The 121,378-nt window shown below is 56.5% G+C and overlaps 8 protein-coding genes across 15 annotated transcripts; 3 read left to right on the top strand and 5 right to left on the bottom strand.

Annotated features, from left to right (window-relative positions):
• Positions 1–27,090: 27,090 nt before the first annotated feature.
• Positions 27,091–36,582, top strand: RELA (RELA proto-oncogene, NF-kB subunit). Its single transcript, XM_003274199.4, has 11 exons — positions 27,091–27,388; positions 28,007–28,033; positions 28,124–28,275; positions 28,377–28,525; positions 29,992–30,083; positions 30,410–30,541; positions 31,385–31,489; positions 31,708–31,920; positions 34,259–34,339; positions 34,432–34,506; positions 35,184–36,582. The coding sequence occupies exons 1-11, from the start codon at positions 27,382–27,384 to the stop codon at positions 35,804–35,806; spliced, it is 1,656 nt and encodes a 551-aa protein (XP_003274247.2). The 5' UTR covers positions 27,091–27,381; the 3' UTR covers positions 35,807–36,582.
• Positions 36,583–39,270: 2,688 nt separating this feature from the next.
• SIPA1 (signal-induced proliferation-associated 1) lies at positions 39,271–52,082 on the bottom strand. 2 transcript variants are annotated; one of them, XM_030811212.1, is made up of 16 exons: positions 51,997–52,082; positions 48,572–49,341; positions 47,796–47,923; positions 47,534–47,710; positions 45,061–45,235; positions 44,240–44,343; positions 43,821–43,978; positions 43,134–43,743; positions 42,541–42,815; positions 40,713–40,931; positions 40,521–40,632; positions 40,328–40,436; positions 40,142–40,243; positions 40,001–40,055; positions 39,712–39,790; positions 39,271–39,622 (listed from the first exon to the last, which is right to left on the bottom strand). In XM_030811212.1, exons 2-16 carry the CDS (start codon positions 49,248–49,250, stop codon positions 39,476–39,478), a joined length of 3,129 nt encoding a protein of 1,042 aa, XP_030667072.1. In that variant the 5' UTR covers positions 49,251–49,341; positions 51,997–52,082; the 3' UTR covers positions 39,271–39,475. The 2 variants fall into 2 exon arrangements, with proteins under 2 accessions (XP_030667072.1, XP_030667073.1); XM_030811213.1 differs by lacking the exon at positions 51,997–52,082 and having other exon boundaries at positions 48,572–50,786.
• A 663-nt stretch (positions 52,083–52,745) lies between these two features.
• On the bottom strand, positions 52,746–74,751 carry PCNX3 (pecanex 3). Of its 3 annotated transcripts, none has more exons than XM_030811208.1 (35): positions 74,065–74,751; positions 73,518–73,705; positions 73,180–73,279; positions 73,018–73,057; positions 72,821–72,916; positions 71,460–72,587; positions 70,868–70,991; positions 70,596–70,774; positions 70,100–70,190; positions 69,576–69,711; positions 67,879–68,039; positions 66,604–66,757; positions 66,287–66,319; positions 65,882–66,053; positions 65,667–65,777; positions 65,232–65,323; positions 64,967–65,076; positions 64,704–64,809; positions 64,420–64,512; positions 64,110–64,260; positions 63,118–63,262; positions 62,584–62,761; positions 61,478–61,586; positions 61,233–61,362; positions 60,779–60,837; positions 60,459–60,674; positions 59,591–59,844; positions 55,844–56,074; positions 55,559–55,662; positions 55,081–55,228; positions 54,751–54,981; positions 54,395–54,669; positions 53,890–54,023; positions 53,508–53,806; positions 52,746–53,431 (listed from the first exon to the last, which is right to left on the bottom strand). In XM_030811208.1, the coding sequence occupies exons 1-35, from the start codon at positions 74,215–74,217 to the stop codon at positions 53,225–53,227; spliced, it is 6,138 nt and encodes a 2,045-aa protein (XP_030667068.1). In that variant the 5' UTR covers positions 74,218–74,751; the 3' UTR covers positions 52,746–53,224. The 3 variants fall into 3 exon arrangements, with proteins under 3 accessions (XP_030667068.1, XP_030667071.1, XP_030667070.1); XM_030811211.1 differs by having other exon boundaries at positions 67,879–68,000; XM_030811210.1 differs by having other exon boundaries at positions 70,596–70,771.
• Positions 74,752–75,794: 1,043 nt separating this feature from the next.
• On the top strand, positions 75,795–92,841 carry MAP3K11 (mitogen-activated protein kinase kinase kinase 11). Its single transcript, XM_003274198.4, has 10 exons — positions 75,795–77,515; positions 82,105–82,285; positions 82,485–82,633; positions 82,739–82,914; positions 83,042–83,285; positions 83,763–83,876; positions 84,487–84,622; positions 84,716–84,807; positions 90,832–91,206; positions 91,970–92,841. The coding sequence occupies exons 1-10, from the start codon at positions 76,777–76,779 to the stop codon at positions 92,305–92,307; spliced, it is 2,544 nt and encodes an 847-aa protein (XP_003274246.1). The 5' UTR covers positions 75,795–76,776; the 3' UTR covers positions 92,308–92,841.
• Positions 92,842–93,553: 712 nt separating this feature from the next.
• KCNK7 (potassium two pore domain channel subfamily K member 7) lies at positions 93,554–97,645 on the top strand. The gene is made up of 3 exons (XM_030811207.1): positions 93,554–95,046; positions 96,627–97,025; positions 97,290–97,645. The coding sequence occupies exons 1-3, from the start codon at positions 94,728–94,730 to the stop codon at positions 97,490–97,492; spliced, it is 921 nt and encodes a 306-aa protein (XP_030667067.1). The 5' UTR covers positions 93,554–94,727; the 3' UTR covers positions 97,493–97,645.
• A 194-nt stretch (positions 97,646–97,839) lies between these two features.
• Positions 97,840–114,562, bottom strand: EHBP1L1 (EH domain binding protein 1 like 1). 4 transcript variants are annotated; one of them, XM_030811203.1, is made up of 20 exons: positions 114,193–114,561; positions 111,464–111,521; positions 111,163–111,258; positions 110,607–110,660; positions 110,337–110,515; positions 110,117–110,259; positions 109,633–109,668; positions 109,470–109,538; positions 109,223–109,385; positions 106,829–109,055; positions 106,196–106,353; positions 106,060–106,108; positions 105,002–105,634; positions 100,764–100,833; positions 100,593–100,648; positions 100,374–100,497; positions 99,991–100,090; positions 98,617–98,690; positions 98,400–98,514; positions 97,840–98,287 (listed from the first exon to the last, which is right to left on the bottom strand). In XM_030811203.1, the coding sequence occupies exons 1-20, from the start codon at positions 114,294–114,296 to the stop codon at positions 98,188–98,190; spliced, it is 4,608 nt and encodes a 1,535-aa protein (XP_030667063.1). In that variant the 5' UTR covers positions 114,297–114,561; the 3' UTR covers positions 97,840–98,187. The 4 variants fall into 4 exon arrangements, with proteins under 4 accessions (XP_030667063.1, XP_030667064.1, XP_030667065.1 ...); XM_030811204.1 differs by lacking the exon at positions 109,633–109,668 and having other exon boundaries at positions 114,193–114,562; XM_030811205.1 differs by lacking the exon at positions 106,829–109,055 and having other exon boundaries at positions 109,345–109,385.
• Positions 114,563–116,408: 1,846 nt separating this feature from the next.
• On the bottom strand, positions 116,409–118,309 carry FAM89B (family with sequence similarity 89 member B). Of its 2 annotated transcripts, none has more exons than XM_030811202.1 (2): positions 117,639–118,309; positions 116,409–117,244 (listed from the first exon to the last, which is right to left on the bottom strand). In XM_030811202.1, exons 1-2 carry the CDS (start codon positions 117,918–117,920, stop codon positions 117,071–117,073), a joined length of 456 nt encoding a protein of 151 aa, XP_030667062.1. In that variant the 5' UTR covers positions 117,921–118,309; the 3' UTR covers positions 116,409–117,070. The 2 variants fall into 2 exon arrangements, with proteins under 2 accessions (XP_030667062.1, XP_003274055.3); XM_003274007.4 differs by having other exon boundaries at positions 116,409–117,234.
• Positions 118,310–118,862: 553 nt separating this feature from the next.
• On the bottom strand, positions 118,863–120,935 carry ZNRD2 (zinc ribbon domain containing 2). The gene is made up of 4 exons (XM_003274196.3): positions 120,119–120,935; positions 119,874–120,025; positions 119,661–119,745; positions 118,863–119,240 (listed from the first exon to the last, which is right to left on the bottom strand). Exons 1-4 carry the CDS (start codon positions 120,213–120,215, stop codon positions 118,897–118,899), a joined length of 678 nt encoding a protein of 225 aa, XP_003274244.2. The 5' UTR covers positions 120,216–120,935; the 3' UTR covers positions 118,863–118,896.
• Between the last annotated feature and the right edge of the window lie 443 nt (positions 120,936–121,378).

Raw genomic sequence — 121,378 nt, 5'->3', positions numbered from 1 at the left:
GTGGATCACGAGGTCAGGAGATTGAGACCATCCTGGCTAACACAGTGAAACTCCGTCTCTACTAAAATACAAAAAGCCAGGTGTGGTGGTGGGCACCTGTAGTCCCAGCTACTTGGGAGGCTGAGGCAGGAGAATGGCATGAACCTGGGAGGCGGAGCTTGCAGTGAGCCGAGGTCATGCCACTGCACTCCAGCCTGGGCAACAGAGCGAGACTCCGTCTCAAAAAAAAAAAAGAAAAAAAAAACACAAAAACGCTTGCCATCTCTTTGAAAATACCTCGTGCACCTGTGGTTAAGTCATACACTTAGTTAAGGCTTATTGATTTCACATAGGAGGTTACATTTAGTTAAAAAAAAAAGTTCAAAAGTCAGAAATATCAGTCATTTGTGCTGGCTACAATCTGGTAATAAAAGATTTAAAAAGGGTTTTTCTTTTGAGAGCTCTATAGTTAGAAACTGACTTAATTAAAGCTGATATTTGGGCTATATGTGTACAGATAGTGCTTTGAAGCCCCTGCTGTCCCTCTAAAAACTCCTCAGTCAATAGAATCCTGTCTGATTCTCCATTTACTCCTGTCTGTTCCTCCTTCCTCTTTTTATTTATTTATTTGTTTGTTTATTTTGAGATGGCATCTCAGTCTGTCACCCAGGCTGGAATGCAATGGCGTGATCTTGACTCATTGCAACCTCTGCCTCCTGGGTTCAAGCAATTCTCCTGCCAAAACCTCCCGAGTAGCTGGAATTACAGGCGCCCACCACCATGCCCAGCTATTTTTTGTATTTTTAGTAGAGATGGGGTTGTGCCATGTTGGCCAGGCTGGTCTTGAACTCCTGACCTCAAGTGATCCACCCGCCTCAGCCTCCCAAAGTACTGGGAATACAGGCATGAGCCACCATGCCCAGCCCAAAATTTTATTTTATTAAAACTAATTAATATTAGATAGATTTGTTTATAAGGTTTTATTAAGAATTGGGTTTAACAGGACAGGCGCGGTGTCTCACGCCTGTAATCCCAGCACTTTGGGAGGCCAAGGTGGGCAGATCACCTGAGGTCAGGAGATCGAGACCAGCCTGACCAACATAGTGAAACCCCATCTCTACTAAAAATACAAAAATTAGCCAGGCATGGTGGCGCCTGCCTGTGATCCCAGCTACTTGGGAGGCTGAGGTGGGAGAATCACTTGAACCCGGGAGGTGGAGATTGCAGTGAGCCGAGATCACACCACTGCACTCCAGCCTGGGCAACAAGAGTGAAACTCCATTTCAAAAAAAAAAAAAAAGAATTGGGTTTAACATTAATAGTACACTAAAGCAAAGGTGAAATTTGACTTTCTCTTTTGAACAAATTTTTGTGTAATATTTAAAGGTAATAAAACATTTTGCTAGCCCGGGCAACATGGTGAAAACCTGTCTCTACCAAAAATACAAAAATTAGCTGGTTGTGGTGGCAGACACCTATAGTTCCAGCCACTCATATGGGAGGACTGCTTCAGCCTGGAAGGTTGAGGCTACAGAAAGCCAAAATCACACCACTGCACTCTAGCCTGGGTGACAGAGTGAGACCCTGTCACAACAACAACAAAAAAACCCAAAACATTGTTTGTTATTTGAATAAACAACAGAAAAAAAGGGGAGGGAAAAGAGACAGATTTGGTTGGCCTCATGCTGTCTTTACTGAGTCTCGTTTGGAAAGTCGAGGCTACCATCAGTCAAGAAGTAAAGATTTTTGCCTTTAAAATTTTTTTGAGGCCGGGCGCGGTGGCTCATGCTTGTAATCCCAGCACTTTGGGAGGCCGAGGCAGGCGGATCATGAGATCAGGAGATCGAGACCACGGTGAAACCCCATCTCTACTAAAAAATACAAAAAATTAGCTGGGCGTGGTGGCGGGCGCCTGTAGTCCCAGCTACTCGGAGAGGCTGAGGCAGGAGAATGGCGTGAACCGGGGAGGCGGAGCTTGCAGTGAGCCAAGATTGCGCCACTGCACTCCAGCCTGGGTGACAGAGCGAGACTCCGTCTCAAAAAAAAAAAAAAATTTTTTTTTGAGTTATCATTTTGGCTACATAAATGACTTCTAATGACCTGGGATTCTATTTTGTAATATCAAGTGTTTAAACCTTTGATATATGACAAACTTTCTGAAGTCAAATTCTAAATTAAGTCTTGTTTTTATCTGATTAACGCTTTTTTATATTAGGCACCCTAAAGACCTAAAGACACATATTCGGCCTAGTTGGTATATTAAACTGTTGGAGGGCAAGCGAGCTTCAAAACTGGGGCTTAGCCTGGGAAGGTTCTGGGCTTTGCTCAGGAAAGAATTCAAGAGAAGCCAGTGGTAGAAGAAAACAGCTTTATTGAGGTGGCAGTGTTACCGCTCCATAACTGCTCTGCAGAGCAGGGCCACCCCATAGGCAGTGTGTCGAGAGTAGCAGCTCAGAGGCAGTTCTGCAGACATATACATGTCCACTTTTAATTATATGCAAATAAAGGGGCAAGTTGTTTGGAATTTTCTAGAAAAGGGGTGGTATTTCTGGAAAGGGGTGGTAACTTCCAGGTGCAGTCATGGCAATGGTAAAGTGACATGGCACTGGTGAGTGTGTCTTATGGAGAGGTGCTTTTGCCTCCTCCCTGTTTCAGCTGGTCTTCAGCCTGGTCCAGAGTTCAAGCCCCACCTCGGGAGTCAAGTCCTGACTCCTACCTCATTCCCCCCTCAGAGATTAGATACTCCTCTTTACTCTTAAGGGGGCTACAGAAGTGTAGAGGTCCATCTTCTGTAACTATTAATACTTCCTGCTGAGTTGATGGGCATAGGCCCTGCCTAGTACTGGAAGGGTAAAAATCTCCAGATACCTGATCTAAGGGGCCAAAAGGCAGAATGTTTTTATTCTCCAGGTCAGAAGTTGGATGGGTTGGAAGCCTTTTGCCAGCATTGTCTTTACCTGGAACTTCTGTAATCTAGAAGACACAAACATTACTAAGAGGTTAAACAAGCAAGGGCCAAAGATTAGTAATAACAAGACAGCTGTCAGAGGTCCTAGGAGAGGTAAGAACCAGGTGAGCTTGGGACGGCATTTTTGATAGTCAACCAGATATAATTGGGGTCAGTGCCCTGTTTATGTAGCCAGGTAGCTTGCTCATAGATCTTTTGAATGTTAATCTCAACCTGTCCAGAGTTGGTAATATATGTGCAGCAGGTTTTATTCATAGTTGCACAGACTCCACCTTGTTCAGCTAGTAAATAATCCAATGCTAGTCTGTTTTCAAGAACTACATTTGCCAAAGAGCCTAGGGACTCTTGAATTCCCTTTAATGCCTCACCTGTGTTGGTAACTCGGGATTCTAGAGTTTGAGTCAAGTTCTTTTTTTTTGTGACAGGGTCTTGCTGTGTCGCCCAGGCTGGAGAGCGGTGGTGCAATCTCGGCTCACTGCAAGCTCCACCTCCCAGGTTCAAGCAGTTCTCCTGCCTCAGCCTCCCAAGTAGCTGGGATTACAGGCACACACTAGCACGCCTGGCTAATTTTTTGTATTTTTGTAGAGATGGGGTTTCACCATGTTGGCCAGGATGGTCTCAAACTCCTGACCTCGTGATCTGCCCACCTCAGCCTCCCAAAGTGCTGGGATTACAGGCGTGAGCCACCGCGCCCGGCCAGTACTCCCCCCTTCCTAGACTAGGCAGTTGCTTTTCCCCTGTGTGGTCTCATCTGGGAGAAAGCACCATATATGGTTTCCTCACTTACAAGTGGAATCCCATTTATCTCGCTGAAGCCTTGGGAACTTGGCAACTACAGTTAGATCAGAGCATTGCAGGGAAACTTCTGCTTTTATGTCATTAATACAACAGTGAGTGCAAAAGACAGAATCATTAGTGCACTGGAGATATACATACCCAACTTCCCAGGTCCAGGCAACAGTGGTAGTGGGATTCAGGTGGAATCTGTCAGTGGAGGAGAGTTCCACCTAACAAGTTGGGGTTCTGGGTACCTTGGGATTGCTATGGTTAGGAAGGCTGGGGAGATTATAGATTTTCTGGATGGGACAGAAGGTACAACTCTCTCTCCTGGGGATGTTGATGACAAATCCATCAACTGTGAAGATGATTCCCTGATGCTATAATTTTTGAAATATTTACTATGGAATTTTGTTCCCAGCCACAGTCAATCAGGGTAACTAGGAGAGCAAAGCCTTAGAGTGACATCTATACCCAATGAAGACAAAATAGGTGTTTCCTAGGAGGAGGCGGTTGGCAAAAGCAGTAGAAAAGAAGTATTACAGTCAGGAAGAAGGGAAAAATGAATGCTCCTATTCCCACCCACAGCATCACATTACCATTTCTGGCTGAGTGTTGATTCTTTTTCTTTTTTCTTTTTTTTTTTTGGATGGAGTCTTGCTCTATCACCCAGGCTGGAGTGCAGTGGCATGATCTCGGCTTTTGTGCCTGCAACTCATAAGGAACAGGTTTAGGCCGGGCACGGTGGCTCACGCCTGTAATCCCAGCACTTGGGGGAGGCCAAGACAGGTGGATCATTCAAGGTCAGGAGTTCGAGACCAATCTGGCCAAGATGGTGAAACCCTGTCTCTACTAAAAATACAAAAATTAGCCGGTCGTGGTGATGCACGCCTGTAATCCCAGCTATTTGGGAGGCTGAAGCAGGAGAATTGCTTGAACCTAGGAGGCGGAGGTTGCAGTGAGCCGAGATCGTACCACTTCACTCCAGCCTGAGAGACAAAGCAAGACTCCTTCTCAAAAAAAAAAAAAAAAAAACCAGGTTTAATCCTAGATAGGTGTACCCAGCAAGTTATTTCTTGAAGTTTAGCAGCAGTGGGGATACTCAGCAACACCTGTTAGGGGCCCTTCCATTTTGGTTGTAATTGATCCTTAGGGGTTCCTTCTTTCCACATTTTTAGTAAGACTAAGCCTCCTGGCTGAAGGGGTGGGGGTAATTATTTCTCTTGTGGAAGGAGGCAATATTTTATTTCCATACCTTGAAGGACTTTTGAACCTGGCCTAAGTTGATAATATGAGTGAGCATTCTATGTGTCTCTCCATCAAACAAGAGGTCTGAAGTTAAAATACTTCATAAAATAAGATTAAAACTTATTTTGCAAATAAATTTGTCCTACTATGATTTGTCTTTAGCAAAATTGGGATTAGAGAGATAAAAATTATGTTTTGGAAAAAAACTATAGGCCGGGAGCAGTGGCTCACACTTGTAATCCCAGCACTTTGGAAGACCAAGGCAGGCAGATCACTTGAGGCCAAGAGTTCGAGACCAGACTGGCCAACATGGCAAAACCTCATCTCTACTAAAAATACAAAAAATTTGCTGGGTGTGGTGGCACATGCTTGTAATCCCAGCTACTCGGGAGGCTGAGGCATGAGAATCACTTGAACCTGAGAAGCAGAGCCTGCAGTGAGCCGAGATTGTGCCACTGCTCTCCAGCCTGGGCAACAGAGCGACACTCTGTCTCAAAAATATATATATATATAGTAAACCTGTTGTTAGATTCTAGTCTTGTCTGTTGTTTTTGAGTTTTTATAATTTTCTACAACCTGGATTAAATCTTGAATTCTTTCCAGGCTACAGGTTATTAAATTAATGCTTTCAAATTATTCTTCCATTGTTCTGATTTGAACTCAGTGAAAGTACTACTACATTATTCCTTGTAAAACAGGTGAGGAAAACACATCAGATGGCCACCCACTTCCTTCTCTGTGATTAAAGATGCTTTGAATCTTCCTTCCTTCCTCCCTTCCTCCCTTCCTCCCTTCGTCCTTGCTTTCTTCTTTTCTTCCCTCTGTGGCCCAGGCTGGACTACACTCGGCTCGCTGCAGGCTCCCGTGATTCTCCTGCCCTGGCCTGCGGGCTGCCTGCGATTGCCGGCACGCGCCACCACCCCTCCCTGGTTTTTCTCCTTTGGCTGGAGGCGCGGTTTCGCCATGTCGGCCAGGCTGGTCTCCAGCTCCTGACCTCGAATGGTCTGCCCGCCTCGGCCTCCCGAGGTGCTGGGACTGCAGACGGAGGCTCGCTCACTCGGTGCTCGGTGTTGCCCGGGCTGGAGTGCGGTGGCATGATCTTGGCTCGCTGCAGCCTGCGCCTCCCAGCCGCCTGCCTTGCCCTCCCAGGGTGCTGGGATTGCAGCCTCTGCCCGGCCGCCGCCCCGTCTGGGAGGTGGGGAGCGTCTCTGCCTGGCCGCCCATCGTCTGGGTTATGAGGAGCTCCTCTGCTTGGCCGCCCCGTCTGGGAGGTGAGGAGCGCCTCTGCCCAGCCGCCACCCTGTCTAGGAAGTGAGGAACGTCTCTGCCTGGCGCCCATCGTGTGGGATGTGAGGAGCGACTTTGCCCGGCCGCCCCGGTCTGGGAAGTGAGGAGCGCCTCTGCGCGGCCGCCCCGTCTGGGAAGTGAGGAGCGCCTCTGCCCGGCCGCCCCGTCTGGGATGTGGGGAGCACCTCTGCCCGGCCGCCCCGTCTGGGATGTGGGGAGCACCTCTGCCCGGCCGCCTCGCCTGGGAGGTCTACCACAGAGGCCAGAAGCAATGTGGGGGCTGGACGTGGTGGCTCACGCCTGTAGTCCCAGTACTCTGGGAGGCCGAGGCGGGTTGATCACTTGAGGCTAGGAGTTCGAGACCAGCCTGGCCAACATGGCAAAACATATGAAAAATACAACTGGCAAACCAACCAACCAACCAACCAAGCGACAACAAAACAGGTCTACCCTGGAGTCATACTCTAATTTTTTCTATTTTCCTCCCTTTCTGATCCTTTATCCCACTTTCTTTTTCTTCCTCTTCCTTCTCCTTCTTCTTTGTCAAATAGAGGATTGAGTTATTATCATTGATCCATACAAAGTCCCTCTCTCATTTATTTTCTTTAATTCCCACCCCCCATTTCTATTCCCCGTCTTCCCATGGGCAACCTTCCTGTTTGATATGCATCTTTTTGTTTGTATGTACTTTTAGAAAATGTTTATTGTTTTGTGCGCAAAAAAATTTAAAAATAAATAAATAAATAAATTACCTACTGACTTCAAAAAAACAAAAGGTGCTTTGAATCTAACATCTGGATATATTGTGCCTAACATTAACCTTTGTTTTTCTTCTGTTTCCATAGAGGCTAACATCTGGATAAATTGTGCCCAAAATTAACCTTTGTTTTTCTTCTGTTTTCATAGAAATGCCTTTTTTTATTTTGAGACGGAATCTCACTCTGTCGCCTAGGCTGGAGTGCAGTGGCTTGATCTCAGCTCACTGCAACTTCTGCCTCCCAGGTTGAAGTGATTCTCCTGCCTCAGCCTCCTGAGTAGCTGAAACTACAGGTGCCCACCACCATGCCCGGCTAATTTTTATATTTTTAGTAAAGACAGGGTTTCACCATATTGGCCAGGCTGGTCTCGAACCCCTGACCTTGTGATCCACATGCCTTGGCCTCCCAAAGTGCTGGGATTATAGGTGTGAGCCATCGCACCTGGCCAGAAATGCCTCTTATTAAAAATCTGTTTGCTTTCATCACATGTAAATGCCTAGCCCATCTGCAATGCCACCTCCTGGATGGGATGCAACTATTTAACCAAACTGATCCATTCTCAAGAACTAGACAGGACTTATGATCACCTTCATGAGTGTTTATGATCACCTTCATGAGTGTTTATGATCACCTTCATGATCACCTTCCTGTAACCTGTTAAATTCATATTTAGCCAACCTGTCATCATATCTGGTTACTAGGAACAATGGGGAACCTGCCTTATGATTAAGACTAACTGCTGTGCATACATCCCAGATAATTTGGAAACGTCTCAGATAGCCCTGCAAGATATGCACCAGCAAATCAAAGCTATGTCTGCCCCAACATGGTCACTAGATCCATGGATGGCATCCTGGTTCAGGACAGGACCGTCCTGGGGATGGAAGCTACTTACTACTCTAGCCCTAGTTGCAAAAACAGGTACATTTCTCCAGTGTGGATTTTACTGCTGCTGCATCCTCTGTATGAGACTGCATGACAGGCTTTCCCAGAGAATTTCCACACCTCGCACCATAATGTTCCAAAAAATATCATCTGTAAGACCAGGCTACTTGTGAAGATTTCAAAATTCAAATAGATCAGTTCCTCTTTGACACCCAATGACCTACAACCCCTTTCAGCAGGAAGTAGCCAGAATGAATATGGTGTCCAAATCCCAAAGAAATGGAACGGAACTTGACGGTGGGGAATTGTAACCAAGTACCCCCAGTTTTCAAAGAAAAAGACAATGAATTACTACATTTTTTAAATTATTTTATCTTATTTTCTGTTTTCTCCATTTCCCCCATTCCCCGCTTCCTATGTAGCCCTTTAGAAATGCAATTATAAACATTTACCTCCAATTCACCACACACTCCCTACAGGGCAAGTTCATCTAACTAGGTGCTTAGAAGCTCCAGGGCAGAACTCTGTCTGACCAGGGGACTGCCTCAACAGATAACAGTCAATTTACAAACCAAAGTGTACCCGCTATGAAATCTCTCCCACCAGGAGGTTGCCTCAAGAACCTACATTATAACAGTAGTCCATCTACAACCCAAAGTATGCCCACTACAAAAATCTCTCCCATTTGGAGAGTTTTGGGCCACTTTTACAACCTAATCCTGCCCACAAAGGCAACAGCAGCCACCCGCTTGACCACCTGGTAGATAAGGCACTGAAGCGAGTACATGAACCCCCACTTGTTTGCATGCCAGCATGCCAGCACCCCCATATTTAAAAGCATCAGCTTTCTGCCCTGAAGGCAAAGTGGTACCCTTAAGGCAGGAAACTTGTACTTCTTCCCCTAGCTGGCTTTGGAATAAAAAGTCAGTTTATTTATACCAGACCTCACTCTTATTAATTGGACTCTGCAAGCAGTGAGCAATTGAACCTGTGTTTCAGTTACAGGATTACAGGTGTGAGCCACTGTGCCTGGCTCACCAGTTTTTTACTTGCTTACTTATTTTTTGTTTGTTTGCTTTTGTTTTTTGGTTTTTTTTGAGATGGAGTCTCACTCTGTCGCCAAGGCTGGAGTGCAGTGGCACGATCTCTGCTCACTACAAGCTCCGCCTCCCGGGTTCAAGCAATTCTTCTGCCTCAGCCTCCGGAGTAGCTGGGACTACAGGCGCCCGCCACCACGCCCGGCTAATTTTTTGTATTTTTAGTAGAGACAGGGTTTCACCGTGTTAGCCAGGATGGTCTCAGTCTCCCGACCTCGTGATCCACCCACCTCGGCCTCCCAAAGTGCTGGGATTACAGGCCTGCGCTACTGCGCCTGGCCAACAGTTTTTTAAAATGTAGCAAAAGGCCGGTTGCGGTGGCTCACACCTGTAATTCCAGCACTTTGAGAGGCCGACGCGGGCGGATCACGAGGTCAGGAAATCGAGACCATCTTGGCTAACACGGTGAAACACCGTCTCTACTAAAAATACAAAAAATTAGCTGGGCGCGGTGGCGGGCGCCTGTAGTCCCAGCTACTCGGGAGGCTGAGGCAGGAGAATGGGGTGAACCCGGGAGGCGGAGGTTGCAGTGAGCCAAGATCTCGCCACTGCACTCAGCCTGGGTGACAAGAGGGAGACTCCGTCTCAAAAAAAGAAAAAAAAAAAAGTAGCAAATGGGGCCGGGCGTGGTAGCTCATGCCTGTAATCCCAGCACTTTGGGAGGCCAAGGAGGGTGGATCGCAAGGTCAGAAGACCGAGACCATCCTGGCTAACATGATGAAACTCCGTCTCTACTAAAAAATACAAAAAATTAGCCGGGCGTGGTGGCGGGCACCTGCAGTCCCAGCTGCTCAGGAGGCTGAGGCAAGAGAATGGCGTGAACCCGGGAGGCAGAGCTTGCAGTGAGCCGAGATCGCGCCACTGCACTCCAGCCTGGGCGACAGAGCGAGACTCCGTCTCAAAAAAAAAAAAAAAAAAAAAAAAAAAAAGTAGCAAATGGGCTGGGCACAGTGGCTCACGCCTGTAATCCTAGCACTTTGGGAGGCTGAGGTGGGCAGATCACCTGAGCTCACGAGTTCCAGACTAGCTTGGCCAACATGGTGAAACCCTGTCTCTACTAAAAACATAAAAATTAGCCGTGTTGGACCGGCTTGGTGGCTCACGCCTGTAATCCCAGCATTTTGGGAGGCCGGGGGTGGGGGGCCGTGTATCACAAGGTCAGGAGTTCAAGACCAGCCTGGCCAACATGGTGAAACCCTGTCTCTACTAATAATACAAAAAAATTAGCTGGGCATGGTGGCGCGTGCCCGGAAGGCTGAGGCAAGAGAATTCCTTGAACCGGGAACAGGGAGGCAGACGTAGCAGTGAGTGAGATCGCGCCATTGCACTCCAGCCTGGGCTACAGAGTGAGATACTGTCTCAAAACCAACAACAAAACCAAACAACAACAACAACAACAAAATTAGCCAGGCATGATGGCCCATACCTGTAATCCCAGCTACTCAGGAGGCTGAGGCAGGGGAATCACTTGAACCCAGGAGGTGGAGGTTGCAGTGAATGGAAATCATGCCGCTGCACTCCAGCCTGGGTGACAGAGTAAGACTCTGTCTCAAAAATAAAAAATAAAAAAAAAAAGAGCAAATGTAGTTAACCTTAGGCCAATGTTTGTAAATTCCCAGAACAAGAACAATGATGAAATGCTGACTTTGAGACTCTAACTTAGAGCTAAACTCACAAGAGAGGCCAAATTAGTTCCAAAATGGATCCAGTGCTCCCATACCTCTTCACCCTACCAGTCCTAATGGCAGAAGATGGAGCAGAAGCAGAAACAAGCCCTCTGTGGAAGGAAGCGTTCCCAAGGTGAACCCACAGAACTGTTATTTGACCTCACAACCACCCACCAAGCCCATGAAGGTAAACGACCATGAGTGCATATCAGCAGAAACAAGAAACAACTTCCTGTATATGGCATAAGGGAAAGACCAAGTTTCACTATTTTTCCCTATTGTTCCAGCACCATTTCTCAAAAAGATTAAACTTTCCCCCATTAAGTTTCCTTGGAAAACTTATTAAAAATCAATTAAGAGAGGCCGGGCATGGTGGCTCACGCCTGTAATCCCAGCACTTTGGGAGGCCGAGGTGGGTGAATCACGAGGTCAGGAGATTGAGACCAGCCTGGCCAACACGGTGAAACCCTGTCTCTACTAAAAATACAAAAAAATTAGCCAGGCATGGTGGCAGGCGCCTGTAGTCCCAGCTACTTGGGAGGCTGAGGCAGGAGAATGGTGTGAACCCGGGAGGCGGAGCTTGCAGTGAGTTGAGATCGCGCCACTGCACTCCAGTCTGGGTGATAGAGCGAGACTCCGTCTCAAAAAAAAAAAAAAAAATCAATTAAGAGAAATAGGGAAGGAGAGGTGAATGGAGGGAAGAATTTGTTCTCACTCCAGGACTGGCTAGGAAACATTGCCAGCAATGTAAACAGAGGGAATTTCTGCAATAAACAGTGCCTTCATCACTTTTTTTTTTTTGAGACAGGGTCTCACATTGTTACCCAGGGTCAAGCAATCCTCCCACCTCCACCTCCCAACTAGCTGGGACTACAGATGTGTGACACCACACGCAGCTAAGTTTAGTATTTTTTGTAGGCCACCAGACTCAGCTAATGTTTCAAATTTTTTGTGGAGACGAGGTCTCAGTATATTGTCCAGGTTAATCCTCCTGCCTCGGCCTTCCAAAGTGCTGGGATTATAGGCATGTGTCACCACACCCAGCCAGTGTTATTTTCTTAGTTTTGTTTGTTTTGTTTTGTTACTGTCAGTAAGACCTTCTTTAATCAAGCCCAATATTTGGCTGGGCATGGTGGCTCACATCTGTAATCCCAACACTTTGGGAGGCCGAGGCGGGTGGGTCACTTGAGGTCAGGAGTTGGAGACCAGTCTGGCCACCATGGTGAAACTTCATCTCTACTAAAAAATACAAAAATTAGCTGGGTGTGGTGGCATATGCCTACAGTCCTAGCTACTTGAAAGGGTGAGGCAGGAGAATCGCTTGAACCTGGGAGGCGGAGGTTGCAGTGAGCCGAGACTGCACCACTGCACTCCAGCCTGGGTGACAGAGCGAGACTCCGTCTCAAAAAAAAAAAAAAAAAGAAACCCCATCTCTACTAAAAATACAAAAAATTAGCCAGGTGTGGTGGCGCATGCCTGTAATCCCAGCTACTCGGGAGGCTGAGGCAGGAGAATCGCTTGAACTCAGAGGCAGATGTTGCAGTGAGCAAAGATCGTGCCATTGCACTCCAGCCTGGGGAACAAGAGCAAAACTCCATCTCAAAAAAAAAAAGAAAAAAAAATGGCCGGGCGCGGTGGCTCACGCCTGTAATCCCAACACTTTGGGAGGCTGAGGCAGGAGGATCACGAGGTCAGGAGATCGAGACCATCCTGGCTAACACAGTGAAACCCCGTCTCTACTAAAAATACAAAAAATTAGCCGGGCGAGGTGGCGGGCACCTGTAGTCCCAGCTACTCGGGAGGCTGAGGCAGGAGAATGGCGTGAACCCCAGGGGGCAGAGCCTGCAGTGAGCCAAGATAGCACCACTACACTCCAGCCTGGGTGACAGTGAGACTCTGTCTCAAAAAAAAAAAAAAAAAAAATACAAAAAATTAGCCGGGTGTGGTGGCACGTGCCTGTACTCCCAGCTACTCGGGAGGCTGAGGCAGGCAGAAGAATCGCTTGAACCTGGAGGCGGAGGTTACAGTGAGCTGAGATTGCACCACTGCACTCCAACCCGGGCAATAGAGAGAGACTGTCTTAAAAAAAAAATTTTAAAAAAAGGTGTGAGCCACTGCACCTGGCCAATGTCTAATTTATTTAATTGAAACAAAAGTGGGCTGGGTGCGGTGGCTCACGCCTGTAATCCCAGCACTTTGGAAGGTCGAGGTGGGCAGATCACGAGGTCAGGAGATCGAGACCATCCTGGCTAACATGGTGAAACCCCATCTCTACTAAGAATACAAAAAATTAGCCGGGCGTGGTGGTGGGCACCTGTAGTCCCAGCCACTCAGGAGGCTGAGGCAGGAGAATGGCGTGAACCCGGGAGGCAGAGATTGCAGTGAGCCGAGATTGTGCCACTGCACTCCAGCCTGGGCGACAGAGTGAGACTCCGTCTCCAAAAAAAAAAAAGTGAATCTGCAAAATTCAGCTACAAGTCTATGTAGATCATGAGTGGTAAGATAAAAACTGTCAACCTGAGGCCAGGCTCGGTGGCTTACACCTGTAATTCCAGCACTTTGGAAGGCCAAGGCGCACGGATCACTTGAGGTCAGGAGTTACAGATCAGCCTGGCCAACATGGCGAAACCCCATCTCTACTAAAAACACGAAGATCAGCCAGGCATGGTGGCAGGCGCCTGTAATCACAGCTACTCAGGAGGCTGAGGCATAAGAATCACTTGAACCCAGAAAGTGGAGGTTGCAGTGAGCTGAGATCGAGCCACTGCACTCCAGCCTGGGCAACAGAGTGAGACTCCATCTCAAAAAAAAAAAAAATTTTTCTAGAGATGGAGGTCACTATGTCTCCCAGGCTGGTCTTGAACTCCTGGCTTCAAGCAATCTCTCACCTCAGCCTCCCAAAGCACTGGCATTGCACGTGTGAGGCACCATGCCCAGCCATGGGCCTGATTATTTGAAAGGACTAACATGTTTCAGATAACATTTCTATTCTCAAAGCCAAACTGTTTTTTAAAGTCCCTTTTGCTGTAGGGACGTGAGTAGAGCAGTTAAGATAGTGTTTTACATTAAGACTTTATTGAGTCAAATATGTATGTTCAATATTATCGTAATATAGTAAGACCATATTGAACATATTAAGGTATTTGGGGCCAGGCGCAGTGGCTCATGCCTGTAATCCCAGCACTTTGGGAGGCCGAGGCGGGCGGATCACCTGAGGTTGGGAGTTCGAGACCAGCCTAACCAACATGGAGAAACCCCTTCTCTACTAAAAATACAAAATTAGCCGGGTGTGGTGGCGCATGCCTGTAATCCCAACTACTTGGGAGGCTGAGGCAGGAGAATCACTTGAACCCAGGAGGCAGAGGTTGCGGTGAGCCAAGATTGCGCCATTGCACTCCATCCTGGACAAGAGTGAAACTCCATGTCAAAAATACATAAATAAATAATAAAATAAACAAGGCATTTGGCAAAATCCAGTAATCACAATCAAAACTCTCAGCAAACTAGAGATAGAAAGGAATTCCTCAGCCTATTAAAGGCATATATGAAACACCTGCAATTAACATCTTAATGAGGAACAAGAACGCTTTTCTTATAAGATCTGGAAAAGACAAGAATGTCCACTGTTACCACTTCTTTTCCAACTTGTACTAGAAGTTCTAACCAATGGAGTAGTTTTGTTTTGGTTTTTTTGTTTGTTTGTTTGTTTTTGTTTGTTTGTTTTCGAGACGGAGTTTTGCTTTTTTGCCCAGGCTGGAGTGCAGTGGTGTGATCTCAGCTCACTGCAACCTCCGACTCACAGGTTCAAACGATTCTCGTGCCTCAGACTCCAGAGTACCTGGGATTAGAGGTGCGCACCACCTCGCCCGGCTAATTTTTGTATTTTTAGTGGAGACAGGGTTTTGTGGTATTGGCCAGGCTGGTCTTGAACTCCTGATCTCAGGTGATCTGCCTGCCTCATCTTCCCAAAGTGCTGGGATTACAGTGTGAGCCACCACGTCCAGCCAGATGGGGTGTGTGTGTGTGTTGGTTTGTTGTTGTTGTTGTTGTTGTTGTTGTTTTTAAGACAGGGTCTCACTGTTACCTAGGCTGGAGTGGCACAATCATAACTCACTGCAGCCTTGACCTCCTTGGCCCAAGCGATCTTCCCACTTCAGCCTCCTGAGTAGCTGGGACCACAGGTATGCACAACCATACCCAGCTAATTATTATTATTATTATTATTATTATTATTATTATTTGAGATGGAGTCTCACTCTGTCGCCCAGGCTGGAGTGCAATGGCATGATCTTGGCTCATCACAACCTCCGCCTCCCGGCTTCAAGTGATTCTCCTGCCTCAGCCTCCTGAGTAGCTGGGATTATAAGTATGCGCCACCACGGCCGGGTAATTTTGTATTTTTAGTAGAGATGGGGTTTCTCCATGTTGGTCAGGCTGGTCTCGAACTCCTGGCCTTAAGCGATCCTCCCACCTCAGCCTCTCAAAGTCCTGGGATTACAGGTGTGAGCCACCATGTCCAGCTGAAGATACTAAAAACATATGAGAACTGTCCTTAACACAAATAAATTTGAAAACCCAGTGCCCTGCTGAAACCTAAACCCCAAGGTGATTAGAAGTGGGAGGTGATGAGGTCATGAGAGTGCGATTAGTGCCCTTATATTAATAGAAGAGACTTTTGCCCCTTCTGCCGCTTGAGGACACAGTAAGAAGTTACCATATTGGCCGGGCACAGTGGCTCACGCCTGTAATCCTAACACTTTGGGAGGCCGAGGCAGGCGGATTACCTAAATTCGGGAGTTCAAGACCAGCCTGACCAACATGGAGAAACCCTGTCTCTACTAAAAGCACAAAATTAGCCGGAGGTGGTGGCGCATGCCTGAATCCCAGCTACTCGGGAAGCTTTGGCAGGAGAATTGCTTGAATCCGGGAGGCAGAGGTTGAAGTGAGCCGAGATCACGCCATCGCACTCCAGCCTGGCCAATAAGAGCGAAACTCTGTCTCAAAACAAACAACAAAAAAAGAAAACAAAAATAGCCGGCTGTGGTGGTGGGCGCCTGTAATCCCAGTTACTCGGGAGCCTGAGACAGGGAGAATTGCTTGAACCCGGGAGGCGGAAGTTGCAGTAAGCTGAGATCGAGCCACTGCACTCCAGCCTGAGTGACACAGCAAGACTCTGTCTTGGGGAGGAAAAAAAGAAGGCACCATATTTGAAGCAGAGAACAAGCCCTCACCAGACACTGAACCTGCTGGCACCTTGACTTGGACTTCCCAGCCTCTGGAAAGCAAGCAATAAATTTATTGTTTGTTAATTACCTAGTCTAAGGTATTTTGTTACAGCAGCCGGAATGGAAATATTCCACTGACTCAAGAAAAATGGAATAATCCTATAAATACTAAATCTTCATGTATATTAAAGAAATTGGCCAGGTGTGGTGGCTCACACCTGTAATCCCAGCACTTTGGGAGGCCAAGGTAGGAGGATCGCTTAAGCCTAGGAGATCCAATCAAGATCAGTCTTTCGGATCTTGATGAGAGAAACTCTTACAGAAGAATTCTCACTGCAACCTCTGCCTCCCAGGTTCAAGCATTCATTTAAAAATTTTTGCAGATGGCAGATTGTGGAGCTTCTCAGCCTCCATAAACTTGTCAACCAATTTCCATAGTAAATCGCCTCTTATATACCTATACGTTTGGTTCTTTCTGGAGACCCTGGACTAATGCAAATGGATTAATAAACTGTGGGCCAGGTGCAGCCCACAAAAACTCATTTAAAATTGAATAACTTTACCATATTAAAACTCAGGATTTCTGTTCATCAAAAGACATCCTCATACTACAATTTATCTAAGAAACTCTGGATATAAAATATATTTTTTAAAAAGAAAGAAGAGGCCGAGTGTGGTGACTCACACCTGTAATCCCAGCACTTTGGGAGGCCGAGGGGGGTGGATCACCTGAGGTCAGGAGTTCAAGACCAGCGTGGTCAATATGGTGAAACCCCGCCTCTACTAAAAATACAAAAATTAGCTGGGCAGGCCGGGCGCAGTGGCTCACGCCTGTAATCCCAGCACCTTGGGAGGCCAAGACGGGCAGATCACAAGGTCAGGAGACCGAGACCACCCTGGCTAACACGATGAAACCCCGTCTCTACTAAAAATACAAAAAAAATTAGCCCGGCGTGGTGGCGGGCACCTGTAGTCCCAGCTACTCAGGAGGCTGAGGCAGGAGAATGGCGTGAACCTGGGAGGCGGAGGTTGCAGTGAGCCGAGATCACGCCACTGCACTCCAGCCTGGGCGACAGAGCAAGACTCCATCTCAAAAAAGCTAAATAAATAAATAAATAAAAATATATAAAAATAAAAATAAAAAATTAGTGGGGTGTTATAGAGAGTGTCTGTAGTCTCAGGCCTCAGTCTCCTCAGTCTCCTCTGAAGACTGAAGGGTGAGGATCCCTTGAGCCCAGAAGTTTGGGGCTACAGTGAGCTATGATTGCACTATTGCCCCAGCCTGGGCAACAGAGCAAGATCCCGTCTCAAAAAAAAAAAATAGTTACCTATAGGAGGAGGGAGACAGCAGGTTGAAGAGGACAGGGATAGAAACAAGACTTCTTTTAATATATCTTATTATATAGATTTGATTTTGGAACGATGTAATATTTCACATCATTATGAAGAAAAATAAAACTTTAAAAAGCAATTCCTGGCCGGGCGCGGTGGCTAACGCCTGTAATCCCAGCACTTTGGGAGGCCGAGGTGGGTGGATCACGAGGTCAGGAGATCGAGACCACGGTGAAACCCCCTCTCTACTAAAAATACAAAAAATTAGCTGGGCGTGGTGGCGGACGCCTGTAGTCCCAGCTACTCGGGAGGCTGAGGCAGGAGAATGGCGTGAACCCGGGAGGCGGAGCTTGCAGTGAGCCAAGATCGCGCCACTGCACTCCAGCCTGGGCGACAGCGAGACTCCGTCTCAAAAAAAAAAAGCAATTCCTAAAAAAGGAAAATAAAACTATGTATCAATTTGCTGGTATAACTTTATGGAGATTAACTATTCAAAGAGATTCAAAACAAAGTTATCTGACTATCATCCCTAGTGGGCTATAACCTAAGGGCCAGAACTACAAAAATATATTTTCAGAAATCATATTATTTTGAGTCATAAGTTTTGTGAAAAATAAAAAAAGAAAAAAGAAATCATTATGGAGGTAGAGTTGGTATCATTATTCTGAAACTGTTTTGTATACAGTGTGAGATAAAGCAAATGAGTAATGGGTTGGTGTCACTGAGAACTGAGGCTGGGTGCAGTAGCTCATATCTGTAATCCCAGCACTTTGGGAGGCTGAGGTGGGAGGACTGCTTGAGCCCAGAGCCCAGGAGTTCAAGACCAGCCTGGGCAACAGAGCAACACCCCATTTCTAAAATAAAATTAAATTAAAAAACAGAGAAAGAATTGAGATTTTTAAAACTGTGGTTAAATATGTACAACATAAAATCTACCATGTTACCCATTTATAAGTGTGCCACTGAATGGCACTTAGTACATTCACACTGTGTGTGCAACCATCAATCACCACTATCCTGCTCCAGAATCTTTTCATCATCCCCAACATAAACTCTGCATCTGTTAAGCATTAACTCACCATTTCCCCTTCTCTCCAGCTTCTTGTAATGGGTATTCTACTTCCTGTCTCTATGAATTTGACTACTGTAGGTATCTCACATAAGTAGAATCACATAACATTTGTCCTTTTGTGTCTGGTTTCTTTGACTTAGCATGTGGCCTTCAAGGCTCCTCAATATAGCATGTATCAGAATTCCCTTCCTTCAGGCTGAATACTATTCCCTTGCATGTATATACCACATTTTGGGTTTTTTTCTTTTGTTTTGTTTTTGAGATGGAGTCTCACTCTGTCACCCAAGCTGGAGTGCAGTGGTGTGATCTCAGCTCACTGCAACCTCCGTCTCCTGGGTTCACGCAATCCTCCTGCCTCAGCCCTCCAAGTAGCTGGGATTACAGGGGTGCGCCACCACACCCAGCTAATTTTGTATTTTTTTTTAGTAGAGACAGGGTTTCGTGGGGTTTCACCATGTTGCCCAGGCTGGTCTTGAACTCCTGGTCTCAAGTGATCCACCCGCCTCGGCCTCCCAAAGTGCTGAGATTACAGGCGTGAGCCACTGCACCCGGCCCGCATTTTGTTAATCCATTTGCATTAATCCGGGATCTCCAGAACAGAACCAAACAGATACAGATATATAAGAGGCGATTTATTATGGGAATTGGATGACAAAGTTACGGAGGCTGAGAAGTCCCACAATCTGCCATCTGCAAGCTGGAAGACCCGGAAAGCCAGTGGTGTAATTCATTCCAAGTCCAAAGACCTGAGGACCAGGTGAGCCAATGGTGTAATGTCTCGGAGTCTGAAGGCCTCCAGGAGCTCTGATGTCTGAGAAGATGGATGTCCCAGCTCAAGAAAGGAGAGAATTCACCTTTTCTCCACCTTTTTGTTCTATTTGCACCCTCAGTGGATTCGATGATGGCCACCTACGTTGGATAGGGTGGATCCTTTTACTCAGTCTGATTCAAATACTAACCTCTTCCAGAAACACTCTCACAGACATACTCAGAAATAATATTCTATCAGCTATCCGGGTATTCCTTGGACTGGTCAAGTTGACACACGAAATTAACTATCACGCTGGTCATGCATCAATGGACATTTGGGTTGTTTCTGCCTTTTGGCTATTGTGAATAATGCCGCTATGAACACTGATGTACAGATATCAATTTGAGTTCCTGCTTTCAGTAGTTTTGAGTACTACGAAATTTCTGGATCATGTGTTAATTATGGTTTAATTTTTTTGAGGAACCGCCATACTGCTTTCCAGAGCGACTGCACCATTTTACATTCCCACCAGCAATTCACAAGTGTTCGAATTTCTCCATGTTCTCCACATCTCCACATTGCTCAGCCAACAGCTGTTACCTTATTTTTCTGATAACAGCCATCCTAATGGGTGTGAAGTGGTATCTCTTCGTCTTTTTTTTTTGAGATGGAGTCTCGCTCTGTCACCCAGGCTGGAGTGCAGTGGCGCGATCTCGGCTCACTGCAAGCTCCGCCTCCCGGGTTCATGCCATTCTCCTGCCTCAGCCTCCTGACTAGTTGGGACTACAGGCGCCCGCCACCGCGCCCGGCTAATTTTTTTTTTTTTTGTATTTTTAGTAGAGACGGGGTTTCACCGTGTTAACCTGGATGGTCTCGGTCTCCTGACCTCATGATCCGCCCGCCTCGGCCTCCCAAAGTGCTGGGATTACAGGCGTGAGCCACCGCGCCCGGCCCCAGTTCTTTATTTTTTTGAGACAGGGTCACACTCTGTCGCTTAGGCTGGAGTGCAGTGGCACGGCTCACTGCCGGGAACTCGAACTCCTGGGCTCAAGCGATCCGTCTCAACCTCCTGAGTAGCTGGGACTACAGGCATGCACCACCATGCCCGGCTAATTTTTTTCTTTTGTAGAGATAGGATCTCGCTATGTTGACCAGGCTGGTTTCAAACTCCTGGGCTCAAGTGATCCTCCCGCCTTGGCTTCCCAAAGTGCGGGAATTACTGATGTGAGTCACCAGTTCCAGCCATTTGATCCATTTTGAGTTAATTTTTGTATATAGTGTTAGGTAAGGGTCAACTTCATTCTTTTGCATGTGGATACCCAATTTTCCCAAAACCATTTGTTGAAAAGATTGTCCTTTCCCCCAGTGAATGGTCTTGGCGCCCTTGTCGAAAATCATTCAGCCGTATATGGAAAGGTTTTATTTTTATGGGCTCCCTATTCTGTACTATGGGTCATATGTCTGTCTTTTTTTTTTTCTTGGAGACAGAGTTTCACTCTTGCTGCCCAGGCTGCAGTGTAATGGCTCAATCTCGGCTCACTGTAATCTCCACCTCCCGGGTTCAAGCAATTCTCCTGCCTCAGCCTCCCAAGTAGCCGGAATTTCAGGCATGGGCCACCATGCCCGGCTAATTTTGTATTTTTAGTAGAGACGGGGTTTCTCCATGTTAGTTAGGCTGGTCTTGAACTCCTGACCTCAGGTGATCCGCCTGCCTCCACCTCCCAAAGTGCTGGGATTACAGACGTGAGCCACCACACCTGGCCTATATGTCTGTCTTTATGCTAGTATCACACTGTTTTGATTACTGTAGCTTTGTAGTAAGTTTTGAAATCAGGAAGTATGAGTCCTCTACCTTTGTTTCTCTTTTTTAAGATTGTTTTGTTTATTTGGGTCCCTTGAGACTCCATATGGACTTAATTTAAGAGTGGACTTTTCTATTTCCTCAAAAGAAAATCAAGATTTTTGACATGGGAGAAATATGTAAAGTGACTAAGGTTAAGTTAAAACCCTGTAATTCTAGCTGGGTGCGGTGGCTCACACCTGTAATCCCTGCACTTTGGGAGGCCAAGGCAGGTGGATCACGAGGTCAGGAGTGTAAAACCAGCCTGGCCAAGATGGTGAAACCCCGTCTCTACTGAAAATATAAAAATTAGCCAGGCATTGTGGCAGGTGCCTGTAGTCCCAACTACTCAGGAGGCTGAGGCAGAGAATTGCTTGAACCCAGAAGGCAGAGGTTATAGTGAGCCTGGGCAACAAAGCGAGGCTCCATCTCAAAAATAATAATAATAATAATAAATAAATAAAAATTTAAAAACCCTGTAATTCTAAATTTGAATATGAAACATTAGTATGAACTCCTGATGCATTTTGTATTTTAAAAAAATTACAGCCAGGCGCAGTGGCTCACGCCTGTAATCCCAGCACTTTGGGAGGCCAAGGCAGGTAGATGACAAGGTCAGGAGATCGAGACCATCCTGGCCAACATGGTGAAACCCCGTCTCTACTAAAATACAAAAAAATTAGCAGGGCGTGGTGGCGCGTGCCCATAGTCCCAGCTACTCAGCAGGCTGAGGCAGGGGAATTGGTTGAACCTGGGAGGCAGAGGTTGCAGTGAGTCGAGATAGCGCCACTGCACTCCAGCCTGGAGAATGAGCAAGACTCCATCTCAAAAAAAAAAAAAAAAAAAAAATTACTAACTAGGCTGGGCACAGTGGCTTATGCCTGTAATTCCAACACTTTGGGAGGCTAAGGCAAGAGGAGTGCTAGAGCCCAGGAGTCCAAGATGAGCCTGGGCAACATAGTGAGACCTCATCTCTACTAAAAAATAAAAAATTAGCTGAGCATGGTGGTGTGTGCCTGTAGTCCCAGCTACTGGGGGACCTGAGGAGGGAAAATCACTTGAGCCTAGGAGTTTGAGCCTGCAATGGGCTATGAGCACACCACCACTGCAATCCAGCCTGGATGACAGAGCAAGACTCCCATTTTTAAAAAAAGTACTGGCTGGGCATGGTGGCTCACGCCCGTAATTCCAACACTTTGGGAGGCCGAGGTGGGCGGGTCACTTGAGGTCAGGAGTTGGAGACCAGCCTGACCAACATGGAGAAACCCTGTCTCTACTAACAATACAAAATTAGCCGGGCATGGTGGCGCATGCCTGTAATCCCAGCAACTCGGGAGGCTGAGGCAGGAGAATCACTTGAACCCGGGAGGCAGAGGTTGCAGTGAGCCGAGATCATGCCATTGCACTCCAGCCTGGGCAACAAGAGTGAAACTCTGTCTCAAAAAAAAAAAAAAATTACTAACTATTCACTGAAAACATCTACAATGACTGACTTAGTAGCAATAAGTATCCGAAGTACTCAAGCTGTAGTCTTTAAATATCATTTCTTACTAAGAGAAATCAGGACTCCTTGGAAAGCTGTCTGATTCCAGATCTGGGGCAGAACATTTACTAGATGAGTCTAGAAATATCTTTTCAGGCCAGGTGCTGTGGCTCATGCCTGTAATCCCAGCACTGTGGGAGGCCGAGGCAGGTGGATCACCTGAGATCAGGAGTTCGAGACCAACCTGACCAACATGGAAACCCCATCTCTACTAAAAATACAAAACTTAGCTGGGCATGGTGGCACACCCCCGTAATCCCAGCTACTTGGGAGGCTGAGGCAGGAGAATTGCTTGAACCCGGGAGGCAGAGGTTGCAGTGAGCCGAGATTGTACCATAGCACTCCAGCCTGGGCAGTGAGAGTGAAACTCCATCTCAAAAAAAAAAAAAAAGAAAAAAGAAAAGAAATATCTTTTTATACCAGACAGCAAGGAAGCTATCACAGCCTACTGTAATTGCTTTTTATTATTTTTTTTTAATAGACATACGGATCTTGCCATGTTGACCAGGCTGGTCTTAAACTCCTGGCCTCAATCGGTCTGCCCCATTCAGCCTTCCAAAGTGCTGGGATTACAGGTATGAGCCACCAAGACTCACATATTGGAATTGTGTCAAAAGGACTGAAGAACAAGTTGGTTAACTTGAAGAAGTTCTCCCTAACCAAAGATGAATAATTTAAATTTCAATAACTATAATTGATTAAAACACAGCTAACGTATTTAAATCCATGCATTCATTAAGATTTTAAAAAACTCAGCTGGGTTTGGTAGTTCATGCCTGTAATCCTAACACTTTGGGAGGCTGAGACAGGAGGACTGCCTGAGCTCAGAGGTTCGAGACCAGCCTTGGCAACATAGCAAGATCTTGTGTCTACTAAAAATTTTAAAAAAAGAAATTAGGCTGGGCGCGGTGGCTCACGCCTGTAATCCCAGCACTTTGGGAGGCCGAGGCGGGCGGATCAGGAGGTCAGGAGATTGAGACCATCCTGGCTAACACGGTGAAAACCCCGTCTCTACTAAAAATACAAAAAATTAGCCGGGCGTGGTGGCAGGCGCCTGTAGTCCTAGCTACTCAGGAGGCTGAGGCGGGAGAATGGCATGAACTCAGGAGGTGGAGCTTGCAGTGAGCCGGGATCGCATCACTGCACTCCAGTCTGGGCAACAGAGCGAGACTCCGTCTCAAACAACAACAACAAAAAGAAATTAGCTGAGTGTGGTGGTGCACGCTGTTAGTCCTAGCTACTTGGGAGGCTAAGGTGGGAGGACTGCTTGAGCCCAGGAGTTTGAGGCTGCAGTGGGCAATGAGTCATGCCACAGCATTCCAGCATGGCAACAGAGTGAGACCCTGCCTCAAAAAATGGTTTTCTTTTAATTAGCTGGGTGTGGTGGTGAGTGCTTCCAGCTACCTGGGAGGCCGAGGTAAGAGGATCCCAATTGATAGGGGCGTTGGTGGGAGAAAAAGTAGGTTTACTGATTTATTCTGAAAGCCAGCAAGACTGAGAGGATGGTGTACCAGCGTTCTGAAGTACCATTTTAAGTCAGTACAATCTTAGGCTCTTTCTATGTTAAGGGCAGGGAAGAGGAGGAGGGTGTGACCAAGAAGTACCCCATGGCAGACATCTGGGCAGCAGCGAGGGTCCGAGGAGGTTGGGAACTTCCTTGTCCTTGGTCCAGTCACAATGCTCCTATAAATCTTTAAGAAAACATAGTTGTTTACATACTTCTTTAACCCCAGACTAAGTTTTAAAAACTACATGATTGCTGTTTTTGCACATTAGCTCAGTGCTCTAAAGCTTATGGTAGCAAAAGATTAGAAGTCCAAATGCCCATGGCCGGGTGCGGTGGCTCACGCCTGTAATAGCACTTTGGGAGGCCGAGACAGGCAGATCAGCTGAGGTCAGGAGTTAGAAACCACCCTGGCCAACATGGTGAAACCCTGTCTCTACTAAAAATAAAAAATTAGTTGGATGCAGTGGCTCACGCCTGTAATCCCCACATTTTCAGAGGCTGAGGTGGGTGGATCACCTAAGGTCAGGAGTTTGAGACCAGCCTGGCAAACATGGTGAAACCCCATCTCTACTAAAAATACAAAAAGCCAGGCGTGGTGGCAGGCACCTATAATCCCAGCTACTCAGGAGGCTGAGGCAGGAGAATCACTTGAACCCGGGAGGCAGAGGTTGCAGTGAGCCAAGATTGTGCCATTGCACACCTGCCTGGGCAACAAGAGCGAAACTCCGTCTCAAAAGAAAAAAAAAAAATTAGCTGGGCATGGTGACGCATACCTGTAATCCCGGCTACTCAGGAGGCTGAGGCAGGAGAATCACTTGAACCTGGGAGGCGGAGGTTGCAGTGAGCCAAGATGGCGCTATTGCACTCCAGCCTGGGCCACGAGAGAGAAACTCCATCTCAAAAAAAAATAAAAATAAAAATGCCCATCTTCAGGATGAATAAACAAACTGTGGTATATTTACACAACAAAATAGTATACAGCAGTGAAAAGTGAATTAACTATGAAACATGAATTGTAGTAATAGGTTGAGTGCAAAAAGCAAGTAACAAAGGACAACAAATCCTATGATGCCCTCTTCATAAAAGTTCAAAACTGGCTGGGTGCGGTGGCTCATGCCTGTAATCCCAGCACTTTGGGAGGCAGAGGCTGGCAAATCACCTGAGGTCAGGAGTTCAAGACCAGCCTGGCCAACATGGTGAAACCCCATCTCTACTAAGAAAATTAGCTGGGCGTGGTGGTTGGACCCAATCTCAGCTACTCAGGAGGCTGAGGCAGGAGAATCACTTGAACCTGGGAGGCAGAGGTTGCAGTGAGCAGAATGCCACTGCACTCCAGCCTGGGTGACAGAGTGAGACTTTGTCTCAAAAAAAAAAAAAAAAAAAGTTCAAAACTAAGGAAAACCAAAAGATATATTGTGTAGGCATGCAGATATGAGTAACTTTTTTTTTCTTTAAAATACAGAATTCTGGGCCAGGCGTGGTGGCTCATGCCTGTAATCCCACTTTGGGAGGCTGAGGTGGGAGGATCGCTTGAGCCCAGGAGTTTATGACCAGTCTGGGCAACACAGCGAGACCCATCTCTATTTATAAAAAACTAATTAATTAATTAATTTTTAAAATACAGAATTCTGGCCCAGTGTGGTGGCTCACGCCTGTAACCCCAGCACTTTGTGAGGCCAAGGTGGGAGGAAAGTTGAGCTCAGGAGTTCAAGACTAGCCTGGACAACAAGGTTAAACCGCTTCTTTACAAAAAATACAAAAACTTAGCCGGGCATGGTGGTGTGCTCCTGTAGTCCCAGCGATGCAGGAGGCTGAAGTGGGAGGATTGCTTGAGCCTAAGAGGTAGAGGCTGCAGTGAGCCGAGATTGTGCCACTGCACTCCAGCCTGGGCAACAGAGAGAGACCCTGTCTCAAAAAATAAATAAATAAATACAATACAATACAATACAGAATTCTGGATGGTGGTGGCCCCTTGAGTTTTGCAATGGGTACATGAGTGTTTATCGTATTAATTTAAAAGTTATAAATATACATGAATTTTAAGAAGAGGATCCATGCAAGGTTCAATGATAATTGTATATCATTAACCAAAGATTTTAATTAATCCATTCTGTCACCTGAAGTCGGCCTCCCCCGCCCCCTGCCAAAAGTAAACACTTTTCTAATCAGGGCCAGCCACTGGAGAAACTGAAATGAGTGGGCGGGGTGCTAACTATTTTCACTTTTCTCTTCCTGTTTCTTCAGAGCCTGGGAAACAAGTCAGAATTTCCAATCTTTTCCAATTCCCACATGATTTCCTAATTTAAGATGAATTCAGAGAAAATAAAAAAGTCTTTCTCCATCTGGAGAAGACTCCGCCCCCTGCAGTGGAGCATCCTCCTTCGGGGATGAGGCCTGGGGTGGGGGTGCGCCAGCCCCAGCCCCCACACGGACGCGCCTTGGGCTTGGTCTTGGGGGAGCTACCTGCACTGTGGGGTCACATGACAGAATTAGTGGTCAGCCCTAGCTGGAGGTCCAGGGCAAACACAGGCGGGGGCAAGGGGCTGGGGGGTCGTGACCCTGCTGATTCAAGTGTCCCTTGCGGGTCCCGGACCTTCTGAGACACAAGCGCCAGGCTTGAGAGACGAGGCTCTGGGGTTTACCCCTGGGGGCCTCCTGCTCCCATAGCCGCTGAGAGCCGGCAGTTTGGCTGCATCGTAAGCTGGCGCTTTAGCTGGAAAGGGACGAGCCCTCGGCCAGCTCGCCAGCGGGAGGGACTCAGTCGTCCCATCCGGGATGCAGGCTCCGCAAAGCTCTTGATGCACTGTCAGGCTGGGAGATCCGGCCGCTCCCCTTCCCCCACACCCCGCATCTAGATTGGGGTGGGTAGGACATTTTAACGTGCTTCTGAGACAGCCACACTGAAAGGCACCTTTAGCGATTAGGAAACCCGCGCGGAGTTCAACCACCCGGCCTCTGCCGCGCAGAAGGCCCGGCCGGGCCTTTTCCTGCGCGGGGCGGGCGGCCGCAGCCCAGTAGCCCTGGCTTTGCTCCAGACCCGGCCCAGAGTGACATCACCAAACTCCGCCGATCGGCGGGAGGGGGCCCTGAAATCCCCTAAAAACAAAGTGAGTAATCGGCGGACCCACCCTCCAGGCGGGGCCGGGACCCGGGAGCTAGCCGAGCCACCGGGCACGCCAGCCTCTTCTTCCTCGGCGAGGCGCGCACTTGGCCCCGACCCCCGGCAGCGGCTGTGCGTGCGGCCTCTTCGTCCTCCGCGGGGCGCGCACTTGCTCCCGGCCCCTGCGCCGGGCGGCGGCGGGGCAGCGCGCAGGCGCGGTCGGATTCCGGGCAGTGACGCGACGGCGGGCGCGCGCGGCGCATTTCCGCCTCTGGCGAATGGCTCGGCTGTAGTGCACGCCGCGGGCCCAGCTGCGACCCCGGCCCCGCCCCCGGGACCCCGGCCATGGACGGTGAGGTCGCCCTCTGACCCCGCGGGGTGGCCGCGCCGGGGCCGCCGCGGCTGTGGCGGGAGCCCCCGCGCCGCTTTCCGTCCCTTCCTGCGCCGACGGGCGCTACGCAGGGAGCGGTCGGCCTGCCGGATGGTGGCGCGGGGCGGGGCAGGCGGGGAGGGGTCTGACTCAGTTTCCCCTCTGGGTGGAGGGGGGCCCTTGACTCAGCATCCTCCCTGGGTGGGGGAGCAGAGGGAACCTTGACTCAGTTTCCCTCCACACCGTCTATGGGGGCAGCTCTGCCTTCGTTTCCCTATTATGGGAGAACGCATCTGATCCAGTTTCCTCTCTGGATGGAGGTGGGGCGTGCCCTCCCTCAGTTTTCCTTATGAAAGTACAACAGGCCCTGATTCAGCTTCCCTCGGGAGAAGAAGGATTCCTTACCCCGTTTTCCCTCAAGAAGCAGGTGTTTCTGGTTCCTTTTCTCCACCCCTTAGTTTCACCTCAGGTTCTAGGGAGCAGGTCCTGACTCAGTTCCCCTGGGAGGGAGCCTGGCTTCTCCTCTCCGTGGAGAGCAGATTCCCTCTTTTGAGGATGGGCACTGGGTATGTGCTGACCCTGATCTCCCTCCCCTTTCAGAACTGTTCCCCCTCATCTTCCCGGCAGGTAAGTGGCCCCCGCGGCGGTCGGGGAGGTGCTCCCTGGGGTAGGGCAGCGGGGGCAGCCGCCTAATGGGGCTGCGGTGTCCCCTGGCAGAGCCAGCCCAGGCCTCTGGCCCCTATGTGGAGATCATTGAGCAGCCCAAGCAGCGGGGCATGCGCTTCCGCTACAAGTGCGAGGGGCGCTCTGCGGGCAGCATCCCAGGCGAGAGGAGCACAGATACCACCAAGACCCACCCCACCATCAAGGTGAGCACTGCGCCAGGGTGTGCGGGGAAGGGACTGTGGAACCCCAGCCCTCTGTGTTTGGGAGTCAGGTTTGGATGTCTGGGCCTCTGTACTTTGGACAGATCAATGGCTACACAGGACCAGGGACAGTACGCATCTCCCTGGTCACCAAGGACCCTCCTCACCGGCCTCACCCCCACGAGCTTGTAGGAAAGGACTGCCGGGATGGCTTCTATGAGGCTGAGCTCTGCCCGGACCGCTGCATCCACAGGTGAGCTCCCTGCAGGCTAGGAGGCCCAGCATGAGGGGACAGGAGGCGGGCTATGAAGTAGCCGTTACAGTGTTACTCCTTTCTGGACACAGGGCAGAATTCCTCACTCCTTGCCCTGACTCAGCTCTGCAAGTAAACTCCATTTGTCTTGAAATTATCTATTTGTACGTCTACTCTAGCAGATAAGAGCTCCAGGGGATACGGATGGGTCCCTAATCACTTCTGAATCCCTGACCCCTGTAGCTGGAAGGACAAGTCCCTCAGAGTCACATCTCTTGTTTGAGAAAGAAAACCATCGAACCAGCACTCTTCCCTGGAGTTGATATCGCAGTTAAGAGACAGGCCGTAAAAAAATATACAGGCTGGGCATAGTGGCTCATACTTGTAATCCTAGCACTTTGGGAGGCCAAGGCAGGAAGACCTCTTGAACCGAAGAATTCAAGACTAGCCAAAGCAACATAGTAAGACCCCATCTCTACAAAAAATAAATTAGCTGGGTATGGTGGCAATGCGCCTATAGTCCCAGCTACTTGGGAGGCTGAGGTAGGAGGATCGCCTGAGCCCAGGAGGTCACTGCTGCGGCAAGCTATGATCGAACCACTGCACTTGGGTGGCAGGGCGACACCTCGTCTTTTTTTTTTTTAAGACGGAGTATTGCTCTGTCTCCAGATTGGAGTGCAGTGGTGTGATCTCAGCTCACTGCAACCTCCACCTTCCGGGTTCACGCCATTCTCCTGCCTCAGCTTCCCGAGTAGTTGGGACTACAGTCGTCTGTCATCACACCTGGCTAATTTTTTGTATTTTTTAGTAGAGACAGGGTTTCACCATGTTAGCCAGGATGGTCTCCATCTCCTGACCTTGTGACCTGCCTGTCTTGGCCTCCCAAAGTGCTGGGATTACAGGCTTGAGCCACTGTGCCCAGCCCGACACCGTGTCTCTTAAAAATAAATAAATACACAGATAAATAAACAAGGTGCTGTCAAGAGTAACAGTTTCAGTCCTGAAAATAAAACAAGGTCATAGGATAGAAGGATAACCTGGGGTGGGGGAGTTAGGGGAGCTGGTGTGTGATGACTTTAGATTGGGAGGTCAGGGAAGGCCTCCCTCAGCTAAGACTTGAATGGTGAGAAGGAGGAGAGAAGTAGGAAAAGAACATTCCAAGCTGACCAACCAAGTGCAGAGGCCTTGAGGTGGGAATGAGTGTCCTGCGTTTAGAGGATGGAAAAGGAGCCCCGGTGGTTGTAAGCAGGGAGCCCACAGGGAGGCTGGCAGAGGCGGGGGCACAGAGGTGCTTGTCAGCTGAGTGAAGGGACAGAGTTCGTTGCAGCACAGTAGGAAGCCACTGGAGAGGGTTAGGCATGCAGCCACGATCTGGGGGTGGGCGGGGTAGGAAGGAGCAGGCCGGGCAAGGCAGGAAGGTCCGGGCTCTGTGAGAGACAATGGGACAGACGACTGGGGGCGCTCAGTTTCCAGAACCTGGGAATCCAGTGTGTGAAGAAGCGGGACCTGGAGCAGGCTATCAATCAGCGCATCCAGACCAACAACAACCCCTTCCAAGGTGAGGGCAAACCTGCCTGCCACACCCACACCCTGTGTCACCCTCCCCAGCCTGCCTTTCCTGCATCTCCCTCACTGGCCAAGACACAGTAAAGATGGAATCTTGGTGCCCATTCAGAACTCTCCCACTTTACCATTGGGAAACTCAGGCCCAGGAGGGAACATGACATTCAGGTCACAGTGGAGTCACTGCTGGGTTCTACCTCCTCTAGGACTTGTGTTTCACACACGCACCAACGGCCCTGCCAGCGCAGAGCTCCCTGCCCCCACTGATAGCACTTATATCCCCACTTCCCCTGCTCTCCTGATCGCCTGTTTTCTTGGCAGTTCCTATAGAAGAGCAGCGTGGGGACTACGACCTGAATGCTGTGCGGCTCTGCTTCCAGGTGACAGTGCGGGATCCATCAGGCAGGCCCCTCCGCCTGCCGCCTGTCCTTTCTCATCCCATCTTTGACAATCGTGAGTAGCGAGGGAGACGCAGAAAGGGGAGAGGGTGGGCCTGAATAGGAGGAAGGGGGTTGGGGTGAGTGTGGCCTACAAGAGATGCTCTGGCTTCATTCACTCATCTTGCGTATTTGTCTCTTCTTCTCTGCCCAGCTCTTTGTTGACTGGGGAGAGAGGGCAAAGAAGACCCAGAGCTGTCCTTGAGGTGTAGCTCTGGCCTGGCAGGAAGTCTAGCAGGGAGTCTGATGGGAAATGGGCATTTTCAGTATTGTGTGATGAGAAGGTGGTGTGCCCACAACTGCGATAATGACTCTAGGAAATGAACTCCCAGGAACAAGATAGTGTTTGAGAATGATGATTCAGTGATGGAAGCCCACAGACGAATTGGGCTGACTGATCAGCTGCAGTCTTTAATTAAGTAACCAGCAGGATGAATGGAAATAAAACGAATCTGGAGTCCCAAGGATGGGAAACCAGGATAAACTGGGGGTCAGGAGGGAAGGGCTCATTGCCAAGGTGGGTATGGACTGGCCTTAAAGATTGCTTTGGTCAGGTGGAGAAAGAGTGTGATCAGATTGGCACCCACTGGACTATAAGCTCCGTGAGAGCAGAGAGGTTTAGGTTTTGTATGTGGTTGTATTCTCCTTGCTTAGATCAGTGTTGAGCGCACAGTAGGCAAATACTTGTTGAATCGGTTGGGGTGAGGAGCTGATAAGATCTGACTTTGGCTGCAAAGGTGTAGGTGGCAAGCTCTGGGCAACCTTGACTCAGGGCTGGGCAGGGAAGTTGCATCTCCTGCAGGCCACCCTGGGGACCTCTGGTGGCTCAGGTCATCCTTGCTTGTTTTCACTGCCTCAGGTGCCCCCAACACTGCCGAGCTCAAGATCTGCCGAGTGAACCGAAACTCTGGCAGCTGCCTTGGTGGGGATGAGATCTTCCTACTGTGTGACAAGGTGCAGAAAGGTACACATCAGGAGGCAGGGGTGGGCTCTTGGGAGCAAGGGGTGAAGCTGAGCAGAGAAGGGGAGTGTCAGGTAACTGGCTTTGGATACTTCCTCCTGTGCCTCGGGGGCCTCAGGTGGGCCACAGGGTGATGTATCAGAAGACAAGCATCAGAAGTTGAGGGGGAGACCATGGAGGGTTAGACACACTGACCCACACTGCCCCTGCATTTCCTGCAGAGGACATTGAGGTGTATTTCACGGGACCAGGCTGGGAGGCCCGAGGCTCCTTTTCGCAAGCTGATGTGCACCGACAAGTGGCCATAGTGTTCCGGACCCCTCCCTACGCAGACCCCAGCCTGCAGGCTCCTGTGCGTGTCTCCATGCAGCTGCGGCGGCCTTCCGACCGGGAGCTCAGTGAGCCCATGGAATTCCAGTACCTGCCAGATACAGGTACACAGCTAGGGTGGCAGCATCAGGGCAGCTGGGCTCTGTGCCGTGAGAGAGAGGCCAAGACTGCATGTCTGGGGCTGTAGTTGAGGGCCAGAAGCTGGAGTCAGATCTTGGGATCCAAGAAATTGGAATCCATTTCTTGCCTCATTTAATAATAATGATACCTCAGACACTGAGCTAGTACTACACATCTACCCCTATTCCAGGCACTCCACTGGATTACCTGATTTTAATCTCATGACCCTTTTGAAGTAGGAGGTAGTGGCCAACTCGCCTGGGTTCACGTGGCTAGTAAGTAGCAGAGTCAGCGCTGGAACCCAGGCCATCTGGCTTCAGGGTCCTTTTGCCACACTGGTTGTCTTGTCACTACCATACAGCCCAGCCACATTTTGGTCGAGGTTTGAGTGTCCACTTGGTTTTAGGGCCTGTGCCAGGTATTGTGAATACAAAAAATGAGTAAGACATGCTCCCTGCCCTTCAGAATCTCAGTCACTTGAGGAAGACAAATGTGCAAAACAGATCCTTAAGTCACAGAATGACATGTGAAACAGAGGTGTGCACAGAGAAGCATGGGGGCATGGTGGCCTCCAGGGATCTGGAGACAGCTGCATGGAGAAGGTGGCATTGAAGCTGGAGAAAGACATGGAGGTGTGTTCTCCAGGCAGGTGGCCCAGCACCTGGAAGGGAAGGGGTGTTGGCAACTGCACGGCCTGTTCAGGGCCATCTTTGTGGTTTGAGCTGATGTTGGGCAGTGAACAGGCTCAGAGATAGGAGGGCCTGGTTAAGCTGAAGGCCTCTAAGCAGAGAGGTGGCAGGGGCAGATTTGGAAGTTGACTCAGGAGGCCACGTGTAGAAGATCAGAGACAGACTCAAAGCAGGGAGGCCATATTGGAAAATGTTGCTGTAGTCCAGGAAGAGAAGATGCGGCACAAACCTTACAGAAGGAATAGCAAAGCAAGTTCACATCTCCACCACTGTCCTCAGTTACCCTTCAGCCCTGCAGCCATTTTGCATCTTACAGACCAAGCTCAGTCTCACCTCAGGACGTGTGTCTAGCTGTTGCCTCTGCTTGGAATGCCTGGCCCAAGGTTTTAATGCAAGTGGCTCATGCCAGTCCTTCCCTGACCTCTAAATTAGTCCTTCCCTCTACATTTAGACTGCCCCGACCTCACTTCCGGTATCGGTACATCACTATATCTTTCCTGGACCACTGTCACTTGAGATTTTCTGGTTTTATTTATTTATTTTTATTTTTTATTTTTTTTGAGACAGAGTCTCACTCTTGTCACCCAGGCTGGAGTGCAGTGGCACAATCTCAGCTCACTGCAACCTCTGCCTCCCGGGTTCAAGTGATTCTCCCTGCCTCAGCCTCCTGAGTAGCTGGGACTACAGGTGCCCACCACCACGTCCGGCTAATTTTTTGTATTTTTAGTAGAGACAGGGTTTCACCATGTTGGCCAGGATGGTCTCGATCTCTTGACCTCGTGATCCACCTGCCTCGGCCTCCCAAAGTGCTGGGATTACAGACATGAGCCACCACGCCTGGCCGAGATTTTCTGGTTTGTGTATATGGTTGTGTCCCTCTCACTTTTTCACTAGGATGCCAACTTTTTGGGAGCAGACACCTTGTGTGCTTACGGCCACATCCCCAGTGTCTAGAAGGGAGGCACTTGATAAATATGTGTCAAGTTAGTGGTGGGGAGTGAGAGAAAAGAAGATAATCATTCCAAGGTTTCCAGCTTTGGTGACAGGGCAGATGGCAGATGGTTGGTCAGGGAATACAGGAGAAAGAACCTAGTTTTTGAGGGATGATGAGGTTGTCTTTGAATTGATGGAATTGAGGTGCTTTGGAGCTACTGAAGTACCATTGTAATTAGAAAGCCAGTTCTGAAAGCTCTGACTAAAATATGAAACCATTAGAGATAAAAATAAGAGTCTCTGCTGAAGTCTTAAGGCAGTTGTGCCTCAGCTGCCCCAGAGTGCCAAGGAATTCTCGCCAGGCCTGGGTGGAGGCTGACAGTGAGCCAGGATATGAGCAGTGCAGGAAGGCGTGAGCTGCAGGCCGGGGCTCCCCAGCGCTCTTCTTTCCCCAGAGCATGGCCCCTGTACTCGGCCTCACCATGTGGTCTTAGAGGGGCAGATTCAGCCAAGAGAGGCCTCCAAAAGCTGTGCAATTCTCAGAACTGCTGAGCGTCACACATCCCTTCTCATTGGCAGAGAAGGTTGGGAGAACGGGTCTTGGGAAAGCCTGGCTCCTCACTTTCCTCCTGAGGGGCCTTTGAGAGTGTTGGGGGCCCACCTGAGGAGAGCAAGTCCCACTTCTCCCCTACTTTTCCAGACGATCGTCACCGGATTGAGGAGAAACGCAAAAGGACATATGAGACCTTCAAGAGCATCATGAAGAAGAGTCCTTTCAGCGGTGAGATGGGGACTGGCAAAGCCAGAGAGGAAGGCAGTGGGCAGGGAGGGGACACCCTGGGGCTGAGAACTGACCCAGCCCTTGCCCTACAGGACCCACCGACCCCCGGCCTCCACCTCGGCGCATTGCTGTGCCTTCCCGCAGCTCAGCTTCTGTCCCCAAGCCAGGTAAGGATTTCCTTTTGTCCCACTGGAACGACAGGTTCAGCTCTGTTCAGCTGAGGAGCAGTGGAGATGCTGACTCTTGGGCCTACTGAATCAGAGGCTTTGAAAGGATGGCACAGGAACCAGCGACTTCCTGGGATGCCAATGCACACTGAAGCCTGGGAACCACTGTGCCAGTTAAATCCTATATTGGGTATCTTGGGATTCAGAAGTTAAAAATGCAGAATCTCTGCTCTCATCTCTCACTTGAATTAGGGAGAACAAAAATCACCTCTAAATTAGCAAGATGTATGTGCCGGTGCGAGGCTCAAAAACTGACAAGCTGTCCACTTCAGGCCGCTGCTCACTTGGTGCTCCATGGGCTCATTGCCTCTCAGGACTTAGTTTTTTAAGCTGTAAACTGAGGAATCCAGCTTATCTCTCAAAGTGTCCCTTCCTCTAAAAGTCTGGGAGAGTTTTGTGGGCTTGAGTAGTCAGGGAGGACTCCAAGGTGGAGGTGTGGCTAGAACTGGATGCTATAGCATGGGTCAGATGGGGTAAGAGGAAGGAGATAGGGTGTTGGCAGTGACTCCCTAGAGAGGGATTGAGCCTAAGCACCATGAAGAGGGGCTGGGGCACAGAGGATGGGGTGGATATCTAGGGCTTTCTCTGACCCCTGCCTCTCTGTCTCTCTCCTCCAGCACCCCAGCCCTATCCCTTTACGTCATCCCTGAGCACCATCAACTATGATGAGTTTCCCACGATGGTGTTTCCTTCTGGGCAGATAAGCCAGGCCTCAGCCTTGGCCCCGGCCCCTCCCCAAGTCCTGCCCCAGGCTCCAGCCCCTGCCCCTGCTCCAGCCATGGTATCATCTCTGGCCCAGGCCCCAGCCCCTGTCCCAGTCCTAGCCCCAGGCCCTCCTCAGGCTGTGGCCCCACCTGCCCCCAAGCCCACCCAGGCTGGGGAAGGAACGCTGTCAGAGGCCCTGCTGCAGCTGCAGTTTGATGATGAAGACCTGGGGGCCTTGCTTGGCAACAGCACAGACCCAGCCGTGTTCACAGACCTGGCATCCGTCGACAACTCCGAGTTTCAGCAGCTGCTGAACCAGGGCATACCCGTGGCCCCCCACACAACTGAGCCCATGCTGATGGAGTACCCTGAGGCTATAACTCGCCTAGTGACAGGGGCCCAGAGGCCCCCCGACCCAGCTCCTGCTCCACTGGGGGCCCCGGGGCTCCCCAACGGCCTCCTTTCAGGAGATGAAGACTTCTCCTCCATTGCGGACATGGACTTCTCAGCCCTGCTGAGTCAGATCAGCTCCTAAGGGGGTGACGCCTGCCCTCCCCAGAGCACTGGGTTGCAGGGGGTTGAAGCCCTCCAAAAGCACTTACGGATTCTGGTGGGGTGTGTTCCAACTGCCCCCAACTTTGTGGATGTCTTCCTTGGAGGGGGGAGGCATATTTTATTCTTTTATTGGCAATATCTGTATCTCTCTCTCTTTTTGGAGGTGCTTAAGCAGAAGCATTAACTTCTCTGGAAAGGGGGGAGCTGGGGAAACTCAAACTTTTCCCGTCCTGATGGTCAGCTCCCTTCTCTGTAGGGAACTCTGGGGTCCCCCATCCCCATCCTCCAGCTTCTGGTACTCTCCTAGAGAGAGGAGCAGGCTGGAGGTAAGGCCTTTGAGCCCACAAAGCCTTATCAAGTGTCTTCCATCATGGATTCATTACAGCTTAATCAAAATAACGCCCCAGATACCAGCCCCTCTGTGGCACTGGCATTGTCCCTGTGCCTAACACCAGCGTTTGAGGGGCTGGCCTTCCTGCCCTACAGAGGTCTCTGCTGGCTCTTTCCTTGCTCAACTGTGGCTGAAGGAAACCAGTGCAACAGCGCTGGCTCTCTCCAGGATCCAGAGGGGGTTTGGTCTGGGACTTCCTTGCTCTCCCTCTTCTCAAGTGCCTTAATAGTAGGGCAAGTTGTTAAGAGAGTGGGGGAGAGCAGGCTGGCAGCTCTCCAGTCAGGAGGCATAGTTTTTACCGAACAATCAAAGCACATGGACTCTTGCTCTTTCTACTCTGAACTAATAAATCTGTTGCCAAGCTGGCTAGAGATTCGGTTTTTTTCAGCAAACACTGAGCACACATTTTGCTAGTCACATCAGGCCAGACATTGGTGGTAGAGAGCTGGGTGAATGCGTGCACTGTCCTCTGAGAGCTTGCAGTCTGAGAATGCCCTCGGAAACCCCGAGTTACCGTCCAGTGGATGAAAACGGACAGCTAAGGCAAGAGTCCTAGCACACTGAGCCTAGTAGAGCCCGCTGGCTGTGGAGATGGAGGAGTTTCAGGAGTCTTCCAAGAGGCCCCATTAGCTCCAGGTCTTAGATCAGCTGAGAGTGGATCTCGAAGAGGGACTCAGCGTCAGAGGTAAAGAGAAACGATGTTCGAAAGATATGATGGGGCCAGGAAATGTGGGCTTAATTCCTTGGGCGGCCCAGGGAGTGTGTGCTTCTCTTAGGGAATGTGTAGTGCCAGGTAAAGATCTACCCTGCCCACCGATGCTTTGATACTCTGTTCTGGGAGGAATGGTGAAATCTTCAATCCACAGCCTCAGGAAGCCAAAACAAAGGCCGAGCCGCAGTCCACAGGGCTACAGCTGGACGTACTTCCGCTTTGCCCCAGCGCAAGCGCAGCAGCAAAAAGCGCTGGCCGGCGTAGGCCCCCTTCTCGAGTGCTCAGGCGCACAAGGAGCACTCAGCAACCGGAGGCCGGGTCCCGCGTCTGGGGGAAATCCCAGCCCAGGCCGATGGCGTCTTTGGGTTTCGCACGGTCGCGGGAGGACAATAGCAGGAGAAAAGGAGTTATCGTCAGCGGGAGGCGTCCCCAAATTCAGCGAGTCTCCTAGGAACACAAAAGGCCCTGGGTGCAGGCTGCGATGGGCGGCGCCTGCGAGACAGCAGGCCGACTCCGTCGAGGAAGTGGAGCTTTCCTCGGGGCTCTGGCTCCGGGGGACGGCCAGGGGCGGGGCTTGGAGCGAGGGCGGGCCTCGGCGGAACTCCCACGCGAGGGGCGGAGCCCGGGCTCGCGGTGGCCCGGTCAGGACCCAGGCGAAGCTGCCGGGGAGCGCCTGGGAGGCGGGGCCGGGGAGGAAGCGGGCGGGGTGAGAAGGCTCCTAACGCTGAGGAAGCCGACGGCTGCGCTGCGCAGGGACCCCGACCGGAGGTCCGCGACCGGAGGCCCAGAGGGAAACCAGGGAGCCAAGGCCCTGCAGCCCAGGCTGCGCCTCCCTCGTCTTGGCTTTCTCGCTCCCGCGACCTCCCGTGACCCACGGAAGACCTCTCCTGGTTCTTCTCTCATTCGTGAATGACCCCATCATGCTCATGGCTCAGCAGCTCCAAGTCCTCGTATCCAACCCAGACCTCTCTCCCCTGCGCGCCAGCCCCTGGACATCTCCACTCTGATGTCCTCGAGCCTCTCAAACTCACCCTGTTCCAAATGACCTCAGCCATCCCCAGCCTGCCTCTCCTTTTCCCTGTCAGCCCTGGCCCTGCCACCTTTCAAGGGCTCCAGCCAGAAACCTGGCCACTACCGCAGATGCCGCCTCTTCCCTTAGTAACTTGCGTCCAGTCTTTCCACAAGGTCCTGGAAAATCTGCCCACTTCTCCCCACTGTCACCGCTATCACTGAGTTTAAGTCACCACTAGACCTCCCACTGGACTGCGGCTACAGCCGCCTCCCTGCAGCCAAAGAGCTCTGACATCTAGATCTCACCCCCATCAATCTCCCTTCAAACATCAACCACATGACAGGATCCAAGTTTTCTGCAGACACACCCTCACTGACCAGAGCCTTCCACACTAGTCCACAACCAGGAAAAACTGGCAGTCTTGGGAACTGCCAACTCAGGATCCCTAGTGCACCTTCACAACCCTTTCTGATCCGGCTTCTTTGACGCTGGGTTCCTATGTGTGCCTTGGCTCTAGTCCAGCGGGCCTCAGCCAGACTGGTCCTACCAGGATACCTCTGACGTCTCTGCCTGGTGAACTCCTACCCAACCTTCAAAACTCAGCCCTCATATTACCTCCTCTGTGAAGCCTTCCTGATCCTCAGATGCTCTGTTTCTCCGAGCCTAGCTCATCTTGCCAGCACCTAAGTTAACAGACCCAGGGCCTAGGTCTCACCATGGAGCTTCAGCCAGCCTAGGGAAGGGACTGGAATAGGCATGAGATGCTGGGCAAGTCTGTCCTGTCTGGGCCTCAGGTCCAGAAAACAAAGGATTTAGACAAAGTCCCAAGTTTGGACTTGATGATGCCACTTCGGGGAAAGGCCTGGCCTCATGAGGAACAGAGAGGACCATAGACTGGTGAGGAGAGAAGTGGGTAAAGGGCTCATTTCCTCCAGGACATAGAAACAGCCCCAGTCAACTGAGGCGGAGATGCCACCGCCTCTGGAATTGGGCCCTGCAAGAAGTGGCCAGGTGGGTAGAGAGAGGATAAGGCCTGGGGGCTCAGTGGCTTCAGAGAGAAGAGTGAGGCCTGCACTGAGGCACAGGGCCTTGTGATGCATGGCCAGGGTAGGTGTGGGGTGTGGCCACCTGCTTCCCTGCAGAACCGAATAAACGTTATGGGAGAGAAGCCAAGCAGTGGCCTGGCCTCAGGGACCCCCTCAGTGAGTGCCAGCCCATCTCTGAGCCAGTGTTCCCAGGGCCTGACCTGACTGGTCCGAGGAATTTGGCTGGGGCCTCTGGAGGCAAAACCCCTTGCCCTGCCCTGTCTTGGACACATGTTCAGACACAGACGGCAGTGGCTTTTTTACTCCCTGAAGTCCGCTTTTCTCCACAGAATATTTACAAACAGGGAAGGGGTGGAGGCCACTTCCGCCACCAAATAAGGGGCTAGGGAGGGGGGCAGTGCTAAGACGCGCCTCTGCGCAGGGAGAGTTCCTGAGGAGGGCCCAGTGTGACCACGGTGCCCTCAGGGGCCCAGGTGGTTCCAGACGGCTCAGGCCAGGTCGGCGGTGGGTGAGCCCAGCTGCTTGGAGGCCAGGAGCAGGCGTGTAGCTGCACTCTCAGACTCCGCCTGCAGCCGCCGGTTGTTGTGTCTCAGGCTTCGCACCTCCTCCTCCAGGGCCGCCCTGTCTGCCTTCTCCTGGGGTGCCAGGGAGACAGGAGTCAGAGCCGCCAGCCCCTTTCCTGGGGCAGCGCTGTGACTCCCCCCAAGCCCAGCCCACCCCTCACCTTCTGCAGGTCCTCCTGCAGCTTCCTGAGCATGGACTCCAAGTGAGAGACCTTCTCTGAGAGGTTCCCAGGCTCTGGCCTGAAGACATAGGGGTCAAGACTCAGCAGGACCAAGGCAGGGGGCAGTGCACCAGCTGACTCCCAGCCCCACCTAATGAGAGGGGCCCCGCTGGTCTTCTAGGCATATGTGGCAGCAGAGCCCAGGACAGAGCTCCACCCCAGCGGACAGGCACGAAGGGGGCGGGTCATGTGGGCAGGTAAAGGGGCTGTGGGGAGTTGGGGAGCTTACTCAGCATCAGACTTTGGAGTTCCCTTAGGGTCTCCGCTCTCTGGGATGGGCTGTCCTGTGGGGACAAAGGGATCAGGTGGGCAGGTCAGAAAGGGGGCAAGAGCACTGCTCAGGCTTACCGCAGCACCCTGGTGGCCTCACCCTCTCGGGACAGCGACTCCAGAATGGTGTTGCAAGTGGAGGCAATCTCCGAGATGGCCTGCCACTCGTCCTCCAGGGTCCCACTGCCCGCCTCTGACATGACTGTAGGCACAAGGAGCAGGCTGAGCTGGGGAAGCCCAGGAGCACCCCCCGACCCCTCCCCTGCTCTCCTGGGTCCAGACTCACTCCTGCTGATGGAGTTCCGCAGAGACAAGGTACGTGGCAGAAAGGAGGCCCTCAGCTCCGGGGCCGGGTTGCCCTTGTCCTCAGAGCCACTGGGACTGCCTGGCCTGTCCTGTGCCACAGAAGTGGATACAGATTCAGTGATGCCCACTGTCACCACTGTGCCATTGGGCTCCAGAGCCTGGTTTCTGCTCACCTGGGTCAGGGGTGTCTCACTGTCAGCACTGGGTACTGATGGCTTGGCTGTGGTGGCCAGGAGGAGGTCCGGGGTGGTGTTGGGCAGGACTGGGGCCTCATCCGACAGGGAGCTGGAGAGAGCAGGGGTGGCTCAGAAAGGGAAGCGGCTTTCCCAGAGGCCTGGAGGAGAGGGAAGGCCAAGAGTGTGCACCTGCATGGTGATAGCGAGTTCTGGCTGTGCAGGAACTCAGTCCTCTCCTCGGCCAGATCCCCAGGCCCTGGAGGACTGCCACCATCTTGCAGGCACAGGTGCAGCAGCTGCTTTGTGGTGGGCAGCAGGGTCACCCCCTGGACCTCATCCTGCACAGGCTCTGGGGCCCCCCGCCGGCTGGGCTCCTGCAGCGACAGCGTGTACAGCTCTGAAAAACTCCTGTGGGGGGGGAAGGGTCAGGCAGGACTTCCCCAGTCCCCAGCGTCCTGCATCACCAGCCCCACCCCCAGCCCCTGCCAGGCTCACTTCCAGGAGCAGGAGAGCTCCCCAGCTTCCTGACAACAGTGAAAAATGTCTGCCTGGTTAATGGCCATTTTTCCAGACCATGGTTCAAATTCCAGTGCTGCCCCTGTATATCCCAAGCAAATCACCCTGAACATAAGTTTCTGCATCTGTGAAATGGGGTTAATAGTATGAACCTCTCATAGTGTGCTGTGAGGGTTTAAATAACCCGTGTAAATTGCTTAAATCCCAAAACTACTATCTGTAGCCAAATCCAGCCTGTGCCTTTTCCTTTTCTTTTCTAAAGCAGATGTGCCAGTTTCTGTACTGCGAGCTAAGCATGGATTTTACTTTTTTTTTTTGAGATGGAATTTTGCTCTTATTGCCCAGGCTGGAGTGCAATGGCGTGATACACAGCTCATGGCAACCTCCTCCGCCTCCTGGGTTCAAGTTATTATCCTGTCTCAGCCTCCCAAGTAACTGGGATTACAGGTGCCTGCCATCACACCCGGCTAAATTTTGTATTTTTACTAGAGACAGGTTTCAGCATGTTGGCCAGGCTGGTCTCGAACTCCTGACCTCAGGTGAGCCACCCACCTCAGCCTCCCAAAGTGCTGGGATTACCAGCGTGAGCCACCGCGCCCGGTTCGGATTCTACATTTTTAACTAGTGGAAAAATAAAAAGATTATTTCATGATAAGTGAAAATCTCATGAAATCCAAATTTCAGTGTCTGTAAAGTTTTAGCGAGACACAGGCACATTTATTTATTCATTTACCTACGACAGAGTAGCTACGGCAGAGACCAGATGGTCCAGAAAGCCCAAAATATTTATTATTTGGCCATTTACAGAAAATGTTTGCCTACCCCTAGCTTAGCACAGGAAGTTATCAATAGTGTGTAGTGTGTGTGGTGGGAGGGCAGGTGTCAATACTTAAAAAAAAAAAAAAAAAAAAAAGATAGTGGGGGCTGCTATTTGATCTTTTAAGCAGTGGGAGCAACGCCCTTAACTGGTCCCATTCTACGTATGAAGAAAGAGGTTCAGGGCACGGTGACTCATGCCTGTAATCCCAGAACTTTGGGAGGGCGAGGCAGGTGGATCACCTGAGGTCAGGAGTTCGAGACCAGCCTGGCCAACATGGTGAAACCCCATCTCTACTAAAACTACAAAAAATTAGCTGGCCGTGGTGGTGCATGCCTGTAATCCCAGCTACAAGGGAGGCTGAGGCAGGAGAACTGCTTGAAACCCGGGAGGCGGAGGTTGCAGTAAGCCGAGATCACGCCATTGCACTCCAGCCTGCGCAACAAGAGCGAAACTTCGCCTCAAAAAAAAAAAAAAGAGAGCGAGAGAGGAAGGAAGGAAGGAGAGACAGAGACAGAGACAGGGAGAGACAGGCTCAGACGGGCTAAGAGACGGGGGATTCTTTCCAGAAGGAAAGGTATCCACACTGGGTTCCTGAAACTGCTGATGGCGACCCGGGAGGCGCAGACTGCGTGGTGGCCAACTGCCGGCCCTCCCACCTCCCCGCGTCCCCGGCACCCTGACCTGCGAGGCCGGCCGCTCTCGTCGGGGGGCAGGACGGTGACGCAGACCTTGGGCGCCGAGCGCAGCAGCTGGACAGTGGCCTCGGGCCGGAGGCTGGGCAGCGTCTGGCCGCACACGCGCAGCAGACGCGCCCCGGGCCGCAGCCCCGCCGTCTCGGCGAACGTGAAGCGCTCCACGTGCGTGACGAAGCCCTCGGCGTCCACCTCGAAGCCCAGGCGGCCTTGACCGTCGCGGGGCAGCGCCAGCTCGCGGGTCTCGCAGCCACGGCTCACCAGCTGCGGGCGGGGCAGGACGAGTGGGCGGGGCTGCCGGGAGGTGGGGCCGCCCCAGCGCCCGCCCCCTGGACTGCCTACCAGGCCACACGGAACGTTCCACAGTCCCCGAGGGCCGAGTGTGCCACCGCCCGAGGGATGAAGCCCAGAAGTCGCTTACCCGAGGGCACCAGTTCCGGCCTTGCCAAGCCCCGGGGCTGGCTCTGCCCTCCTCGACTTTCCCTTCCGCAGGAGTAGGGGACAAAGGCGGCGGGAGGGATGGGTCCAAAGCAGGCTCCGCCCCGCCGCGCGCAGGGGCCCCAGTTTCCCGCTCAGGCTCACCTGCAGGCGCGCCACCACCTCGCCCACGGCTTGGCCGGGGGACCCATCGAAGCGCAGCGTGATTGCCTCCCCGCGGCCGTGGTACAGGTCCAGCTGCTGCTCGGAGAAGGTCCAGGCCAGCACGTCGCGACAGGCGCAATTGAACACTACGCGGCCGTCGCGCGGCGCCACCAGCACCAGAGCCTCGGCCGAGATGCCCAGCAGGCAGGGCACCTCGGCGCCTTCGGGGCCGCTCGCCTGAGCCCCGGCGGCGACCCGCGCCCCGGGCGCCGCGCGCACTCCCCACACCAGTGAGCCCGCTGCCTGCAGCTCGGCGCCCGGGCCCCGAGGGGCCGCCCGGCGCCTCCCACCCAGGGAGGGCAGGCCGAAGCGTGAAGCCGAGTCCAGTGACGTGGTGGTCACCTCGTTGGTGGCCAGGTCTTGCAGGTACTGCTGGCGGGTGCGCGTGGCCATGGCGTGGAACTGGCGCGCGTGGCCGGCCGCCTGCTCGCCATTCAGCGCCTTGGCCAGCAGGAAGGCCCGGAAGTCGGTGTTGGCTGCGAAGGGGCCTCCGCCAGCAGGCAGAGCTGGCCCGAAGGCCGGGGTGTCCTGGGTGCGGCTCACGGCCACCCTGTGGGGAGGGAGGTGGTAGTGAGGGGCGGCAGGACTCCATGCCCACGGGAGACCTGTGACCACTCCGGTGCCCACCTGTAGGAGGTGTGTGGCGTGCAGGGTGCATGTGCCCGCACCACTAGGAACACGTGCTGGAAGTGCGAGCGGATGGTGGTGGGGCAGAAGGGCTTGCTGCCAGGCTCCTGGAACACGATGGTCACAATGTCGTTGCCAATGTGGCGCTTCCGCAGGAGCTAGGGGTTGGATAGTAGGGGCTCGTGATGAGGCCTTCTGTGCCCCAAACCCCTCCTCATTCAGGCAGGAGAAAGCCAAGGCACCAATGGCTCCCCCACTGCCCCTGGTGAAGACCTAGGGTGTTTGTCCTTGGGAAAGGGCTACTAGAGGGGCGGATTGTTGGGGCCAACAGAGCTCCGGCCAAAGCCCGAATGTCATGGACCATGCAGGGCCCTCCATGGTTCCCAGAAGCCCCACCCCCACGCTGGTCCCCCTCACACCTGCTGCTGGTTATTAGGGGTGTAAGGCAGCATTGTGGACACGTGGAACATGATCTCGTGGTCCTGGTACGTGGTGTAGAGGGAGTGCGTGCCTGTGGAATCCGCTGTGGCCAGGGTGTTAGGGACACAGAAGGAGAAAACAAGGGGAGTCTGAGTGGCTTGAACTTGCCATTCCTGTCTGCACACAGGAGCCTCTGTGCCCTAAACAGCAGGTGGACAACCAGTCATGCCACCAACCAATGCCCAGTGAGATCCAAGGGCCTCAGCCCTGGGTGCCCCTTCTCCCCTCCCTCCACAGGCTGCAGCCCCACGCCAGAGTGAAGAGGGGTCAGGATGGGAGTTGAAATAGAATGAAGACAGAAATGAGAAGTGGTCTCAGAGGGAGGCCAGGGTCAGGTGTCCTAGGAGGACAGGTGTCACTCCAGGCCCAAGCATGTGTGGCATGCTGGGAAAGTGAAAGGCAGGCAGGGGGTGCTCAGTACAACATCTCCCGGGGTCCTGGGGCCCCTTCCACCAGGGAGGCAGGGGCACCTCTCTTCCATGAGGCTGAGCTGCTGGAATGTGTTTGGTGGAGGGGTAGTGCCCCCAAACCACTTTAGCCCCAGCTCAGGCAGTAGGGTACTTGGGCCTTGAGGGACAGTCCCAGCCCCTCTTTTCAGCCCATAGCTTGGCCCTCATAGCCCTGACTCAGATCCTTAGCTCACCCAAAGACCTCTCCAGTCCCCAGCCCCAGGATTGTAAGGACAAAGGAGTGACAAGGCAATTCGTGCTCACCCCTTCAGCACAGATCTGCTCCCACCCCCCCTGCCCCTGGGCCTCACTTTTGGTGTCTAGCTGGGCCCGGTAACTCTCAAAGCCTTTGAGCCGCACCACATCGCCCAACAAGGTGAGAAACTGCATGAAGGCCGGTCCCGCCTCCTGGTTGTTGTACATCTCCTCCTCCGAGCCCTGGCCCGCCCGGCAGTACAGGATGCCCACCTTGCGCTGGAAGCTCAGCTGTGGGTGGGAGACAGAAGGCATATGTCTCAGTCCCCTGCAGCCCCACCCCACCAGCTCTTAGGGAATGGATGGGACGCTGGCCTGGGGGCTGAGCACCAGCCCTCTCTGAGCCACTTGTGTCCTTGCCTGTCAGGTGAGTACAGTCTGTTGTGCTCCTCGTGCTTGGGAGGGCACAGGTAGGAAGGGATGGGAGGAGGCTGGTTCCCATGTGGCAGTAGAGAAGGTGATTCACAGAAAGGACCCTTCCAATAAACATACACATTATCATCCTCCTTATCTCAAGGCTGGACTGTCCTCTCCACCCTTGAATCCAAGGCACCCCCACCCCAGCCCCTGCAGGCCTTGAACCAGGCATCACCTCTCCACCATGCTCCCGTTTCCGCGCCCTCTATTCCCGGCTCTTCCCTCTGCAGATAACTAGATAACCGTGCCCAGCTCAAGGTGCTCTGAACTCCTCCAAACAGCACAGGCTCCCCTCCAGTGGTCACTTCCCTTTTCCACAACTAAACTTGTCTGCACTCACAGTCCCCACTTCGATTTCATTCCTCCCAACCCCTTGCACCCCCCACTCCCCATGTGGCCCCCAGATGTGGCCTCATCTTGGCACCCTCTCAGCCACAGGTGGCACTGGGGATAGCTGGAAACTCACCTTGCCTAGGGCCCCAGGGAGCCCGCCCTCTTCTGCCGGGGCCTCTTCTCCACCCATGCTCCTCCCCCTCCCTGGCTGCAGCAAGGATGACACCCCTATCTCTGCCTCCCATTCACACCAGCCTACCAAACCCCAGGCCTTTTTCTCCAGCTGCCTAATGTCTCACCTTGCTGTGACTCCCCCACCCTGCTCCTCCTCCTTAAAGGCACCATTTCTGGGGGCCAAGAAGCTGGGGAATCCTAGCGCTTCACCCCTTCCAGTCAGCCACATGACTACCCAGTCCCTCCTGGACTGTCACCTCCTCTTCACCTCCACTATCGCTACCACTGTGTCTAGCCTGGGCAACTGCAACAGGCTTCAGCCTGGCATCCCTGCCCCATACAGTCTAGTGCCCATGCTGCAGCCAGAGAGCTGCCCCTCTCAGATCTGCACTGTATCCCTCCATGGCTCCCCAGTGCCCACGGGAACAAATGCAAGCTTCTCCCCAGCCCCTCCCCACAATCCCAACCCCAGCCACGCTGAACTGACTGCCTAATGTGCCATGCTCTCATTCTCCAAGCCTTTGCACAAGTTATTCGTTTTGACCGGAAAACACCTGCTTATCTGGGCTTGAGCCCTTTTTGTGTTCTCCATGCTGGAAAACCCTGGCCAAGGAAGGGCTCTCATCACTACCCTTGTGGCCCAGGGAGCCCTCAGCATTCCCCTTTCAGTGTTATACTGCTCCTGTATTTCAGCAGTTCTCTGTGGGTCTCTTTCTCCCACCCAGCTGTGAGCTACTCAAGTGAAGCACCTGGTCTAGACCTGTCCCCAGCATCCAGTCTGAGGTCTGGCACCAAGAAGGTCTAAGAAATGTTTGTTGAATGACTGATGGGTTGAATGATACAGAGGAGGAGACTCAGCCAATGGGCAGCTTTCAGCATGGAGTGGGGGATGGAAGAAGCCTCCAGGAAGCTGTGAGCACCACCTTAGAGGAAACCCAGCAGGGGCTGTGGGGGAAATTGGCCAGGAATTGTGCGGGAACTGCAGGACCAGTGGGGTGAGTCAGACCAGGGCGTCCAGGGCTGCAAAGATCTTTTTAAAATGCAGACTCTGGGCCGAGTGCAGTGGCTCATGCCTGCAATCCCAGCACTTTGGGAGGCCGAGGTGGGCAGATCACAAGGTCAGGAGTTCGAAACCAGCGTGGCCAACATGGTAAAACCCCGTCTCTACCACAAATACAAAAATTAGCTGGGCGTGGTGGCACGCACCTGTAATCCCAGCTACTCAGGAGGCTGAGGCAGGAGAATCGCTTGAACCCAGAAAGCAGAGGTTGCAGTGAGCTGAGATTGCACCATTGCACTCCAGCCTGGGTGACAAAGCGAGACTCCATCTCAAAATAAATAAAGTGCAGACTCTGATTCAGATGGTCTGGGGTGGGGCCCCAGAATCTGCATTTCTACATGATGTGGCTACTGCTGGCCTACAGAGCTCACTTTGAGACGCAAGGCTCCAGATGACCTCTGATGCCTTCTCTCTGAAAAGCCAGCTCTCCTGGGGTCACCACCCAACCCAGGATCAGGGTCAAGGCTAGGGGTTTGGGAGCTGGGCAGGCTGGGTTCAGACTGGGGCCAGCTGTATGGCTGGGGGCTCCGCGGCCCGCCACTCACCACTTGCTCATCCAGTGTGAGCAGCGTCCGTGGTACCTTGGGTGAAGCTGAGCCCAGGCGCAGGCAGCTGGGGCTCAGCTGCGGCGCCACGTGCTCCAGAAGTTTCCTTGGGGACAGACCCCGTGGGGGCCCCGGCGGCAGCGCGTCCTCCGAGATGGTGCCACGGAGGGTCCGGAGCTGAGGAAGGGGTGTAAGGGCACTCAGGATGCATACAGGGTGTCGGGGAGGCAACCCACGTCCTGATCCCGCGATCCCGGCCTACCTGCGTGGTCCGCACGATGACGCGGTAGCTGTGCAGGGTGCCCCCTCCGCTGCCTTCCTTCTCCTCCCGCCGCAGGCTCACTGCCACCGGGCCCAGCGACTCGTCCATCCCGAAGAAGTTCTGGTGTTCTGGGGGACCGCGCCGAAGAAAACGATTGGTCCCGCCCTCTGGCAGCCCCGCCCCCGCCCGACCACGCGCATCACTAAGCCCCGCCCTAGGCTTCATCTCACCACCAAATGCTGACCCTAGACTAAGTCCCGCCCCTCTGTAGCCCCAAGCTCAATATCTTGATCTCAACCCTGACACAGAGGTGGACCCAGACCCAGACCTAGACCCACGCGGCCGGCTCCCAGGCCTAAATCCTGCCTTGGCCCCGCCCACCACGCCCTCATTCTCCCGTCTATGTCCTGGAGTCCTCTCTCCGCAGTGCTGGTGAGAACAAGGTTCACGGATGCAGGGATTTGAGGCCTGAGTTTTCACCCCACAGAAAAGCCCATAGGGAATCTCTCCCCAACCTGGCAGTTTGAACCAGATGGAGGATGAACCAGTATGGAGGCAGAGAGACCAGCCCTGGCTGGGGTGAGGGGCCAGGGATTAGCCTTAAGAAGGTGGTTGAAAGTGGGTCCAGGAGGACCCCAGCTCAGCTCTTGAGGCCTCCCAGGGCCAGGGACTTTACAGGAAATGGACAGTTCATGAGCCCTACTGTGTGCACTGCAGGTGACAGGGACCTCTTCTTCAGCCCCCCTCCTCCCCTCCCTGGAACTGCCTTTCCTCACCTTTGCCATAGAAGTACTTGCGGTAGTAGCCAGCACCCAGGTCTGCGTGCTCCAGGCTGTAGGCCGAGGTTCGGTTCTGTGGCTCCTCCAGGATGGACACGGCCGCGTTGGGCAGTGCAGGGGGCACAGGTGGGGATGCTGGTCCACCCAGGCCTAGCTCACCTTCACCCCCGAGCTCACACACAAAGCCAGGTGCCCCATGCAGCAGGTCCGAGCTGGCAGCCTGGTCCTCGGCTGAAGCCAGGGTCCCAGAGCTGGCCTCTGAGTGGCTCCCCGTCCCCTGAGACCTCGGAGCCCAATCAAAGAGCAGGCTTTGCACGTCATAGTGGGCAAACCATCGAGGCTCAAGCACTGGCGGGAAGGCAGGCTCTGGTTCCTCTGCTGGCAGCCCCAGCAATGCCAGCGGGTCAGTGAAGAGCCGGGTGGAAGTGGCTGCAGGGCGGCTGGCCTCTTCGTGGCTGTGGGCACGGGCACGGGGGCTGGCTGGCGTAGGGGGCCTGGCCTCGCCTGCATCGCTGCCGCTGCGCAGGAGCGGGCCCCGGACTGGCCTCGGCTCAAAGGTGTGCGGTGTCAGCGGGGGCCTTGCTGGCTGGCGCAGCTTGCGGGCAAAGAGGTCATCCGTGGATGCAGGGGCCATGCCCCGCCGAGGGCTCCCCACACCGCCGGCCCACATGGGCATGTTCTGTGGGCCTGACTCTCCGGGGGCTGGGCCGCATTGGCAGGCACGGGTGTTTGGTGCCCAGCCTGAGGTTGCGGCAGCAGTTCCTGCCCTGAAGGAGGAGGGGGCTGCTCAGAGGGGCCTGGGCAGAAAACAGGAACCCAGGCCCCCAGCCTGGTCCTCCACCACCCGTGTTGGCTTCCGGCCCCATCCGAGACCATCAAAGCTGCTTCCGCTTTCCAGGCCACTTCCTTGTCTGCCTAGGGCTGAGGTTTCCAGCCCCCTCCCCAGCTTTGCTGGGCAGGGCTAGAGGCTGGGCTGTTGGGTCTTGGTCCTGAGGGTCCTGGAGCCTGGGCAGCCCTGGGGCTGCCAGGGTCCCCCAATTGCCACCCACACACCTTAGCTTTGGCCTGGGCCCAGAGTAAGGGTCCCACCAGGACCTAGCCCAACTGGACAGATGACTTGTATTGGCTGGGACGGGAAACCCAGGGGCCACTGGTGGCTGGGTCCTGCCCACTTAACAAAGGGAGGACGTCCTGTCCCCAGAGACCTTCCTCCCTGTCCCTCCCACTTCCTTCAGGGTCCCTGGAGAGCTGATCACCCAGAGAGGTCTGATCTCAGTGCCCTGGACCTCAAGGCCTCAATACCATAAGGACACATGGGTTCCCAGGAGGGCAGCGGCAGGGCAGCAGGAATGGCAAGAGGACTTCCTTCAGCACAGGAAGTAGCCCCAACTGTGGGCCCAGCCCTCTGCCAGGCCCCCACATCCTGAGGAAGGTGCTGGGGTCACAGCAGCTGTCATGGGACCCCAGTCACCCTGGCCTGAAGGACAGGCCAGCTCACCTTCTTGCAGGCTACTGTGCCCAGGCTTGGGGGCAAGAGGAGTCACAATGACAGGGACCCATAGGGACCTCTGCCTACCTGGTCTCACTGATGCAGACAGGAAGGTCTGAACCCCATGTGACAGATGGTCAGATGAGGTCCAGAGGAGACGCTCTTGCCTGAAGCAATTCCGTGTCAGAGCTAGGATGTGAGCCTGGGTCTGTCCATCTCCAGGCCCTAAGCAGGGCTGCACCTGCCCACTGCTGTCTGTGTGCTTAGGTGTTGTGGGGGTGGATGTTGGGCTGAGGTTCAAGGTCTCACAGGATGCAAGATTGAGACACCCAAAGCCCCAGGGACCTGCTAAGTGCGGAAATGTGACGCCAGAGGCAGGTGCAAATGGTGGTGTGAGAACTTGAGGGAAGCCACGCCCAGGCAAGCCCTGGATGGAGTAGGCAGTGAGGACAGGGAGCTGGGGAACCTCCACTGGGGGTACAGGCATCTAATGGTGGGTCTTCATGCAGCATCCAGCGACATCATGCAGGCTGGGCCGGAGGGGGATAGAGGAGGGGCTCCACACACCCCTCGTCTGGGGCTTCCAGAACCAAGCAAGGGTCGGCTCCCCAGCCCAGGTGACTTCTACCTTGATTTCTCCTGAATAAACTCCCATGCTGACCTTGAGCCTCTGTTTTCTCATCTCTAAAATGGGGTTAACTGGCCGGGTGCGGTGGCTCAGGCCTGTAATCCCAGCACTTTGGGAGGCCAAGGCGGGGGGATCACCTGAGGTCAGGAGTTCAAGACCAGCCTAGCCAACATGGTGAAAGCCTGTCTCCACTAAAAATATAAAAATTAGCCGGGTGTGGTGGTGTGCACCTGTAGTCCCAGCTACTCAGGAGGCTGAGGCAGGAGAATCACTTAAACCTGGGAGGCAGAGGTTGCAGTGAGCCGAGATTGCACCACTGCACTCCAGCCTGCAGGACAGAGCGAGACTGTCTCAAAAAAAAAAAAAAAAAAAAAAAAAAAAAAAAATGGGTTTAACTATTTATGTCCCCTCCCAAGGCTGCTGAGAGACTGAGAAGAGTGAGGTGAGTGTCACTAGCTATCTGTGTGTGTGACGGGTGTAGCCCCTGGCTCCATGAGCCAAGCTCTGGGCACATCCAGCGCTCGGGCATGGGCTATAGTGTGTGAAGGAGTAGGAGGGCATGAGGGAGGGGGTCTGTGCAAGCCCTGCTCGGTGTGGGCTGAGCTCTACACGCTTGGAAGTGAGATCTGTGCATGTGTGCACCCAGCCTGTGTGCTGCCTCTTGCTGTGGCCCAGTGCCAGGCTCTGGCGCTGCCTTGAGGGGTGTTCTTGGGCTCTGCCCCCCACCCTGAAGCTTCACACAGGGTCCATTGAGGCCAGGACATTCCTCTGGGCCTGTGTCACTAGGGGTGGGGGGAAAGGGCCGGCCCCGCCCCCACAGATCCGGAAGGCCTGGCTGCCCCAGGAGGAGGAGCTGGCCACTTCCCAGCACATCTGGAGGTCATGACCCCATTTCGGCTGCCAGGGGGCGCGACAGATGTTTCCTCCCAGGCCAGGCCAGGGACTGGGGTGGAGGCCGTCTAAGAGGAGCCTCAGAATAAGGGGGAGCCCCGCACACACTTGCAGTGTTGAGGGGGAGGGGGTCACAGCGCCGCCACCAGGAGTCAGGAGCCGCCGCCTCCACTCACCGGCTGGCTGGCCAGGCTAAGCCGTCACACAGAGAAAGTAGGAACGGCTGGTCAGAGACAGGGGGCTGGACATACTGACTCGGGACTGAGCTGGAGCCCGGAGGGAAGTTGGGAGGGTGCTGGCGGCGAACGTGGCGAGGACCCCACTCCCATACACATCACCCGGGCCCACGGCTAGGCCACCTCTCCCCTGTCGGGCCCGACAGCAGTGCCTCCCGTCCCCTGCTCCCGCCAGTACCTCTGGGGCTCCCGCCCAGCCGCCGCCGCCCGCGCTGGGGTCCCGCTGCCGCTCTCCCGCTACCGCTCCCGGCGCCGGCTCCGCCTGGGGGCGGGGCTATGCTGGGAGGCGGGGCCATGCTGGGAGGCGGGGCCGGCCAGGAGCCGTCCGCGGCGGGAAGCGCACCAGCGGGAATTCCAGGCCTGGCGGCGGCGAGCACCGACCAGTGCTGATTCTAAGGCCATTTCCTCTGCTGAGAAACTTGTGCCAGCCTTCCAGACCAATCGGGAGGGCTAGCGGAGGCCACCTAGCGTCCAGCTCCCAGCCGGCACACAGCAGGTGCTCAAGTGTCTGCCACTATTTTATGGAGCACTTGTAAGCACTGGGCACTGGGCAACTGTTCCACTAGCGCGCTCTCATTTATTCTAAAAACACCTTAGATAGGTGTCATCTCTTTACGCCTTGGAGCAACTGAGGTCCAGAGAAAGGCTTTGGCCAAAGACAAGCCTGATAAATGTAGGAGCCACCAGACCTGGAAGTCTTTGACCATATGGTGGGAAATGGCAGACAATACCCTTCAGATAAAGGCTTGAAAAGGGAGCAGCCCTGCGGGGAAGAGGACCCGGTTCTACCTGAACCCCACCTTGGTCTGCCCTTGATCTCTACTATACTTCAGCCCCACATCCTTCACCCCTGTGTGCTTGTCCATCCCAACTTGGCCGCCTGTACTATTATGTACCCATTCCCAGGTAGAAAAAGAAACTGCCAACCAAAATCAAAAATAGTGTTATTAATTCTGATGTCTCCAAAGCACAAAAAAAAAAAAAAAAAAAAAAAAAAAAAACAACAAAAAAAAAAAACAAAGGAAAGAAAGAAACCACCCTTCCCACAATTCAGGCCCCAAGACCAGGCCAAGGGGGCCACCCCCGCAGGCAGTGCAGGCCCAGGGGCTGAGGTGGTCCTGGCCACAGGCTCCAAGTGGGACCAGCCCATGGTTTGGCTCTTAGGGCCTGGCTGGGAGGCTGACTGCCTCCATCTGGGGAGCCCAGGCCCTGGACTGGGGATGAGAGAGATCAGGGGTCAAGGTCAGAGGTCTGGGTCACTCAGTTTTGGTACTCTGGCCAAGGCAGCCAAAGGTCAGGGTTCAGACATGGAGGCCAAAGCCACTCAGTTCTGTGGTCCAGCAGAGAGGCAGCAGAGCATGTCCGTTACTGAGTCCTAGGAGGAGGTCCAGTGGGCGCCAGGTAGCTCAGTACTGGTGTTCCAGCAGGGGCTGGGCTGCCGGGCTCTCACGCTCCTCAATAGGGGCAGGCCAGTCGCCCGGGGCACCCGTAGGTGTGCCACTCTCAGGGGCACTGCTGTCCAAGCAAGGAATGTCCTGGGAAACTCTGGGGGGTGAGGCCTCAGTGCTGACATCGGGGCTGAGGCTGAGGCTGAGGCTGAGGTCTAGAGGCACCTGGGGGAGGGGAGAGAGGTTGGTGGGTGAGCAGGCCTTAGCCTTCTGGGACCCAACCCTCCCACAGGTGCCTTACCTGAGATTTGGGGGTACCTCCTTTGGGGCTCCCTGAGGCTGGCTCCCCGTCAGATCCTCCCAGCCCCTTCCGGCCCCCGAGGCTCCACTTCCCACTGGGGCCCTCAGAACTGAGGAGACCAGGGCCAGGGGGCCGTGAGGTCCGGGGACCCTCTGTGGGGATAGGCGATGCAGGGGGTGGTCCAGGGAGCCGAGGGGGAGGCCACTGCAGCAGAGGTGGGGGCCGCCCATCACCAGAGCCACTCAGGGAGGACCGCGGCCCCCAGCCAGGGCCTGGTGGGAGGGGTTGGTCACCATTGCCTGTAGGAGACAGATAAGACAGCAGAGACCTCAGCTGGGCTGCACTCCTCACCCACGGGTTCAGCCCAGCCTTGCCTGCTCACCTGCCATGTTCTCAGGCGTGGGGTGTGCCACGGGGGGGTTATTGCTGAGGGAGGTCAGGCCACCGCCCCCACTACAGTCTGAATCATCCACGTTCCCGCCACTATTGCAGCCGGCGCCACAGCCCTTGTGAAGCCTGGGGGTGGAGAGGTAGAAAAGGGATCAGGAGGGACACGGCTGAGGCCAGAGGCTTCACAAGCACGAGTCCTCAGCCCCAGGACAAGTCATCTAACACCTCTGAGCCCCCAGGATCCTCCCCTCTAAGAAGCTGCCACCTACTTTGCGGGGTCTTTTGAGGGTGCGTTGTCAACAGTGCTTGACGGCTAAAGGCCACTGTCAGCTCTGGGGGTAAGGTGACATCTAGGAGGGGCAGGTCAGCTCTGGGAGGGGGTCATCTCTCGGGATTCAAGCCCTGGCTCCAGGACATCCTCCCTCTGAGACCCAGGAGGGACGTACTGCACCTCAGCTTCCTCCCGCGCCACACATCACCCCTTCCCGTGGCCTCACCTCTCCCAGCTGCGCAGGAGCCAGCAGGCAATGGCACCCAGGCTGATGGGGCCACCCCACAGTGCCCGTAGCTGGGGGTGGCTGCCAGCCAGCGAGGTGGTAAGAGGCGACACGTAGATGGGGTAGCCCAGCGGCTGGTCACAGGAGGAGTTGATCATGTTGCGAAGCGCCTGCTTGGCGTTCTGGATGCTGCCACGCTCGGGGTTGCGGTTGCGCAGGAACACCAGCTCCTGCTGCTGCCCGGCCCACAGGCCGCGCACACACTCCCGGTTCACCTGAGAGCCACACGCCAGGGTCAGGGGGCCGGCCCAAGGGGGGCTGGGGGCAGGGCTTAGGGCAGGTGGGGCCGGCCCAACCTTGATGACTCGGAAGCTGAGGTGGCGCCGGTTGAGCATGATGATCTTGTACTCGTCGGAGGCATCATCCAGGACGTGGCGCAGCGCCAGCAGGGAGGGCGTGTTGCTGAGGATGGCGCTGCGCCATGCTGGGTCACCCTCATGTGAGATGACCAGCCGCTCCTCGTTGGCCGCAATGGCATCGTATAGGGCTGCTGGCTCCTCATATTCATCGGGGGACGTGAAGTGGTCCTGGTAGGGAAGACAGGGGAACAGGGGTCAGTGGCCCCTGCCCTGGAGAGAGGCTTCATTCCCCACCTGCCCATGCTGCTGGGCACACCCCTCCCCAACCTGGTGAAGCTTGAGGGCCATGCGAACCCCAGGCGCCACAACGCGGTGAAGCAGGTCCATGTCGGCAAAGACCCACTCGTCACGTGGGGAGGTGATGCGAAAATCCCCCTTGAACAGAGCGTGCAGGCCGTAGAGGAAGGGTTCCAGGCTAAGTGGGAGGAAAAACAGGGAGGGGAGAGAGGGGTGTCGAGGACCTGGGGTAAGGCTTCAGAGTGATCCAAGCAGAGGCCTTTCATCACGCTGGGCCTCAGTTTCCCCATCTTGACAAAGAGGCCAATCTCTGCCCATGTCTCTCACAGAGCACTGAGGAGCAGGCAAGGTCATGACCGGGAAGTGCCCTGCCCACGGGAGAAGAGGTACCCCGACAGGAAGGGCTACGGCAGTTTCTGTGGCCACTGCGACCAGAGACCACAGGGCTCTTCATGGAAGAGGTGGGGTGGGGATGGCAGTAGGCCCAGCGGGACACCCGAGCACTCACCTTGCAGACATGCTGTGAGAGGCTGTCCCCAGAGCCCGGCGGCCCAGCACACACAGGCCAAAACACAGCGTGACCAGCGGGGAGTTCCAATCCTGGTCCACGGGCTGTGGCATAAGGACCCCCGTCCCAGAGCCCAGCTCAGACCTGGGACAGGGAACTTGGAGTGGGGGCTGGGGCCCAGGCCAAGGGAGGCTCAGAGTGAGAGGAAACCAAATGGGGAGAGGGGGAGCGGGGAAGCCCAGGTCCCACAGCCCCAGGTGGCAGCCTCAGGTAGTGGAGCCTGACCTGGCTGCGCCGGGAGGCGCAGTACTGGATCCACTCGAGGTGTACTGCGCAAAAGGAGGGCAGCGAGAGGCCAGACAGGCGGAGGTCATAGTCCTCATCCACGCTCAGTGAGAAGGTGGGATCCGAGTCGGCATAGCCAGGCGCCCGCACAGGCCTCAGGGCTGCCGCGATGCCCTCATGGCTGAGCCACACCTCCAGCTTTGGTGAGCGGCTCACGTAGTAGATGATGCTCTGGGAGAGGAGGGGCAGGCGTCAGGCCGGGGTCCCAGCCCTGGCCACTGGAGGAGAAAGCATGGAGGTTCAGAGGCTCCTCCCTGAGACTGAGCTGAAGTCCGCTTTCTGGGAGGCCCCGCTCCTAGAGCCATCTCAGCTCTCAAGAGCAACCAGGCAAGTTGGCTCCTTTCCCTAGGCCAGGGAGGAGTGACAAAGCCGCCAGGAAGCGGGAAGTCCTGTGCTGGGGCTAGCACTCACAGGCAGCATCTGCCTGCCTCTGCCCTAGAATATGCCCCGTTCGTATGAGAAACTGAGGCTCAAACAAATGGCAGCCCCCGACGAAAACAAGATCATCACGCTCAACCTTTACCACCTCAGCTTCCAAGTCATCAAGGTGGAGCTGGCCCCACCTGCCCTGAACCCGGTCCCCTATCTGCCTCTGGCTGTCCCTGACACTGTGGTGTGGCCCTCAGGTGAACCTTCAGGGCCTGTGCAGCCCATGGGCCAGGCAGCAGCAGGAGCTGGTGTTCCTGCACAAACATAACCCCAAGCGCAGGAGCATCCAGACGTCACATGGGCAGGGGGCAGGGAGCGAGGGGGGCAGGACAGACTGAACTGCAGTCTGAACCCAGGACCTTCCCCATCATGACACTGCGGGATCCAGATCTCAGGGCCGGAAGGGCAGGCTGAAGTAGTGGGCCTGCCTCAGAGCGCCTGGGTCACAGGTCCCTTTAGGCAGCTGAAGCATGACAGCCATCAAGGCCTCGCCTCAGAAAGAAGCCACAGGCACATCTGGTACCCAAAGCTGGGGGTCCTGGACCTCTTGTTAAAAGGCCCTGTTGGTTATAAGCAGGGACTCGGGCAAAAGTACAGGAGCTTTGGGAGGCAGGTAGCTGGCATGGCCAGGATGCACGGGCAGGTTAAGGCCGGCAGGGCAGCCAGTGAGGTGATGGGGATTCCACGTGCCACCCTGAGATGGAGCTAATGGGGCAGGCCCTTTGCCAGGGCAGACCCGCTTCAGACTGACTTTGCCCATAGCTCGCCTCTACAATCCAGGCACCACCAGAGCTGCTAAAAAGACCCAGAAAAGAAAAGCTTCAGCCAGGCAGGGTGGCTCACACCTGTAATCCCAGCACTTCGGGAGGCAGAAGTGGGAGGATCGCTTGAACCCAGGAGTTCAAGACCAGCCTGGACAACATGGCGAAACCCCATCTCTACAAAAAATACAAAAATTAGCCAGGCGTGGTGGTGCATGCCTGTAGTCCCAGCTACCTGGGAGGCTGAGGTGGGAGGACTGCTTGAACGTGGGAGGTGGACACTGCAGTGAGCCCAGATGGCACCACTGCACTCCAGCCTGGGCGACAGAATGAGACCTTGTTTCAAAAAAAAAGAAAAAAGAAAAGCTTCAGGGACAGGGAGACGAGCTAGCCTGGCACATATCAGGTGCTTGGTTAACCTTCACCAGTGCCATCCTTTTCTCTGACACAACACTCACGGTCATCTCAGGAGGAAACTGAAGATGGGGGCAATACCAGCAGCCGCTCCGCCTGTGAGCGCTCACTGCAAGCTGGGCTCTGTCAAAGGTGCTTCCCGGGAAGCACTGCCCAGACTCCGTGCAGCCTCAAGCCACGGTGCCTTTTCCTGCTCTTGTGGCCTTTCCCAGCTGCAGGAGCAGGTCTGAGAGCCCAGTAACTCCCACGGGAAAGGCAAAGCTAATGGGAGGGGCTCCGCCTCGACTGGCCAACCTTGAAGGCTGGAAAGGACCTATCCCTACAGCTGGGACACTTCCCCAGATGCACCAGGCTCCCCGGCACACCCGCCTCCCCCCGCCCCACTCCTGGCAGCCCTGACTTGTCCTTCCAAACTTCACCCTCGGTCCACATCCTCAGCGGAGCCACCCCAGGTCCTCCAAGCACTTCCTCCAGACTCAAATTCTGCCCAGCCTTTGAGGCAGCCTTAGATGTGGCAAGTCAGCTTCCCCATGGGACAAGAGACCTGGCCAGGCGCATCTCAACCTGCTGGCCCTGGCCTGGCAGGCACAGCAGGGCAACCTGGGCAAGGGAACCTCTCTCAAGATGGGACCAGAAGGTGGACCGGGCCATGACCTCTGGGTGACTTGGGAATGTCCCTCTCTAGACACAGCCTCCTTCTTGATGAGAGGGGGGTGGTCTCACAAATCCTTGCCTAGGAGTGGCTGGGAAGGCAGAAGGAATGACAAATGACAGCTCCTCTGATATGTGGTGTGGACAGGATTTCCTTTGGAGAAGGACAGCCAGGACCGCGTGAAACTGCCCCAGAGGGAACCTAGGTGGCAGGCTCACCTGGGCCCCAGTAGGCCACCCCCCGAGCCCAACACAGGGAGCGCCAGGGTAGATCCTAAGAAGGCACGTGGGAGCCTGGACTGTGATCAGCAGGCCACCCCACTCCCAGTACCCTTATTCTGGGCACCACAAGCCTCAAAATTCTTTTTTTTTTTTTTTTTTGAGACAGTCTTGCTCTGTTGCCCAGGCTGGAGTGCAGTAGCACGATCGCGGCTCACTGCAACCTCTGCCTCCCAGGTTCAAGCGATTCTCCTGTCTCAGCCTCCCGAGGAGCTGGGACTACAGGTGCCCGCCATCACACCTGGCTAATTTTTTTGTATTTTTAGTAGAGATGGGGTTTCGCCACATTGGCCAGGCTAGTCTCAAACTCTTGACCTCAAATGATCCACCTGCCTCGGCCTCCCAAAGTGCTGGGATTACAGGCATGAGCCACCACGCCTGGCCAAGCCTCAACATTTCTGCCATCTCAAAGAACTGCAATAACCCCCATTTCTCAAGGGGTAAGCTGAGGCACACAGGGAAGAAACATTCCAGGCTGATCAGAACCCCCATTCCAGGGCTCCTTATGTACCCCACATTGCCTCACCAACCCCCAGCACCCCCAAGAGGTCTCAAGATCCTCAGGCCTGGCTCAGAGCCCCCAGGCTGAGGCAGGAAAACTCTGTGGCTCAGGGCCAGCCTGGGTTCAAAGCCTGGCTTGGCCACTTTCTTCAGATTCTGGAACCTCTGCAAGCCAACTTCCACATCTGTGAGATAGCAGGGCCCCTCTCAAAGGGTGGGGGACTCCACCCAGCTCAGGAGAGATGCCCAGCATAGCGCCCACCCGTGGTAAGTGCTACTGCTCAGGCAGCTGCTCCCATGACGATCGTTAACGTGACAACTGTTAGCTCTACCAATGCTCTGTGCTGGGTGAGCTGGCGGCAGGGGGCTGGTGGTTTCAAAGGCTGGCCTCTGCAACTGCCCACCTGCCCCATACTCACTGCCCAAAGCAAGCCTTCCTTGCCTGGGCACCTATCACAGCCACATGGGCACAGAGGCTCCTGCAACCTGAGGTCTGGCAGTGGCACCTCAGGGGACACTTAAACTCTCTGAGGCCTCGACTTCCCTTGGACAAAACAGGCTCCCAACAACCCAGAAGGGGGTACTGGGGCCTCTGGTCAGCGAGCGCTCACCCGCAAGGGCTCTGCTGCCCAGCCGCACCTGCCCACCGTACCTTGACGTAGTAGGTGATGAGGATCTTGCGGAGGTCGAAAACCTGCAGCATGGAGGCAGCGTTATTGTCACTAATGCTATAGCCCTCCAGCACGTACTTGCTGGCTGTCACCTCCCAAGCCAGCCAGCGCTGCCCAAAGGCAGCATTGAAGGACAGGACCCGTGGCAGGTGGCCAGGTTCACAGCAGCAACAGCCCTCGTCCTCCTCCACACCCTCGGTGATGGCCTCCACCTCGCGCTGCTGGCAGTAAGTGCCTGTGGAGGAGGGGTGTGCAGTCAGGGGTCACCAGGACAATCCCTACCTGCCCTGTCCTGGGAGAGTGACCAACATGGCATCAGAGGCCTGCTGCCATTCACCCCCCAGACACCAGGGGAGTCAACCTTATTGGATGCCAAGATTCACAAAGGAGCGCCTGCCTTTCTCCTCTCAACTCCCAGCATCCAAGGGCAGGGCAGGAGGGAGTAGGGACACAGGGTCTGGCCCCTCTGCACTCTTCGGGCATCCAACACACACGTCTTCCTGAGAGGAAGGAGCTGGCTCACTCATGGCGCCCAACCCATGGGCCAAGCCTGAGACCACAGAGCAGGCTGGGTGTGAGAACTCAGACCTCCAGGCCCAGGCCCTCACTGCAGCGACCTGTGGAGTCACTGAGACCTAAAGTTGGGGCAGGCACAGGGCTTGGCCAAGAGACCCTGCCACCTCATTGCTCAGACTGGGAAACGCAGGCCGAGGGAGGAGTGCCTTGCCCAAGGCCACCTGCCAGCCTGGGCAGAGCTGGACTGGACCTCATTCGCACGTACTATTGAACACAGCTCCCACATCAGGCCCGAGCCGTGCCTGCCCACCCGAGCCTGGTCCTGCGGCTCACCCCGGAACTCAAGGCCACGCAGCTGGAAGGTGACGAGGCCATTGCCAACCTCGATGAGGTGCACCAGGGCGTTGAGGTAGTCGGAGGCCAGGACGAAGCAGTCACCAGGGCCATAGTTGCCCCAGCGGCCCAGCACCAGGTCCCCACACAGCGTGTGCTGCAGCGAACGTGTCAAGTGCTCATAAAAGATGGAGTTGAGGTTGTTGTCATCAGCGCCTAGGACCCAGAACAGACAGGCAAATGGACAAAGTGACAAGTTAGAGAGGCTCCCTCCCCAGGGAGGCCCTGCCCTAAAGCCCCTTGGATGGCTGGGTACACACCAGGGTTCCGGTCCAGCTGTGTGACCAGGCGGGTGTTGGAATGATCCACACGTTTAGTGCTGTTCAGAGAGAGTGCAACAAGGCGGTTGGCTGAGAAGGTGGAGAGGGTGCACCCTGCTCATGCTCTCCCTATGCCACAAGGTCAGCGCCATCCAGGACAGCTCCGTTATGCAGGCAGATGAGGAGACTGAGGCTCAGGGACATGAAGGGACTCACACAGGACACACAGCCAGGAAGCGGGGAAGACCCCACTATCCCCAAGCTGTGAGCCTGAGGCCTTGGCCTGGTGCAGGCTCTGCCCGCATCGGACCTGCTGCCTCACGTGTCCCCACTGTGACCAAGCCCTCCCATACCTGCTGTGGGCCCCGCCCCTCTGTGGGTGGCCTCCAGCCTGGGCTCCAAACCCCTCCCTTCCTGCCCTGCTGGGCATGCTCCCGCCTCCTGTGAGACTCACTTGTAGTCGCGCTCCCAGAACTTGAGGGGCCGAGCGTAGGACATGATGAAGACGGCGCTGCCTAGCAGCGGGTTGAGAGGCGTGGAGAAGAGCCCCGAGAGCAGGGCCTGGACGAACAGCATGGCCGAGTCTGAGCCACAGTCAAGGAGGCGGCGGGCAACAGGACCTCCCAGCCCCCAACCACCCGCCACTGCCCTAGGCCACAGCCCTCCCTGCACACCCCCACCCAAACACAGGCCGGATACGTGGCACGGCAAAGGGCTGGGCAAAAGCGTGGAAAGCCGAGCCCCAGGTGATCTGCCAGGGCGCGATGTAGGTCAGCACGAAACGCAGCTTGTACAGCAGGTCCCACAGCTGGCAGGGCCAACAAGGAGAAGAAAAAAGACATGCACCGTCACTCTTGGAAGCCCCCGGATGCCAGGCCCCATTCAGAGGCTTGAGTCATCCCACTGCCTTGGCCCACTGGGGCCAGGCTCAAGATCACTGCCAGCCCTTGTGCTCTGGACATGGCTCAAGGCACCTGATACCATTAGCAACCCCTGGCTGAGCTCTAAGGGGGCAGTGGCCATTTAGTTCACACAAGTACCCTGCGAGCTTCTTATTCCTATTGCTGGCTCCATTTCACAGATGGGAAAGCTGAGGTTCAGAAAAGACAGAGAAGGTAAATGACTTCCTCAGTCATGCCACTAGGTCACTGGTGAGGCTGAAGCTGGACTATAGTACTGAAAGTCGAGGACAGCCACAGGCCCTGCCCTTGGAGGGTACGCAGTGTGGGCCAGGCCAGAAAACAAGAACAGAATGTCCACGTGAGGGAGAAAAAGGCTCAGGCCTGCCTGGGGTTCCAGGCACCACTGCTGGCCTCCAGTAGAGTGCAGGAGCATGGTTCCTTAGTTCAAAGAGCCCCCCAAGCCCTGGCAATGCCACAGCTGGCAAAGCACCTATACACGCCCAGGCACTAGGGGCTTCTGAAACTTAGCTCTGATGGCTCTGGATCCAGGGTGGCAAAAGAGTGCGGAACTCAGAGGTCTGCGTCCAGAGGATAAGACCAGGTCCTGATTACCCTAACCATTTCTGAGGAGGTGGTCGTGGGGTCAGACAGGCCTGGGTTCAAATCCTGGCTGACCACCAATTCTCTGGAAGCCTGAGGCAAGTCCCTCAACCTCCTTCAGCCTCAGCTTCCTCTCTGTAGAGAGTGGAAGTAACCCCTTCCTTGAGAGGCTGCTGCAAAGGCCCACGGGGCTGATACAGAGCAGTGGCCACAGGCCCTCAGGAAATTCTCTTCCCACCCAGGCAGAAGTTGGCTCTGCTCCCATTGGGCAGCCTGGTGTCTGGGCCACAGCCACCAACTCACCTTGCTGCAAAGTAGGGACATGAGGAAGTAGTCAAGCAGAAAGCCCTGGGAGAGGCGCGGGTAGTCAAAGTGGAAGAGCAGGACGGTGAAGGCCAATGTCAGGTACTGCTGCGGGGGGCAGCAGAAGGCTGAACGCAGCAGCTTCAGCCCAGCCACGGTCATCAGCAGCGCCCGGCAGCTGTGGGCGAGGGGCAGGCATCGGGTGCTCGGTAGGGGACTGGGGCAGAGGGTATAGGTATCCCATCCATCGCCTACTCTGGCCGGAAAGCAACCCCTGGCCTCTGCTCTGCTGGGCTGGTCCCTGCTCTTTTGGGCCCGTGACTCTTAGTCTCTGCTCTTCCAAAAGGAGTGGTGGGAACCTATTTGCCTTTGAAGAGGCAACCACTTCCTGGGATGGCGTGTCAGGAGCTGGGGTCCTGCTTTAGGTTGCTAAACAACCTTAGACATGACTCATTCCCTCTCTAGGCCTCAGGTTCCCCATGGATCAAAAGGGAAAGCGGATGGTGGGATCGTTGAGGGTGGGGTGGTCCTCACTAGAGGCAGTACTTGTCCGGGTGGCTGACGACTGTGTGGGCGTCCACCGTGAGGGCGTTGAGCACCACGGCGGGGTAGATGAGGTACTTCTCTACGCACTGCAGGCCAGCATACAGCTTCTCAAACCACATCACCTGCGCGGCACCTGTGTGGAGAGGCCAGGACTCAGCACCTGGCTTCCACACACCTGCCTTCCCTGAGGAAGTCCTTCCTTAGGAGGGCAGGCTGTGTGGTCTTGAGTCCTCAGAGACCCTGCGGGGAGGGGCTGATCTGTGGCAGCTCAAATGGGAGCAACGAGCCCCAGCAGGGCAAGGGTTCCACATGCCACTTAGCACATCGAGGCTTGCTTTATGGCAGGTGCTCTGCTCTGCTGTCTGCGAAAACAAGGCCAATAATGAAATCGCAAACACCCACGTACAGCAGGCTGGCTAGGGCCTGAGTGCACAGTGAGCCCGTGAGCTGGGCCCTTCTAAAGGGCAGACCCCTCGGTTTAGGCTGGTTGTAGCCACAAAGGGATGCTAGTCTGGGAGGCAAAATCTTCTGTCGTTTAAGAAAAACTCAAGAAACATGGATCTTCATATCTCAAATCGAGATGCTAAAATACAGGCTCCAGGATTTTTTAAAAACTGTTATGCAGCCCAGTGAAAATGTGCTCCAGGAAGCTCTGGTCCACTGGTGATCAGTGTTTAATTCTGGACAAGAGATCCCTTCAGGGCCCTGGGTTCTAATTCTTCCGTCTTCTCACAGACAGCAAGGAGGGCAGGACCAGGGCAACGCAGGCAAGGGAAGGGCACAGCAGGGCACGAGGAGAAGAATAAGTGGAGAGTGCAGCCAGGCAACATGGATACAGAGGGCAGGGAGGGTGCAGAAAGGGTAGTGTGGGCAGCGAGTGCCCCCTGCTGGCACTCCTGAGCCGAGAGGACCACAGCTCCCACCAGCCAGGCTGCAGCCCAAACCACTGCCCAGGCCTGGCCATCGGGGCGGGCACTCACCACGCACTTCATACTGGCTGTACTCCAGCGGCTTCAGCACGGGCTGTGACAGGCAGAACCAGGGCAGCTGTTTGCGGAGTTGTGGCAGCAGGTAATGTGTGAAGAAGCCCACGGCCCCAGCCAGTGCGTACAACACGAAACCCAGCACCGACTGCAGGAGGGAGAGGCCAGAGGCTCAGCTGATGGGAGCAGGCCAAGGGGCCACAGAGGGCCACCTGGCACAGGCTGGGGAGGGGCTGCCCAGGGCGCTCAGATTGAGCAGGCTCCCGCCAAGACAGCGAGAGGCAGCGGCGGCCCATGCCACACAAACCTTCAGGGCAATAAAGACGGTGCTGGCGCTGATGGCGAAGGTGAGCACGGCGATCACCACACACATCACCAGGTCGGAGTGCAAGACCTCACGCTGCAGGGCCAGGAGAGACATTTAGCTGCCCGGCCAGTAGAGACACTCAGCTGCCCGGCCAGTAGAAACACTCAGCTGCCCGGCCAGTAGAGACACTCAGCTGTCCAGCAGCCCGGGCTGGACACGCCCCTCCCAGGACCCCCAGGACCTGTCACCACCTCCCCACAGACCCCCATCCCCCGCCCCCTCACCACCGACTGGCGCATCTTGTCAGGCAAGGGGTCCGGGGGCTCGGCCCGGGCTGTCTCCAAGCTGCGCTCCTCCAGCTCAGGGAAGAGCTTGCTCCGGATCAGAGACCTGGGGGCGAGGAAGAGTCAGGAGGATGACGCCCCTCCTCCCCCCCAAGCCCCAGTCACGGGCACTTGCACAGACCACAAACCCCTACTGTGCAGACAGAAACACACAACCTGGAGCACACACACCAGCGTGAGCACAGGCGCGTGCGGGCACCCACCAGAGCACAGTGGGGTCGCTGCTCTGCCGACTCAGGTGGTAGGACAGCGCCACCAGGAGGCCACAGAAGACTGAGAAGAGGACAGGGACGTGCTGCTCTGGCCACGGAGTCTGGGGAGAGAATCCATGCTGGTCAGGGGAGGTGAGGTAAGCATGGGGCCCGGGCTGCCCCCGTTGTGAGAAGCCACTGCTGAGCCCAGTTCACAGCCCCGCCCCAACCATCCTTACGCACTGCAGCATGCCCCCACCTCGCAAGCCACCCCTACCTTGATGGCCCCAAGGCAGAAGCCGTAGAGCAGGGCAGCAGCCAGCAGGCTGCGGGAGAGGCTGAAGACTGCCGTGAGCGGGCTGGTGGCGGCTGTGTGGAGGGGAGAAGTACAGCCCAGCTCTCACCTGCAGGTACCCCACCTCAACCCTAGCCGCGCTTCCCCTCAACTCCCAGAGGCTGGCCTCCCTGGAAAGGCACCCCTAGCCCATTGTTCTCTGCTGCCCTAAGCCCCAAGCGGCCTTCAGAGCTTCCAAGATTCTCAAATTTAAACCACTTGCCTGGGGAGGGAAGGAGAGGGGAGAGGGCGGAAACCTTGAGTCTGCAGTACAGACGCAGGAGAAGGTTCCGCAACGGTGGAGCCAAGGCCCCAATCCGAGGGCCCTCCAGGGCCTCCACACGGGCCCCACCCCTGAGCCACCTGCGGGCATCATACCTGTGCCCCCGAAGCCGTGCATATCTATTTGTTCCAGCAGGTACATGAGGCAGGTGTTGACCTGGGGCAGGAGGCCCAGGAGGAAGACGAAGGGGAAGCACAGGGTGAACACTGGCAGGGAGGGGACACGAAGGCCCAGTCAGCCTGCTGGCTTCCCGCGGCCCACCCTCGGGGACTCGCTCTCCTGGGCCACCTCATCCCTGCCCCAGCCTCACCAGTGGCCACGTCTCGGGCACAGAAGAAGAAGGAGGCAGAGAAGAGCGTGAGGCCGTAGAGGGAGACAGGTGGGAAGGGCTGAGCTGAGCCCAAGGCGTCCAGCAGCCAGATGAGCAGACAGCAGATGCAGAAGTAGACAGGACGGCTGTATGCGATCACCCAGTTGTGGCCCTGAGGGGTCAGCCCATGAGAAGCTGGGTCTCCCCCACTGGCCACACCTCTGACACATGCACACACTCAAGGGCCCCAGGCCTGGCCCTGGGTCCAAGCTGGAGAGCCTGGCCGGGTGGGGGCAATGGGGGTGGTGAGGGAGCCCCAGCCCTCCATGCCCTACCCTCCTCCCCACCTGGTCTCAGCCACTCCCGGGGCCTCCTGGCCAGAGGCGCTGCTCCATGGGTACTCACGTGCATAGGGGACGCCGCATCAGGCTGGACGCTCTGGAAGAGACAGGGCTACGTTGGCAACTAGAGCCGATGCCCACGGGATGGTCAGAGGCCCCGGACCTGTTCAGCTCCACCACTAGGCAGTTATGAGTGACCAGGTCAGGTCCCCGAACTGTCCTGAGCCTCAGTTTTCTTGCTTGTAAAAGAGCTGGCCAGCTCTAGGGAACCTTGGGCAGATTATCTACCTTTCAGCTTATACTCCTTAAAACTGGAGTTGTGGGAAGGGCAATCTTGGGAAAAGCTGGGTGGGGAAGGAAACACAGGGAGCCCGGCCTGACCTTCAGCAGGGAGTACTGGCAGGAGGCGATGACCAGGCAGAACTGGAAGACCCAGATGTCAGTGAAGAAGCCCTTCAGCAGCAGCAGGTAGCCCAGGAAGGCCACAAGGCTGCTCAGGCCCACGCCGAAGATGTTCTCCAGCACTCCCCGCGTCCTGCAGGGACAGCTGAGTCAGGGTGTGACCGACCTGCCTCACCTTCCAGTGGGGCAGTGGGGGAGATGGATCTTGCCCTAAAGGCCCAGCTCTGGGATCCTGCCCATGCCAGACCCTTGTCCTCTGAAGATGCTAATACCTATAACTTTGTGAGGATGCGGCCCGGCAGCACCTGCTGCAGTGACCATTGTATTGCTCTCTCCTTCCCAATCTTTGCCTGCTCTGGACATTGAGGGCTGAGAGCTCAGGGTGCCATCACTCCCGGGATTCAGCCATCCCCAGCTGAGGCTGAGTTAACTGCACATGGCTACATCGTGCATGCTGCCTGGGGCGTGCCACGCTACGCACACGGGACCAGCACCCAGTCCCTGTGCCTAGAGAAACCCAGATGGACGCGAAGCCACATGGGCTCTAGGCCCAAGTGCTCTACAACGGGTACGTCATCTGACTTCTCTAGCGGATTTTCTGGGACTCGGTGTCCCCTCTGAGAAATGGGAAAGATAAGATAACTGATCTGTAAGCTTTTCTAGGTTACAGCACTCGATTTTCAAATCAACAGAAGCTAATAAAAAAAAAGTGAATAGGATGGCCGGGCGCAGTAGCTCACGCCTGTAATCCCAGCACTTTGGGAGGCCGAGGCGGGCAGATCACAAGGTCAAGAGATCGAGACCATCCTGGCTAACACTGTGAAACCCCATCTCTACTAAAAAAAAAAATACAAAAATTAGCCAGGTGTGGTGGCGGGTGCCTGTAGTCCCAGCTACTCGGGAGGCTGAGGCAGGAGAATGGCGTGAACCCGGGAGGCGGAGCTTGCAGTGAGCTGAGATCACGCCACTGCACTCCAGCCTGGGCGACAGAGAGAGATTCCGTCTCAAAAAAAGTTTCTTTTCAGCAGGACTTTTGAATAGACAGATTTAACACAGCACCACCCACTTGGCCACCCCTTTACACCACAAATGAACCACAGGAACCACCACTGCAGACTCCAGCCAAGAACAGGGTCTCAGCTTCCCCCGAGTCAGGCTCTCTGCTGCCATGACTGCCTCCACAGGTACAGAGTCTGGGGAGCCAAGGTCCAGGGGCTTTCCAAGAATTGGGGGCCAAGGCTGCGGGACACTCACCGGTCCAGCAGAGCCAGCAGGGCAAGCCGCTCATAGCGCACAGAGGTCCAGCGGCCAGGGAGAAGCCAGTACTTGTAACTATGCTGGGCCCGGGGTGGCGCTTCTTCCATCAGTGTCTGCTCCTGGGATTCGTGCAGGGAGTCCTGGTCCAGCAGGTCAAACTGCAGTCCCCACAGCCGCGGCCGTCAGCCCCGCCACCCCCCGCATGGTCTACTGTTACCCCCCTTCAGCACACTGGTCTGGTTGACCATTTCCATCAGCACATAAAGGCCCCTATCTAGGGGCCCTGGACCCCACCCAAACCCTTCAACCCAAGGGGCTCCTCCTCTCTCCAGGTTCCCAGGACATCACCCAATGGCTGCAGGGGCTGCCTAGAGTCACCCGCTCCCATGCCTGTCTTCTCCAGTCAAACTCTCCCACCTCTTCTGAAGCTCAAGGAAGTCCACTTGTCCTTTGGGACCTGGCACAGATGCTACCCTCTTCCCAGACAGGGCCTGTCACTGTCACTCTGACTACCCCATCCGAGAGTGCATGCAGGGCTCAGCCTTGAGGACAGGCCTAGGTGCCAATGCCAGCCCTGAGGCCCTGGGCACATGACTTGACCTCTCTCGTTTGTTGTATCCTTCACTCAGCACACACTTGCGGGGCCCCAGCTATGGGCCCGGCCCTGCCCTGGGCTCCAAGAATAAAATGGCGAGCCAGAGGCACGCAGCCCTTCCCTCCGGAGGCGGCCACCGGCCATGCTTCCACCCCACATGGTTACGAGGAAGAAATGAACCAGAAGGGGGCAGGTGGGAGCTTCTGGGGGCTGCCCAACCTATCTGTGGCCTTGAGGGTCAGGTGCCAGGTACCCTTTTATGATCATTCCTTAAGCTCTGAGATGGTGTTTTATGCATTCTCAGCACTTCTCGTATTAACAGTTAAGTATATAAATTTACTGTCCAAATTGTGATGTTCTTAAGAGTGACAGAGCACTGTTTTGTTTTTTTTTGAGACGGAGTCTCGCTCTGTCGCCCAGGCTGGAGTGCAGTGGCGCAATCTCGGCTCACTGCAAGCTCCGCCTCCCGGGTTCACGCCATTCTCCTGCCTCAGCCTCTCCGAGTAGCTGGGACTACAGGTGCCCGCCACCATGCCCGGCTAATTTTTTTTTGTATTTTTAGTAGAGACAGGGTTTCACCGTGGTCTCGATCTCCTGACCTCGTGATCCGCCCGCCTCGGCCTCCCAAAGTGCTGGGATTACAAGCGTGAGCCACCGCGCCCGGCCGACAGAGCACTGTTAATGACCATACTGAGACAGGAAGCGTTAACAGAGACACCCCAGCAGCCACACGTGCACAGTGTACGCAGGGAAGCACAGTCACCACAGGGTCCCTGCTTGCCAACAGAACAATGCCACTTCCGCAAGTATCATCATTAACACCCATGGCCCCTGTTCACTGTGGGCCCCTCCAGAGTTAGGAATATACTCCAGACGCATTCGTAGAATAAGCAAATAAATGCCTTCTCCAGCCATTCAGACCCAGAGTCTCTGCCAGCATCAAAGATCAGGACAGACACAGTACGGCCCCTGGAGCCCTCACTCAGCACTGCCCGTCCCTCCTGGGGCGCCTGGGCAAGCTCTCTATGCAGGCTGGACTCAGTGATCTGCCCACCCCATCACGCCCCACTGGCACGGCCCTTCCCCGGCTGCTCCTCACCTCCGGGATCTCCAGGGGCACCCGGCGCACCTGCATGCCCTGCAGAACCACAGGCCTCGGCTGCAGCAGGTTCAGGCCGCCTGTAGCCTCAGGGACATCAGCCGAGTGGAAGCTGGAGGAATGCGAGTGTCGGTCCCTGTGAGAACAGCAGCCATCAGGATCCCCCCACGGGCGAGCCCTGGGGCTGGGTGGGGTCGAGGCCAAGGCCAGGCAGGTAGGGCTGTCTGTGCCGAGACCAACCAGGGCCCAAGGGACAAGTGCTGGGGTCAGGTAGCAGAAGTGCCTCCCTCCCAGACCCTGGCCCGAGTGTTGAGGCTGTGCTTCCTAGAAACTTCCTGCCTGGAGTGTCATGGAGCCAGGGACCCCAGAAAGTCTGTCCTTTGCTGCTCCCCATCCTCCCCCTGCAGGTCTGAGCTGCCCCTGCCCAAGCCCAGAAGGAAGAGAGCAAACTCCAGGCTCAGGGGACTTCCCAGAGATGCAGGCCACCAAGACAATGGCCTGGGAGGCCAGGCTTGGGAACTCACCAGGCTCCATTAGCTGTCTGCTCCCCTTGCTGCCCTACAGGGTTCTCGTAGCCGCCTCCAGCCAGGCCAAAGGTGTAGGAACGCCGCACACCTGGGGCAGGGTATGGGAGATGAGGCAGCGTGGCAGAGACGGAGCACCAAGGCCCGGCTCACATGGGCACCAGACCCATCAAATGAGGCAGAACCCTGTGCTGTGTCCTCTGAGAGGGCAGCCCAGCCTCTAGAGAGGAAAGGGCCTACAGGTCAAGAGCCTGGGCATGGCAGTCACCTGTCCTGGCTTTAGATCTCCCCTGTACTGTAAGCTGAGCCTCTGTTTCCTCATCAGCAGAGAAAAAGATGACAGAGACACCGTGCCTCAGAGAGGCTGCAAGGATGATGTCTGGCAGCATTAGCAGTATACCTGCCACAAGGCCGAGCGAGCACCACTGCTGGGAGGACTCGGGCTGTTGGGGGAGGGTGGGGAGGCACCGGGCCACCGGGCTTGGGAAAGGCTCACCGCTCTCATCGTAGAAATAGTGCACAGCACCCTCAGAGGTGTCATCAAAGGTGCAGGCCTCATGCACATTGGCACCGGCCCGGGTGAGCAACAGTGAAGAGGCGAAATGCAGCGCAGAGGGCAGTGTCAGCGCCCGGGAGTGGGAGGCAGCCCGGCCCCGCTGAGCCTCCTGCAGGCTGCTGGAGAGGGTCAGCCCCAGGTCAGCGCCAGTTAGAGCTTTCGGGCCCTCCCCGGCCCCCGGGGCCCCTCAGCCCAGCCGGCAGGGTGCTCACCTGGGCGGCGAGCCCATGACAGAGGCTGGAGGGGTGGGGTTGCTGCCTGCATTGTGGCGTCTCCGAATGGCCTGGGTCCGCCTCACACTGCTTGAGCGGTCCCGCCTGCCAGTCTCCTCGGCTGCTGCCCAGAGAGAGGCCCCCAAATGTAAGTGACAGATGCTCAGACACGGCTCGGGGAGTAAGACTGGGGACGGTGTTCCGCCAGGGAGCTAAAGGCCTAGTACAACCACGCCCTGGCTCTGAGGCCCAGCCAGGTCACACAGCCCCGTGCTCAGTTTCCTTACTTGCAAACAAGGATGACACTGATTTGCCCTGCCCCACCCCACTGATGGTGGGAGGATGAGTATGGATGATGAGAGTCCTCAGGGAACAGAGACTCAAGTGCTAATCAAGGATGTGGAGCCAGGTGGCTGAGCCCATGTCTAAGACGTTTGGCAGACAATGTCAATCATCACCAGGCCCATGTCCAACTGCTGCCTACGACAGAGGCTGAGCTGACACTGACCAGGTCCACTCTTACCTGCCCTTTGCCCAAACCCAAGCCTGTAGCTCACGTCCCCCAGCCCCTGCCTCTAGAGCAAACACTCACCTCCCCCCACAGCACCTTCCTCCTGCAGCTCCCCCCGCCAGCCAGGCTGGTTGGCAGCGGGTCCCCTTCGCACCTCAGCAGGCAGCACAACAGGCTCACCAGCAGCCTGCTCCACCCCAACCTCGGCCTCCAGCTCAGCCTTGGAGCCAGCCAGTGGGGGCCTCAGAACATCACCCCCAGCCCCATCCATGCTCAGCACACGGGCATGTGTTTTAGCGCTGGCGGTACTAGGCGTCCGCTGGGTCCCATATGGCCGCTTGGGGGGCACAGCAGTTCCCTCCTCAGCCCCATGGGGGGCCCTCCGCTTCCGGGGTCCCCCTGCTGCACCCCGGGAGCTCTCAGGGGAGTAGCAGGAAGTAGAGGAGGAGCTGTCAGTACTGTAGCGGCGCTGCGATCGGAGACTGGAGGCCGGGCTCAGTTCACTGCCCTCGCTGGTGTCTTCATCTTCAAAGAAGCCCCCACCTTCAAGCAGGGGCCGTCGAGGGGCACGGCCAGGTGGAGAGTGTCTTCGCAGGGGTGGCTGCCGTTTGCTAGGCCGTAGCAGGGCCAAGTCCTTGGGCCGCACAACCAGGAGCGGCTCAGCCAGGCCCGGTGGCGTCCCTGCTCCAATGACCGTGTCGAAGGAACGCAGCGTGTCATCTGAGGGGACCCCGGCATCTGGTGAGGCAGGCAGCTCAGCCTCAGAGGGTGGGTCTGTGTCACTGCCCTCAGGGGCTGGCCCCCCTGGGGGGCTGTCCAGATGGGTGGAGTTGGTCTTCTCACTCTTGAAGCTGCTCAATGTCTCCCTGTCAGTGCCACTGAAGCAGGAGTCTGAGGAGCCGGCTTTCTGGGGCGTGGGCTCCCCTGAGCCCCGCTGGTCAAGGGGCTGATAGCCACCTGCCCCCCTGCGTTGTTCCCGTCGGCTGCTGGTCCTCACCAGGGCGCGGTCAGGCCGGGTCAGGGTCAGGAAGCTCTTGCTCAGCTCCTGGCTGAGGCTCCCCTTCAGCAGGGGGCTCATGGGAGTGTCAGCCATGCTGCTCCCACTCCAGGGCGCTCCATCTCCAGCCAGGGGAGAAGGCTCTGAAGAGTCTGTACTGGGAAGAGAATGGTCTGGGACAGCCCCTGGAGGTGTCTGGGGAAGGTCTCCAACTGCCAAAAGAAAGGGAGACATAAAATGAAAAAAGGATTTTCTGCAAAAAAAACTGGTGGTTAAGGGGGGTCTTATGCCCTGTACTTTCCCTGAGAGCCCAGCCACAGCAGCACACTGGGGAGGTCCCACAGAGGAATACAGAGGAGACCCAGGATGGAGCCAAAGTTGAGGGGATTCAACGACGAAACAGCTGGTCTAGCCCACAAGCCTCGGCCCCATAAGGCCCACGCACTCAGTTTGTCCTGCGAGCTGAGCTTCAGCATCTCTCGGTCAGCAGAGGTCACGATCACATTGTTGCTGCCCTGCTCCCGCACCAGCTCCTTGATGTCTGCAACCATGGCCCCAGAGGTGTCAGCAGGACCCCCTGGCACAGCATGCCAGCCCCTGTTCCACAGCACTATGCTCCAACCCTGAAGAGCAGCCACCTACCTCTGAGGGGCCCAGAGTCCTCCATTCGGGGCAGCAGCTCCTGAGTAGACAGAGAGAGGCGTGAAGGAGCAAACAAGGCAAGAAGTAGGCTCAGGACGCACCCACAGTAGGGACTGGCTCATGGAGGAACAGGAGGACAAGCTAAGGTCCAGGCCCACTCACCGAGACCTGGTTGAAGCCAAACACAGAGTGCTGGGAGCTGCAGCGCACCGGGGGTGTGGAACTGACTTTCCGAAACACTGTCATCTCCACTCCGGGGTCCCTGGCAGTGAAAAAGAGCAGCAGCTTTGAGCTAACCTCTCCTCTGTATGTGCTACTTTCTCCCATCTTTGTCACTGCTTCTTCTTCAGAAACCACTTTACAATTCCGGGGCTAACACAGGACAAGTGTTCACAATCACTCAGAGAGCCAATGTGCCCTAAGCCCCTGCTCCATCCTGCAAGGTTTAGGTCCAGGCACCAAAAACCCTCAATCCCCAGCACAGCCCCTAACCCACCCACCTGGGCGGATTGCTGTCCCCCTGGGCAGGCTCTTCCTCCAGCTCCCCTATGGTAGAGCTGCGCTTCTCCACGATCTCACCCTGGTCAAACATGGCATGAAGCCGATAGTTGACAGTCTTGATAGTAGCAAAGATGACAGCCACCACGAGGCAGTACACGCCGGCCACCATCAAGCTGGGAGGCAGGACCTGAAGATGAAAGTAAGCCAGGTCCCTTTTCACAAAGCCTTGCACCCACAGGATGTACCTGCCATCAGTGTCATAGCTGGGATTCACAGACTCACAAGAAAGTTTCATCACCTCTCCACACAACCAGTACACAGACCTCGGCAAAGGGCTCTGTATTCTGCTTAGCTGGATGAGATTAAGTGTGGGGTTCAAGGTCACTCGATCCAAGAAAGGAAGACTCTGGCCTCTCTTCCACACAGACCCAAACTCTGCAGTGATTCCTCTCTCTCCACGTCCCAGAGCCCAGGGCACGGCCCCGAATCCCTGCCAGGCTGCCCTCCCTCTCCCGACTGGAGTTACAGGTGGCCGTGGCGTCTCACCATGTACAGCAAGAAGGGAAAGATGAGCAGGAAGATCCAGACATAGAGGTGGAAGCAGTTGGAGAAGGTGCTCTGGTGCGGGTCGAAGAACCAACCGCCGGTGAGCGAGGCCCACACCCCCTGGCGCAGGATCTGCAACACCTGCGACCCCATGGCCCCGCCGCTGCTGCGCGCGCCCCCCTCCCGGGACCCTCATGGGGGCGGCCCCCGGCCCATGCCCCGTCTGGCGCCTGAGGGCCCCGGGGCCCGGCCTCACGCTCACGCCATGGCCTCCCCCAGCGGGGGAGGGGGGCTCGGCCGCGCGAGGGTGCGAGCAGGGGGCGGGGCCGGCCGGGACAGTCAGCGGTGCAAGGCCCGGACGCGGGGGTGGGGCTGCATCAGGGGCGGGGTCCAGGTCCCCACTCCTGGCCCAGAATTGCTCCGAGGAGCCGAGCCGGCAGGCAGGCGCGGGGCACGGGCCGGGCACCCGTCGGCGGCATCCAGAGGTGGGCGTGGGGTGGGTGCTCCCGGGGTGCAGGCGACAGCTCCCTAGTCTCCGGACAAGGGAGAACCCCAGGATCTGGGGTCCACTTCCGGGGTCGCAGGTCACTCGCTTGGGGCTCCGCGCTCGCCCGGCTTCTGCCGGTGCCGGCCTAAGGAGGAGGCCGGAAGAAGGAGCCGCGAACCGCCAGCCTGCAGTGGCGCATGCGCCCAACGGTTCCAATTGGGACCCGGAAAAGGAAAACTTGACGGCATGAATGCGCAAGCGCAGAGGAGTGATGGCGCGGTAGGACGCGAAGGGTGCCCTTTGGGCGTGCGCAGAGTCCAGGACTAAAGCAAGTTCGAGCGTAAAAGCGTTTGAGCGCATGCGTAGACCCAGGTGTTGCCAACCCAGGGTAGCCGACTGGGCGGAACCAAAGAGACAGTTGAGTAGCCATTGGGTAACGGCACAGTAATTGGCGCACACCTCTTCCAATGAGTTACAGGAGGCGGGGAAAAGGTGGAGGTGTGGACTCCCCTAGTTGCAGCGAGAGTTCTGCACTATCGAAGCACGCCCCTCTCGGCCCGCCCCCTTTAATGCTGGACCTCGTACGTCACGAACGTTTTTCTCTCCCAGCGGCGTCTACTTCCGGGTCAGAGCTCAGACCTAGGGTGTAGAGACCAACCTTCCGTAACAGGCAGGACTAGTCGAAATAGGATAGCGTCGTCTTTCTTAAAGTGACAGGCTCAAAGTAACTGGGGCAGCCCTATCCAGAGGTTGTGAGGGCGACTCAGCTATTCTGAATCCAATCCTGGTCAAAGTTCTGGACAACTCTCAGGTTTCTGCCGATGGGAAAGGGATATGAAGAAGCGGATTGTTTCCCAGGTGAGGAGAAGAGAGCCATAGACAATCCACTCCAAGAGCTTGAGGTGCAGCCAGTTCCGTCTGTCCTCCAGTGTTCCCCACCCCATCCTACTAGCTCTGCGAGGCAGAGCTTTCTCGTCCTCCTATCATATATGAAAAGAACGGCCGGGCGCGGTGGCTCACGCCTGTAATCCCAGCACTTTGAGAGGCCGAGGCGGGCGGATCACGAGGTCAGGGGTTTGAGACCAGCATGGCCAACATGGTGAAACCCGTCTCTACTAAAAATACAAAAATTAGCCGGCCGTGGTGCCACGCGCCGGTAGTCCCAGCTACTCGGGAGGCTGAGGCAGGAGAATCGCTTGAACCCGGGAGGCGGAGGTTGCAGTGAGCTTAGACTGCGACATTGCATACCAGCCTGGGCGACAGAGCAAGACTCCGCCTCAAAAAAAGAAAAAAAAGAAAGAAAGAAAATAATGAGGCTCAGAATCGATGGATCGCACAGTCCCACAACTTCGCAGCCAAGACCAGACTCGGGTTCACCCCCTTCCCAAGTGTGGTTCTGTAACCCCGTTTTGCTGACGCCGATGCGGATGCAGAGGGCAGAGATGGCCCATCCTTAGCAGAGACCAACCTCCACCCTAGGCAGCAGAGCACGCAGCTGGGGGCTTTCCTTTCTAGATCTCAAAAGCCTGCTGTAATGGGGGATCTGGTTCTGCCCTTTCCCTCCTCTGCCTCTCCTGGCCCGCCTACCCGGGAACTCCCCGCCTGGAGCCTCTGGGAGGGGAGCGGTGCAGGCCGCCCGCGTCATCTGATGCTGTTTCCTGCAGGAGGGAGAAGAGCGGAAAAAAGTGAAACTCCACCCTCCACCTCTGCCTCCCGCCCCCGGGGCCAAAGTACAAAGGGAGGAGGAAGAAGGGAGCGGGGTCGGAGCTGTCGGGGCCAAAGGAGACGGGGCCAGGAACAGGCAGTCTCGGCCCAACTGCGGGCGCTTCCTCCACCCCCTGCGCAAAAAGACCCAACCGGAGTTGAGGCGCTGCCCCAGGAGGCCCCACCTTACGCTTGGCGGGGGCCGCAGCCAGGCTCCCAGGACTGCTCCAGAACCGAGGGAAGCTCGGGCCCCTCCAAGCTAGCCATGGTGAGGCGCCGGAGGCCCCGGGGCCCCACCCCCCCGGCCTGACCACACTGCCCTGGGTGCCCTCCTCCAGAAGCCCGAGATGCGGGGGGCCGGGAGACGACACTCCTGGCTCCCCAGAGAGGCGTGGGTCTGGGGCTGAGGGCCAGGGCCCGGATGCCCAGGTTCCGGGACTAGGGCCTCGGCAGCCAGCGGGGGTGGGGACCACGGGCACCCAGAGAAGGTCCTCCACACATCCCAACGCCGGCTCCCGGCCATGGAGCCCTTGAAGAGCCTCTTCCTCAAGAGCCCTCTAGGGTCATGGAATGGCAGTGGCAGCGGGGGTGGTGGGGGCAGTGGAGGAGGCCGGCCTGAGGGGTCTCCAAAGGCAGCGGGTTATGCCAACCCGGTGTGGACAGCCCTGTTCGACTACGAGCCCAGTGGGCAGGATGAGCTGGCCCTGAGGAAGGGTGACCGTGTGGAGGTGCTGTCCCGGGATGCAGCCATCTCAGGAGACGAGGGCTGGTGGGCGGGCCAGGTGGGTGGCCAGGTGGGCATCTTCCCGTCCAACTATGTGTCTCGGGGTGGCGGCCCACCCCCCTGCGAGGTGGCCAGCTTCCAGGAGCTGCGGCTGGAGGAGGTGATCGGCATTGGAGGCTTCGGCAAGGTGTACCGGGGCAGCTGGCGAGGCGAGCTGGTGGCTGTGAAGGCAGCTCGCCAGGACCCTGATGAGGACATCAGTGTGACAGCTGAGAGCGTTCGCCAGGAGGCCCGGCTCTTTGCCATGCTGGCACACCCCAACATCATTGCCCTCAAGGCTGTGTGCCTGGAGGAGCCCAACCTGTGCCTGGTGATGGAGTATGCAGCCGGTGGGCCCCTCAGCCGAGCTCTGGCCGGGCGGCGCGTGCCTCCCCATGTGCTGGTCAACTGGGCTGTGCAGATTGCCCGTGGGATGCACTACCTGCACTGCGAGGCCCTGGTGCCTGTCATCCACCGTGATCTCAAGTCCAACAACAGTGAGTTTCTGGGGGCATGGTTGGGGGTGGCATGGCTCTGGTACACACCTGCTCCCAACCTTCCACTGAGCCTAGCTTAGGGTCTACTGCATGTAGGAGCTCCCACCCTAGGGGGTCCCAGCTGACCAGGGGTGCCCATGGGCTCAAGCTAGCCCCCAAACAGAGCCCCAGGCACCCAGCAGAGTCTTCCTGCCCCAGCTTCAGAAGCCCTTGACCCCAGCCTGCAGCTGCTGTTTGGACAAGTTAAGAAATTGGTATTTCTCAGGTGGGCCATAAGCATCCTGCCCAGCCGTGGCTCCCACCTCAAGGAAGTCCCCTGGAAGCTCGTGCTCCTCATCTTCCTCCCCTAAATTCATATTCGTGGAGTTGGTGCTCTGTCCTCCCCTCCCGTCGTCATGGGCAGCTCCTCCAGAACAGATATGTCAGAGAAGGAAGCCCTCCTTGGCAGTCAAGGCCAAGGCCAGGGCTGGAATTCTGGCCTAGCCCTCCCTGGCTTCATGACCTCTAGCTGGTCACTCCAACTCGGAGCCTTAATTTCCGAATCTGTAAAAAGGGAGCGGGAAACAGCTCAACAGCCTAGACAAGCCCGACCTGCGATCCCCAACCCGCAGCGGGTCCTCAGCTGTGGAGATGGACATTTGAGGGCTGGATCGCCAAGAGGGCCTAGCCTGGAATCAGTGCTTGGGGTGGGAGTGCTGGGCTAAGGGAGACTCCATCTCCCATCATTTGAAGCCCCAGACATGCTGCCCATCATGGCCCAAGAGAAGCGAGTGACAGCTTCAGAGGGTTTCCTGGTGCACGCAGCATTTAGAGAGCAAAGGCGTGGAAGCAGGACCCAGCACACAGCAGGGACCAGGAGCAGGGGCCTCCTAGAGCCCAGAGTGCAGGCTGGAGAGCAGCAATAGGAAATGCAGGAGGGGCCAGGCTCAGTGGGGTCACTGGAAAAGCATGAGACATTCTTAAAGGGGAGTCAACGTGGATATTTTGAGCCTCCTGGCCTGGGCTGACCATGGACAAGGGGCTTGCAGGAAACAGAGTGCTGAGCCCCAGATATCCAAGTTCTTGCCAGAGCTGGAGGAGCCAGGGGAGGCCTGCCAACCACCCTACCCACTCTTCTCATCCCTGGTAGGGTGCGGTTCCCACCTCTCAGCCTCAACCCTGGGCTCTAACTATCTAGGGACCCCCACTACCTGCCCCAATCTGAGGGGGATTCCCCGAAGGCGCAGGGGGAGGGGACTCCCATCTTCTGTTTTTCCTCCGTTTTCTTTCCAGAAAAAATGGAACAATAGCCCAGGCCCCTGCTCCCCACCCTCCCCACTGCTTCCTGCGTTTCCTGCTGCCCCTGAGCCGGCTTCCTGTCCCTGCTCCAGCCCCTGCTCCCTCCCTAGCCCAGCTGCCTGCAGGGGAGGAAAGAGCTGGGGGTGGAGGGCTTGCGGGAGGAAGGAGCCTGGAACTGCTCCCCCACTCCCCTCTAGTTCCCCTGCTTCCCTCTCAGAGTCTGGGAGGTGGTGGTAAAGGGCAGGCAAGGTGCCCTCAGCCTCCCTGAGCGTGGCATTTAACCTCGGAGACCCCAGTCCTAGGCCCAAGTTGCTGTCTGCGGGATTGGGGTGGGGGAGTCCCTGGGCTTGGGGGGGCACAGGCAGGAAACAATGGCATGATTTTCCTGGACAATGGGGGCCTTGTGAGGAAGCCTGGCGGGGAGAGGAGGGGGAATTCTCCAGGCCCACGAGTCACAGGACTGACCAGCCAGCCCGGCCTGGGCCTGACCTCCCCTAGTTCTCCCTAAAAGGACTCCCCCTCCTAAGTGGGAGACCTGGCCCAGGCCTCCCAGAAAGGAGAAGTAGGGACCACGGGAGGGAAGCGGAAGAGGCGTGAGCTGCCCAGGCCACTCCCGAGCCCCACAGAGGCCAGCCCAGGGAGGGAGCTGGTGGCCAGGTCCCTGTCAGAGGCCAGGGAGCCCTAAAGGGGCACTGAGAGCTTCCCCCAGCTTCGGGGTCTCTGGCCTATTCTCCTCTGGGTGACCCCTGACCTCCCATGCCTGGGGTCTACATCAGACACCAGAACAGCAGTTTGAGTTGGGACAATTGAAAGCACAGAGAGGAACTTGGAGAGAAAGCAGAGGATGGGGCTTAGCAGCTGGCAGAGCCAGGAGCGGGGAGGTAGCAGAAAGGCCACAAGTACAAAGAAGTCCTGAAACTTTGGGTGAGTTGCTGCCCCTCTCTGGGCCTCAGATTCCCCACCTGAAAAAGGTGGAGAGTGGCCACCCGGCTTGAGATACTGGAACAGCAGTTTGCCAGTCTGGGGTGCCACAAGTGGCCAGAGACAGGCCAAGAAGCAGCAAGTGTTGGTCTTCAAAGGGGAAGGTGGTCCCTGGCACCAGGGGAGGTGCCCATTTCCACGCCACCCACTGCCCCAGCCTGCTGTTTCCCCTTTGGAATGAGCTTGTTGTGGGGGGCTTGCGAAATGCTCAGGTCCCCAGCCTCCAGCAGCCAGACCGGAGGCTGTTGTGAAGCTGGCAGTAAGGAGTGACAGAGGAGGGAGAGAAGGGTGGAGATGCGATAAGTGCTTTAGGACAACCGGCCTTTAGGATGCTTCTGCCAGGTGGCAGCCCCCGTGCAAAAACTTTAAAAGTGTGGTCTTGTTTCATGCTCATGACAGCCATCTGAGGAGGGTTTTGTTGCCATCCTCAGCTTGATGAAGTGTTCAGGACTCGGCTCCAAGGTCTGGCTCAGAGGAGTGGGTAGATTTTGAGACCATTCTCTGGATTGGGAAAAATTGCAGGAAAATCTACTGGGCATGCCAGGATAGTAAAGGTGGTCATGGAGGGCACCTAGACATCAGGTAGAGCTGCTGAGGGGTAGCTGAACCAATTTGTCTGGCCTGGAGTTGCAAATGTGGAAGATGCCAGTGGGGAGAGGGAGCTGGTGGTACCTGGAAGAGGCTGAGTCAGCCAGGGGCAGTGGGCAGAGGTTGAGGAGAGGCCATGCTGTGAGAAGCACCAGTGCTGAAATGGCTGAAGGTGGAAGACACAGAAACACAGCCAAGCAGCCAGGGGCTGTGGGGACTGAGGATGGTGGGGCAGCAGGGATGGCTGGCAGCAGTGCCAGATGCCTCCTCAAGGCCCATGTGCCCTGGCCAGCAGCAGGATCAGGGCTTGTTGCTTTAAGCCCTGAAAAATGAGCACCCTGGTTCTGCCACCTCCTCTGGGAAGTCTTCCCTGACTCACCAGGCTGTATTAGGTGCCCTTCCCATCTGCCCCACCCCCTGTCCCCTATGCTGCCCCCATGACAGCCATGTCACACAGGGCAGGAGAGCTGAGAGGTGTGCCCTGATACGGGTCCAGAAACATGGTTGACTTGATATCGCTTCTCTTCCACAGTGCAGTTGGCTGTAACCAGAAAAGTAGAGGGGCCCTTCAGACCCTTCATGACTCTATGACTTTGTCCTCTTTCTATTCCTCGAAAACTTCTCTCATTTGAGCCATTCCTGTCCTGGTGAGAGATTTGCAAGTTGCTGCTTCTCCTCTTTGTACCAAGTACGGTGGCCCCATTTGGGTTAAAGCCATGAGCCCCTGCCAAGTCTGACCATCCACACCTACATTTACCCCAAGCTCCTCCTTTGTGGCCAAGAACCATCACTTTCTTGGACCCCACCCTTTCTCTTCCCTTCCAGCTGCATTGGTAGGTATCTTTTGGAGTCTTTGCCTTGGGAGTGGCTGCACTTGCCACAGTGTGATGTGGGCACTAAGGGCCTGTGGTACCTGCTGGGCTTCTGTTCTCACCAAGAGCTTCCCTCTTGCTCCCCACTCCAAGGGGGGTTCTGATTCACGCTCCTGCCTCAACAAAATGACAGGAGACTCACAGATCTCTCTTGAAATCAAAGCCATAAATGCCCAGAGCTGCCACCTTGCCAGTTTTGCTTCAGTGTAGTATTAGGGAAAAGCTAGAACACTGGTTTCAGAGCCACACAGACCAGGTTGTAATCTCTGCTGTATTTGTTGTATACCTCTGCCAAGTCATTTCCCTGCTTGGTTTCCTCATCTGTGAAATGTGAAAAATACTATTTAGCTCATAAATGGTTTTGAGTGCTAGGGTTGAGTGTAAAATGTCTGGCCTCAGCCAGGTGCGGTGGCTCACGCCTATAATCCCAGCACTTTGGGAGGCCAAGGCGGGCAGATCACCTGAGGTTGGGAGTTCGAGACCAGCCTGACCAACATGGAGAAACCCTGTCACTACTAAAAATACAAAATTAGTCGGGCGCGGTGGCACATGCCCATAATCCCACTACTCGGGAGGCTGGGGCAGGACAATCGCTTGAACCCAGGAGGTGGAGGTTGCAGTGAGCCAAGATCACGCCATTGCATTCCAGCCTGGGCAACAAAAGCAAAGCTCTATCTCAAAAAAAAAAAAAGAAAGAAAAGAAAAGAAAAGAAATGCCTGACCTCAAGTAGGTCCTCAAGATCTAGACCAAGTCACCTCTGTGCCCCCAGGACCCAGCCAGGATGTCCGTCAGATGAGTTTGCTCCCAGCTCTTACCCTGTCCCCACCACCTGATCCTGGAGCATCCACAATCTGGCCCCTCTTCTCTAGTTTTGCTGCTGCAGCCCATTGAGGGTGACGACATGGAGCACAAGACCCTGAAGATCACCGACTTTGGCCTGGCCCGAGAGTGGCACAAAACCACACAAATGAGTGCCGCGGGCACCTACGCCTGGATGGCTCCTGAGGTTATCAAGGCCTCCACCTTCTCCAAGGGCAGTGACGTCTGGAGGTGCGGCCCTCGGTGGGGCTGGACAGGGGCTGCTACGGGGCTGCAGAGGGCAGAGGTGGCTGCCTAAGTCTAGGGCTGGGCCAAGTCCAGGGACAGGGACCCAAACCACTTGGCTCCTAGTTGCTTTTGGGTGAAGTGGCAGTAAGGGGGTGGAGGTTGGGAGAGAAAAGGGAACACAAACCTGTTGTCTCGCCCACAGTTTTGGGGTGCTGCTGTGGGAACTGCTGACTGGGGAGGTGCCATACCGTGGCATTGACTGCCTTGCTGTGGCCTATGGCGTAGCTGTTAACAAACTCACACTGCCCATCCCATCCACCTGCCCCGAGCCCTTCGCACAGCTTATGGCCGGTAAGAGGACGGGGAGGGCAGGTGAGGTGCAGAGCTCCCTGGCCCAGGACACGTCCACCCACAGACCCCTTCTTATTCTGTCCCCGCTGCACGCCGTGCCCCTAGACTGCTGGGCGCAGGACCCCCACCGCAGGCCCGACTTCGCCTCCATCCTGAAGCAGTTGGAGGCGCTGGAGGCACAGGTCCTACGGGAAATGCCGCGGGACTCCTTCCATTCCATGCAGGAAGGCTGGAAGCGCGAGATCCAGGGTCTCTTCGACGAGCTGCGAGCCAAGGAAAAGGTGCGAGGAATCAAGGGACCCAGGGTTGGAAGGAGTGTCTCCCCGATCTCCCTGGGGCAGAGTCGGGGCGGGCGCTGCCGGGATCGGTGCCAGGCCGACCTCTCCACCTTCGCTGTCTCGGGCGCAGGAACTACTGAGCCGCGAGGAGGAGCTGACGCGAGCGGCGCGCGAGCAGCGGTCCCAGGCGGAGCAGCTGCGGCGGCGCGAGCACCTGCTGGCCCAGTGGGAGCTAGAGGTGTTCGAGCGCGAGCTGACGCTGCTGCTGCAGCAGGTAGACCGCGAGCGACCGCACGTGCGCCGCCGCCGCGGCACATTCAAGCGCAGCAAGCTCCGGGCGCGCGACGGCGGCGAGCGTATCAGCATGCCACTCGGTGAGGGGCGGGCCCCGGAGCGTCCCCAGCCATTGGCTGCGGGGGCGGGGGTGGAGCCTGGCCTGTGTGCTGACCGCGCTGGGATTGGTTTAGGGTGTTGTGGGTGGGCCCGTGAGGTGAAGGCTGGGAGGGGTGGGGTCAGGAGTGTTTTTTTCTGCCTGTGGGCGGGTTCTGGCGGAAGTATTTGCATGTCGGTCTGGGAGTGGCTGCGACCGGGAAGGGGTGGGGTTCACGAAAGTTCTGGGAAGGTCTAGGGGGCGGGGCGGGCCGGCGCCAGGGTATCTCCGACTCAGACAAGTAGCTTTGCTTATCCAGAACCAGGGTCTCAAGAAAGCAGTGAGGCTGGCCACAGTCTCATAGCCACCGTGCCGCTCCTCCCCATGTGGCCTGGGAGCTGGCCTTGGGCCCCTGCAGGTTGGGGTCCTGGCTCTCCTTCATCACAAACCTGAACCCTGCTCCCCCCAACCCAAACCCCAGACTTCAAGCACCGCATCACCGTGCAGGCCTCACCCGGCCTTGACCGGAGGAGAAACGTCTTTGAGGTCGGGCCTGGGGATTCGCCCACCTTCCCTCGGTTCCGAGCCATCCAGTGTAAGAAACTTAACCTCTCATGCCCCTCTCCTCCCCCCAGCCCCTTATTCTCTGTCAGACCTTATCCTTGGAGGTGGATCCCACTCACTAGCCTCTCTTCCTCCCCGCCCCCAGGCTCCTTGCCCTAGGTCTAGCCTGTTACCTCTGAACTCCCCAAGCAGCATTAATTTTACTTATTTTTGTTTAGTCAAATAATTGTATGACACTATGTACTACTAATTTTCTTAAATGCTTTGCTAATATTAATTTCTTGCAATAATTCTATTAGGTAGTTATTTTTATTGTTAATCTAAGTTTTATGGATGAGGAAAGTGAAAAAAGTAACTTGCTACACAGTTAATAAGTGGAAGAGCCAGAATCCAACCCAGGCAGTTGGTGTCAGTATCTGTACTAATTACTAAGCAGCAAACGTCAGCTGAAGGGCTAGATGAGATGCCCTACCCCACTGTTGGTCCCAAGACCCAAACCCATCTATCTTGCCCAAAGCTCACCCTGGGAATGGTACAGGGCCCAGCCTACTCCCCATACTCTAAAGGTTACCCCTGAAGCCTGACTGTGATGATGGAGGGAGGATAAAGATTATCTCCGATTTCATCGGTTTCCCCTGCAGTGGAGCCTGCAGAGCCAGGCCAGGCATGGGGCCGCCAGTCCCCCCGACGTCTGGAGGACTCAAGCAATGGAGAGCGGCGAGCATGCTGGGCTTGGGGTCCCAGTTCCCCCAAGCCTGGGGAAGCCCAGAATGGGAGGTAAGTACCTGAGTGCCCCCCAAACCCAGGATCATCTGCTTTCCCCAAGTCCTGAAATTCCTAAAGCACCCCTCCTTGCCCTCCCATCACCAGGAGAAGGTCCCGCATGGACGAAGCCACATGGTACCTGGATTCAGATGACTCATCCCCCTTAGGATCTCCTTCCACACCCCCAGCACTCAATGGTGAGTGGCCTTCCTCCCCCGACAGGATCTGGCTGAGCTCCTTCCGTGGGCACCTTGGGGAAGCCATGATAGGCTAGCAGGCAAAGAAGGAGTCCTGCCCTGGTTGCTCTTATTCTAGAGACTAGGAAACCAAGGCTCAGACAGGACAGAGCCGATCCTGGAACCCAGCTCTGACCTACAGGCCCACAATCAAGCAGCATATAGCCCAGGCCTCGGCTCGGGGCCCAGAGTCTCATCCCCTTGTTCAGACCTGGCCTACAAGAAGGCTCTTCCCTGGCCCTGTGGCAGCCCCTGTGCCTTTAGCAGGCTCCAGGGAGAAAAGAAAGACAGGAAGCCCACTCAGCATTTGGTACCCAAGGGAAGCTGGACCCAAATGGGGGAAGGAATCAGCCTGTGTGGGGTGGAGCCAGACAAGTGTCAGCCACACTGTGCTTCTCAGAGTCCCTTTTGGGAGCCTGTAGGTGAAGAAGAGAATGAGAAGGCCGAGCAGGCAGGATCCAGGACCCATTCTCAGCACATCCAGGATAGCTCGGGGCCTTTCTGTTCTCCACGATGGTAATTGCCCTACTGTGCCAGGCATTCCCTCCAAGCATTGATGAAGAGGGGCTACTATTACCCCATTTTGCAGATAAGGAAACTGAGGCTCTGAGAGGTGAAGTAACCTACCTCAAACCCCCAGCTGAGGATTTGAACCCAGAGAGGCTTCAGCTCTAATGCTCTCGTAGTGAGCTCAGAAGCTTTCACTTGAAGAAAGGGCTTCTCACGTACAGACTGCTTAGGAAGCCAGAGGGTCAGGCAGAGAGCAGGGCTCCAGCATCGCAGGGAGGAGGGCTCACTCAGCTCAACACTGCCCAGCTCTGACTGAGGCCAGAGAGTTACGGCCTCCCTTGCCTGTGGGTCCCTGTGCTAACCTAGGGACCATCTTCAGAGCCCCCACACCTGCTGCTCACAGCCAGAATGTAGGACCCACTTAGCTGCTCTCAGAAGAGTCCTGTTCAGCAAGCCATTTAAACTTACTCCTCCCATCCCACCCAGCCCAACGCCTCTACCATTCCCTGAGCTACACTCAATAGTCGTTAACAACAGCTAACCTTTGTTGGTTCTCTTCTATGTGCCAAGCAGTTCTGTGAGGGGAGTAGTAGTATTGGCCTCATTTTACAACAGAGGAAACTGAGGCATAGAGCGATTAAGTGGTTTGATGTAAGGCACCCAATAGAGCAGAGATTTGATCTGCTCTGTCTGACTGACCACAGAGGCAGAGCCCTGGGCCTCCGTCCGCCTGGCCATTTGCTGCTCCAGCAGCTGCACTACCCCCAGCATCTGTCCTGCAAGGAATGAACTGAGAACTGGAAGGCCAAGGAGGCTTCTTGAATTCACTTGCTTTAAAATGTACCAGACCAAATGGGCCAAAGGAGAACTTGAGAGCCTGTCAACCCAGGTGTGTAGGTTGAAGCAGGTCCTGACTGTTCCACAGAACCCTCTGGCCCTGAGCTCCCAGAAGCAGGGGCACAAGGGGCCTGGGCCCCATCGTTCTCAAGCTTGCCCCATGTTTTTTTATCCAAAGAATTTGTTAATTATTTATCAAGAGCAACTACTTATTAGCCCATATATTCATGAATAGTTCAGGTCAGTGACAAACTTCTAAGTAATTCAACCCAAAGAAATTCTTCATATTCCAAAATCACTTTGCATTCTGAGAGATAGCAGCCTTCCTCATCTCCTCGAAATATTTCATGGCATCATAACTTCCGTAGACATCTGTGCCAGTAGAAATCTGAAATGCCTTCTTTCTTAGTCCAGCCACAGCAAACTGAGAGAGCCGCAGCCCCCAGGGATACAACGAATGCTCCCACAATATGAAATTGCAGATGTGTGGCCAGAAGGCCACACGTCTGAGGTTTTGTGAAAGCACTGGAAACCATGGTAGTTACTGTTCTTGATAAGTATGTCATCCTCAACACCAGTGCCCTTCCTGGCTGATGAAGAAATGGATTGCCACTTGCCCCGAAAGGATGTCAGCTGCCTCAGCTCAGTGGCTGGCTGAGCATCTGGTTCTCCTAGCCCAATCCCACACTCCATGCATCATCTGGGTCTGTGAAAGTACATGACATTGACCTCACAGCCACCCCCAGAAACCCAGCTAAGAATCAAATAATGGGGCTTCACAGAGGTCCCAGACCCTGTGAGATGATCCCCGGCATAAGCCATACCACTGGAGAGTCACACACCCCCTCACCCTGTCCCCAGTGGGCTGTTCTGGTCCCTGGAGAGCTGGCTGCAAGGAGTGGCACATTGGCAGGGTGCACTCAGCTACACTGATAGCAGCTGCCCTGTGAAGCTTGTTGCCTTGGAGCCAATAACTATGTGGCCGTGTCCTCCCTGTGAGGCCTCACAGAAGCAGTTTTGCCTCTATCTGTCTATCTTTGGGTCAAGAAGAGTCACGCAGCTTTCTCCTAAACAACAGAGTTGCTAACTCTTGCTGCCAGGAAGCTTAGAGGCAGATTCAAATCCTAGCTGGATTATGTTGATCAAGTCACTTACACTTCAGAACCTCAGTTTCTCAGGCCATTGACTGCAGGAACTTCTGCTCACTCTCATTTTGTCTGTTGGACCTTATCTTCTCTTCCCTTTGTCTCATTTCTCTCTTTTATTTTTTTAAAGACAGAGTCTCATTCTGTCACCCAGGCTGGAGTGCAATGGCAGGATCATGGCTTACTGCAAACTCTGCCTCCCAGGCTCAAGTGATCCACCTCAGCTTCCTGAGTAGCGGGGACTACAGGTGCATGCCATGCTTGGCTAATTGTTGTATTTTTTGTAGAGATGGGGCTTTGCCATGTTGCCCAGGCTGGGCTGGGGCTTAAGTAGTCCACCCACCTCAGCCTCCCAAAGTGCTGGCATTACAGGTGTGAGCCACCACACCTGGCTTTCTCTTGCTATTTTTTTTTTTTTTTTGAAAAGGAGTCTTGTTCTGTCACCCAGGCTGGAGTGCAGTGGTGTGACCTCGGCTCACTTCAGCCTCCACCTCCCACGTTCAAGCAGTTCTCCCTCAGCCTCCCCAGTAGCTGGGATTACAGGCATGTGCCACCATGCCCAGCTAATTTTTTTTTTTTTTTTTTTTTTTTTTTTTTTTTTTTTTGAATGAAGTGTTGTTCTGTTGCCCAGGCTGGAGTGTAGTGGCGCAATCTCGGCTCACTGCAACCTCCACCTCCCAGGTTCAAGTGATTCTCCTGCCTCAGCCTCTGAAGTAGCAGGGATTACAGGCGTGTGCCACAACACCCGGCTAATTTTTGTATTTTTAGTAGAGGCGAGGTTTTACCACGTTGACCAGGCTGGTCCCGAGCTCCTGACCTCAAGTGAGCCACCTGCTTCAGCTTCCCAAAGTGCTGGGATTACAAGCGTGAACCACCGTGCCCAGCCTAATTTTTGTATTTAGTAGAGACGGGGTTTCTCCATGTTGGCCAGGATGGTCTCTATTTCTTGACCTCATGATCCGCCCACCTCGGCCTCCCAAAGTGCTGGGATTACAGGTGTGAGCCACCGCACGTGGCCAACTCTTTTTTTTAAACATGATTTCCCCTCTTCTGTTTAAACTCATTGTAAATGATCACTTCTTCACCTGCGAAGTGGGGGTGATAATGATAACCTCATGTGGTTGGTGCAAGGATTACAAAAATGGATTCTTCATCAAACAAGGATTTGCATTTTTTTTTTTTTTGAGACGGAGTCTCGCTCTGTTGCCCAGGCTGGAGTGCAGTGGCGTGATTTTGGCTCACTGCAAGCTCCGCCTCCTGGGTTCATGCCATTCTCCTGCCTCAGCCTCCTGAGTAGCTGGGACTACAGGCGCCCACCACCACACCCGGCTAATTTTTTGTATTTTTAGTAGAGACAGGGTTTCACCGTGTTAGCCAGGATGGTCTCGATCTCCTGACCTCGTGATCCTCCCACCTGGGCCTCCCAAAGTGCTGGGATTGCAGACGTGAGCCACCGCGCCCGGCCCAGGGATTTGCATTTTAAGAGCCAGGCATCAACATGTTAAACACTGCCCTGACCTCATCTGATGGAGGCAGACTCATAAACAAGTCCAGTAGCACCTGTATGAGGCATAACGTGAGCAATAACTGTGCAGGTTCAGGGAGATTCTGGGAGGGCTTCACAGAGGAAGTGACATCCCAGTGAGTCTTGGATGGTGCATAAGAGGTCACTGAAAGCTGAGGTAGGAAAGGTCAGCCAGCCAGAGTGAATAGTGTGTGCACAGGCATGCAGCTCACCATACCCAAGGAAAAGGCAACCTGGCTGAACTCTGAGAAGAGTTGAGAGCCAAGGAGTCTCAGCACTGGGGCTACAGACAGGGGCCAAGGCATATGGGTCAATAGATGTTGATTGAATGAATGAGTGAATGAAGCTGGAAGTGATACGTAGTTTTTAAGCAGAGACCTGTCTTTAACAGGTTTGCATTTTAGAAGGATTCCCGGCCGGGCACAGTGGCTCAAGCCTGTAATCCCAGCACTTTGGGAGGCCGAGGTGGGAGGATCATGAGGTCAGGAGATCGAGGCCGTCCTGGCTAACACAGTGAAATCCCGTCTCTACTAAAATTACAAAAAATTAGCCGGGCGTGGTGGCAGGCACCTGTAGTCCCAGCTACTCGGGAGGCTGAGGCAGGAGAATGGCGTGAACCCCGGAGGCGGAGCCTTGCAGTGAGCCGAGATCGCGCCACCGCACTCCAGCCTGGGTGACAGAGCGAGACTCCGTCTCAAAAAGAAAAAAGAAAGAAGGATTCCCTTGTCCCTTCAGTGGCAGTGGCCGGGGAGGGAGTTGGGTGAGGTAAGAGGCAGAGAGTCTGAGTAAGGGTTGGGGCTGACAGAAGGGACTGTGAGCTGAGTCCTGGTTCATAGTAGAAGCTCATTTTTCCCAGCCTTGTATTTCTTCCTCCCGACCTCCAACCCACTGTTGCACTCCAGGCAGGAGGGGAAAGGCAGAGGGACAAGGCCAGGGAGGGCTTCAGAAGACCAGCCAAGGAGGCCAAACTTTCTCCTAGTGACAGTGGAGAGCCATAGCAGTTTCTAGAGCCAAGGAGGGATCTGATGAAATCAGGGCTTGTGAGAGCCCGTCCTAGAGTCCCTCGTCCTTAATGAGGGGTTCCCCATCCCTGCCCAAGTGATGTAGAATGGAGTCAGGCCAACCCTAGACTGGAAGGTAGGACACTAGTGTCTTGAAATCTAGGGCAGAGTCTGGTTGGGAAATGGTGGAGAGGAAAGGCTCTACTGCCCTTGCCTGGGGCGAGTCTGGCTCCACCTTTCACTGGCTGTACAGCTCCACACAAACCCTCAACCTCTGAGCCTAGAACCCCTGGGGCATGAGGATCAGACAACATAGTGCCCCTATGTCATTCAGCTCAGGCCTGGCACAAATACGTACTCTGTAAATTAGCTGTGACCTTGGGCAAGGTACTGACCCCTCTGAACCTCATTTTCCTCCTTTCTAGAATAGAGACAGGGATTTGTGCCCTCAGGACTGCCATGTACCTTAGAGTTGACTGTGTGCATCTTACAAGCTACAGCTGGAGTGGGGGTGGGTGGGCAGAAGGGGCAGGGATGCCCAGCCAGGAAGCTGGTGGGCACAGAGCACAGGGCGCTGATCCCAGTCAGTGGGACCTGCCATGCCCCTGGGCCTAGAAGTTGCCCCTGGCAGGCCACGGAGACCCACCGTGACCTGGCCCCAGCCTGCCTCCACTGGGACTGCCCATCCATCTTTGGGGTCTGGGGTCGCTGGCTGCCGTTGGGCTTTGCTGCCACTTCCTCCACCTGCACTGCCCTCCCCTCCCAGCACCCATCTTGTGAAAGGCTGGAATGTGGGTGTATGATGGGGAGGCCATGGGACCTGTGGGACCTGTGTGACCAGGGGGACCAGGGAAGATGCTAGTAGAGGGCAGAACTCAGTCCTTGTTCCAAGACCACGGAGAGGTCTTGGGCCCTCACCCAGAAGATGCACCGGCCACGCCCTCACCTGTGCCACCTCCGCCCGTAGGTAACCCCCCGCGGCCTAGCCTGGAGCCCGAGGATCCCAAGAGGCCTGTCCCCGCAGAGCGCGGTAGCAGCTCTGGGACGCCCAAGCTGATCCAGCGCGCGCTGCTGCGCGGCACCGCCCTGCTCGCCTCGCTGGGCCTCGGCCGCGACCTGCAGCCGCCGGGAGGCCCAGGACGCGAGCGCGGGGAGTCTCCGACAACACCCCCCACGCCAACGCCCGCGCCCAGCTCGACCGAGCCGCCCCATTCCCCGCTCATCCGCTTCTCACTCAAGACGCCCGACTCCCCGCCCACTCCTGCACCCCTGTTGCTGGACCTGGGTATCCCTGCGGGCCAGCGGTCAGCCAAGAGCCCCCGACGTGAGGAGGAGCCCCGCGGTGAGTGGCCTGAGGCCGGCCTGCTTCGCAGATGGGAGACGGGGGTTCCCAGGGAGGGAAGAGTGGCTGGTGGGGACATGCAAGGAGGCAAGGCCGAGACCACAGTCATCAGCTGGACCCTGAACCAGGCGCTCGGGGTACTGAAGACGCATGTAGGGAGCAGAGTTCTAAGTTCAGCTATCAGGTGGTCCAGGCAGGTGGGGGCGATGCCTGCTGTGAAATAACAGAAGTAATCGGGCCAGGCGGTGGTGCACGCCTGTGATCCCAGCACTCCGGGAGGACCACGTAAGCCTTGAAAGGTTGAGGGTGCAGTGAGTGGTGATCATGACACTGCACTGCAGCCTGGACGACAGAGCATATATGTAGTCATAATAGTAGCAAACTCCTGGCCCCTTACTTGTGCCAAGTACTGTTTGCAAGGCTTTCCCGAAATGGTCTCATTTAGTCATAACAACTAGAAAACTAAGTGCTCTTAGATGCCCATTTTTAGATGAGGAAATTTAAGGCACAGAGATTAAGGGACCCACAGCTCCCACAGCTAGTAAGTGGCAGGGCCAGGATCCACATCCAGGCCAGCCCGCTCCAGAGGCCTCACTCCTAACCATTACAAAAAACAGGCACCGCGAAGCAGGAAGGGCCGTGGAAGTTGAGTCAAGTAGGTCACTGTGCAGATGGGGAAACTGAGGCCCAGAGCACGACAGTGTCTTGGGGACCTCAGCAGTTGGGGGTTGCCTGACCCTGTGCCCCTCCTATATCCTCACAGGAGGCACTGTCTCACCCCCACCGGGGACATCACGCTCTGCTCCTGGCACCCCAGGCACCCCACGTTCACCACCCCTGGGCCTCATCAGCCGACCTCGGCCCTCGCCCCTTCGCAGCCGCATTGATCCCTGGAGCTTTGTGTCAGCTGGGCCACGGCCTTCTCCCCTGCCGTCACCACAGCCTGCACCCCGCCGGGCACCCTGGACCTTGTTCCCGGACTCAGACCCCTTCTGGGACTCCCCACCTGCCAACCCCTTCCGGGGGGGCCCCCAGGACTGCAGGGCACAGACCAAAGACATGGGTGCCCAGGCCCCGTGGGTGCCGGAGGCGAGGCCTTGAGTGGGCCAGGCCACTCCCCCGAGCTCCAGCTGCCTTAGGAGGAGTCACAGCATACACTGGAAGAGGAGCTGGGCCAGCCTCTGCAGCTGCCTCAGTTTCCGCAGGGACCCCACCCCCCTTTGGGGGTCAGGAACACTACACTGCACAGGAAGCCTTCACACTGGAAGGGGGGCCTGTGCCCCCACACCTGAAACCTGTAGGTCCCCCCAGCTCACCTGCCCTACTGGGGCCCGACACTGTACCCAGCTGGTTGGGAGGACCAGAGCCTGTCTCAGGGAATTGCCCGCTGGGGTGATGCAGGGAGGAGGGGAGGTGCAGGGAAGAGGGGCCGGCCTCAGCTGTCACCAGCACTTTTGACCAAGTCCTGCTACTGCGGCCCCTGCCCTAGGGCTTAGAGCATGGACCTCCTGCCCTGGGGGTCATCTGGGGCCAGGGCTCCCTGGGTGCCTTCCTGCTGCCCCAGCCAGGGTTGGAGTCTTAGCCTTGGGATCCAATGAAGCCAGAAGCCAAATAAACTCAAAAGCTGTCTCCCCACATGTAGCCTGTCACCTTTCTTGGAGGTAACCAGGTGACCCAACCTATTGGTGTCCTGATGCCCCAACAATAGGCAGTTGGATGCCTTGCACTGCCTCCCTCTCCTGGGACCAAATCCACCAGCCTTGGTCAGTCATTCAAGGCTCTTCTCGGCCAGGTGCGGTGGCTCACTCCTGTCATCACAGCACTTTGGGAGGCCGAGGCTGGCGGATCACATGAGGTCAGGAGTTCAAGACCAACCTGGCCACATGGTGAAACCCCATCTCTACTAAAAATACAAAAATTAGCCAGGTGTGGTGGTGCATGCCTGTAGTGCCAGCTACTCTGGAGGCTGAGGCAGAAGAATTGCTTGAACCTGGAAGGTAGAGGTTGCAGTCAGCCAAAATCGCGCCACTGCACTCCAGCCTGGGCAACAGAGCAAGACTCCGTCTCAAAAAAAAAAAAAAAAAAAGCGTAGGCCGGGCGCGGTGGCTCACGCCTGTAATCCCAGCACTTTGGGAGGCTGAGACGGACAGATCACAAGGTCAGGATTTTGAGACCAGCCTGGCCAATATGGTGAAACCCTGTCTCTACAAAAAAAAAAAAATACAAAACTTAACTGGGCGTGGTGGCAGGCGCCTGTAGCCCCAGCTACTTGGGAGGCTGAGGCAGGAGAATAGCTTGAACCCAGGCGGCAAAGGTTGAGTGAGCTGAGATTGCACCACTGCACTCCAGTCTGGGCGACAGAGCAAGACTCCGTCTCAAAAAAGATAAAGAGTAGTAAGTTCCACCCACCTCCCAGTATGGTGACTTGCCATGGCATCTGGCACCCCTGACAGTTCTCTTCACACTGCCATGGGGGCTCTGGCACTCCCACACCATACCCTAGGGCAGGGTCCCTTCCTCGGCCTCTGTCCTCAGCTCCTCTGAGGTTAGGAGTTGGAACCCGGGCTCCCCCTTCCCCTCTCCCAGGTGCCCCATGGCAGCCAGACTCTGTGTCTGCAGTTCAGGGGCAGGGAGTCAGGAGGGCAGGCACAAAGGGTTCTCGGGAAGAACTGGCAATCGGGCGCAAGGGTATCATCTGCTCAGGTGCTCTGGGCACCCTGGAGTCCTCTCCCCACCTCCCACCCCCACCTGATCCTTCCCAGCTGCCACCATTCCTCTCCCACCAAACCGCCCAGGCCAAAATCACTCCATCCACGACACCTACAGTAGCCCAGCATAGGTCTCCCTGGACCACATTTGTCCTCAAGGGCCTGTGTCCTTATCCTCCCTTCACCCCCAACTGTCCCCCGCCACAGCCAGCCCTCTGTTCCTCTCACACCCCAAGCTCGTTCCGACGTTCACTGGCCTCTTTCTCCTCAGCTGAAATGTCACCTCCTTAGCGGAGCTTTCCCAGTGAGATAACCCCCCACCCCGCAGAGCTCTCCCATCACCCAGGGCTTTTCCTTCATGGAACTCATGACAATGGAGGTTGCCATGTTTCTTTGCTAAGAGGTTTCTTATGAAAACACCAGGAAAGAAAGGACCTTGTGCCTGTCCTCTTCCCTAAGCACTTGAATGAATGAATGAACGAATGAATGAATGCAGTATGGGTGCTTGAGTGAGCAGGACCTTGAATAAGTGTGAGGTCCTCTCTAGGCTTCAGCTTCCTCCACCTCCTCCCCTCACCGCAGCCACCTTCCTTCACCCATCCCCACCATCCCAGCTGCTGTGAAATGGGCAAATGTCTTGCCTCCAGGACCTGGGAAGGGTGATGCAGCTCACCTCCCTCCTGTTCACACCCCAGCCACCCCAGCCAGGTCCCAGCCACCCACACAGCACCTCCTCCTGGCCCTGCCCTGCCCAGCCCCTCCCAGGTGCCTGAGGTGGAGCCGCCAGTTCCCACAGCACCCCAGCGGCCTGCCATGGGGGGTCTAAGGCCCTGGGCCCGATACGGGCTCCTGGTTGTGGCCCATTTGCTGGCCCTGGGGCTTGGGGCTGTGGTGTTCCAGGCCCTGGAGGGGCCTCCTGCATGCAGACTTCAGGCTGAACTCAGGGCAGAGCTGGCAGACTTCCAGGCAGAGCATAGGGCCTGCCTGCCACCTGGAGCTCTGGAAGAGCTGCTGGGCACTGCCCTGGCCACCCAGGCCCATGGGGTCTCCAGCCTGGGCAACAGCTCAGAGGCCAGGACCTGGGACCTTCCCTCAGCCCTGCTCTTCGCTGCCAGCATCCTCACCACCACAGGTAAGAGAGCCAGGCAGCCAAGTTGGGGGGCGTAACTCTTGAGGCCATCACTCCCTGGGGGCTTTGGGGTTCATGCAGCCCTTCAGCCCCAAAGAGCCAGATGGAGCCCAGGCCCTGTGAAGCCCGACATCACAGCTGTGGCTCCCCACCAACACACCCCAACTGGTGCCTCCACTTCAGCTGCCAGGAAGGGTGTGTCCTCCTCAGTCCCACCCCAGGCACCCTTTGAGACCCAGGAGAGCTGCCCAGATGCCACAGCCTGTGGCCAGATAGGGGATACAATACAGTGGGATGGATTCTTGGATGGAAGCAAATAGAAGGAAACTGGGAAGGACAGATCAGGACCATGGCCTCGGGTGGGGGAGTGAGGAAAGATGGGGAGGAAGTCGGCATGAGATGCTTGTGGACCAGGAGGGCACAGACAGGGATGAGGGATTCCTGCAGAGAAATCGCGTGGGCACATGCCCAGGGAAAAGCAGCAATGGGACCCACAGCCCTGGGTTTTCATATTTTTTGCCCCACAAAATGTCTCAGTATTTTTTGAATTGGAACTTGTATTTCCAACTTTTTTTTTTTTTTAAACGGAGTCTGGCCCTGTCACCCAGGCTGGGGTGCGGTGGTGTGATCTCCGCTCACTGCAACCCCCACCTCCCGGGTTCTAGCAATTCTCCTGCCTCAGCCTCCTGAGTAACTGGGACTACAGGCATGCACCACCATGCCTGGCTAATTTTTGTGTTTTTAGTAGAGACGGGGTTTTGCCATGTTGGCCAGGCTGGTCTCAAACTCCTGACCTCAAGTGATCCACCTGCCTCAACCTCCCAAAGTGCTGGGATTACAGGTGTGAGCCACTGTGCCCAGCCTGTATTTCCAATTTCTTTTGGAAAATCAGGAAACCTACTCACACTGAGCCAGAATCCCTGCAACGCAACATCCTGACCGGAGCAGAATGGGGCCTGCCCTTTGGATACAGCTCACACTCTCCAGTGCACCCCTGTCCCCACCACTCCTGTTTGTCTCCCATCTATCTGGCTCCAGTAGGCATGTGTGTTTGCAGCTCTGTATTAGCTGATCCTGTTCTCCCAGCACACCCCACACTCCCACCCCTCCCCGCCTGGCACATGCCCTCTCTCGCCCATGCTGCCTCTTTGCAGCCCTTCATGATTTGCCTGCCTGACTCCCCCACCAGAGGGGGCAGGACCTGGGCTGACTCAGATCCCAGTACAAAGCCTGGCACACAGGACATGACACACATTTGGGGAAAGAGTGGATGATATTCCAACAGCTGTGGAATCGGGAGTGTCTGTTAAGGGCAGCGCAGTTCTCGGAATTGTCCCAGCTACAAAAGGCCTGAGGAACTGTCTTCTTTCATCCTTTCATTTTCCAAAAAAGAGAAGAATGACCCAGAGAGGGTAAGGGATCTCCTGAGAAAGGGGGGGGGCAGAGCCAGCTAGAACCTGGGCCTGGCCAGTTCAAGGCCACCAGAGGGCAGCCTTCTGTGGAAGGCGGTATTGGGGTAGGCAGGGACCCCAACAGACATGGCACTCAGAGCTCTCACTGTCCACTGACTCTCTCTTCTCCAGGTTATGGCCACATGGCCCCATTATCGCCAGGCGGAAAAGCCTTCTGCATGGTCTATGCAGCCCTGGGGCTGCCAGCCTCCTTAGCTCTCGTGGCCACCCTGCGCCATTGCCTACTGCCTGTGCTTAGCCGCCCAGGTGCCTGGGTAGTGGTCCACTGGCAGCTGTCACCGGCCAGGGCTGTGCTGCTGCAGGCAGTTGCACTGGGCCTGCTGGTGGCCAGCAGCTTTGTGCTGCTGCCAGCGCTGGTGCTGTGGGGCCTTCAGGGCAACTGCAGCCTGCTGGGGGCCGTCTACTTCTGCTTCAGCTCGCTCAGCACCATTGGCCTGGGGGACCTGCTGCCCGGCCACGGCCGTGGCCTGCACCCCATGATTTACCACCTGGGCCAGCTCGCACTTCTTGGTAAGTCCAGCCACCTAAGAGCATGTGGGGGAAGGGGGAAGAGGAGCCTGGACTAGGACTCCCCTAAATCACTGGGGGGCTGGGCCTTGCAGGTGGAGTGACCCCACTCCAAGGCACGGTGTGGGAGGGGTAGTCGAAGAGCTCTGGTGGCAGTGTTGAGAAGGGGGCAAGTGGCGCCAGCTGCCAGGGCAAGTCACCGTGCTGGGAGGTGGGGGGGAGCATCACCAGAACCCAGGCACTGCCCCAGCACCTTCTCCTCCCCAGGTTACTTGCTTCTAGGACTCTTGGCCATGCTGCTGGCCATGGAGACCTTCTCTGAGCTGCCACAAGTCCGTGCCATGGGGAAATTCTTCAGGCCCAGTCCTATGACTGCTGAGGACCAAGGTGGCATCCTAGGGCAGGATGAACTGGCTCTGAGCACCCTGCCGCCCGCGGCCCCAGCTTCAGGACAAGCCCCTGCTTGCTGAAGCGTTAGGTGACCGAGTTCAGCTCCTGGAAGGTGGCGGCACCTGAGGAGGAAGCAGCCAGGAGTGGCTGGGGACGAATCTGGAGATGGGGCCATGGTGGGGGTCGGCGGGAGGCCTCGGGGAATACTGTGTTAATCATAAAATGAGCAACGACTTCAAGTATTTCGAATGGGACTTCCCTGAGCCACCGGCCACCATCCCAGGAAGGCCGAGGTCCAGCCTCCGCTGGCCCTGGGAACCTCGAAGCCACACCGCCCGGCTTAGGATGGCAGAGCCGCTCTCCTCAGCCTCGGCCCACTCTCCTCCGCCTATTCAGAGCCCAGGTGGAGCGAAGAAAAGGCCGGCGCTGGGGTAGCCTCGTCCAACTTTATTGCTCTGGAGAACAGGAGGGCAAGCCGGCGCGGGGCGGCAGTGCCCAGGCATCCCTTTCCCCGAGGCCGCCGGCCCGGCAGTGCCGTCGGGGAGGACCCCGCACCCGCCGCGAGCGCGCACACATCCTCGGTGACAAATAAATACAGCGGCCGCTCCGCCCGTGGGGTCGGGGATCCGCCCTGCCCCGTACTCGGAAGGGCGCCGGCGGCCCCTAGCGGACACGCGCGCGGCCTCCGGGACGGCCGGATCCTCCGCAGCGCAGGCCCGGGGCTGCGGCAGACGCCGGAGGCGCGAGAAGTTACGGGCCACTCGGGCCGGCGGCCTCAACTCAGCACGCAGCGTTCCCGCCGGCTCAACTGCCGGCTCAGCTTGCGGCGCCGCTGTTCCAGGCCGCGCTCCAGGCGCTCGTCCTCCTCCAGGGCGCTGGGGGGAACGGGTTCGAGTCAGCGCGCCGTTGGGCGGGGTCCACACCCAGCCCTCTGCGGGAGCCCGTCCCGGACCCTCCCAACTCCCAGCGCCGCCCAGCGCCACTCACATCCGCTCCTTGTGGTCCAGGTCCCGGACTAGCTCGTCGCGCTGGTTCACCAGCGATACTAGCTCCTCCAGTAGGAGCTGCTCTCGGTGCTGCTGAGCGGACGTTTTCTGCCAGTCTGAGGGTCGAAGCGGCTAAGCGTCAGGAGGCGCGGGCCCAGCGCTGTGCCGCCTCCACCCTGGCTCTGTCCTGCCTCCCGCCCACTGAGCCCATGTCCCACCTTCGATGGCCAGCATGGCCCGCAGCTCGCGGCTCAGCAACTCGAACCTTCGCTCCAAGTCCTGCTCCTCGATGCTGGAAGGTTGGGGGCGGGGGTGGCGGCAGGTCAGGAAAAGGGGCGTAGGGAGAGAGTGCCCAGGGCTCTGGCCACTCCCTGACCCCATCCCACCTCCCCAGCAGTTCCCCCAGGGCAGGGCTGACCGCAGCGCTATCCTCCAGTCTCCAGACCACATTATCTCTTTTCTTCTGTTTTCTCCAATTGCTGGGTGTTTGTGTTGCCCCTCCCACACACACCCCAGAAGGACCCCCGAAGGATTATTTGGATGAACAGTCCTCATAAACAGGAAGCACTGGCTACAGTTATTCTGAAAAATGATCCCAAACGCAAAAGGGAGACAAAGCTGTCTCCACCCGGCAGGATGACAAAGGCAATGGCCGCAGAGTGGCTTCGGACCCCACATGGGAACCAGATCAGATCTCTCTGGGCTTCTGTTTTCCTTACTGTAAAGGAACAGGGTGACACTGGGGAATTCAGCCCTCACCTTCCTGGGCCTCAGTTTTCTGTTTTCTTTTTTTTTTTTTGAGTCGGAGTCTCCCTCTGTTACCCAGGCTGGAGTGCGCGATCTCGGCTCACTGCAATCTCTCAACCCTGGGAGGGTTCAAGCGATTCTCCTGCCTCAGCCTTCCCAGAAGCTGGAACTACAGGCGCCTGCCACCACGCCCGGCTAATGTTTTGTATTTTTAGTAGAGACGGGGTTTCACTGTGTTAGCCAGGATGGTCTCAATCTCCTGACCTTGTGATCTGCCCGCCTCGGCCTCCCAAAGTGCTGGGATTACAGGCGTGAGCCACCGCACCCAGCCGGTTTTCTTATTAGTAAAAATAATTCCAATTTAAGAGTTTTACCCTTAATTTTGTTTTAATTTTTATTTTTTGAGACAAGAGTCTCGCTCTGTTGCCCAGACTAGAGTGTAATGAATGTCTGATCTCGGCTCACTGCAACCTCTGCCTCCCGGGTTCAAGTGATTCTCCTGCCTCAGCCTTCCAAGTTGCTGGGATTACAGACGCGTGCCACCATACTTGGCTAATTTTTGTATTTTTAGTAGAGATGGAGTTTCACCATGTTGGCTGGTCTTGAACGCCTGACCTTAGGTGATCCGCCTGCCTCGGCCTCCCCAAGTGCTGGGATTACAGGCATGAGCCACCGTGCCTGGCCAGTTTTACACTTTAAACAGCAATTTGGTTAGGACAAAAACAGTAAGATGGAAGAGGAATCATTTGTCAAAAAGATCTCTGTAGGAAGAAGAAAGTAGTGAAGAACCCTAACCAAAGTAGCTAAGAGTCCCTCTGCTCTCCTAGCCCGGGGCCAGCACTCACAGCAGCTGCAGCTGGTCCTGCCTCCGGATGAGAGCATTCTTCTTGTTGACCAGGGTGAACCACTCCTGGATCAGCACCTCCTCCTGCAGCTTGTTGGCACCTGCATTGGACAGGGACAGTCACCAGGCCTGCCCCCTGCCCCCGGTGTCAGGGTAGGGCACCTGGGGGTTGGGGGAGGGGTTTGCTCCCTTATGACATCCCAGAAGCCAGAACTGTGTGCCTCGAGGAAGCCACTTCAGGGCCTCAGCATGCCTGGCTGTAAAATGGGAACGCTGACGCCAGCCGTGCCTCCTCTCAGCTCCTCCCAAGGTCAGGAACAGCTGCAGGGCCGGACAGACCTAGTGGCATGTGTTGGGGAAGGCACCCCCAGATGTATGCCCCACCTGACTCCATGAGGCTCCTCAGCTGCGTCTCCACCTCAGCTGCCCGCCCATCTATCTGCCTCTGCTCCTGTTCCAGGGCCTGCAGCTCTGCACACACATACTGACTTGTGTCCTGGAACCGTTGCTGGGGATGGAAAAGGCAGAGAACAGGGTGGACTCAGCCCAGGCTCTGAATAGGAGATGCTCACCCATCAGCTCCTCCCACTTAGCCCTCCTTACCAGCCCAGCCTCCTCCCCTGGGCTTGGGGGTGGCTCCTCTGACGGGGGACTCCCACCTGCAGACAGAGATGATGATAAGGCACCCCCTAACCACCACCCCCCCCCAGGAAGTCCCCAGTCCAGGCTTTGTGAGCAGCCTGAACTGAGATGGTCACCACTCCTGCTACTCACCAGGGGGCTGTTGAGAGGCTGCAGCTGTGGGTGGGCCCGGGGCAGGGCTGGGGTCAGGGGCCTGGCCTTCCTGTGGAAGAAGGGGCCGGTGAGGGCTGGGAGGGGTTTCCCGCCAGCCTGGGCCTGGGGCCAGCCAGAACCACTCACACAGAGAGGAAGAGGGGTCCTTGACCCCAGCCCCTGCCTGCCCCTGCCCCTCCTCTAGTCCTACATGCACAGAACCCCTGGGCCCACCTCCTTCCAAGGAAAATGCCTCCTCAAGCAAAGGCCATGGCCTGTAGCCTTCCTGGCCCTATGGCCCTGGGCCCATCCACGCCCAGGGTCCGAGCCTCCCAATTCCCCTCCTGGGGCTGGGCTGAGCTCCGGCCTCACAGGATGAGAGCCTGTGAAGGGCCCAGCCCAGGCCTCTCCTCCCTACTCTTTTTTTTTTGAGATGGAGTCTCGCTCTGTTGCCCTGGCTGGGGTGCAGTGGCAGGATCATGGCTCACTGCAACCTCCACCTCCTGGTTCAGGTGATTCTCCTGCCTCAGCCTCCCAAGTAGCCACCCGCCACCACGCCCAGCTAATTTTTGTATTTTTAGTAGAGACGGGGTTTCAACATGTTAGCCAGGCTGGTCTCGAACTCCTGACCTCAGGTGATCTGCCTGCTTTGGCCTCCCAAAGTGCTGGGATTACAGGTGTGACCCACCACTCCCGGCCTCGACTTCTCCTCCGTGGAACTCCCTCAGGCCACCTCTGACTTCTGTCACCTAGTGCTGGCTTCTCCATCATGGCCAGGGCCCCATGCAGTGACCGTTGCACTGCCCCATATGGCCCCATCTGTGTGACCCAGCCCAGCCCTGCCTCCTGCAGAGGCCCCACCCAGGCTCCCTCCCCTTCTGTCCCCAGGGCTCCCCAGACCTGGACCCTCCTGAGCCAGCACCTCCACCTCCTGGCCAAAAGGGGGTGCCCTGTTGCCTTTTCAGTTCCCACACCCAGGAGCAGCTGCTGCACGCTCACACATACAGGACAAGCCAGGCTGGCTGGATCTCTGAATTTTAGCCTGGAAGGGCAAGGCTGACCCCATGTGCCTGCCCGCCCCTAGTGACTTGCTGGGATTGTCAGCCCTGGGGGTCCCCAACTTTCCGCTCAGCTGACAGCCTGGCCCCTCAACTGCTCCTGCCCTGGCCCCCCATATCCGGGTCATCTGACCTGTGTCGGGGTCATGGGGCAGGTACAGTGGTTGAGCCGCCCGTGTCCATCCCACCTGTACCTCTCTGAGAGGCAGCCCTGAACATCCCTGGCTCAGAGGCCATCCTCTCTGGCCTGGGGCAGTGGTGGCTTCCCCACCAGCCACCACCATGGCCTGCCTGCTGACTCAAGCTGAAACTGAGAGGCCTCTCTGACACCTTCACCCCCGGTGTAACTGTTTCACATCTCTCCTCAGCCCCCCAGCCTCATGCCAAAGCCTCAGGCGGCCCCAGCCTCAATGTTCCTACCACCCTGAGCCATGCCTAGACACCGCCCCCTGGCCACAGTGACCGACTTTCAGTTCCCAAAATAGCTTTCTCAGCCTAGAGTCAGCCTCCATCTTGGGGTGCCTGGTACCAATGTGACCTCCATAACCCAGCCCAGCCCTACTTCCTCCAGAGACCCCCCTGCCGGGGCTCCTGCACTCTTCCCGCCTCCCTCCCTGACTTCCATGTCTCCAGAAGCCTCCTCTGATCCCCAGGCTGGGCAGATGCTGCTCTCATGGCCTCCCCCATCACAGCTCCAACCCCCACTCACCCTGTCACAGCTGCTGGTTTCCCATGTCTCCCCCTTATACAGAGCTGGGCCCAGAAAATATAGTCAGGGTACATTGACTAATAACAGCAGCTAATATCTACCAAGTGTTTCTGTGCCAGGCACTTAAAGCACTTTATGTGCATTGACTCACTGAATCCTCCCAACAGCCCTGTGAGGCAGGGACCATGACCCTCCCCACTTTACAGATGAGGAAACTGAGGGTCAGAGATGAGGCTCCTAAAGGGTCTGGTCTAGGGCCCAGGGTTGTCTAACCCAGAAGTTTGTTCCCAAGCTTGGCCACCAACTTGCTGTGTGCCTCAGGGCCAGTCACACCCATGGGGCCTCTGTTTGTGTCCTTGTATGTAAAATGGGAGAAAGCCCAGCCCTATGTGACCTGGGAGCTGCAGGGCTTCTAGAAAGGAATCTAGGGATATACACAGCTCCCTTTTTTTAATAGCAACTTGCAGGGGGCCTCAATACCACCTTGCAAAAGGCTTTCATACACACTCTAAGAGTCCATGGGCAGGCCAGGCACATAGAGAGTGCTGAGCTGTCCGGACAGGCAGAGGCAGGAGAGTGGAGAAATCCAGCCTCAGCAACAGCGAAGCTTCCTCGTGCCAGGCCTCGTGGGAATTCCAGTGCTTCCTCATGTCTAACTCAAATTCCTCTTTTTTTTTTTTTGAGATGGAGTCTTGCTCTGTCGCCAGGCTGGAGTGCAGTGGCACGATCTCGGCTCACTGAGAGCTCCGCCTCTGGGGTTCAAACAATTCCCCTGCCTCAGCCTCCCGAGTAGCTGGGACTACAGGCCTGTACCACCATGCCCAGCTAATTTTTTGTATTTTAATAGAGACAGGGTTTCACCATGTTGGCCAGGATGGTCTCGATCTCCTAACCTCGTGATCAGCCCACCTCTGCCTCCCAAAGTGCTGGGATTACAACAGGTATGAGCCACGGTGCCTGGCCTCAAATTCCTCTTTCAGTACCCTCATGCCTGACCCCTCCTCCAGGAAGACCAGGACTTTGGGAGCTCCCAAGGGCCAGGCCAGGCCAGACCACCTCCCACTGCACACAATGGGCATGAGGGATGGGGGTGGCCAATGAGGAGTCCCCTCCAGCCCCATGGGTCAGATATCTCCTGTGAGACAAGAGCTGGGGGAAGGCCTGACTTGGAAAGACAGATGCTGGAACTTGGGCCCAGAGGGGCATAGGTTAGCACCTCCCCTTTAAGATTTAAAGAGCCACTGACACACATTAATGAGGCCAACAGATGGGCCAAAGCTGGCCTCATCCTCTTGACTCCTGTGTATCACATCTCCTACAGGTGGGCATCACCCATGCCCTCTGTCTCTCACTCACAGGCTCAACGTGGTGCCTCTGACCCTACACCCAGGACTCCTGCTCTCAGCCTGGCCTCATTGCCACTTATGGACCTTCCAGGAGATGGCTGGCAGTTCCCTAAACGAGACCTGAACTTTGCTGCTGCCACATTTTTGCTAATGCAGGTCCCACCATTTGAGAACCCCACTCATTTTTCACCTGGGAAGAGCCTGGCCATCTTATCAACCTAGCTCAAATGGTGGCTTCTTCCAGAAAGGCTTTCCCAGTGAATTCACTCCTTTCCTTCAAATGCAGGGGTCATTCCTGGACAGTTGAAGGTTTGCAGCAGCCTGGCAGAGCTGCCCCTTGTTTGACAGGCAGGATGGGGCAGTGCTGGGACCCCAGCTGGAAAGCCCGTGTCCTGGACTCCAGCAGCTGTGGGTCACTGAGCAAATCCCTGCTCTTTCTGGGACCATGTCCCCTTCAGCACAGTGTCATGACACTCTAGGAGATGACCTACAACCCATAGGGGATGACAGCAGGGACACCGGCCCTCACGATCTCACATCTCCAACCTTCCATTGTAAGAAAAGAGGAGACTGGTCTCCAGCATCTGGGGTTAAAGATGCACGCCAGAGTCCTGGGGCTGGGAGGCCTTGGAGAATCCTCCTTGAGTACAGATAGTCTGCACCCAGCTTATGGGGCAGGGTGGCGGCTGATTGACGATGAGCCACCTGCAGGGAAAGAAATGCCCAAACCCACCTTCCAGCCTACCAAGCACTGGGCAGAGTGCCAGGAACGTGGATCCTCCGGGAACTTCCTACTGCGGCCTATGATTCCCACACCAAGTGCCAAGCACTAAAAACCCTCAGCACTTATCCCAGGCTGGCCGCAAAGCCGGGGACCCTGCCTGGCGGGCCTTTGCTCAAATGCGTCCCCTAACGGGGAGCTCACTACCACCCCAGAGGACTCTTCCACAGCACCAGGGTCCCTCTGATCTGAAAGCCCCTCCGGGTCCAGCCGAGCCCCGCCACTCTGAAACCATCACCCTCGCGCCAGCTCAGTCCTTGGGACCCCTGGGAACTCGCCCATTCTCTGCCCAGCTTCCCGGGACCCGCGCTGCGGCGGGGGAAGAAAGGAGCCCTGACACTCACTGCAGCCGCAGCCCCCGCGGCTCCCGCGTCCGCATCGTCCACCGAGAAGGAGCTGCTGTTCCGCAGCCGCGAGCGCCTCTTCTTGAGCAGGTCGGCGTCGCGCACGTGGGAGAAGGAGCCGTGCGCGCGGGGCGGGGGCACCGGCCCGGGCTCCCCGTTGACCGAGGGTCGCCGCAGCCTCACGCCGCCGCCGCCCGGCGCCCCCGCCCCGTTCACCAGCCCCTCGGCCGGGACCTCCGCGGGTCGCGCCTCTCGGGGGGCCTCGGCCCCGCCGTCCTTGGAGGCGCGGCCCGCGTCCGCATTCCTGGAGGCCGCCCCCGGGGCCGCCCCGTCCGCGCGGTCCGCGGCCTCCTTGGGCTCCTGGGGCCCCTCGGCCCCGTGACCGCGCAGCCGCTGCGCCAGGCCTCCGGCGTCCAGGTCGTCGGGCGGGCTGGGCTGGGCGCTGCCCACGCGGTACGTGCCGGCGCCGCCGCCGCCCTCCAGCTGTACCAGCTGCAGCTCCTGCCCGGTGCAGAAGGCGCGGATCTGGCACAGGTACGTCATGACGATAAGCTTGTCGGGCACCGACAGCAGCACCATGTCCGCGGGCTCCAGCAGCCGCGACACGCCCAGAGCCGCGAAGCCATCGAAGGCCTAGGGGAAGGGTGCACTCGGGGTCAGCGGCAGCGGTGGCCCGCGACACCCGGCAACGCTGCGGTGCCGCTCCGCGGAGGGGGTCCCCGGGATTGGCACCCCGGGTTTTGCCTAGCAACACCGCCCCCTCCTAGTGAGGGAAATCCAGCAACTGGGCCCGCCCTCGCGTTGCTTAGAAACGGCACACGGTCCACCCCGTTACCTAAGGGTGGTTTTGGAAAAACCATCTAAGGGAGGAAAAACGCTTTAAAACAAACAAACGAAAATAAGGAAAACAAACAATTTAATGACCAAAGGGGTAAAAAGTGGCAGAACTTCCAGAAGCCACTGCTGGGCCCGGCAGTCCACTTTCTCCAAATCTGAGACTGAAAGCCTGGCTCTCCAGACCCTCCTTCCCTCCAGGCAGTCCCCCGACCCCATCTCACCTGCTTGTTGTTCTGCTTGATGTTGAGCGGGTCTAGGGAGGCATAGTCACTGCAGAGAGAGTGCTGGTCAGAGGCTGGGTCCACAGTGCCCTCCCTGATGGCTCCCCCCTTCGTTCCCACCCCTCTGGCAGCTCACATCTTGTCTGGGTAGAATCGGTGCAGGATTGCACAGAAGGCCAAGCCATTGCGCCAGGATGTGGTGAAGTTGGTGATGCAGACGCCACGGTAGCCAGCGGTGACTTCCTGGCACCACTCCAGCAGGGACTGGCTGGAGCTGACCAGGGCAGGTGGTGCCTGGGGACATAGGGGTGGGCTTAGGGAATGTATAAATGGGATCTGTGCCCTCTGCCTCTTGGGGAAGCTCATGCTTGGCACAAAACAGCCCCATCTCTGAGCTTGCAGGGGTCACCAGAGACCACTGGCCAGAGCCTTGGGGCCAGGTAAAAGGGTTTCCAGATCCAGAGTTATCTGCCAAGGTCACCTAAAAGGTCAGTGGCCCCCAGACAAGATCAGAGGTCACCAGCAGCCACACCTCACAGTCAGCCCAGAAAATCAGCTTAGAGGTGTCCAGCTCCATGTGGCCCAGGGAAGATGGGGTAAGAGAGCCAGGGCATCCTGAGAGAGGAGGGGATGAGCGGGCTCCTTCAAGCTGAGCCCCCCACCCCACCCGATCCCATTCCACCAGGTGGGTCCATGCAGAGCCGCCGTTCGCTCAGCCCCAGGTTAGTGGGAAGCAGCAGACTGGGCCCTCGGCGGCCCCCATCCCTACCTGGCTGCCCGGCAGCCTCCTGTCCTCTTCAGCCTTCTCTGGGGAAGAGGCCCTGGGCGCCCCAGCCGCTGCCCCACTGGCCACCTGTGCTTCAGGCAGGCTGGCCTCTGTGAGGCTTCCCTCAGCTTCTTTCCCCTTCTCATTTCCCAAGACCCCAGCCTCCGCTTCCTGGGCCTTAAAAGTACCAGATTTGTTCTCCGGAGACTGTAAAACCTTCATCTCTGCTTCCTGGGCCCCCCAAGCCCAAGATTTGCCCTCTGACATCCCCCAAACCCCAGCCTCTGCCTCCTGGACTCTCAGAACTTGAGTCTCTGACCCTTGTACTCCTGAAATCTCTGCTTTTGCTTCCTGGGATCCTAAAACTCTTGGCTGAGTGACTGGGGCCCTTAAAGCCTCATATTTGAGAGCACTCCCAACTCCAGTCTCTGCTTCCTGGACCCCCGAAGTCTGAGTCTCTTCCTTCTCAGCCTCTGGAACTATAATTTCTGTCTTTCGTGTCATCAGTACTCGGGCCTCTGCCATTCCAGCCTCTGGCCCTGAGATCCCTGAACCCCCCACCTCTGTCTCCTGGGCCCCAGCTACCTCAGATTCTAGCCCTGGGACCCGTGAACTCCTAGATGCTATCACTTGGGTCCCCAATATCTCAGTTTCTGCTGTCCCAGTCTCTATCTCTGGAACCTCTGAACCCCCAACCTCTTTCACCTGGATCCCTGTTATATCAGCCTCTATCCCTGGGACCCTTGAATCCCTAGATGCTATCTCTTGGGTCCCCAATATCACACCTTCTGCTGCCCCAGTCTCTATTCCCGGAACCCCCAAAAGCCCCGCCTCTATCTCCTGGGCTACCAATATGTCAGACTCTGCTATCTCAGCTTCTATTTCTGGGACCCCTGAATCCCTAGCTGTTATCTCCTGAGTCCCTAATATTTTAGCCTCTGTCCCCTCAGCCTCTGACTGTGGTACCCTAGAAGCTTCCACCTCTGTCTCCTGGGTCCTCAGCATCTCAGATTCTATTGTATCTTCTATCTTCAGTGGCCCCAAATCCCCAGATATCTCCTGAGTCCCCAGTACCTCAGTCTCTGCTATCGTAGTTCTTGTCCGCAAAACTCCTGAACCCCCATCTTCTGTTTTCTGGGCCCCCAATACCTCAGTCTCTGTCCCTGGGGTCTCTATGACCCCCGCCTCTGTTTCCTGGGTCTCCAGTCCCTCACACTGTGCTGTCCCAGCAACCTCCGACTCCAGGACCCTTGATCTTGCTGCTTCTGTCTCCAAGGCCCCCAATATCTCAATTTCTAGTGTCCTAGTCTCTGGGAACCCTGACCCCTCAACTTGTTTCTCCTGGGTTCCCAGTACCTCCAACCCTACCACCTCAGTCTCTGTTTCCAGGACCCCTGAACCCCCAGCTTCTGCCTCCCAGCCTCCCAGACCCCTGGATATTGCCCCCTGGGCAGTTGATAACAGGGCCCTGTGCCAGCTGCTCACCTGGGGACTGGTGCTTATTGCTCCAACAGAGGGGCCCTGCTCCAAGCCTGTCCCCTCAATACCAGGGGCTCCGCCCCTCACTTCTGCACCCTCTCTCTCCTGGCCTGCAGCAGCCCTGGCCCCCTTGAGGTCACCAAGTTGCCCAGAGTGCCCTGCAGGCTCCGCTGGGGGCAGGCTCAGGCCTGCGGGAGCCTCATCCCTGGTCCTGACTCCCAGCCTCCCTTGAGAGCCCCTTGGAGGAGCCTCAGGGGTCCCCCTGCATCTTGCCTCAGGCATCACCCCTGTCGCCTCTGGTCCCTGAGTGTCCACATGTCTCACCTTTGACCTCTGCTCAGCATCCACTTGACAAACTGCTGAACTCTCTTCAGCCTCCCCAGCTTTGACTCCTGACCTCCTAGTGTTTGCCTCTCTGCCTCCTGACCCGGGCTCAGTGTCCACCCCACTGGCCTCTGGCCTGTCCTCAGTGTCCATCTCTTCAGCCTTGAATCTCTGCCTTCCAAAAGGGTCTCCAGAGCCTTTATCCTCAATGCTCGCACCCAGCCTAGCTCCATGGGCTTCTGTCCCTTCCTGAGGGCATGCCTGGGCCTGGGTCTCCCTAGCAGAGCCCAATCCTGCTGGAGGAGCCCCTGAGGTTTTGGGGACCTCATCTTCCCCTTGGGGGACTGGGGGCCGGAGGGCATCAGAGCCTTTCCGGAGCCGAGGGGCTGGGGTGGGGGCCGTGTCCTGGCCTGGCTGCCTTGAAGACCTGAGAAGAGAGCAGGAGGGGGAGTTGGGGGGCTGCTTTGGCCCCAACTCTCAGCACCATCCCCCACCCTTCAGACTGTTGGGGCCCTGGAGAGGCAGGTTGGTGGGGGTGAGGACTGTAGCACCTATCAGGGGGCAATGGGGGGTGGGGTTGGTTCCAAAGCTCACCTCATCTCTGGTGAGGTTTCCGGGGGCCTTGGGGCCTCAGGGCCCACCTGGCCCCCAGCTTCAGTAGCTCGTTCTGACCCCTGGCCTTGGGAGGCTCTGGCCAGGGGTGCAGGAGCACTCACAGGGGCTGGGCTGGTATCCTCAGCATTAGAAGGGCTGGCAACTGCGAAGAAAGAGGGGAACACTGTGGCCTGGGCCCGGTGACCTGGGGTCCAGTCTCCACCCCCAACCCCAGCCTGGGTCTCACCTGCCTGCTGGGGTCGTCCTTGGCCTTCCTCCTCCTCCTCACAAAGCGTCTTCAGCTCTCGAGAGGGATCTGGGGGTGGTAGGAGAGGGGAGAAGGGCAGAGTCAGCCCAGGGCAGGGCCCCGCAGGCCTGACCCCCTCCCCCAACTACAGTGCAGGGCCTACCTGGGAAACGCCCTGGCCTCAGGGCACCGCCCCAGCCTGCGAGAAGAGACAGGCCCACAGAAGTGGAGAGAAAGAGAGAGAGAACCTCAACAGTGGACAGAGAAAAAGCCTGGACAAGCAGCAAGGAGGGATGAGGAGGCCCCAGCTGGCCCAGGAGGGCTGGTGGTGAGGTATCAGGAGCCAGGCTTCTGACCTAGCTGTCCTGGGTCAGGTACAGGCCTGGCAAGCACCACACAGGGATGAGGAGAGGACCCAGGAGCCCGGGGAGACATTGGGAACCCATTCTCCAGGACTCAGCTGAAGACCAAGGCTATCGTGGGACCAGCAGCCAGGTTGGGACGATTGAGGCTGCTGGGTTGGTTGGGACTGCCTGGGCAGTAATGAGTTCCCATCACAGGGCGGGCACAGCAAGTGGCTGGTGGCCTGGGTAACCCTCCCTCCCCAGGTCTTGGCAGTCTCGATCCACAGCAGGCTGTGAGCCCACCTGGCTGGGGGACTCGAGCCCGGACCTCGGGGGCTCCTGGGCCATGAGCCTCATCTTCATCACTCTCAGCAAAGTCATCCAAGTTACCCACATCACTAGGCTTCACACTCATGAGGCTTGCGAGACTCTGCATGTCATCGTCCCTGGGGGGCAGAGGTTAAAGGTGAGGGTGGGGTCAGAGGTCACAGGCCAGGATCAAGGAGGGCAGGTAGGCACTCACGTGGCACGGCCCTCCCGTAGCAGCACCCCCGAAAGAGTGAGGCTCAGCTCAGCCTGCACCACCTTCACTGACTTCGGCTTCAGCCGCAGCCTCAGTGGGACTTGGGCAGGCACGGGCCCTGCATGGCGGGCCAGGTCCACCTCAGCCGTGGCCAGCACCTTCCGCTGCCCCTTAGACTCCTGTGGGCCGGAGGAGAGACCAGGAGAAGGGGCATCAGTGCTGTCCCAGGGTCCCCAAGATTCCAGACCTGAGCCCACTCCAGACACTCACATTTTCAATAATAAATGTCCACTCTTTAGCCTCATACTGGTCCACGTGGGGGTCCTGGGAAGAAGGGGTGCTGGTGAGTACAATGCTGCTGGGGCAGCAGCAAAGGGAGCAGAGCCTGTGCTGGCTTAAGAGGTGCTTGGTGGTGGTGGCTTTTTTTTTTTTTTTTGAGATGGAGTCTTGCTCTGTCGTTGAGGCTGGAGTGCAGGGGTACGATCTTGGCTCACTGCAACCTTTGCCTCCTAGGTTCAAGCAATTCTCGTGCCTCAGCCTCCCGAGTAGCTGGGATTACAGGTGCGCGCGGTGGTTGCCACCTCCTCCTGGGATGCACCCCAGGTTCTGGTCCCAGCTGCCTCTCATGCTGCATGTGTTGGGTAAATGCTGCCTCCTCCAAGGAGACCTCCTGGGCCAGTGATGCTGAGCAGGCCCCCCTAATTCTTGGCCTCACCCCCCGCATCCTCTTCTATCTGGATGAACAACCTACCAGGAGACCCGGGTGACTGCCTGTGTTGCAATTGCCTGCCCCGTTGCCATCCATGCTGGAGGGCTAGAGACTCACCCTGTAGAGGGTCACAGAGATGTCCACATTCTCAGGTACCATCCACACCACGGTGCCCCGGTATGGGTTCTGGATGCCCGGCTGCCAGCTGTGGGCCTACAAGGGGCAATCTGAGTCCTCCCCACATCTTAACTCTTCCCTCCCACCCACACCCCCTATCGCCAACCTTGACACCATCTTCCTCTCCCCTCTGTGGATTCTGATCTGAGCTTGAACCTTACTCCACTCCCCCATCAGCCCCCATCAGCCTCCCACTGGCCCCCATCCCTAACCTGGATCCCCAGTTGCCATCCTTCCCCACCTTGGAGCAGATGCGTCGGTTCCGACGGGTCCATACCACCACCAGCTTATCTGGCTGCCTGGGGGAGGGGGAGAGGGAGGGAGAAAGGGAGCAGGCTGCTTGGTTAGGCTCACTTGCCTCCCCATCTCCTCTTCCTCCTCCCCCAGCTCCCTCAGGGTCTTCCTTCTGCCCACCTCCCCCTCCTCTAGGAGAGGGCCTGGGCAGCCCCTTATCTGGGGCCACAGGGTGCAGGGTGGAGCTGCTAAGGCAGGGTGGGGCCAGAGCAGAAGGGCAAAGGCCCAGACAGTGTGGGCAGGCAGGGACTATGAGGAAAGACAGCAAGAGAGACAGGGACAGGCACATACAGAGACCAAGACACACAGAAACACAAGGACCCGGCAAGAGATGCCAGACACAGATGCGCATGTGAGCATCATGCACACAGGCAGACTCCGACACAGGGAGAGACAAAGATGAGGGATAAAAGAAGTCCCTTCGCGCAAAGATGTTTGTGGAGTGCCCACCATAAACCCAGCTCAGTTTTGGGGACAGAGGAGGGCAAAAGAGAGACAAGACCTTTCCTGTGAGGACAATGGAGGTGGGGGCAGACTACCAGTCAAGAAAGACAATAAATTAACAAGCGAACTCCAGGGTGATGTGAGGGAACCCCTTGGGGGTCTCCTTGAGGTTGGGTGTCTGGGCAGAGATGAGTGGCAGGGGGATGGGCTGTGTGACGACCTGGAGAAAGAGGGAATGGCAAGTCCAAGGGTCTGTGGCTGGAGGGTGACATCAGAGAGAGGGGCAGAGAGTTGGGGGTGAGGCCAGAGAGGCAGCAGAGGGTCAGCTTGTCGTTAACCAACACCGCCATCCCTCGCCTGCCATGTCCAGCCCTTTGCTGGGCCCAGGGGTCCCAAGGAGGATCAGCTTTCAGCGAGATGATGACAGTGGAGCCTGGAGGGCAATCAGAAAAGACTTGCAGGGGGTGACATCTAAGCTGAACAGCATGTGCCTGGTCAGACATGGAGGAGAGGCAGAGGCAAAGCCAGAGGACAGAGATGGCTGTGCAGGGCCCATTCCCAGGCACTGAGTGGACTCATGGCTGGGCCTGGGGGCAGAGGGCCCCTTTGGGTTAGATGTTCAACTGCTGCCCAGGAGGAGTGATGCTTGAGGGGACAATCCGGCCGAGGGCGGCATGTGAACTTGCCTTGCCTGTACCCAGCCCCATGCCTGCACCCTCTCGTGATGCTGGGGTTTGCCCAGCTCACTGTTCGTCTAGGGGCCAAGCCAGGATAAGTGACTCTCTGTTAACCCTGAGGATGCTGAGGCCCAGAGAGGTTTGGAGCCAAACAAGTTTTTGCGGTTGAGCCTAGAGCCCTCCAGCCCGGAGCCAAGTTCCCTTCCCCAAGCCCAAATTGCCGGCGATGGCAAAGCAAGGGTAACTAAGGGGCCTTCCCAGAAAGGGGAAGCGGACAGGGGGTGCCTAGGGAGGGCGGGGCTTGGCTGGGCAGCCTGACTCAGGCTGGGCACGCCCTCCTGGGAAGCTGCAACCTGGGCAGGGGCAGCTTCCCGGCCTGGGCTCCAGGCTAAGCAGCCCAGGAGGCCCTACCCACAGCTGCCTGTGACTCAGCTGCGTTGACACTACCGGCACCCTCAGCCTGCTGTGCCCAGCGTTTCCCTGGCCTCCCGAAGGATGCTGGAGCAGGAGCCAGAGGCCAGAGTTCAAGTGCCAGCCCCAAGCTCTCCCAGGCTCTGCTGAAAGACATGAATGGCCCTCTGGCAGGCCCAGTGTGGGCAAGGCCAGGGATATGGCAGCTGCCCAAGGTACCCCAGCCTCCTGCTCACTCCCCTCCCCCTGGACCCCATGGTCCCTTCCTGCCCCAGCCCTTCCCCTGGGGAGCCTAAATTTAGCCCCGCCTGGCGGGTGAGGCCCCCACAGCTGTGCCCTAATCCAGCCAAGGGAAGCTGACACCAGCGAGCACGTATATTTAGGGTGTGACGCAGGGGCCTGGGCAGCTATGGGTGGCGGCATGTGAACGAGATGCCCCTGAGCCTGTTGGTAGTCCGGGCTGGGGCCTGCACCCTCTCGCGAATCACCCCTCACCCTGCCACCTTGCCCTCCACAACCCTCTCCTCCCGGACCCACAACCTCCTAGGTCCTCAGGCCCCTTTAAGCTGCTGCCCGCCTCCCTCGTCAATCCTCCCAGCACTCAGTTTCCCCTTTTAAGGACATTGTGGAGATGTTTCCAGCCTCCCAGTACTCTGGCTGAAGAGGCGGGAGTTGGAGGGGTTCTTCTGGCTCAACAAGATGGCAGGGGAGGAGGGGGCAACATCTCTGTTCATAGCTGGACTAAGTAAGGTCAGGGAGGTTCCTGCCCCAGCCCTAGCCACCTGCAGACCTCAAAACTTGATCCCTTTTCCAATGCCACCCTGAACCATCTTTCTGGCACAAGACATGCGGCCTCCCTCCCCCAGCCCTGACCGCAGCTGAGGAAGGAATGGACACAGGCAGAACCTCAGGCCTGAAAGTCCTGACCCCCGCGCGGGGAAGGCTGCCCACGCCCCCAACTCCAGGGGTCCCACAAATTGCAAGGGCACTTCTGAATCTCCAAGCCTGGGAACGGAACCAGGGCCTAAGCTGGGGTGGGGGCCCATTTGGTCATTGGGCTGGGGGGCAGAGTCCTCTCAGGCTCAAAGGGCCGGATGAGGTCCCAGCAAGTTCGGGGGAACCCCCCGACCTCCCTCCCACTCACCATTTCTTGGTGCACTCCAACACCAGCTCGTGGTAACAGGCCACGAACTGGAACTTGGCCGCCCGCTTGCCCACGCGCTGCAGGCGCTTCCACACCGAGGTCATGGCCTCCGCCGCCCCGCCGCCCACTTCTCAGGCCCGGGGTTCCCGCTGGCCCGCCACAGCTGGCCCGGCCCGGGTCCCCATGGCCTGTCCTCGCCGCCCGCCCCGTCCGTGCGGAGGTGTCCCAGGCTCCGACCCGGGACCGCGCTCTCCGCTGCCGCCGCTGGGGCCCGCCGGGTGGTCTGGCTTAGTCGGTGGGGTCGTCTGGGGCGCGTCGGGTGGCCGAGCGCGGAGCTGGGAGCGCGCCGTTTCCTGGAGCCGCACCCCCGTCGGAAGGCGGGCGGGGCTCCGGCGCGGGGCGGGGGCCGGGGCAGGAGCGCGGGGGCGGGGCGACCTGGCTTCCGGGGCCTCGCGCCGCGACCGCGACCGGGGAGCGGGGGGCGGGGGGGGGCGGGGGGGGCGTGGAAGGGGTGTCGCCCGACCGCAGTGCCCACTCGGTGCGCACAGAGACTGCGTGGAGAGAGGGCAACCAGCAACTTGGTGCCACCCTAGCGAGCGCCTTCCTTCCTGCCCGCAGCCCTGGGAGGTACGTACTGCTGGCCCCCTTTCACGGACTGGGAAAACTGAGACCCAGAAGGGGAAGGGACTGGCTCAGAGTCATCCTGTGAATGTGGGCGAGGACCAGCTCTCCTCAACTCCAAGGTGCAGCCACCCACGTCTTAACCAGAGCAGGAAGGCGTCACTAACCTCGGTGGCCCAACCTCAGAACCTGACTCTGCTGTCAAGTGGGAAGATAATCCCAAACCCCGACAAGTAGCTGGAGAGTCACAACTGACTTCCAACCAAGTGTGACCTTGGGCAAAGCGCTAACACTCTGAGCCTCAGTTTCAACGTCTATTAAATGGGGATAATTGTAGTTCCACCTTTTAGGGAATCACTGAGAGAATAAACCTCAGAAGGCATTTAGCAGAAAGCCTGGCTGATTTTGCCGTGCCTTATTAAATGGGATGCGCTATCATGGATGGGGAAAACGTGTCATTTTTGTGTCTATGTTTACTCTCCCTCCCCAGGAAAGCCTGCCTGGGGCGTTAGCAGCTGTGAACCCGTAGATTAATGCCCTTATCGCCTACCCACCCGCCCTGCATGGTAATGAGCCTCTGCAGGTGTCAGCTGCCCTGGGGCAACAGGTCAGTTTGCTCCCTCCCGCTGCTCTGCAAGGTGTGTGAATGGACAGGAGCCCGGTGCGTGACTGCTACTTGGTTTAACGGGATGTCTGAGTGCCAGGACTGCCATCTGGGCTGCATCTCCAGGAAGCAAGTGGCTGCAGCAGGGGGCGGGGATGTGCTGTTCGTCCGCACACCTCGGTGTGCGGCTTTGCCTCTTTTCAGGAGGTTGTGGGGTGTCGTGTGCGCGTGTGGGGGGCTGAGTACCCACTGTCTCCAAACGTGCTGGCTTCTTCCGGTGGGCTTAACAACTGGGTTTGGTTCTCAGTCCCAGCGGTGTGGGTCCCCCGTTTCCTAAGAAGAAACCTTCCACAGATAACTGCAAAGACAGCTAGTGCTGTGGGGTAAGCCGGCGGTCTTCATAGACTGAGCGGGGAATACGGGTCCCTGGAACCCTAATCAACCTTCACCGCTGCGGAGTCTCATGCCTGGCATCCGGGAAGGCCTGAGGTGCCGCGACTTCGCTCCCCTCTGCCTCTGCCGCCCCTCCCTCCCACCCGCGGGGCGTGAGCTCCCAGGCCATTCCCGGAGGCGCCTCCCCCGCCCCCGCCGGGGCCCCTTGCTCCGCCGGCTCTGGCCACCCATTTCCTGCGCCGCCTCAACCCCGCCCCGCGCGGGGTGGAAAGTTTCCCTCCTCAAGGTGGGCGGCTCCTTCTCCTTCCTTCCCGGCCGGCAGGGAAAGGCAGAAGCGAACTGGGAGGAGGGGGAGGGGGACTCGGAGGTCGCGGGCGAGAGAAGGGAAGTGACTCGACCGCAGTCACCCGACGGCTGAGCCAGGATCCGCCAGCCGGGAGCGCCCCCAGCCCCGCCCAGGCGGGACGGCAGGGCCTTCACTTGGCGGGGGGGGGGGGGGGGGCACGTGTTTGGCGCCACCTGCCGACAGAGCGCGGGGCCGCACCTGCCAGAAACACCGCGGTCTTCCCGCCCTAGAGCCAGCCAGGCAGAGCACAACGACGCTGAGGGTCTTTATTTATCTACACGCCCTGGAGACCGGCCCCTAAATTTAAATATCCAGCACGGGGCCTTGGCCCTCCTGGCCGTGGCTCGGTATTGGGACGGGTCCTGGAGCCCTTCCAGGGCAGAGGAACCCAGAGCCCGGAGGTGGGATGCCCCTGAGCCAGCAGCTGCCGATAGCAACAAAAGGTGAGGAGGATATGGGAGCCAGGCACTCATCCCAATCCCAGAGACGCCAAGCGGAAGGGAAGATGCTTCGGGCCCCACCGCAAGGCTGAGGGTTGGCCAAGCTGGGGGTGCACACATGGAAGAAGTGGAGGCCCAGTGCCACGGGCAGAGGCTGTACCCTAGGTGCCCGCCCCAGTGCCAGCCAACCCAACACAGGAGAAAGGGTTTGGCAGTTTCGCCTCTGAGGAATACATGCCTGGCCCTCCTGTGAGGTGAGGCGGTATGGGGGAAGGCGCAGGCTCCGCAGTCTGAGGGCTTGCCGCAGGGGGAGTTTCTGAGCCTTTTGCATGAGTGCATGCCCCCTGCCCCCCAGCTCTTCAGAGGCTGATGTGGAAGGCATCCTGCAGCCACTGGTCACGAGCATTGTGCGTCTGGGGCACAGTAAGGGGTGGCGGGTCAGGAGGCAGGCTGGCATCGGGAGGCTCCTCGTCGTCAGACAGGCCCGCATCCGGTGGGTAGGAGCTGTCCGAATGGAGGGAGGATGACAGGTCCTGGCAGAAGCTCAGGTCTTGGCACAGGTGTTTGTAGTCCTGGATTGACTCGTACAGGCCCCACAGCTGGCACAACAGGGACATGTCCAACTGCCGAAGCCCCACCTGTAGACAACTGAGGGTGGGCTGGAGTTGGGGTCCAGGCCACCCCAGCCCAGCCCCGCCCTGCCCCCTGGAATAGTGGGCCCCAGCCCATCTTCCCCGCACCCTCCTAAACAAAGTTTTTGTGGACATCAGGCACCACCTGCAAGCTATGCAACTTTAGTCATGACCCTCACCCAAAAAATGGGGTTATCCATTTAGCAGGATGAAATGAAGTAACATCAGCAAAACATTTGAAAATATATGGTAACTACTGCCATAATTGGTAACTATCACTAATTACTGTTACCATAACCCTTGGAACCCAACTGGTGCCTGCAAGTCCTCTGAGACCCAGGCCGCCTGTCCCGGTCCCCTGCGTTCCGCGTCAGCCCCCCGCCCAGCTGGCCCGGCGCCCACCCACTCACCATCTCCTTGCGCAGCGCGGCCAGCGCTGAGTCGAGGTTGACAGGACGACGCGGGCCGGCTGCGGGTCCCGCGTTGGCGGCGTGGCGGGGCCCGTCCGGGGCACGGGCGGCGCGGCTCAGCTCGTCGTGGATGCGGCTGCGCTGGCTGTAGACGCGCTCCAGCTCCCGCCACGAGCCCCCGCTCGCATTAAGGAGGCCGCTGAGGCCGCGCGGCAGCGGTGGGAGCCCGGCCAAGGCGCAGCCCGCCCCGCCCGGCGCCTCTGCCGAGGGCAGCCCGTTCATGGCCGCGGCCGGCGCGGACGCGATGCCACCTCCTTCCCTCCAACGCTCCACCCGGGCCGCCGCCCGCAAGCCCCGCACCCCGCGGCCCCGCCGGAGCCCAGCCGCCGCCCGCAGGCCTCGCTTTGTTCCTTCCCCAGCTCGTCAGACTCCGCCTCTGCCCCACCCCCTCCGCATGGGCCGGGCCTCTCTTAAAAAGGCAACGGCTGTGGGACCACGTCGCGCAAAGCTGAGAAAAGGCAACGGGGCATCCACTCACTCAAGGGGAGATGGAAAAATGCGGCGGAGGGGGGAAAAGGCCGAAGGGGGCAGGCGTGTTTTCTTCACGGTTCTTTTTGCTACCCCGTCTCCCGGCCGCGCCCCGCCCCGCCCCCCTCCCCACAGACACACACACACACTGTGTTCTGCCCATTACCCTCCCAAGGAAAATGATCTAACAGTGGAGTCAGGAGACTGGCAAGTCCACACTTGGTGCCTAACGTGCCACCTGACGCTGAGGTCACCACAAATTCCTGTCAGTGTCTGAGTACCTGGGGTGGGCATGAGATGGGATAGGCTGATAGGGTCAGGATGCTCAGGGGAAGGAAGGGAATCTATCAAGGGGATCGGAACCCAAAACCTCACTTCCAGGTGGGGAATGGACACTGGATGGCGGAAGAGGCTGCAGAGGTGCTGCCAGAGACAAGGCTAGGGTCCACTCCTCTGGCTGCTACCTTTGAAAAGGCTATGGCGTCTTCCTTAGAAAAGGGGCATCACATAGTCCTCTACCTACTCTCTCATCCTGACTGGGGAAACTGAGAAGAAACAAGCTCAACTCATCTCAGGGCGTCAAAGAGAGCAGAGAGTGGAGAGGTGAGAGGCCAAAAGTTGGAAAAAGGTGAGTGGAGCTGGGGCTGGCATGCACACTTGGAACCAGGAAAAGAACAAACGACACAGAGGAACAGCTGTTTTTCTAGAGGGTTTTTCTCAGGGGCTTCTCTTAGTGCTGCAGCTGCTGCAGGCTGCGCAGGGCCTCCGCACATGCGCGGATAAGGCCACATAGCTGGATGCTAGTCTCCAGGGAGGTGCTACAGCCCAGTTCAGCAGAGGCCCAGGTCAGCTTCTGCAAGAGGGCTGTCTGTGTGCAGGCTATGACATCTGTATTTGGAGGCACAGCAGGAGCAGGTGGCCCCTGGGCTGCCTTGAGTCCTGCTGCAGCTCCCTCACAGTGCTCCGGACGAGGTACTGGGGGCTGGGGCGCAGGTCGAGAGCCCAAGGGGAGCTCTGAGGCTGAGGCCAGCTGGTGCTCCCGAGCTTGGGAGAGGGCAGCCTGGGCATTCAGAGCTAAAAAGAGGAGAAAGTGGGTGGAATGGTCAGGATGCCTGGCCCACCTCAGCCCTGAGCCATCTCCTTTTCTGCTCTGCTCTTTCTGTGCTTGAGGTGTTTTCTCTGTCCCTCTATAAGGCAACTCATCCACTTTCTACTTGGTATCACATTTATGCCCTAGCTTCAATTCTCCATCAGTACTGGGCCTGATTGAGCTCAGACTCTCCCGCAGTGGCTGGCACACAGGAGGTGCTTGGTGCTCTTACTGAGTTAAGGGTCCTCTTTAGAGCCTAAAGGAGAAATAATTTTACCTCTACCCCACCCAGAGACTCCACTGTCACCTCTCAGGCCTACTGTTCTCGGGCCTGTATCACCACTTAACCACGCTTCCCCGCTAAGCATATCCGGCCCCTCTCCCGGATTATTTTTTACCCTCACCGGGATTATCTTTATCCACGTCTGAGTCGAGTTCCTGACAAGCCACGCAGTAGATTTTCCGCTGTTTGTCTTGAAGGAGGATCGTCTACGGACCAAAAAGCACATGGGGCCGGAATGAGACGCCGGCAATGGGGTCCAGAGGGGAGAGCCGAGGAAGCGCTGAGTGGCCTGGCCCGCGGACCCATCCCCGGTCACTCGCCCGAGTCTCCTCACCCCGCAGTCCGCGCACGTCTCGCCCAGCATGCGGTAACCGCGCAGCAGATAGTCGCCCATGAGCCGGGAGATGCGATCTTGCCGCTCCCGTCGCGCCTGCAGCACCTTCGTCTCCGCCTCAGTCGGGGGCTCCCAGGAGAAGTCGTCGACTTCTGGGGAAGAGAGGCATAGGGACTGGGGGTCTTGCCGGAGCGGGCTGCCTCCCGTACCTCACAGCCACAAGCCCCTGCCGCCCAAGTCCTCACCAGCTCCGTTCAGGGCCATGTTGCCGTTGTCACCGCCGGGCTCACAGGAAGTGACGTCCAAGCGGAGCGCCCTCCGCGGCGGCTCCGCCCCTTCCATAGCGGCCGCGGATCAGGGCGGAAATGACGCCTTAGCGTGGTCCTCAGACCTCGCTGTGCCCGGAGTGGGGCGTGTCGGCTGCTACCGAGAACCTGCCTGGGGAACGCGTCCGTCAGCCGGAATCCAGGGAACAGGAGCTTCCGACGCGCGAGGCGTCGGGAGGAGCGTCTCCGTGGTAACTCTGCTCCGGTCGCAAGAACTGGAAGTGGCCTCAGGGGGTCGCCCTTCCTGTCCGTCGTGGATGAAGGGGAACACTTGGCTTCAGAAATCCCCGCTGGCCTCCGCCTCCCCTGGAGTTTCCCTTTCGGCGGAGGCGGGGCAGCGGCGTCATCACAACCGTCGCCACACCAGTAATCACAGCGAGTGGCCCTTTGCGCACGCGTGGAGCCTCCTCAGGCCTCAGTAGTTCTCACTTCGCTCGGCAAGGCTGGCCAGGAGGGGAGCATTCTCGCTTTCCGCCAATTTCAAGACCCCTCCCCTTCTGCATGCTCGGTGTCGCAGTCTGCCTCCCCGCTGCCTCCCGAGGCCTGGGACTGAAGCAAAGTCCGCCCCGAAGCCGACCGTTCTTTGAAGTTGAAATCCTCAAAAAGCCTGCGGACTGAATAGCGCTGTACTGGGCACGCGCATTGCGCTTCCAGCCGCCCTTGGGTGCTGCGTGCTGGGCCGGGTCGGGTTGGGGCCTTCCTACATACTCTTGCGACCGTTAGGCTCTTCTTCGGTGAGTTTCTTTTTTTTTTTTTTTTTTTTTTTGAGACGGAGTCTTGCTCTGTCCCCCAGGCTGGAGTGCAGTGGCGCGATCTCGGCTCACTGCAAGCTCCGCCTTCTGGGTTCACGCCATTCTCCTGCCTCAGCCTCCCAAGTAGCTGGGACTACAGGCGCCCGCCAACACGCGCGGCTAATTTTTTTTTGTATTTTTAGTAGAGACGGGGTTTCGCCGTCTTAGCCAGGATGGTCTCGATCTCCTGACCTCGTGATCCGCCCGCCTCGGCCTCCCAAAGTGCTGGGATTACAGGCTTGAGCCACCGCGCCCGGCCTTCTTCGGTGAGTTTCAAGTTAAAATTACCAGGGCTCTCTGAACATGGACCTTGGTGCTTTTTTTTTCTCTCTCTTCCGTGTTCTTTTTCAAACGCATCCTCTCCCTTATTCAGAGAAGCCAGACAGGG

Source organism: Nomascus leucogenys, chromosome 4, assembly GCF_006542625.1.
Source record: "Nomascus leucogenys isolate Asia chromosome 4, Asia_NLE_v1, whole genome shotgun sequence".
Classification (NCBI taxonomy): Eukaryota; Metazoa; Chordata; class Mammalia; order Primates; family Hylobatidae; genus Nomascus; species Nomascus leucogenys.
Note: the sequence above shows the minus strand (reverse complement) of the source record. Positions and strands in the feature narration are given on the sequence as shown.

What these genes read in the sequence shown, in the direction of transcription:
- FAM89B (XM_003274007.4), bottom strand. Translation starts at nt 117,920, where the DNA reads ATGAACGGGCTGCCCTCGGCAGAGGCGCCGGGCGGGGCGGGCTGCGCC. An exon ending in CCGCGCTGCGCAAGGAGATG is followed by an intron (nt 117,235 to 117,638) that starts GTGAGTGGGTGG and finishes AGTTGTCTACAG; the next exon opens with GTGGGGCTTCGGCAGTTGGA.
- ZNRD2 (XM_003274196.3), bottom strand. Translation starts at nt 120,215, where the DNA reads ATGGAAGGGGCGGAGCCGCCGCGGAGGGCGCTCCGCTTGGACGTCACT. An exon ending in CATGGCCCTGAACGGAGCTG is followed by an intron (nt 120,026 to 120,118) that starts GTGAGGACTTGG and finishes TCTCTTCCCCAG; the next exon opens with AAGTCGACGACTTCTCCTGG. An exon ending in AGACGTGCGCGGACTGCGGG is followed by an intron (nt 119,746 to 119,873) that starts GTGAGGAGACTC and finishes TTTGGTCCGTAG; the next exon opens with ACGATCCTCCTTCAAGACAA.
- PCNX3 (XM_030811208.1), bottom strand. Translation starts at nt 74,217, where the DNA reads ATGGGGTCGCAGGTGTTGCAGATCCTGCGCCAGGGGGTGTGGGCCTCG. An exon ending in TGCCCCTGGAGATCCCGGAG is followed by an intron (nt 68,040 to 69,575) that starts GTGAGGAGCAGC and finishes TGGGGACTGCAG; the next exon opens with TTTGACCTGCTGGACCAGGA. An exon ending in TCTCACAGCATGTCTGCAAG is followed by an intron (nt 55,229 to 55,558) that starts GTGAGTGCTCGG and finishes CCTCCCACTTAG; the next exon opens with CCTGGAACCCTTCCTCTACG.
- EHBP1L1 (XM_030811203.1), bottom strand. Translation starts at nt 114,296, where the DNA reads ATGACCTCGGTGTGGAAGCGCCTGCAGCGCGTGGGCAAGCGGGCGGCC. An exon ending in CCGCGGGGGCTGCGGCTGCA is followed by an intron (nt 100,834 to 105,001) that starts GTGAGTGTCAGG and finishes CTTCTTCCACAG; the next exon opens with GAAGGCCAGGCCCCTGACCC. An exon ending in CAGGACCAGCTGCAGCTGCT is followed by an intron (nt 98,691 to 99,990) that starts GTGAGTGCTGGC and finishes CCAACCTTCCAG; the next exon opens with CATCGAGGAGCAGGACTTGG.
- SIPA1 (XM_030811212.1), bottom strand. Translation starts at nt 49,250, where the DNA reads ATGCCCATGTGGGCCGGCGGTGTGGGGAGCCCTCGGCGGGGCATGGCC. An exon ending in TCATCGTGCGGACCACGCAG is followed by an intron (nt 47,711 to 47,795) that starts GTAGGCCGGGAT and finishes CCCCTTCCTCAG; the next exon opens with CTCCGGACCCTCCGTGGCAC. An exon ending in AACTCGCTATCACCATGCAG is followed by an intron (nt 40,633 to 40,712) that starts GTGCACACTCTT and finishes TGCTCTCTCCAG; the next exon opens with CTCCCTGTCGGATGAGGCCC.
- KCNK7 (XM_030811207.1), top strand. Translation starts at nt 94,728, where the DNA reads ATGGGGGGTCTAAGGCCCTGGGCCCGATACGGGCTCCTGGTTGTGGCC. An exon ending in CAGCATCCTCACCACCACAG is followed by an intron (nt 95,047 to 96,626) that starts GTAAGAGAGCCA and finishes TCTCTTCTCCAG; the next exon opens with GTTATGGCCACATGGCCCCA. An exon ending in GGGCCAGCTCGCACTTCTTG is followed by an intron (nt 97,026 to 97,289) that starts GTAAGTCCAGCC and finishes TCTCCTCCCCAG; the next exon opens with GTTACTTGCTTCTAGGACTC.
- RELA (XM_003274199.4), top strand. An exon ending in AGACCCACCCCACCATCAAG is followed by an intron (nt 28,276 to 28,376) that starts GTGAGCACTGCG and finishes TACTTTGGACAG; the next exon opens with ATCAATGGCTACACAGGACC. An exon ending in TCATCCCATCTTTGACAATC is followed by an intron (nt 30,542 to 31,384) that starts GTGAGTAGCGAG and finishes TCACTGCCTCAG; the next exon opens with GTGCCCCCAACACTGCCGAG.
- MAP3K11 (XM_003274198.4), top strand. Translation starts at nt 76,777, where the DNA reads ATGGAGCCCTTGAAGAGCCTCTTCCTCAAGAGCCCTCTAGGGTCATGG. An exon ending in CACACCCCCAGCACTCAATG is followed by an intron (nt 84,808 to 90,831) that starts GTGAGTGGCCTT and finishes CTCCGCCCGTAG; the next exon opens with GTAACCCCCCGCGGCCTAGC. An exon ending in ACGTGAGGAGGAGCCCCGCG is followed by an intron (nt 91,207 to 91,969) that starts GTGAGTGGCCTG and finishes ATATCCTCACAG; the next exon opens with GAGGCACTGTCTCACCCCCA.